General features: G+C 41.8%; 2 protein-coding genes across 2 annotated transcripts; both read left to right on the forward strand.

Annotated features, from left to right (window-relative positions):
* Positions 1–13,829: 13,829 nt before the first annotated feature.
* Positions 13,830–25,873, forward strand: LOC126355542 (uncharacterized). Its single transcript, XM_050005900.1, has 3 exons — positions 13,830–15,165; positions 21,477–21,787; positions 25,796–25,873. The coding sequence occupies exons 1-3, from the start codon at positions 14,118–14,120 to the stop codon at positions 25,871–25,873; spliced, it is 1,437 nt and encodes a 478-aa protein (XP_049861857.1). The 5' UTR covers positions 13,830–14,117.
* A 14,521-nt stretch (positions 25,874–40,394) lies between these two features.
* LOC126355765 (uncharacterized) lies at positions 40,395–77,389 on the forward strand. The gene is made up of 2 exons (XM_050006166.1): positions 40,395–41,020; positions 76,734–77,389. The coding sequence occupies exons 1-2, from the start codon at positions 40,510–40,512 to the stop codon at positions 77,141–77,143; spliced, it is 921 nt and encodes a 306-aa protein (XP_049862123.1). The 5' UTR covers positions 40,395–40,509; the 3' UTR covers positions 77,144–77,389.
* The last annotated feature ends 66,790 nt before the right edge of the window (positions 77,390–144,179 follow it).

Here is a 144,179-nt window from a genome sequence, read left to right on the forward strand (position 1 = left end):
TCTTCCCACTCACTGAATCACAGAAAGACAAAGACACACGCTTTTTCATCTACTCCCCGCCGGTGCTCTACTTCCTGACACTGACTATAGTTTCCTGCACTGTTTCTTCGTTGTTACAGTCATTTTGTAACAACAAACAAACAGCACAGAAATATTAGTCAGTATCCAAAAGTACAGCTAATATGTTATTGGAGCCGTGACCCAGGGATGGCCTTTCTGGTTAGTAAACAAAAGTCCTCGTTTCCGGGTTCATTCGCATCACAGCATAAATTTTAAATAAAAAACATCAGCCGTGACGGCCTTGTCAAGGAGAGTGGAGGAGCGAACAAAAGTTAGGGCACTCTCTCGCACTTGGGTTGGGAAATTGCCCTAAAGACCGAAGAATCAGCAGTGATCAACGATATGAGGATGGAGACGGCTATGGAACCACTGCATTAACAGCACTTAACGTGTATCCACAGGATATATGGCCTGTAACTGAATAAATGTCAGATGATCTCTACAGTGGCAAAAGACTCCAGAGTTCTCCTCCATTCGGAACTGCTACAGAGGACTGTTTAGCGTATGCTTATAGTGGGAAAATATTCAATAACTAGCGAAAGAAGAAAAGTGCATGAAAAATTTGAAAAACCGAAATAGAAATGACTATGGGAAGGACTGTCTCATCATATAGAAAAGTCAAAACAACATTGAAATTAACGGCAAGGGCGGTAGCATTAAGAGTGCAAAGGGAATTACCCCGTTAAGTGCAGAATAGACAGTGTATAGGTGAGAAGAGTACATTGAAGGCCTCTCTGTGTGTAAAAGAGACAGGACTTGTTTGATGACATAACAGAAGAACAACCAGGAATCTACAGGGAAGAGCAGGGGATCCAATGTTACAATCAGAATTTAAAAGAGCTTTGGAAGACTGAAGATCAAATAAGGTATAAAGAATCGATTACATTATATCGAAATTTCCAAAATCATTGGGGTGTCAACAAAACGACTATGTATGGTAATGTGTACAATGTATAAGACTGGAAAAACGTCATCCATAGAATTTCGAAGACTGCAGGAGCCGAAAAGTGCGAGAATTATTGTACAATCAGCTTAACAGCTCACCTATCCAAACTACTGACGAGAATAATATGCAGAAGAATGGAAAAGAAAACTGAGTGTCTCTTACGTGTCTATCAGTTTGGCTTTAGGGAATGTAAAAGGACCAGAGAAGCAATTCTAACGTTGTGACTCGATATGGAAGCAAGACTGAAGAAAAATAGACATGTTCGTAGGAATTGTCGAGTTGCAAAAAGTATTTAACTTTGTAAAATGGTACAAGGTGTTCGAAATTCCGAGAAAAATGGGGTAAGCTGTAGTGAAAGGAGGTAATATACAATAGGGAACAATACAAGAGGGAAAAATAAGACCGAGAACAAATTACTCGTATATAAAAGGGTGTAAGACAGGGACCCTGCAACCTTTCGCCCGTACTGTCTAACCTATATACCGAAGAACGAGAATAAAAGTTCAAGAATGTTATTAAAATTGAAGGTCAAATGTTATCGATGATAAGATACGCTGATGGCATTGCTATTCTCAGTGAAAGTGAAGAAGTATTACGGGATTTGCTGAATGGAATGAACAGTGTAATGCTTACAGGATACTGACTGAGAGTAAATAGAAGAGAGACGAAAGTAATGAGAAGCAGCAGAAATGAGAAGAGTGAGAAGCGTAACATAATAACTGGTGATCACGAAGAAACAAAGAGGCCGTAAAAAGCAGACTAGCAATGGTAAAACGGGAATTCCTGCAAATAGGAGTCTGTTTGTATTAACTTTAGGCCTTAATTTGAAGAAGAAATTTCTAAGAATGTACGTTAGGCGCACAGCATTGAACGGTAGTAAAACATGGACCGAGGGAAAACTGGAAAAGAAAAGAATCAAAGTATTTGAGTTCTGGTGCTACCGAAGAGTGTTGGTGAGGTAAGGAGTGAGGAGGTTCTCTGGAGAATCGACGAGGTAACGAATATATTGAAATAAGTGACAAGAAGAACGCACAGTATCATAGAACGTATGTTGAGACATCAGCGAACGACTTCCATGGTACTAGCGGGAGCTGTAGAGGGTAAAAGCAGTACAGGAAGACAGAGATAGGAAAACATCCAGCAAGTAATTCAGGACGTAGTGCGTTAATGTTACCTGAGATTAAAAGGGTGGCAAGGTACAGGAATTTTTAGGGTGGCGCATCAAACCAACCAAAAGAATGGCGTCTGAAAAAAAACTTATGTATTGATCAAACCTATCAGTAACAAGTCTAGCAGCACGCCTCTGCATTGCTTTGACGTCTTGCTTTAATCAGACCTGTAGAGGATCCCATCCACTCAACAGCACTCAAGGATATGTCGCAAAATACCTATAGTAGAGTTAAACTTTTCTAGAATTATAATAAAATAAAGACAATCATTCGCCTTCCCTACAACAGACCTTAAGGGCTCTTTCCAATAGATATCGCTTTGCAATGTCACATTCCGTTAGCTAATACACATCACTGTGTCAAGCAATACATCACTGATACTATAGCAGGTCGGAGTGGCTGAGCGGTTCTAGGCGCTACAGTCTGCGACCGCCACGGCCGCAGGTTCGAATCCTGCCTCGGGCATGGTTGTGTGTGCTGTCCTTAGGTTGGTTAAGTTTAAATATTTCTAAGTTCTAGGGGACTGATGACCTCAGAAGCTAATTCCCATAGTGCTCAGAGCCATTTGAACCATTTGAACTGATACTATATTCGAAAATTACAGAATTGCTTTCCCTACTGAATTGTTTTAACTTACAGTTTACCGCATTTAAAGCAAACTGTTACTCATCGCGTCAAACAGACATCCTAGACAAGTCATCTTGTACTCTCCTACACTCAAAGACGACACTTTCCCGTACACTCCAACGTCAAAATTAATCAACTGCAGATGTTGCTCTTTCTGTGTGTGAGATCATTTATGTATATTGAGAACAGGAACAGTCCTATTGTACAACCGTAGGGAACTCCTGGCGACACCTACCTTTCCGACGAATGCTTGCCGACCAGTACAACGTTCTGGGAATTATTGCACAAAAAGTATTCGAGCCCCTCACATTTTCTACAATCTAATTTGCGTGCTGCGTTAATAGTCATCAGTGTAGTACTGTGTCCAGTAATCAACGAATATGGAATCTGATTGTTGCCCTTCAAGCATGGTGCGAGATAATCTGAGTTTCGCGGACGCATCCTAATTTCTCGTTGATTTATGAATCATAGCTTTCCTCTCGCTCAATAAATTTATTATATTCGAACACAGAATACGCCCAAGAATTTCGCAGCAAGACGATGTCAACGGTGTAATTTCGTGGCTCACTTCTTTTATCCTTCTTAATTTCCTGTCTTCGCGTTATCACCGCAAGGTATTCTTTTCTGCGAAAGACTAAGCGTTGCGGCATAAACAGCTGGCAAAATATCCTTTGAGACTGTTGATCCGAAATCTTTTGATATCCAAACCACCAGTTCGCAATCGATAAGTTTACATTTCAGACACATTGTATAACTCGGACAGTCTACCGTGCTGTAGTCGGTGGCACCGCGCAATCACAGATTCAATATTATTTCACAAATTGCTCCTTTTCTGTGATGTTTTTCTGCTTCAAGTATCGTATATTTTCAACCACATCAGTTTTCGGTGTTAGTTAAGGTAAATGCTGTATACTGCTTTTAAACACCGAAATTTAGGATCGAATAACTAGAACTGCTAGACAAAGATTATGTGGGCCTAGAGTTTCATGTGAAGCGATAGGTCACTAGATAGGTGACTGTATACAGTTAGCGCGTACTGTTAAGAGCTACATGACACCCACGCCACTCCGTTCCGGCAACTCTTCGCTTGAAACATACTTGTCACCAGGGCCATGATGGTAACGGCAGTCTTCGGTTCCTCGCATCTCAGACAATCGGAATTCAGTGAAAGAATGTTTATTGCAGTGTTCTTCGTCTCACATCTGACTGCAGAAAGACAAAATCAATTAAAATTATGGTTCTGTTGTTTGACGAAGCTGTACTGAGCGATCGAAGAATTTACTTCTGCGCAAATAATTTCAGTTAGTGACAACGGCTATCATGGCTAGCGAATGTTCTGGTAGTTAGTAAAGCCTTGATCTCACATTAACAGGAGAGGGGTTCATATCCAACAAAAATTCATCTTTAGATTTTCCCATGACTTTCTACATAGCTTAAGAAGCCAGATCTAGCTTGTTTTCCGCCGATAATAATTACACGTCGAGGGGGAGCTAACCAATCATATTTCTTTCCTTTTCTTTCGTTTTACCAAAGCTAACTCCTTCAGGTACAATAATGTTGGAGCACTACAAAGAGCAGAAAACAAAACAAACCTCCAATCGAACTTTAGGTGCAACATTATATTGGTGACAAACAACACATCTGAGCTACTGGCATAAGGAATGATCTGTAAGAATGAATGATAAAGATAATTATGTGATGTTTCACCTGAATACATAGCGTCGCCTACACATCTTCGAATGACTCTGATCGTCTCTCTTTCAGAAAAAAAGTGACAAAATGAAGGAAACATAGTCAGCATAGGAAAGTAAATCGTAACGAAATAATGAGAAGTAACACGTATCCCAAACATAATTAAATAGCAAATAGCAAATGTCAGGACTAATAAACTGAATTCATATCTACTGGTACAGATACCCTTCAAAGGCAACAAGAGAAATGGAATACAAAGAGTTAGAGTAATTACCCTCATACTGTTTAGCTGTGAATAATTGCAACAATAATACGGCTATAGATGCATACACTTCTGCAAACTAGCGCCGTGCTAGCAGGACGACGCTGAAATGTGCACTGCCTTGTTGCTGTTGCACCACGCCACAAAGAAAGTAGAGAAAGAGAGAGAGGGAGAGAGAGAGTGAGAGAGAGAGAGAAAGAAATCAAATAAATAAAAAGAAATTGCTCGCATAGAAAGAGAAATTGTAATTTGCGAGTAAATTTACTTTCTTGTCCCTGTAAAATATGGCTCTGGAGACCTCCACGACACAGAAAAGAAAGACTTCGGCTACAACGGAACGACGGAGTGAGGCCTGCGAGGCAGGACAGAGCAGAGTCATGCCTGAAGAGGACTGGCGGTTCATAAGGAGACGGAAACTTGGATGCGATAGACGCCGCATGGTGCAGAAAACTTGCAGAAAGAAGAGAAGAAGAGTTACCTTCTGTCATTGTCAGTCAAAAAATTAAACTCTTTAATCCATCGTCACATCTTAAATAATCTTGTCCATAATGACAAAAATATCAAGTGAATTTAGCAGGATAATTCTTTGCCTCTCGATGAAGTAAGTGGACAATAGAAGTTGAAACACACATTCAGCGAGACTGCTAAGTGTCAGATGCTCTAGCAACGTGAGAATTTTCTAAATTTTCTAGGATGACCTCTAAATATCTCTCACTTGTGCTGCAAGCCTGCACCAGTTGGCCATCGGTTTTTCTGGGCTAAACACTGTACGATGTTGCAGCATGACGTGATGACACATTTTTACCATAGTTCCCATCGGAAATACAAAGGGCATGGAGCCATCCATGGTTCTGTCCAACAGTCTGTTGTCACTCATGCATTCCTCCATCTCGCAGATTCTTACTGAAGTGCTTACTGACATTGAGATTTTCAACACAGTGAGCTAATTTATTTTAATAATTGCAGGCAATTAAGAAGAGTAAACTCGTACATTAGTGAAGTATTTGCTCATATCTGCATTCAGTACTGACTCCTATCTGCCACAACACTTTAAAAAATTCACAAGGCTGTCAATCAACAGTCATACGGTAAATTATCAACAGAAGGACCGTAAATAAAATTTGTGTCACTTCCTGAGTCAAATTTTATTCAAAATAGTGTGCTCTTTAAGGTAGTAAGGTCTTCTAACAAGTACACAATTCGATAATCGAGATGTGAACAAAGGAAGAAGAAAGGTTATTTACGCATAATGTTTGCAGCATCTGATGATACTAATAAAAATGTAAATCACTGATTGTCAATAAGCTTTCTAGTTTCATCGTATGCTTATGACAGAAACAAAAACATATAACTACAACAGAGCACGTAAAGGAGGGCTGCCCAAATAATTCATTTGTGATGCTTGGATTGCAGTTGGTGTATCTGAATATTATTCGTGTGTGTGTGTGTGTGGTTTGAAGTTTTCGGCCGCTAAACAGCGTGGTAATCAGCGCCCAGATATTATTCGTAACTGTGCTTCGGACCCAAATACTCCTTTCAGAAACGTGAATGAAACTCAGTGGCCTACACTTTAGGTATTATAACCCCGGATCAACGGTTCAGCAGCCGCTGCCACAACGTCTTTGAAGCGTGAGCTTCCCAATTGAGAACTAGTTTAAACAAAATATCGGAAATGTATTTTTCTTTTTGCTGATGCAACTGACAGTCACTAAAATTGTGGGATATATTTGGCTACTATGATATTTTCCGCTTACTTCTTCGAACGACACAATGTTACCTTGCAGTATTCTCTTGTTATTTTCTTGTGATCTCCATTAACCAGTCTGAATGATTCTCATTTAAGGTGAAACATTAAGTTACCAAACTTATGATTTTGATTTGCGGTAGGTCATTCCAAGCAGAATCTACGATTAACCTCACTTATCATATTGCGAATTATCTGCGGCATCAATCACTATGACAGCGAGAGTGGGGTGCAGGCAGCACTGGCCATCCAGCTGAGTGTAAACGTGGTCACTTTATCAAGAGGAATGGAACTGTCTTGCTGTTACAATCTCGCTAGAGACCTAGATAGTGTGTCATTTTTTTACGTCTTGTCTTATTTGGCTGCAAGCTGCTAGATCGAAAAACAGGAGGAAAACTTAACCACTGCATCTTACATGTTTTTGCAACCACGATTCGCTCCATAGATCGAAACCCAAAAAAAGAAATTACGGCGTTGCAGTCTTCTTTGCATATACAATTTGACTCATTTATGTGTGGCACTGGACAATTTGTTAACTGGATTCCTTTCTGCGCCTACTCCCATTGCCTTACTGAAGTACTTTCGTGGTAGTTCGTTAATGTTACGGGTCTTTATGCTTAACTAAGATAGTCTTTCATTGTAAGGTTATCATGGCAAACTGTAATTTATTATTATCAGTTAAGTGCAGATTTTTATAGCGTTTTTTCGTTAGGTTTTGAACAAAACGGATGTAAATTTGATGGAAAGTAATGTTACATTTCTGGGCTCAAACTGGCCTACACATGAGGCATTTTTTTGTTGTGGATCAGTTATTACTTTCTTTTTATGAAGTTAATATATGATGTTTCATATATTTCAGTCTTTTGTTTTGAAGATGGTTGTAATGACCAAAACTAGCTGCTGATACTATATATACAACAAATTTGCCATATCTACTTCTAATTCTTATCTTTATATTAAACATGATTGCTTAGTTCATTCTATTGTGTTTAAAATACAGCAGTTTCTCGTTATTGGGCTGCAAATTACCGATAATCATTTTCGTGTCTTTGTTTCCTACGTTGGATTAAATGGACGAAGTCTAAAAGTCTTATTTCTACTTGAGAAAGCCCTCAATAAGAACAGTTGTACTACTGAAACACAGTTTCTCGTCGGAGCCATTCCTATTTCGTCCACAAGACGCGAGTGTTAAATGAACTGATGTAAGCCGGACAATGATGGAAGGCATGCTCATGTTCGTACTTCGGCATCAGAACCACGACGTTAGTTTAAACATAATTAAAATTACATTTACAACATTCATGTCTGATTATATCCGATCAGAAATTGCCATAAATTTTTATAGTCAGTCCCATAGTCACGTTAAAAACACTGGAAACAACGTAAGAGTCGCATACTGCTGCCCTGGGCCATATCTTTCTTAAAACTCGTCATCACACGAGCCAACTACAGTGCTGCATATTGTACGTTAGACATCACAGAAACGAAGTGAGGGACCTCTGATACTTTGAAGCTTAAACAATATATGACTGTCGAAGCAAGGACAGAACCAGACCAGCACAGGCAAAGATGGCAGGCACTTCCGGCCAAAAGAAGCCGTTTCGTACCACGAGTAGTTATTAATTTGAGGAAGAAATTTCTTAGAATGTACGCTGAGAGAACGGTATTGTATGGAAATAAATCGTGGACTGTGGGACAGAATAATAGGTAAATTTGGAATGGGGGAAAGGAATGAGAGAGGAAACCACCTGGTAGAATTATGCACAGAGAATAATTTAATCATAACTAACAATAGGTTTAAGAATCATGCAAGAAGGTTGTATGCATAGAAGAGACCTAGAGACACTGGATGGTTTCAGGTTGGTTATAAAATGGTAAAACAGAGATTTCGGAAATAGATTTTAAACTGTAAGAAATATCCAGGGGCAGATGTGGATTCTGTCAACAGTTTATTGGTTATGAACTGTAATTGAAACTGAAGATACTGAGAAAAGGTAGGGATTTGAAGAGATGGAACCTGGATAAACTGAAAGAAACAGAAGTTGTAGACAGTTTCAGAGGGAACATAAGAGAACGATGACAAGAACGGGGAACAGGAATACCGAAGAAGAAGAATGGACAGCTTTGATAGATGAAATAGTGAAGGCAGCAGAGAATAGAGGATCAAGTAGGTAAAAAGACGAGGGCTAGTAGAAATTCTTTGGTAACCTTCGATACACTGAATTTAATTGATGAAAGGAGAAAATATAAAAATGTGATAAATGAAGCGGGTGAAAGTAAAAATGAATCTAAAACGTGAGATTGACAGGAAATGCAAAATGACTAATAACGAACGGCTAAAGGACAAATGTAAGGATTGGTAAACATATATCAGTAGTGGAAGGATAGATGACGCCTGCAGGAAAATTAGAAAGACCTTTGAAGAAAAGAGAACCACCTGTATAATTATCAAGAGCTAAGATGGAAAACCAATCCTAAGCAAAGAAGGGAAAGCAGATAGGTGGAAGGAATATATAGACGTTCTGTGCAAGGGTAATGCACTTGAAGGCAGTATCGTGGAAATGTAAGAGGACGTAGATGAGATTTCAGATACAATGTTGCAAGAAAAATTTGACAAAGCGCTGAAATACATAAGTCAAAACAAGCCCCCGTAGTAGACAACGTTCCTTTCGCATTAGTAGTAGCCTTGGGAGAGCCAGTGATGTCAAATCGCTACCATCTGGCGAGGAAGATGTATGAGACAAGCGAAATACCCTCAGACTTCAAGAAGAATATAATATGTCCAATTCCGAAGAAACCCGGTGGTGACAGGTGTGAAAATTACCGAACTGTCAGTAAGTCACGGTTGCAAAATACTAACACGAATTCTTTAAAGACGAATCGAGAAACTGTTAGTCGCTGACCTCGAGGAAGATCACTTCGGATTCCGTAGAAATGTAGAAACACGCGGAGAATACTGGATCTACGAGCTGTCATAGAAGACAGGTTAAGGAAAGGCAAGCCTACGTTTATAGCATTGTAAACTTAGAGAAAAGTTTTGACAGTGTTGACTGGAATACTCTCTTTCAAATTATAAAAGTGGCACGGGTAAAAGAGGAAGCAAAAGGCTATTTACAATTTGTACAGAAACCAGAAGGCGTTTATAAGAGACGAGGGGCATGAAAGTGAAGCATGATTGAGGAGGGAGTGAGACAGCGTTGTAGCCTGTCCCTGAATTACTTTATCTGTGCATTGGGCAAGCAGTAAAAGAAACGAAAGAAAAATCTGAAGTAGGAAGTTAAGTCCAGGGAGAAGAAGTAAAAACTTTGAGGTTTCCCGATGACATTGCAATTCTGTCAGAGGCCGCAAAGGACTTGTAAGAGTAGTATACGATGAATATCAACAAAAGCAAAACAAGGATGTAGTCTAATTAAATTGGGTGATTCTGAAGGAATTTAACTACAAATGGAGACACTTAACGTAGTAGACGAGGTTTTCTATTTGGGCAAAAAAGTAACTGATGATGATCGAAGTAGAGAGGATATAAAATATATTTTAGCAATGGTAAGAAAGGAGTTTCTGAAGAAGAACAATTTGTTAAAATAAAGTATAGATTTAAGTATCAGGAAGTCATTTTTGAAAGTTTTTTATGGAGTGTAACCAGGTATAAACGATAAACATTTTAGGCAAGAAGAGAACTGAAGCTTTAGAAATGTGGTGCTACAGAAGAATGCTGAAGATTAGAGGGGTAGATCATGTAACCAGTGAGGAAGTACTAAATAGAATTGGGGAAAAAAGAAATTTAGCACGACCTGAATAGAAGGAGGGATCTTTTGTTAGGACACATTCTGAGACACCAAGGGATCACAAATTTAGTATTGGAGAGAAGTGGGAGGGTGAGGTGGGAGGGGGTAGTAAAAATTGTAGAGGGAGACCTAGAGAAGAATATGGTAAGCATATGTAGAAGGTTGTACGTTGCAGAAGTTACTCTGAGATGAAGAGGCTTGAACAGGATAGAGTAACTCGGAGAGCCGCATCAATTCACCCCTCCGACTGCAGATCACAACAGCAAAATTTTATTATTTTTCAAATTATTACGGCTTTCGTTTGTAAGATTTTATCATTTTATTATCATTTTATTTGTGCTTTTACACAATTGACTCGTACACTTCCCACACATGCAACTGATTTTTGTGTGACGAGTAGTCTCTTCTGGTACGCATCTTCTTTTAGCATAGAGAATTTTACTATAGTTTAAGTTTAAAAAATTATCTTTTGGTTGTAAATCTTCATGACAAATCTCTAAGGTAACTTATACTCAATCAATGGTTATCTTTCAACACTTCCGTCACTGATCACATCCATGTAGGTATAATAAGGGTTGTGGTGAGACAGTCTTGCTTTGAAGTCGGCGCCGCCATTTTAGTTGCTCCAAAACTTTAGCAGTGGACCGTTTATAAGTGCTCCTTGTTCTTAGTTTCTGTCGTGTTCAGACAGCAGTTGTTTTAAATAGTATTACACTGCCCTGTGAATAACACTTGTCAGCAAGGCATTACTGGATCAAATATACCTTTAAGACGTGAAAAACGTCTGAAATAACCTTCGTTACACAATGATATTCATGAAAGCACTGTAATATCTACGGTTTACAGCAACTTTTGCCTGAGTACGACAGAAATCAAGAACAAGAAGAAACTGTAAACAGCATTTTGTTAACGTTTCAAATCGAAGCACAGCGTTAGTCGATAATTATACCTACAAGAAGGTATCACTGTTGATATGTAGTCTCTATAAATTAGATCATTTCGCTACATACTTCTCTGGTATGACACTCTGAGTTGTTTTTGATTGTTGTGGCCTTCACTACCTTCGCATCTAGTGTGGAACAACTGCACTATCTCTTTATTATGGATTGCCGTTCAGAAATCCCCTTTCCGTCCGTGTAGTAGTTGTTCAGTGTCCTCTACGCATTTCTATTTGTTTTATGCTCTTATTTGCTGTAGACAGGTACGGCGACGAATTTTTATAGCCAACTATAATGAGAAAACGCATGGGCGCAGCTGGGTGGAGTGCGCTTCCTAAAATATATAACAGTTTTTGGCAATCGCCAACAAAAATCATATTCCGTTAACACGTTGCAGTCTGCCGGGTGTGTTTCTAAATCTTCATGAGACGTGGTGAGGTGCGCTTTTGGAGTGTAATTCGAGACTGTGTTTCGTGGATGAGTGAGGAACTTAAGAAAAGGACAGAGCAAAACATGGAGCTGGTACTATAATAAACTGGAATAACATTTACGGTGAAGCTTAACGTCCCATCACAAAGATGCACCATTAACAGTCTCAATTGTCATCTGTTCCTGAAACAGCACAGGCAGATTTGTGTTTAAACCTGCACACTGCCATGATACATGCCGATTGCTGTTTAGGAAAATTTCTGTTGATTAAAGTTTCTTCCGACGCCAGGATTCGTACCAGTCACATCTGGACCCATCACCACCTCAGTAGAATGTGCTGGAGATAACGGGAGAGTACAAAGCGAAAATACATTGCACTTAAAGTCGCTTCTGGAAGGTAACAGTACACACTGATTAATCCTGGCCTACATAGACAATGAGTTTTCTGGAAACTAGAAATCTACTCTGTAGGAATCAGCATGGGTTTCGAAAAAGACGATCGTGTGAAACCCAGCTGGCGCTATTCCTCCACGAGACTCAGAGGGCCATAGTCACGGGTTCCGAGATAGATGCCGTGTTTCTTGACTTCCGCAAGGCGTTTGACACAGTTCCCCACAGTCGTTTAATGAACGAACTAAGAACATATGGACTATCAGACCAATTGTGTGATGGGATTGAAGAGTTCCTAGATAACAGAACGCATCATGTCATTCTCAATGGTGAGAAGTCTTCCGAAGTAAGAGTGATTTCAGGTGTGCCGTAGGGGACTGTCGTAGGACCGCTGCTATTCACAATATACATAAATGATCTTGTGGATAACATCGGAAGTTCACCGAGGCTTTTTGCTGATAATGCTGTGGTATATCGAGAGGTTGTAACAATGGAAAATTGTACTGAAATGCAGGAGGATCTGCAGCGAATTGACGCATGGTGCAGCGAATGGCAATAAAATCTCAATGTAGACAAGTGTAATGTACTGCGAATATACAGAAAGAAATATCCCATATCAATTAGCTACAATATAGCAGGTCAGCAACTGGAAGCAGTTGATTCCATAAATTATCTAGGAGTACGCATTAGGAGTGATTTAAAATGGAATGATCATATAAAGTTGATCGTCAGTAAGGCAGATGCCAGACTGAGATTCATTGGAAGAATCCTACGGAAATGCAACCCGAAAACAAGGAAATAGGTCACAGTACGCTTGTTTGCCCACTGCTTGAATACTGCTCAGATAGGGTTGATAGAAGAGAGAGAGAAGATCCAACGGAGAGCAGCGCGCTTCGTTACAGGATCATTTAGTAATCGCGAAAGCGTTACGGAGATGATAGATAAAGTCCAGTGGAAGACTCTGCAGGAGGGACGCTCAGTAGCTCGATACGGGCTTTTGTTGAAGTTTGGAGAACATACTTTCACCGAGGAGTCAAGCAGTATATTGCTCCCACCTACGTATATCTCGCGAAGAGACCATGAGGATAAAATCAGAGAGATTAGAGCCCACACAGAGGCATACCGACAATCCTTCTTTCCACGAACAATACGAGACTGGAATAGAAGGAAGAACCGATAGAGGTACTCAAGGTACTCACCGCCACACACCGACAGGTGACTCGCGGAGTATGGATGTAGATGTAGAACAGAACAACATAAAGAAATGGGCTTGGAGAATGGTTATTTGAGAATAGTAAAACACTTCCTAGATTTTTAAAAATGCTACTTTAGATTCTCTTGTGTTTATGGTCGTACATAGTTTCTGGAGAAAATAAACACGTCTCTGGATTTGAGAATATCTAAGTCCATCAAAAATTAAGCCAGGGATGCTGTCAACACTTACATTAACAGTATTTCCAGCAGAAGCGGATTCAGTACGTCACGTCGCCATAAAGGTCGGCCCATTTGTTGCTCTAGATCCTTTAGTAAGACAATGTGCGGTGTGGGAAGCGAGCTTTGCTATGACAACAACGCTAATTAGTGTCTTCCGGGCGCAGACGCTTCCTCCATTTTCCTGCGCGAGCCGTGTCGTGGGACCTGTCACGCTGGCATCCGCTGGGCTGAAACGAGCAACCATTTTCCTAGTCACGTTTTCACGCTCCAGATGCTCAAAAACGGTAAGACCGCGCAGATGTTATAAAGAGAAGCTCTCCCAAACAGAAACAGCATTAACCTGCTCTGCCGCATTGGAACGCTGTTGCTGACTTTGTATACATTCAGTAACTGACGAGCTGAGGTAGGTCGCTTATGTGCGGGCACTGGACTTGGACTGAAACCTTTCTCTGGTTTTGGCAGTACTATGAGGTGCTAGTGCTAAGAGGTTCATTTTATAGTGGACGATTCTGCAGAGAAAAGAGCAGCACATGGATGGTTCTGTTTCGCAGGATACCTACGAGTACATGTTAACTGCAGCATCAAGATTTATCAGATGTGTTTAACACTAATAATTACCTGTTTGCACCAATAGGCAGAGCATGGTCTGCAGAAAACATGGAAACTCTAAAGACACAAAAAACGCGAGCAGCGTAATAGGTATCTTGTGTGTCATGTTTCTCACAAATGGTGTAAAAGGTATAAATGTCCAACATATGGCTTCAGGACTGTCCGAAGAGAGCTGCACAGGTGTGGACCAGAATGTTTCTTCCAAGAAAGACGCCTTCATCAAGAAACTGGAAAGTCAGTGCCGGCAACAGCGAAGCACTTCTTTCCTATGCAGCAATATTCGCCTGCTCGTCGCCATAACAAGCAAAGAGTCTATCTGCTCAGATCTAATACGGAACCTGGAGCAGTTAAATCACCACAAAAACTTCGGTGGCGCTAGAAGTATAAAAGAGTTACCGCGAAGACCAGCAAGATCGATGAGGTACGAAGGTGAAAAAATAAAAGACCAGTTAAAGAATAACACAACTGGAACTGTTCGAAAGTTAGAGAATTATACAACACACATGATCGCCAGTAACAAGGAACTAGTACAGTTGGATAATTTAGTAGCGAAGGAAGTCAACATTGATGATTTATTACATAGCAAAAACCTGCTGCAGGGAAATGCACACAGTGGGTTAGAAAAGATCGCAAGGGAAAATGAAGTGGAATTTGAAGGAGCAGGTGACGGCGAAATAATAGATTCGACAGAAGAACAAAAGTTGGCTACAGATGAACGACGTTCTTTCGAAGTACGTGGGACGGAATACTTGCAAATTGGAAAGTATAATCTTGAGAAAGAGACACAAAATACTGATGGTAGAGAGAAAAATAATGTCGCCGGAAACTCACAGAACGCATCTTACAGCGTCGTGCGGCCCGTATCGAGAGGAAGTATACGTCAGCGAAATAGCTCTTCTGAGACAGGAAACGAGGTGCAATCGGGAAGCGCTTGGCGGCCGGAAGATTGGCAGGATCTTCTGGATGCGGCGTCGCGACGCCTGCTGCCCGGCTCGCTGCCTCGGGGTCTGCTCTCCTGGGCGGGTCGCCAGCTGCTGCAGTGGCTGGAGCGTCTCCTAGGAAACGCCGACGTCGTACAAGGTGAGACAAACTGCCAAGCTTTGCTTGGTTTTAGTAGTTTCATTCATCTGTGGATCAATTGTACAATTATATTGTACATGTCATGGTTCTTCGGTTTCAGAACAAAAGAACATTTAATTCATATAAAGAGTTACCTTTTTTACCGGATTTTCAGAAATAGGTTGTGCATATAACAGAAGACACATAGAAAAAAAAATTGGCCACCGAGTGCGAGTATGACTCGTGCGGTGGTGGTTCTGTTCAAACTTAATTATATGTATTTCATCCATTTTGGGAATCAAGAATTTTACTACTTTTGCCCATTTTCGAAATAGATACTGGCGAGATATCGGTCCTGGAAACTCCAAGATCCTACCAAAGTCTCTACACTGATTCCTCAAACTAGCCCGCACGTACAAAACGAAGCGAGCAGGGGACTTCAGTGCATATGGAGTGCATATGTGTATAACTAGAAGATTTAATATATCTTTTATTTACTTCTAAAATATAACTATAACTTGCACTTTACTTTTTCAGTAACATTCGTCTATTATTCTTTTGACGAATGATAAATGCAATGTATATTCTAATGTCATAAACATATTTTTATGTGATACAGTTACAGTTTAACAATACTTAGATTTTTTATTATAAAATCTTGCTTCTTGCCAAATTTCACCACTCTGTGTCAACGGGGAAGTACTCTGTGAGTTCTGATGAGTGGGTTTGCGAGTTGAAAAATATGTAACATAAATGGGCGAATCTTTTCATTGAACTGACTTAGAAACTTGACAGTTTTACACAGCCAAGGGAACATAGGCCTCAGTAAGTCACATAAATTTGAAATCTATGTGCGAATCTCTTCCACAGGAAAAGAGACAATAACAGACGGATAGACAGACAGTTGTATAAAAACTGGTGAAGAAACTATTCGTGTGATATAATTACAAAAGAACAATTCTTGGGTTTTTTCATTAGTGTGAAACGGAGCGTCTTTGCATATTTCGTGAGTCTAGAATAACAGGAAGTGTCCTATAGGTTATGATGAAGGAGTTTTTGATGAGCAAAGTACGTAACATAAATGAGCATGTCTCTTGATTGTATTGACTAAGAAGCTTAAAATTCTTACACCGCTAAGGGCCCAAAGACTTCAGTATGTGACATATTTAAACTTGAAAAGCCATTCTGTTCAAGAGAAACACGGGTAGTAATAGGCGGACAGACAAATACACAGAAGGATAAAAAAATGACAGATATTTTCTTGTATTATGTAATTACATACTAACAATTTTCGGATTTTTTCCTTTACTTGTACTGTAAAAGTGATGCGAAGGAAACAGACAGGCCGGGTACGTCAGGAAAGAAGGTAGAGCGTGTGTAGAATCACCCGATTACTCGTCAGGAGCTCTGAAAAGTGGACAACAAGTGGAAGCAAAGAATGGAGATACCTCAGTTAATTGTCTGAGACGTTCTACGCTAACTTCTGCGCGTAAAATCATCCCGGTTGTTGTTGTTACATACGCTAACTACTCTGCACAAAGAGCTTCGTTCTAATTTTTGCACTAACTTGCAGCGGCTACTACAGGAGATAGATGTTAGTTTTCAGCCACATTAATGTGTATAATAGATGAATCGTCATAATGTGTGAGTTTGTGGAATAGAACATCGACAAGAGATGCTGAAACATATTCGTGTTTCACTTATACGTAAAGTCTTTTGTACTATGTCATCTTCAAAAGAATATGGACGACTTTTCTTTACGGAGAATGCTATGACTGATTTAGAGTACCTGGACATGCTGCAGTAATGGCTCACTCCACAGGTTTTAGTCAGTATGGCATGCAGCTTGAACTAAGTCGAAATACATTTTATAAGAAGTCATTTCCAGTAGGTGCAATGAAATCTTTGTTTACTGGTATTGGGAGATTTCTGCACAAGTTTTCCTGTTTGGGCTTACAATGCCATTTCCATTTTCATGCCCATTTGTGAGTGTTGTGAATACTGGCTCTCATTTGCGTCTCACTTATGGTCAGTAACGTTATTTTTATAAATTACATTTTAATGACTTATATTTCATGTTTGCAATCATTTTATATAAGACAAATTTAAAGTTGGCATTTCGCACTACCAGTTTTCAGAAAGCACGAATTCGATCAGCAAACCCCAAAAACCCGGAATTTTCGAACCCAGGAGTCCACAAAATTTCTTGTGAAAACTGCACGATATTCTACATCGGGCAAAGGGGAAGATACTTCAACATTAGAGTCAAAGAACATACCAGAGCTTATGAAAGCAATCAATAAGAACACACTGAAATCAATGAACAACTTTTACACTAAATATTTAAGGAAGACGTACGTTGTTTTGGAAGAATTAGAAATGTATACACACTCGAAAATGTTCCCGAACGGCTACCTCTGTGAACAAATTGGCCTAAAATACAAGCTCCATATAGGAATTATTATTGAAAATTTCGACCACGAGAAACGATAAACATAGGAAATCACCGATAAATATACACAAAAATTTTAAACTATATAATTTCAATGCAACAAATACACCATTCCCGACTACCAAGGAAGAAAAATCCGGAAACATATAGCGTCTAAGAAACACACCTATCACAAAAAATTTCGTACTGTATTATAAAAACTACGTGTTTATAATAATATAATTCCATACCAGACAGCTCACAGTTGGCCCCTGAATGTCGTATGTCGACAATGGCACTTAGAGTAAGGAAAAATGTAATTTTTAAAAATAGCTTTATTGGTCATAAGTAAAACTGAAATAAGGTCTTCTATTCACGACACCCACAGGTGCCCTTGAAAAGTCACTATAGGCTGGAACAGCAAGTTTGTTGTGCAAAAATCTCCAACCACAAGCAAATAAAGATTACATTCGAGCTACTGGAACTGACTGCTTATAAAAGCCTGTGTCAGAAGTACAGAGAGACCGTGGGGATTATATTTTGCGACATGGTGGGGTTCCAGGTGCTGCACCAGACTTTCTTTCAACATTCTTGATTACCTCAGTGCCAAACTGTGTCTGCGTTCGATGGACATGTTTCCCATCATGACTCCCTTCTTCTTCTGTGTCCCCTATGGTCACCTCACTTAACTCCATGTGATTTCTTCTTATGAAATTACGTCAAAGATCGTTGTTCCTACCTCCACAGTCACTTCATTCGTAGTAGTTACAAAAAAACATTAATTGACGCGAACGTTTATATCAACCACGACCTGTTGGCAAAAGTTTGACTAAGTTTGCGTCACAAATGGTAAACGTATAGACCACCTGTTATGTGAGTTGAAAATCCACTGAAATCTGCCTATTTTCGGAATGTCTTTTGCAGTTTTCGTGGGCTCCTCGTCTCAAACTCCATAGGTAAAACCCAGCTACAGGTCCAGTTTGACAAGCATGTAACAGCTAGTTGGCCACGTCCTTACAGCATTTGCCTGAATTTTAGGGAAAGCATGAAAAACTTAAATAAAGATGGCTGGATAGGATGCTAGAGCCTCCATCCTTCTAAATGCAAGCAACGTTGTTAGAAACAGCAAATCATAATTCGGTTTGTCCCTAATGTACAATACTGTCATTTTTACACATTCTTGTAAAAAAGGCATGTCATAACGTAAAAAGCTAATGCTAGACTGTTCATTCGTCTCTCGTCACACTCTACACCTCTACACACATTAGTTCATGACCTATAAAGCTGACGCTACGCTGTTCAGTCACTTACCAACACCAAGCACTATGCTAATATTTTTCGCGGAAAATGTATTTCCCGATAAGTGGCAGTAAGTACTTACAAAGCAAGTGATTAATTCATTAAAGAATTTAATAAATTGTACCTTATATGATCTCTGTTACCTGAGCGTTCACCGAAGGAGAATTAAAACCAGCCAAATATCCACATGTTATTCCAGAAGTACGAAAAATTCGTATTTAAGGAAACAAAAAAAATTGTTCAAATAGCTCTGAGCACTATGGGACTTAACATCTGTGGTCATCAGTCCCCTAGAACTTAGAACTACGTAAACCTAACTAAGGCAGGATTCGAACCTGCGACCGTATCAGTCACGCAAGGAAACAGAGACATAAATTTTGTAAATACGTCATTGTTAGAAGTACACTTTTTATTCACGTCCTCTAAAAATAAGATATGTCATTTGTTCCTAAAAAAGCTACCAACTCTCGTTATGGATCGGGTGTAATCGAAAAGGCTGAAAAACTACGCAAGTGAAATCGTTCAAACCCGGAGACTGAGTTTACACTTTCATGTAACTGCTGTAATTGTCAGAGACTTATGTCTTTCGGCTGTGTCACATTAAGTCAAATCACTCAAACCAGAAAAGTGATTGAAAACATTCATACACCTAACGTGGCCACAGAGACTAGTATTTCATTCTATTGTTCTAGTCAACTGAAAGGACCAACTGAATGGAAAGCAGTTGACTGACCAATGGAACGTTAACACCAGCCGTTACTAGGAACGCATGCACTTTATGAGTAAGCGAACAGTTGAACTCACAAGATCACAGTTTTCAGTAGCTAAGTTCGTTCGTATCAATGACTAAACGTCCAAAATACGGGAATTAGCTCCCAAATCAAATTCCAAGTGTTATTAAGGGTACAACTTAGGTCTAAAATTATCGTAAGATATGGGTCTGAAGTACAATTTGAGGAAGAACACCATATACCTGTGACAAATGGGGTTCAGCTTTAGCCTTGACCTGTCGTGTGAGATCCTCTACAGGTCTTCAGGGACAGTAATTTAACTGTCACGACAATCAGTTCGTTAGCCTAATAGAATATTTTCCGAGGCATGTCAGAGATCTTTGACATATAATGATGAACGCGGCGTTGAGCCATTATTTCCAAATACTTTCTAGTCCTTGTAGACACGAACTTAACAGCTTATTACTAATGTTACAATGATACCCAGTACGAACTATACTATCATCTTATGAAAGGCCATAAAAGCGGAGCTGGGTTAGCGTGACTGCGAAGGTCGTCCAATATGTGAGTTTCCTTATTTTATTTATCTGCAAATATACTGTGCCCGTAACATCTGAGGGCAGGTGAGTTCGACTGGTATGTCTTGACAAGGTTCACACCGGCTTACAACGCATACCGCAGGAGCTAGCCAGTATGCTATCAGTTAGCATGGAGTTACCGCGACGAATTTGTCCGCTTTTTGGATCGGAACAGCTACATGCTCTTGATATCCATTGGGATTTATCCTGCGTCTATGGGGAATACTGTATCAGTATTCAAACAGGGATGAGACGTGGATTCATCATTCGTCTCCTGAGACAAGACGTGCGAGCATAGTGTGGAAGAATCCTGGCGAAAATGCACCAAAAAAGCCAAGGTCACACATTCAGCAGGGATAGTTATGGTAACCATCCTTTGAGGCTGTCAGAGGGTGTCACTCATTCACGACCTGCTTCGCAACACCACAATGAATGCAGAGAGATACTATAATGTCTTGAGGAATCCGCGAACTGCCATTAAAAGAAAACGTCTTGGACTTCTACTTCGCAAGTTTCTCTTCCTTGTTGGAGCTTCTCGTCTTCGTGCAGCTCAAATGACTAAGGCAGTGCTTGGAATATTAAACTGGAAGTCTTTGCGCATCCTTCATATTCATCATAATCATCCTATCTCCCCCCATGTTCCACCAACACAAAAGTCGTCTTGTAGGTAAACACTTCAACACCTACAATAAAACGACATCAACAATGAACAGCTGGTTACGACCATAGGACCCGACCTGATACCACATTAGTTTGATATATATAGTGTTACGTTATCAAAAATGGTTGGACAAATATGGCGGCTACGTAGAAAAGGAACTGAAGCATTTTACAATGTCAATAACATTATTTCAACATGACGTGATTATTAGTCCTGTCAATGCTCATAGAAAAACTTGAATTTGCTATACGTGTATATACAGTCTTAACATGGTTTGCATGCTATTACAGAATAGATTCAGGTAATCCGAAACCTGACATCGATTAGATAAAAAAAAACGAGTCTTGCAACTTTGTCTGTTTTCTACATCAAGCTGGTTAACACAGATTGCTGTTCCCATATGAAGCTAGCATCTACGAATGCAGAATAAATTGTGTGTAATGTTTTTTTTGTTTTTTTATCAAATATGGAACTTACTTACTGGACGCCCCTCGTACGTGTAGGAGCAGTCAACAATGCGTCACTCCTTATAGATTAGAAAGCTTTTAAAAAGGGCCATGCTTTTGCCGGTTTGTGATCATGTTTCTTTCCCCTATGAGTAATAAATGAGTGTTTGTACTGGTTTGTTGCAGGACGAGGCAAAAAGAAGGGCTCGGAGATGTTGATGATGTTGCTGGTGGGAGCCATGAAGAGTACCGGCATCATGACAGCGACTTATGGGATCACCAAGTTGTTAGCATGGAAGGCCCTCGCGATCGGCACTGCAGCTCTTACGCTCGTAGGAACCATCGCCTTCAAGAAGGGTCTGGGTGGCGGAGGTGGTGACAGTAAGGAGGTGTACATATATGCCGGCAAGACTGGAGGCGGAGGAGGGTGGCCAAGTGCTGCTCCGTGGCCTGGTGGGGGCTGGGAGCCCAGTGGTGGTGGGGGTTGGAAAGGTGCCGTAGGTGGGGGATGGCCAGCGTGGAAAGGCGGCGGGGGCGGCGGCGGTGGTTGGAAAGGAGGCTGGGCCAGCAGTGGGGGCGGCGGTGGTGGCGGTGGATGGGGGGCGAGCGGCGGCGGCGGCGGCTGGAATGACGACCGCAGTTGGAACGACGCAGCAGAATCGCGAACGGAACGCAAGAAGAAGTTATCAGGGCCGACTCTGGCCGACATCATCGGATCCGGTGCCAAGCAGTGGCCGAAAAGTGGGAAGTCGTCCAACACTGCTACCTCGGACCTGCTTGTCGACGATGTTTACGACTGAGATGTTCTCCTTGTATTCTTCAGAGGTATTATTTACCGTTGGAAGAGTACTGAAGTTTACTTCCTTATAGGAAGCAACCTGTTACTTGCCAGACTGAAATTTACATGCAGCTCTAAACAAGAGGTGCCTGCAAAATTAGAACTACTTCTCAAATCCTGAATACAGCTGTAGTATCTTAATTATATCCAGATGAATCTTTCGGTATTTTCTGAACTGTAGAAGGGATGTAATAATGCAGGGCACCGGCGGACAGTTTCACCTGCGCAGTTTACAGAATCCTGGAAATTGATGCTTAGAAAAAATTCCCAACCAACCAGGAGCCTGAAACATAATATTATCTCAGCAAACCGTTGACACGTACCATATCTTCTACCATTAAAAAGCTGATGAAACGTCGACTGAAATCCCAGCAGTATCTGAGTATCAAGCACAGGAGAAGATTGAGCCCCTGCTAGGGACTGTCTGTGACAATATTCGAGCAACACCACAGTTTGCTCGAAATTCGTTGTGATAACATGGACCCACTTTATACTTGAAATGGCGGGGAGCGTGGGAACAGATGTTTGTAGGTGCTGGTGGTTTTATTAGACAAATTTCTAATCATCGCCTATTAATAAAAGATATATTTCAAATGTTATACATAAGTATAGGAGCGACTTCATCCTGGATTGTCACAACAGTGAGTGACTTCATCCTGGATTATGGCAACAGTGATCGACTTCATCCTGGATTATCACAACAGTAAAATTTATCACAATTGGCCGTAGGATAAGAAATGTTGATGACACAACTTCAGCTCAAAGTAGACTATACTTAATGACACTTAACTGTAAGGAAATGAATATGTGGCCTTGCAACTGGTAGCAAAAGATGTGTCATTTTCACACCCATTGCACACTGCATAGAAAACGCAACACAACTCAGATATGCAGACCATTAAGGCACAATGATTCACCAGAGGTGTTGACAAAACAGAATGCAAATGACCAATATGAAAACAGACTGTCATGGCAATTTTATTTAAATTTACAGTTACTGCAACTTTGCACCTGTGAAGCTTTCTGCTTGTGGATCGTCAAAGGCATTTACAATTTATAAGAAAATACATCTTCTTTGAAGTAAATGTTTACTTGTAAACTATACAGAATATAAACATTCATAACTCCTGTAAATCAGTTGTCTTAATCTTAGAATAAACTTTACAGAACCAAGTGGTGAGACATGTAGAGACAAAAAAATTCTTTGAAATAAATAACCAACACAGAGCTCTGCAAAAGAACAGACGTGAAATGTACAGTACATCAGTTAGCCATTGGCACAACTGGCGCACTAAACCTTACAGAATTGGACGACAGAATCTCAGACTAATAGCTTCACATATCTGGAACCATCTAATAGATAACCCCAGAGCTGCCAGCTAAATAAATATTTAATACTATTGGAATGACCGGAATATTCGCAATTTAGCCTCTCAATAAAACGTTAGTGTCGTTAATAGCATGTGACATAGATGAATACAGGTACGGGTAGACAAATTATAAACGAAGCTAAGCATTAAATTTAACTTTCAGGAGCAAACGAGAAGGAAGTTTAACAAGCACTAATACATACTTTAACAAAACACTAGCTCAGGTATACCAGGCAACAATAGCACAACTCAAAGAACTATAGAAACATGTCACTCAAGACCACAGAAAGAGACAGAACGCCGTTGGGGCCACGATTGAGGAAGAAAACATATGGTCCCACACGAGATTACCCTTCTGTCCCCGCAGTTGAGCACAACGCTAACGTCCCCCGGGCGCCGTACTCCAGACACACACAGCAGAGAGAAAATCTATATCGACAGCTTATGTCAATTGATGGTGAATCCACGGAGTCCATTTGTGTGTCATATTCTGTCCACGACGTCATCATCATGACAGGCCTAGTCCCTGTTCCCAATTCCTGTTACTCCACAACTTCCATTTGGAACACGTCCCCCTTGCATAACACTGAGAAGTGGCAGGCAAACAAACAAACTGGACTTTATGTGCACAGCTCAAAACTGTGTTCATTAATAGTCACTGCCGCAACCATGACACACAGGTCGGCCGCTACCCATGGCCTGGACCAGGCGCTGCTGCAACACATCCACCTCGGTCACAGGTAAGAAGCCGAACAAGCCACACGCGGCAAAGCTCTCTGATATCGATAACAGAGATTCACTGGCACTGTCTCAAAACTAATGTTGCAAAAGTGCCGTTTATGCAGACTAATGAGGTTATTAAAAACAGTTTCTCCGTTAATTTTTAACAACACCGACGGACCACTGGTACATTTGAAATTATTCAGTTTTCATCTACAGTTTTTAGTTCAGTCGCTTTCGGAAAGGGCATTCTATTTCGAATGGACCCATTTACTTTTCTCCATCATCCCTGAATCTTTGTATCAACATCGCCCTGTATAAGCTCATACTTTAAATCTCTGAAATCTTGCAGAATATGTTATAGTACGCAGTATAGTGTCGTGTGTAGTACTGAATGCAAATAACGGCGGATAGAATTTCCAAACGATACCTGCCAATAAGATAAATATAGTTCTAACTGAGGAATATCTAAGAAAACAGTTTTTAAAAAATAACATCTGTAATTTGCATTTTTACATCACCGTTAAGTTCAATGAAGGTTTACGTTATAAGGAAAAAGGTGAAATACTTCTATTGCTCCTCTACATTACTGTCAGCTTCTGGAGGGCCCACCATTGGCTTGTACGCATCACTGCTGCTCAATCGGCTCTCATCAAGGTTGGGAGTGGGAATGTACTGTGGATCGTTATGAACGGTGTTCAAAGTCAAATTTGGAAACAAAGTTTTTTATTATCACAAGTGGCGAAGACCAGAGAAAATGATGATCAACGCCTACCGCTTCTCGGCCCTAGATATTGATCGAAAATGATGGTAAATATTTCATCGACTCCATGAAATGAAGGCTGCTGAGATAAGCCTCGTTATTATGTGACCGTGTGTTTACGTGCAGTGAGCATCAAATTTCACAGGTATCTGTGGTATTTTTATTATCTGTGTTGCTGCAAAGAATATTGGAATAATTATCTCGGCGGCATAGGTTAACATTATTGAATTAGTTGTTTCTTTTTGTTGCTCTAGCGTCAAGGAGAGATATTTTATTTTTCATTCGTTTCAGCATCAACCAAAGATCAGTTTCATTTTACTAGATGCTAGTCTCTCAGTACTTTTCAACACTGGCATTCGTTAATTTATTATCAACAATCTTTATACATTCTGCTATTAAATAGCGTTTCTGGCTTTTCTTTGTCTTTTAATATTTTCAAAACTTGTAATGTTTGTATAGGTTATATCTTTCTATTTAATAATGGAACAATTTTATTGACAACTTCATATTAGTAATTTTGACACTAACAACTGTTTTTGTGTCCCTTATAATCCTTCTGCATTCTATTCATCCTTAAACTTACTCGCAGTATTATCTGAAGTTATAAACAGCTATTGAATAAATGTATACAACACTATATATTTAACAGTTTTATTCCACTCCCCCTTATTATCAGTAAAGTCGGTTTCGACGATCGGCTTGCTTTTAATGTGTTATTCAAAATTTTACAACACAGATCGGTAAGTTGCAGTTGTCACTGAGAATGTTCCACAACATCATATGACTTAAACAGCGCTGGTGGACCACCTTGCAGGTGCTGATATTAGGAAACCCTTTTATTTCCATCTTCAACCAGGTGTTCCTCCCTTACGAGTTGAACGCATTTGGTTAGCACGCTGGACTCGCATTCGGGAGGACGACGGTTCAATCCCGCGTCCGGCCATCCTGATTTAGGTTTTCCATGATTTACCTAAATCACTTCAGGCAAATGCCGTGGTGGTTCCTTTGAAAGGGCACGGCCGACTTCTTCCCCAACAATCCCTAATCAGATTGGGCTGATGACCTTATTGTTTCGTACCCTTCCCCAAAATCAACCAAACTCTCACGAATCGTTTTCTACAGTTTATCCCCAATGAGAAAAATCTGTGTTTATAGACTTGAATATAACAGAATAGGAAAATATACTCTAAGAAAACAAGACCCGCAACTTAGGAATTATCTGAATGGGCAAGATATCTGTAGATGTAATGTACATGAACAGACAAACAAACCGTTACGCCATCAGAAAAGTTGGATGATTTATTGAACAGAAAGAGCTTCACAAACTGAGCATGTGGTAGATTTGTTAGAGGAGGAACGTTAGCTCCTCAATTTATTTATTTATTTACACGTCAAGTTCCGTAGGACCAAATTGAGGAGTAAATCTCCAAGCACATGAACTTACAACATAAAAGTAATAATAGCTCGATGGACATCGTGTTCCTAATGATTTCAGTGGGGTGGCGTCTGGTGAACTTGCTGGCTAAAATAGGGTGTCGAAATTACGAAGACAAGCAGTACAAACTCCTGTTGCTTGCGGACCAGAATTATCTTGTTGAAATGTAAGCCCAGGATGGCTTAGCATGAAGGGCAACAAAACGGGGCGTATAGTATCTTTGACGTACCACTGTTATGTAAGGGCCGTGGATGACAACCAAAGACAGCCAGCTGGAATCGCAGGGATATCAAAGTGTTAAGAAATTTCGTGGGAGTTTAAAACTGTGTGTCGGACAGAGACTCGAACTCGGAACCTTTGCTTTTCGCGGGTAGGTGCTCTACCAACTGAGCTACCAAAGCATGACTCACGCCCCGTCCTTACAGTTTTAATTCCACCTGTACCTCATCTCCAACCTTCAAAACTTCACAGAATCTCTCTTGCGAAACTTGCAGAACTAGTACTGCTGGTATAAGGGAAATTACGCAGCCCTGGTAGCTTGGGTAGCTCAGTTGGTAGAGCACTTGCCCGCTAAAGGCAAAGGTACCGAGTTTGAGTCTCGGTCCGGCACACACTTTTAATCTGCCAGGAAGTTTCATATCAGCTTACGCTCAGCAGCAGAGTGAAAATTTCATTCTGGAAACATCCCCCAGGCTGTGGCAAAGCCATGTCTCTGTAACATCCTTTCTCCAGGAGTGCTAGTTCTGCGAGTTTCGCAGTGGAGCTTCTGTAAAGTTTGGAAGGTAGGAGACGAGGTACTGGCGGAACTTAAGCTACTGGCGGAACTAAAGCTAGGAGCCTTCTTGGGTAGCCAAGTTCGTAGAACACTTGTCACGAAAGCAAAGGACACGAGTTCGAGTCTCGTCCAGCACACAGTTTTAATCCGTCAGGGAGTGTCATATCAGCGCATACTCCACTACAGAGTAAAAGTTTCATTCTGGAGATATACTTTCTGTATTCATTACACAGTCTAACTACACAACGAGAGAGAACAGCTAGTTTGGACATGAGCAGCTTTTAGTGTTTAATTACTGTAAATTACTGACATAGTAAAGATCTTTAAATATTTATAACGGAGCTGATCACTACATGTTTTCTTATGGTGCGTTTACTTCTTTGCACTAAATAAATCATAACTGAAACATGGGGTCTCTAAGTATGTTATGATCTGAACATTTGTATCAGCTACTTTTGTGGCCAGTTATCCTTTAAATAACGCAGAAGCTATTAGAATGCATGGTGCACTTCATAAGTAGTTTTACTGTAATGGTGGTTGTAATACTGCCTCAGTACTTAGCACGGGGAGGGGGACAGAAACTATTCTATTAGTTGGATAAGACCGAAACAGCAATGACCTTTAACTTATAATTATGATCCCGGTCTTATTCAGTTACTTTTAACACTGAATATCGATTTTAGTAGGAACAGAACTAAAGTAATTAGTTCTTTACTTCTGCAACTACTAAGTCTTTTGCTCTTCACTTATGACTAAGGAACGATTCAAGGTTATCAATACTACATTGAACTAAAAACAATTATTACTTGCAAATGAAGCAAATAATTGGTCCTTGTAAGTGAATACAAATCTGAACAATAACTTGTGATGAAGGTGGTAGCGGTGGGGATCTTCTGCGCCTAAAGCAAAGCCGCCAAAGGTAACCACCATGTATAAAGGCTCCGAAAATTATCTTCTTGCTCTCGGATTTTATGATAAATGTCATGAATGATTATCCAGGTATCTTCCAATTCCGGGTCTTCATACTCATATTGCTGCTTCCCTTGCCTCCTTCGACACATAAGACATAAAGAGTTTGCAACCTAGCTACCAACTGACTATGTCACAACCACTCCATAAGGTTCCACGCCAAAACGACCTTTTCTATTGCCGCCCTGCGGGTTTCCTAGGAGAGGAACATACGTCTAGGTTTTACGTAAGTACAAATCTGTGGGGTCTATGTAAGAACCAGTTCTACAAATACTGTGTTAAAATAACAGCATTGAAGTAGAACATAGATGTGAAATTTACATTCAGCATTGAATAACAGTGAGATAAATTAATGGGAAACATGAGTAAACTTTTAAGGAGGTGCTTAACCAAACAACATGGTGAGACAAATGTCACATTGAGCATTAAAAAAAATTAATAACATGAAATAGGTGTAGCTGATATTGCACAAACGTATTATAGACTGAACGTTACAAACTTAAAATGCATACAACTTTCATATGTAATTTTTTTTCACTGCTACATTTACATTAATAATGGTGGCAGGAAATGAGAACAAAACGGTGGTATCTCTCCGCGGTCCCCTCTGTACGGCGCGATGTGGCGTGGCGTGGCGTGACAATGGTCCGCTCCCAGCGAACTGCACACGGTCCTGTTGTGCTTATCCCCACTCCTTCAACGTGAAACATAAGAAATAAGCATTTTATAACTACACTGGTGCCCAATAAAGCAACAAAACGGAAGTTTTGCAAGGTTATGTTTCTCTTGCCACAAAACATTATAAACAGATGATAGTAAAGAAGAAGCAATGTAAAGACGTCAGAGCGTAAACAACTGCAACATGCATACCGGTAGACAAAAATGTTCTTCCGTTTCTCCCCAACTAACGGATTTGCATATAAATTCCGCCAACTGGTTACCGTGCTCCGTATGGAGTGTCGTATGGAGTGTGACCATCTCTAGCAGCATTATAGACCTGACAACGACAGGGCATGCTGTGAATGATGTCATCAATGTCATGTTGAGGCAATAACGCCCATTCTTCCTACAGAGCTGCTCACAAGTCTTGAGAGTGGTAGGTGGATGCTGATGTGATGCAGCCCGTCCCCCTATTGCATCCCCGACATGCTCTATGGGATTCAAATCGGGAGAGTGAGCAGGCCGCTCCATGCTCGCATTATCTTTCGTTTCCAAGGAAACACCAACCACCCGTGGTGTATGAGGTAGAGCATTATCGTTCGTCAGTACGAAGTCTGGACCCATAGCATCTCGCAACAACCGCACAAGAGATCCCAAGACTTCGTCACAATACCTGACAGTAGTTAAACCTTAGCTATTCACCTGCAGACTTTCATGAAGAGGTGTTCGAGGGGTCAACATAATATCTGCCCTCTCCATTAGGGATCCTCCTCGATATCGGTCTATTTCCACAATGTTTGGGTCTCTAAATCATATTCCACGTTTCCTCCAGATGCGAATCCGTCGAGAATGACTCTCCAGACCAAATCTGGACTCTTCTGAAGAAGGAACACTTGCCCGCTATTCGACCGTCCAGACGGTATGTTGACGACTCCACGCTAGACGTTCGCTTCCGTGAAGACGCTCAGAGGTACACGTATAACAGGTCTCCGACAATAAAGGCCACTCTGCCGAAGCCTTCTGTACACCATTTGCCTCGATGTAATGCGTCCAGTGGATGCTGCGAGGTCAGATGTCAGTTGCCGTGCAGCACAGAGGAGGTACATTCGTGCTCATACAGCCAAATAACGGTCCTCTCTTTCTGATGTCGCACATGTTCGGCCCTGCCCTGGACTTCGGATACGTTTCGGTCTATATAAACTGCCATCATATCGATTTACATTAAACTATCGGGCGACATCGGTTTGCGTCTGTCCAGCTTCCATTCCTCCTACGGTCCTCCACTGCAGAGAGTCTGGTAGGCGTCTTCTCTGTGCCATACTGCACCATCTGGACTGTCTACACAGCGTTTGTGGATGTGAGACTATTCAGGAAGCACTACCCCGTTTGTTAGGTGTACTGACGTCATCGATGACGTAGTTGTCTGTTGACTGGAATGACATATTCTTTCCAAAACACGATCGTGCGGAGATCTGGTTGACAGTTTGTATGATTATGTCTTGAATTAGACACAGGACTGGGAAGTATCGGTTTGTTGATTTAATTTTGAACACAAGTGTATTTCCAAATCACTAATGAGTAAAAACTCGTTAATTACTTTTAAAAATAAATATTTATCTTACGTCGTTCAGGCAGTCTACTGCTGTGGAGACGTCTGGTTACATTTTCCATCGCTTACTAGTTTTAAAAGTGAAAACGTGAAACACTTACTGTGAAGAAATAGCCGAAACAGTCGGGTAATTACCATGTAAATAGTCGATGATCACCCAGATGACGAAGTCGGTCGGTGAATGTGTCGGTGTTGTTTGCTGTAACACCTGTAGCTGATTTTCAGCTTACTCCTTCTATGTAGACATTTGTTTATATTTGGATTCGGAGAAACGAATTTAAGGGCCCTCTGACTTCGGAATATGTATTTTTCTACTGCCTCAGGAGTACGACAGTTGCTTTTGGGTCCCTTATGTTTATGCTTCTTTCCATCTTTTCAGATTACACCGGAGGGCCTTTACTTGACCCCTAACGTGACTAGTGGATGTCGTTGATAGTTTGCGGTAAGGAATTATGCATGCATGTATCTCATTCAAATGTAGCAAAATGCAGTCAATTTGATAAAAGTTCAGATGTCAGAAAGATTTGGATGAAACCAAATCTGCATATTTATCGCACGTGATAAACGTTAATATTAATAATGTAAACATAGTAGGCAGCGGCAGCGTTAGAGAAAGAGCCAAGGAGACAGTGGTGATAAGAGTGAAAGGGAGAGACATAGTGGCAGTGGAATATAGTTGACAGTGAAAAAACACTGCTAGGAAAAGAGTGAAGAAGATAGTGCCAGAAGCGAGGAATAAAGAGTTGGACAAAGTGGAAATGTTTGAGAGCATTTGATAATGAGAGGCAGAATTTATGACACTGATAATGAGGCAAAGAAAACTTGTGACATTGACAAGAGACAGCAGCAGTTTGAAGGAATGAATGAGATGAAGCAGTAAGAGAGAAGAAGACGGTGACAGTGGGAGGAGATTGTGGTGGCGGGACAGAACGAAGGAGACTGTGGCTCTAAGGCAGAGGACAGTGTCTGAAGAACACAAAGAGATAGTGATAATGAATTGGGATGGATGAGTGAGTGAGAATGGGCATGTGGGGGTGGATAGATATGAGCGTATTACAGTGATGGGCTAATGGGTGTGAGCGACTTACAGTCAAGGGAGTCTGTGGGAGCGAGAGGTGAGTTGTATGTTAAAAAAGAGCGCGAATATATTCGCATGTTAAAATATTTAGGAACTTTTTTTGAAGGTGCTGAGACACGTAGAATGGGGCTGATAGTACCGCAATTTTCAGTTTGGTTCTTTTAGTAAATAGGACCATATTCGGCTTCTTTGCGCTCCGATAGGAGCATTTTTCTTCTGACTATAAAATAAATAAGTTGTGTAAAGGGAGACGATAGTCTAATAATCATGGAGCATTGGAGTGCAATGCGGGTCAACAAATAGCAGACAGAGTTGCCTCAGAATATGAGCTTCGTAGTAAAAATGAGAGAGGAGAAAGATTTCTGCAGCAAATTTCAGCTCATAACAGGGAATACACTCTCCAAAAATAAGGAAAAAGTATACTTGGATAAGATCCGGAGGCACGAGAATATTCCAGGTGAAATACGTCATGGTCAGAAAACGAAACCAAAAAATTGACTGCAAGACGTACCTAGGACTATATATACATGGAAAGAGATGTGCTAGGGAATGATGCGATGCATTTGTAGTTCTCTAAGGATGTAGATAAAGCTATAACGTATAACGCAGCTAACAGTACAGTTGAAGAGAAATGGTCGTCTCTAGATGGGGCACTCACAGAAGTGTGGCAAACAGTTGCAGGTACAAGAAAGTAGCTGTAAGGAAACCATAGGTAACAGAAGGAGTACCTCATTTTATCAACAGGAGGAGGAAGTACAAAAATTATCCGATATATATATGAACAGCGTAAGGCCGTGAGAAATAACTGCACGGAGAATGCGAAGATATCGAAAAGAAAGTGATAATCATAAGGAATGATTCAGCATATGAAACGGTCATGACAACATTTGGTACAATTGAAAGCAGGGGCGTCAAAGTCAAACGCAGAGGAACAGGTAAAAGAGAAGTACACTGATGGCTTTTACGAGGGAGAGAACCTTACCTTCGTGGTAGAAGAAGAAATGGGAGTCGGTATGGAAAACATAGGAGATACAAGACTGGAGTCAAAGTTAACAGTGCTTTTAAATACCTCCCGTAAAAGATGGTAGAAGAAACATACGTCTTTCCACTGAAATTGTGAGAAGTGCCATCCAAACGACTATATAAGTAGATCTGTAGAACCTATTAGACTGAACACATAGCAACAAACTTTCAGAAAAATATATCCGCGAAATCTGGTAGGTAGCAATGGTAGATAAGTACGAGAAATATCGCATAATCACTTTAACAACTTATGCATCTAAGTTGCTGAGCATAAGGTACGGAAGAACGCAAAAGAAAACTAAGGAGATGTAGGTTGATGACCACTTTGGCTTTCGGTGAGGTAACGACATAAGAGAGACAGGTGTGACGTTATAACGTTGCACTCGGTAACGGCAGCAAGACTTAAGAAAAATCTGGTCACATTCATAGAATTTGTCGACCTAGAAAAAATAGTTCGACAGCGTAAAATGCTATATCATTTTCAAAGTTCTGAGAAAAGTATGAATATGCAAAGGGAAGGCTTGATAATTCACAAAATGTACAGGAAACAATAGGGGACAGTATAAATGGAAAAATGGAGGATATAGTGCTCGTTTTAAAAAGGACGTAAGGCACAGATGTACTCTTTTGCTGCTAATTTTCAGTCTACAGTAACAGTCAAAAAATCGCGTAATTATCTTCCATTGCGGCGCAGAAGTTTTAGATTTCGCTCAAAAGCTACAACTTGCCTCTTTAATGTAAATCCTGGGCTCAGGGGCGAGGAATAATGGCTGGTGGATGATATCTAATAATACGTTATAACGGCTTCTGGTACAGTATTTTAATATTTCCTTTGTAATGGTGAGAACCCCGCGCTCTGCGATGTAACCCTTGGGCTTGGTGACGCTTCAAACAGCAGGTCGTTGGCACATGCGAGGAAAGGCCTGAGTTCACAAGTTCCTGTGAAGTGTAAGGTGGGTTAATGGTGTCACATTGCCATCAGATCTGCTCAAAGACACTGAGCAAGTGTCACATGATGCAAACGTGTTCACACACCCTCTCATCCACAGTTAAGCCCTTCGTGTGACATCTCTGTGGTGAAAGTCAGAACTGAAACGGTCAGCGGTTGAAATCACTCGGTTCTCTTATGGGTGGACAAGGAAAACGTTTCAGACCTATCTCTGAGCATGGAGACGAAAATGCCTCTGGAGGTGGCGTAAATGGCGTCAATAGAACCACGTCTTCCCTTCGTTGTTGATTCCCACACAGTTCGCAATCGAAATCGACAGTTACCAGTATTATGAGAAGATGAGTCGCAGGACGGCGTTTTTCGCAACCTTTGACACTGCCGAATGCCCCGTCACTCCTGTCCCTCCCCCTTTCCGCCCTACCCCCCACCGGACGACCGCGAATGACCCTTTCTGGAAAGACGTGGTGGACGTGCAACCCCTTTTGACCTCAATGTTTGCTCTATTATACACAGCGGACGCACTGGAGACCGTTCAGCACCATTAGCCGAAATCTGAACGTGATCGGAAGCAGCACGACGGGTGTGACACTGACACATGCATGAATAAAGTGGCAAAGGGTACCACTAAGACATTCTGAACTTGGCAACATCGTCGGTGCCACCCGCACACCTTTATTCAGCACACTAAAAATGTACCTGTGCAGAAACAACTAATCCCTGTTTACTAAGTCCTGGCGTGGCAGGCAACCATTTCTACTCCTCTGAGTTGAGGAATGCTATACAGGGTATTGCTGAATAGCGCCTTCAGACCGCATGCGAAATCTAAGGGATATAGAAAGAGACGCCTCTCACGCTGGCGCGTGATAGTCAGTGACTGCCTGCCTCTGTACAAGCACATTTTTAAAGTGCTCAATAAAGGTACAAGGGTGACACCGTCGGTGTTGCCGTTTTATTGCCGTATGTGCTAGTATCACAGCCGCTGAGATAACGCTGCAGAATGGCATAAGCACCCTTTGCTGCTTCAGATAAAGTTCAGATTTAATCGAAGCGTTCTGAACAGTCACTAGTGGTTTCCGCCCTGGTGACCAGAGAAAAACTGCCGTCGTATTACACCCAAGGACCTGCCATCACGTTCAGAGAGATTACAGGCCCACGATGCTGTTAGAGAGGGGTTTCATGGACTGTGGAATGTTAGCAGCAGTGTCAAAGATTATGGAGAACGCTGTGTTGTTGCTCTGCATTGCGAACTGTTTCCACCATGAATGCCCCGAGATAAAGGGTGTTTTCATTGAAGCCAACCCTGAAGAGCATTTCGTGTCGACACTAAGAGGTGGTGCGGTTGAAATTTTTCTTCGGTCACCCACAAAAAAATCGCTTTCTTTCAACGATGAGTATCCAGATACTGACCTTCATTGCAGAGGTGTCAGAATGTTGGCAAGAGGGCGTGTGATAACGTTCCCATCATGTGGCATGTCAGTGGTGGCGTTGAGCGGAATTCTGATGAAATCTCATGCGAATGTGACGTCATTAACCCACCTTATACCTCACATGAATTGAGATTTGCCACTTTTTCGCATGTGTCGACGCCTCGCTGTTTCAAGCGTCGTGAATCCCGACCTTGACGTTACAAAACGGCACGCTTTTGGACTATTGTAGGAACCATTGAGAGGAATTTCAAGCTTCTGCGTCGCAATGGGACACAACTATGCAGTCTCGAGAAGGTGAGACTTTAATTGTATTGCGCAATGTATATAACGAAGGAGCAATGCCGGAAATAAGGGGAAGATACAAAATCGGTATTAAAATTCAAGGGGAAAGGATATCAATGACAATATTCACTGTTAACATTTATTCTATGTACAGGGGAAAAAGTGTAAGGCAGACATTGAAGTAGACAGGAATTAATGGTAGTCTGCATCAACTCAGTCCGAAAACAAAGTGCTCAAAAATAAAGAAAAGGAAAAAAAACTTGTTGTGAATATAGATACGTTTCCGTTTTAGCAACAAAATTTATTTCGGTAACGTACCATTATATCTTCTATGGCACCATGATCTGCAAATCTTACCTGTGTGAGATAGCAGGTAGACGCCTCCGTTCATAAACAGATTAGGGTAAGAAATACATAGGACGACCGAATGTGGGAATTAGAAAGAACCAGAGTGGAAGACTACAGAAATTATTTTCAGCGTATTAGTTTTATTCTGCTGTGGCAACTCTTCTTAAGTGCTCAGTCACACAAGACTTATCGTTCAGTGCATCTCTGATCTGAATGCACCCAACGTCTCTATCTTTCTCAATTGGTAAAACAGTCTTGTGCCAGCCAGACATTGCGTAATCACATTCTTTTGGCATCCGCCAGCAATCATCATTATTCGGAAGGCAGTCTCTAACGTAGAGCGTCCGAGAGTTGAACTTATTTGAATTACGAATCAGGTTCAGCTCTCACTGTTCGGTTCACTTGTGGAAAGTGCACTCAAACTGAATGTCACTAATCTGTGTGACGAGCATGGCAGGAGGGGAATAGGTGCTTCAAAGGCGTTACTTCCTGAGGAGGTCTTGGTGATTCTCGGAGAAATGAGAGGCGTCCTTTTTGGCTTGTATAATCGATTTCAATTTATCACTGAATTATAGAAAATACGCTGTGCTCGTGAAAGTTGTTTCTCGTTTACACCAAATGTATCTACAACCGTCAGCATCAGTTACAAGTTATAGGATACCACGAGTTCTCGTGTATTTTACGAGAAAAAGATGAAAAGTTCCTCGTCTAGGTAAAAAACCATTTAAGTTTTGACAGTGTTCTGTTTTAAATTGTGATAGCAGGCGCAACGTTTTTCCAGTTATTTATTATACCTTTTTTCATCAAGACGTTCTCTCTTAAGACGAAGTCGTTGTTTGAGTTACAATGATTATGGTACTTGTAGGAGACCAAAATTATTAACTTAATATAAAAAATACAATGAAATAAAAGGCAATGATGTCTACGTGGCATAAAACTCCAACTGAAGATGAAAGAAATTAAGCAACACATATACACTGCCTTTTTTATTCTGTTCTACACGTATTCAAGGCCTCATGGCTGTCTCCGAAAGATCTCGAGTCATGCACGTTTCGGTCGTTCACCTGACCTTGTAACCACACTGTTCCTAATCTAATCTGTACTCACCGGTCATTACATGTCTTAGAAATGCAGGAAACGTCGGAAGTCCGTGTAGTAGCCGCTGTTTAAATTCTAATACTGAATTCTACACAGTACTTTACAACTCTGTACAACAGAACCAAACCCATACCGGTAACATTTAAATACAAAGTGGTGTCATGAAAAATGCCAAGTATGGAAGTCGCGCTGTATCTTTGAAACCCTTTGAACAGCTACGACCACAGATGAACCTATTTCTGTGTTTATTAGAAGGTTATAAGATTCTTCAGAAGTAACCTACGCATTTATTAACTTAACTGGATAGACCAGTTCTATGTGTTCCACAGTCTGGACTTATTTCTGACTGTGGATTATCAATTTGAATCAAATGTTGTGGGTGGGAACTGTGACTATTAATGAGGTTTATTGATACTATCCACGAACTGCAGTTCTGTAATATCAACAAATTTAGAAAACGTTTTCCACCCGTAACTGCTTCACGTGTGGGAACACGCGGAAGTCACAAGTGATACACCTGGTGAACAGGATTCATTTCACCAATTCGTATTTTACGTGATAGCATTAGAGACAATTTTTATTTCCAATTTCCGCAATTCAATCTTCTCGTCACCTAGGTTTCATCCCATATGGCAATAAACTTTCTTCGTGTTAGTGTTACTCTTCTTTATAAGCTAATGAATAAGAAGAGTCCTTATTGACTCACCGTAAACAAAGTGGAACCTTTTCTTGGTCACTTGTTTCCACCCACGGGTTTGAATGTCGATCACCCTGCCTTGTGGCATACCTGTAGCGTCACCTACACCACACAAGGGTCTTTATTGAATCACAGTAAACAAAGTGGAACCTTTTCTTGGTCACTTGTTTCCACACACGGGTTTCAGTGTCGATCAACCTGCCTTGTGACATACCTGTAGCGTCACCTACACCACACATCTAGAATTTCCGATATTCCTTCTCGATGATTTCATTCGAGGTTGTGGATATGGGAGGATATTCATTAGAATTATCTCCAAGAGAAGTACGGGGCTTCGTTTTTAGTGACGTATTTCTTATCTTTAGGAAATAACAGATCAGTTTGCTTGTAGTCTATTTGGGGTGAATTTATGTTGAGGATACACCATCTAAGTAAAGAATGGTTTAGCGAAACAATATTCCACTTAACCATCTGAACGAAACACACACAGTGCGATTACTTCGAAAAGCGCTACCTTTCCGCCGAGTAAACTTATATGTCTTAGGTTATTACATAACATGTACTAAAACAGAAATAAGAAATACATTCCTTAATATCAACGACATCTCGATGTGAGACCTAGAAAAGTTTCCTTTCCCTCGTGTAATGGTTACATCTTTGTATCGTGAAGAATATACATGGTATGTTTTCAAAGGATAAGTTGAAGAGATTACCGATGTATAAATTCGAACATTATCTGGGAAATAATATCTGTACCGATTGGGACGTACTTGTATGTCTTCTCCACGTCGGACAGGATAAGTAATAGCATAGGTTAAAAAATACAATGCTATTCAATTGTAGCATTGTTCTTATGATATTACTTACCTTTACAATAATGTAACTCACGCCAAATATTGTACTCGGTTACTAATTTAAAAGGCACACCATCTATAATTTTAATGATATACAGCTATATTTAGGTGTACTATTCTACATGGAAACATTTTAAATGACCTTTTTAGTTGAAGGAAGCTTGCGTCAAAGCCAAATTACTTGAAAACTCCGTTTGCTCGTGCAGAGAATGCGAAACCGAAGTTGAAGTCACTGATTATCGGAAGGGAGTGGACGTTTACAGTTACAGCCACCTTCAGGCTTCGTATGGCTGGATTAATAGATATAATAATTAATTTAGAGTCATCCACTTTAGTTGTACTAATATTTATTTAAACCACGACGGATTCGAGATTTTAGGATCCCATCTTCAGGTTTGTGAAATTATGGTATTTGGTAATACATAACATACGGTCGGGCCAGTCAATGTAAGAGTTTCAATCACGTGGCGAAAACTGTCCACCGCCGGCAGCCAAACGACAGGAATGCCAACCAGTGTTCGGAACCCTCTGATATGAGCCGCGTAAATGTCATATGTTATATCAAAGAGGTGTTCCACATCTAATTAAACAATAAAATATCATAGCTGCCACCACAACCTGAAATGAAGAGGCTGTGAGTTCACTAGTGAACAGTGTCCCCCCTCACGCACAGATACAAGCTGTATTAACATCTTCAACTCAATTGCGTGTAATGCTACAAATTTAGTAATTTCACTGGCAACTGAATGTTATCCGCATTCGACTGGGAACTATAGCTGGAGAGAACTCAATCAGTAAAGGTGTAAACTTATTTCATAATTCGTTCGGCATGTCAGGCAAAATGGCAGGAAATAGGTTGGAAGAAACTTGTCTGTAGATATTTGATAACAACATACTTTCTTCTTTAATAAGCAATCAATGTGGCACTGCTGTCACAAACCGAAATTAATTAAATGACAAAGGCGTAAGCCAGTTGAGTGGCATTTTTTGAAACTTTGTTCTTCCTCCAGCAGTCTTATATATCATTCATAGTGGTTGGGGATTTATATGGAGGTTGTTCCTTCACATTCTACCGTTCAGAATCGGCTGTTAAATTCAGGCACTGTCGTATTTCTTCTGAATCTGAAATACTTATTTGAGTTTTCAGATCTACAACTGTAGGTGGAAAAACAAAATACGGATAATTTGTGTTCAAAGGAGTACGGACACGGGCAGGAATAAGTAGGAAGTGAGAAACAGAACCATTCCCAACTTTCATCAAAACTGGTTTAGGAAAGCCATTGGCAACCTGACTCTGTGAAGGTTCAAATGGCTCTGAGCACTATAGGACTTAACATCTGAGGTCACCAGTCCCCTAGAACTTAGAACTACTTAAACCTAACCAACCTAAGGACATCACACACATCCATGGTCTAGGCAGGATTCGAACCTGCGACCGTAGCAGTCGCGCGGTTCCGGACTAAGGCGCCTAAAACCGCTCGGCCACAACGGCCGGCCTCTGTGAAGGAGGACAAGACTCTGCCCACTTCTTTGGGTTGTGTGTCCACTTTCTGAACCACTTCACTGAGCCCTTCTATTACGCGCATGGCGAGGAACTGTAGAGCTTATCCGAAACCAAGTGGTGCTATAGACTTGATAATCCCCAACTTTTACTTGGTGTCACTGACCTCATTACCTGCGACCTTCCAGTAGCGTAGGTAATATCTTGGGTTTATGGATCAGCGCTGAGTAAACCCAAATAAAGAGAAAGTTAACGTTGCCACCCGTCTTCTGATAGTTCATATTTTACCCAAATCACTATTAACTTCCGAAATACGTCATGTTTTTCCGTTTTTGGATCCCGTAAGTCACCTGTCCCGCCCTCCACTAAGGCAGACAGCCAATTCCCGTAGCAGTAGGGCAGCAGGTCTGGCGGCGAGCCCGCTAATCAATATTCGGTTGCACCGGCCGACTCTGCGGCGTGCTTTGTTTCCATGACAACGCAGGGAGGTGATCGACTCTTCCGGGATCTAGGAACGGATGTCGGGCACAGTAGACCCCCTCAGGAATGTCCTCCAGGACTGTTGGCCGACTGCCCTCCCTCGGAGGCTCGTTTTATTCGGTTTCCGTAGCCAGAGTTACCTCATTGTCACCCAGTTACGCTACGCACGCTGCCAACGTTGCGTCTCCCCTTCTTCGTCGACGGACCCGCCCGGCCATAAAACCGCTGCACTCACGTCGTGGCCGGACACTATAGCCCTCTGTCCGTGTAGCACTGCGTAACCCTCCCCGAGGCTCACAACTGGCAGTTTGAATTGTGCAACTGCTGTCCAACAACACCAGACATGCGGCTCTGGATAGCAGTTCTCTGCGGAGCAACCTTGTTCAACGTGGTCCTGAGTACAGCCATTCCGACAACTCCGGTGGAAGCTACCGTTGTGAAAATAGATCCGCCAGGAGAATTCATTTCAGAAAGCGGACAGAATGAGAATGAGTTAGCCACTGGCAGCGAAATGGATAGCTTGGCTAGCGCAGCAGTTGGTGGGCGTTCTTCTGGAGATGCACACGATTGTGGAGGTGATCTCGACTGTGAAGAAGGGAAACTTGTAGCTATGATCGACAAGGCTGAGTCCAAAGAAAGTATACCGGTCATTCCAGGGCTGGTGACGTTGGATAAGAAGGTAGCAGATAAGGACGACGACGACAGTAACATAGCGCCAGAGGAAGGTTCACAAGACATTGAAGTACGACTCGACAGGTACTTGCGATCACACGCCCTCAGTCTGCACGTCTGGGGAACCAAGTTCCAGATGGACCTGGAGAGATTCTCTTCAAGGAGCCAAGACGTAGCCCAAGGTGAGACTTCTTATACTTCTCTCTATATATAACTGGATAACGTAGCTCCAAAAATCGTTCAGTTTCTTTTCTCTTTTTTGATATGTAGGCTGTACTGCTGGTAACTACACTTCTTTGTCAGTTCTGTCACAAATGACGTATAGGACTTTGATTGTCGAAGAAATGTAGATTTATTAAGCACATTAATTGTCGTCTACGGCAATTTTGTGTCTTGTAAACATGTGACCAGTATAGGACCACATCAGACTTTCATAAATATTTTGGTGTAATATTTCTCTTCCGTCAGTTTAATTTCGTCTTCTTTCCAATCCTTCATTCTTTCTTAACGTTCATCAGGAACTAATGTCGTCTGCATATTTCACTGACGGGCATTTTGCCCTTTGGTATGAAACACCTCAGTCATTTGTATTAAGGTTTTTAGGGAAAGTTAAGCCTTATCTATCGGGTGGGAATTTAACCGTCGTCCTCCAAAACGTAAAATTAACAATACACAGCTGCGCCACTGCGCTGGGTATCGTTCTGAGATCTAGAAGAACGCAGAGGACGCAACAAGTTCGTTGTTTCTCTTGGTAGCAGTTACATATGGTTATGTAATCTTTGTAACTTTTCATTTACCTCTTTATTAACTAGTAAAGTCTAGAACCACGTGAAGGTATTCTCTCACGGAAATACGTTGCTCTGATTTCTGTGTAAATTTTTGGGAATAATTCTAGGAATAAATCTGGTTGTTATTAGGTATTCAAGAGGAAATTATTTTGTTCACATCTTACCTTGAAGGCTGCGTAACAAATTACGTTATCTCTACTTTGGTGGCTATTGACATAATCTACAATATTTTTACGACTGTTCACTTCAGCAAAGAAATTTAGCATACTTTGCTCAGAAGGGGAAAAAACTATTGCCGAACCTGACCACAGTTAGTTGAAAGACTGTAATTGGAATTTAGTCCAGAATAGGTAGCTGCACTACTTCCCTGATGCCTGTTTACACTCATTGACTTAATTCTTTTATTGACACCAGAACTCATAGAGTTGTTCATAATTTTATACAATATTGTTGGAAAACAGCAATCTTTATTGACATAAAATTATTCAAGAACAGTCTTGATCGCAGCCGATGTTAACGTCTGACTGGTTTCGACCTTTCAATTACGGGCTATCATCAGAGTTTGCACCATCTGGATGACGGCAATGGCGCCTCATCAGTTACAGTGACTGAGGCCTCCACAGCGAGTCAGGAGCCATAGCCTTCATCTAGATGGTGCAACTCTGATGATGGCTCGTAATTAAAAGGCAGAAACCGGTCAAAAGTTAACATCGGCAATGATCAAGACTATTTTGAAATAATTTTATCACATATTTGTTCTCATCTTTATTGGACGAATTCTGTGGAGATATTCTGCTCAGATTATGGTCGTTCTAAATTTAGACAGCAATAACCTCATTTCAAATTCACTAATCATTTTAAAAGTCCTTTTTTGTCTTAGATCTTTTTGTATGATTTTTTCTTCCAAATGTCAGTAGAATTTTTCTTTTCTTGATGCTAAAACTGATAGAAAGTTTAGCAAATGAATAGCATAAGATCTGGAATATGAATACTAACAGTACGTTCCCTGGTTTGATTAGTGCAGCTTATTTTACCGTATGTTCTCGCTAGCCATTGTGGAATCTGTTCTTTTAGCACATACTGCACGTACGAATCAGTGAACGGTTTCTTACGTTGCAGATGTTTGTAGACTTTCCCTGTATATTGGCCACTAAGCACAATTACAATTGAGCGTTTATCCAGCAGGTAAATTACTCACTCGCAAATGTGGATCGTTTTCTCGCTAGTGTGCTGTATAGCATGGACTTCAGCACTCGTTTTTCACTATCGATTTTATCTCGGATGTGTTTTATTTCAATCACACGGAACAAGGGACTATGCTTTTTCAGTAATTTGATAAAAACGTAGTTCAGTTCTTCAGGAATCGCAGTATCTGAAAGTGGCCGGTATTCCTCAATCTAATGTGATCTTCCACTCTCGCAGAATGACGTATACGGCAGACACAGAGAACTCCAAGATTTCTTCTGTTTTTCTGTGGACGCTCATTTCAACAAGTTATCGAAAAAAAAGAGAGGAAGGAGGAAACTGTACGATATCTTCGACAATTTGAGACAGTCATAATCAAGTAAATACCACAAAATGTGGAAAAAATTTCCCATGCACCGACGATATTTCTTCTCACGAAAAATCCGTTGTCAGCGATTCAAGAAATAATATTCCAAAACTGTCATTCTTCTAGCTGCTTCTGTATTATTCAGTAATGTTAACTGATCTAAAACTGTGACCAAACCACAAGAATTTCGAAAGCAATTTCCCCCAAATTCGTGTTCATGTTCTAATTTATTGTGTGAAGTCGTATTGCTCTCTTTCTAGCACTATTAGATAATTTCACGAATTCCATAAATATACTTCTTAATACTAGTTGCATAAAACAGTTTCTACGTATTGGCGCAGAAAAATTCAAACTTATCTAGCCATGATAAATGTTAACAACTGATCACTTCCTCAGTTCCATTAGATATATCTACAAAATTGCTTTGCATTTTCGTTCTATGCTTAAATTCAAAAACAAATTTCTAAAAAAAGTGTTCATCTTTGTCGTAGCGTAGAGATTGGCATCATTACAGACAGCTCCTGAATTCATAATGAGGAGGAGGGAGGAAGTAATGATCCACTGCTTTGTTTGAAGGAACTGTCCGGGTATTCGCCTCAAGTTGATTATATGCGCTTTCTGGCTCATCCCAGGCATTATTTAGAATGAGACGCCTTAGGGCAGCACAACAGAATGCACAATATTAAAATAATACCGTTAGATTAAAATTGTGCCATTCGAGCAGCCAGCTTTGCACTGCAGAAAGATGCCATCTTTATGATGTTGGAATTTAAATAGGAAGTCATTCTCGGAGACAGAAATCCAAGTTGAACTAGCTGGTTACGCCTATATTTTTACATCTATATACATACCCCGTAAGCTACCGTACGATGCGTGTGAAGGGTACCCTGAACAACTACTAATCGTTTCCTCTCCAGTTTCACTCGGAGATAGATCGAGGGGCAAACGACATTGTGTATGCCTCCACAAGAGACCTAATTTCTCGTGGTCCTTAAGCGAAAACATCAGTGGAAGGCGAATATACTAACATTCGAAGACGTTCCCATGGGTTAACTGAAGATGGTTTATCAATTAGCGAAATAAATTTCCTGTGCGAATTCGCGATCTTTATGGCTCATTAGTGAATATAGCGGCATAGACCTCGTCGGTTGAGTATCAGTGTTAGAAACCTATGCCGAAACAGAGGTCACTTAAATTAGGCATAGCTTTTTAATACTGACATGGAACATTGCGTTATTAGTTCTAAGCTGTTAGATATCTGTCAATGGGAGTAGCCGAAACGGCGTATTAAACAAAGAAATTTATTAAGCGGATCATGAAGGCGGCGTAGGCGTACACGATTATAGTTAAAAATGATCTGCATGCCACTGTAAAGGCGTTCAGTCAACTGAAGGTAAATAATAACTTCCTCTTGAATAGTTCAATATCAGTCATATTAGGAACGCGTTCTTAGTTTTTGCACCATCAATTTACTTGAAACGCCAAGAATATGTTTTTGTGTCGCAGTGCAACGAACTTTACTAACAGAATAAGACATGGTACTGGCATTTTCGTGAATAAAACCGAATTTGTAAAGCTATAAAAATAATTGGTGAGCTAGTAACGCCGCCTTAAGCACCTACAGGAGTGCTGAAGGTGTCTTATGAGCTGTGTTTCTGCGAGCCAGAGGCGGGGAGCGGTCGTATATATGCTGATCTTCTGGGAAAGGGCTTCCGGCCTGGCAACCAATGGGAACTGGAAACCTGCGGTAGTTCCGTTCTGGTGACGGGCAGCCGTGTCAAGGCCAAGGAGAGAACGCGGGCTCGCTCCCGAGGAGAGCGACCGCCCTTCACCTGCCGCAGCTAGGCTGCGTGCGCCTGGCAGCTAGGCAACCCACTAGCACGCGAAGAAAGCTGACTCTCATTCTGGCAAGCAGTTAGTTACTGGTACCTCACATTTAAGACCATGTTATTGATAAATGTCAGAAAATTATATTTTCTACCCGCTCTGCGAGATGTGTAAGTGACCACGGAAAGAATGTAAGAATTTTAATCATTCTGTAGATTCGACTTCGTATGAAGTTACAGTTCGCAAAGGCCCTAAACCGCAACGAAATATCTCTCAAATGCTAAGATACCGCGCTTACGCGTGTACCTTCTGATTAGCGTGACGTGTCCCAAAGTCTTCACATATACTTCAGACCTCTCCATAGTTTTCTACAAAGGCAATGTATAAGGCACATATGGTGATTGCCAGTTTTAGAGATGCGGAGGAGTCACTAATTACGCTGGATACTCATTAATTTCAGAATTTAGATCCACGCATCACTTACAATTTTCAGAGAATACTTCGGTAAACTATAGCCATCTGTACGTTTTTACGTATACAATGCGAGCTCTCAAATATTGGCACTGCCTTCAGTCGTCGAAGAGCAGCGTTCACAGAACGTTTCATATTCAAAGACCTGCTTTTTGACTGACCGTTTACCATCTTCAGTCCCTGCACAACACCACAGAATGTACTTCCACAAACTGTATTAAAGTTTTCTGCCTTGGAGTGATTCCGATTTAAGCAAAGCTACGTAACAACTTGAATGAGATGAATGAGCAAGACGCAATAAGTCAGTAATTTTTGACATATATCAGTTGGACACCACGACAATAACTTGTTGTGAATCATAAGAGCCATCGAATAATGTAGCGATGCAGGCATGTCACCTCACATGTAGGGTGCCCCTTAGGAATGGTCAATTTTCATAAGCAAGTCACCTCATACACAAGGTGTCCCATGAGCAATCGTCAGTTTTCAGGGCTGTGCAGGAACGGTCCTTAGAAACAAAGAACCCCAGTAAACATGTGCTCTAAAATACGTACCATAAGAACTATGGGGACTTCTTCATCTTCGACACTGTGAAACAAATCTCATCTACTGCGAGATCTTTGCTTTTCATATTTTGCGAGAAGGCAGTGTAGACAAAACAAGAAAAAATTGTCTAGTGCACTTGAGTTCTAAAACGCGTGTAGCCAGCACTTGTCAAGTAGAAGAGATGTGTTTCACAGTAGCGAAGTCGAAGAGGTGCTCGCGGCTCTTATGGTATGCACTTTAGATCCCATGTTTATTAGGCATATTTGCTTCGAATGATAGTTCCGTTCATGTCTCTGAACACTTATGCGGCACCACAAATTATTTAGATCAAGTGAATATGCTACGTTGAACGTTACGAATGCAGTCTTTCACTTATTTTGTGTTTAGCTATTGCTGAATGCATTGTTTAAGAAAGGAGGGAATATTAAAAGCGTATAACTGAACTTTGTCTAAAATGATTGTATTTAAGACATTTTTGAAACTATTAAAATGCAGATTAAACCTGTATGGAGATAATCTAGAGTTTTTCTGGTCACCGACATCAAGAGTATCAAGAGAAGGTAGATAATGGACGAGGAGTGATGTATTTTAAATTATCCCGACTTTCTCCTCCAGTGTCTTACGAATGCAACATCTCTCGAACATCACATCTGTACGTTAGCGCTTGATTATATTTTTCAGTCTGTGTAACAGAGCTTAATATATACATTGGAGATTACTTCACAATAATTAGAAATGAGAGACTACAATACTACGTAGCTTTACTCTCATAATTGGTAGCATAATTGTTCGATTTGGAAAGTGCTTTACATCTAAGCCGTTTCATTTCAATCACGTTCCAAGTAAGAGTTTTCTGGATGTCTAGCCAATGCGATGTGCTTCACTGTCGATGATGAAATGGGGAAAGAAAGCAGCGGTGTTGGCTAGAGCCAGGATGGGGTAAAGTTCATAAGGTGGGGAAAGAGGGGAAGGAAGAGTTTAGAGCAAAAAAGAAATGACAAGGAAGGTGCCTGGTTTACTGACACAGTTTTAGCCGCATGCCAGGTGCCGCGTGGAGCCCTCCAAGTAGATGCGCCTCCTTCCAGAAGATCCCGATTTCACTCCGGAGCACAACAGAGGCGCCAGAAGAAAGTCGCTTCGGAAGCGGGACGCTGTACAGGGTCGGCAGCGTTTCTCCTGCATAAATACCGACCGCGCTACGGGGATCGGCTTAAAATAAACCCACAGTCAGCTGAACCCACAGCGAGAGCATCAGCGCTACACCCGGCTGCTCTAAACAGATCCGTACAACAAAGACGACAGCAGGCCATGTAGACTAATCGCAGCTGCTGCCCAAAAAGTATGGAGAGGTATTATTTACTTTAGGTTCACAGTATTTTGTGCAGACTGGCAGCATTGAAGGATATACAGGACTGGAAGTTCATTTACAATCTTTATTCTCACCAAAATTCACTTCGTGAAAATTGTAATATTAGTAACATGTTTTTGAATACCTCTTTACCAAAACTATTTCAAGGCTACGACTTCCTCCGAAGATGAACAGTTGGCATCGCTGCTTTCAGTGCGGAAGATCCAGGTTTTATTGCTGGTATCGTCTCAGATTTTTCTTTAGGTAAGGGTTCAGGAACTGGGTCCATTCATTATCGTGATGATTCGTTTGAATAAAGAAGCAGAGGCTACGTCGGAATTCTTCTACTGGCAGTAACAGCTGATGCGACTGGAGATTTGCTGATCACATGTCCCATAGATGGCTCCTCATACTGCCTTGTAGGCAGCAGTGGCCCAGTCGGAACGGACGTGGTGAGCTGATTTATGTTGCCAGTATTTGCTGTGTCTACAGAATTTTCGTTTAGGAGGCCTCCGTACCGAATGATAAAAGCCATGAAATCAGAACGATGGGTCGACGTAACAATTAAATAACTTCTTGTTTCATTTTCCGAGCCGTACATTGTAGCATTATAAGTAGGCGACAGATTTATTGCATTCCCTCCTTATTGTGAGGGGCGTTCAACAAGTAATGCAACTTATTTTTTCTCGGCCAATTTCACTCGAAAAAATTCGTTGTAGGACATCAGGGAAAATTCCCACTTCTGCACCTGTAGTGTCATCAAGTTCCGATATGTGGCGGCGGTATACGTAACCTTCAAAATGGCGTCTGCGACGGAGGTGCATTCCGAGCAGAAAACAGTCATTGACTTTCTTTTTGGCGGATAACCAGAGTATCGCTGATTTTCATAGATGTTTGCAGAATGTCTACGGAGACGTAGCGTCTGTCTTCATCGTAACAAGGTCGCGCAGACCTGTCCGACTTACCGGTGCCGATCGGCCGCGCACAGATGTGATTCCTGCAGTGATGGAACGTGCGGACACTCTCATTCGAGTTGATTGATGGATCACTATCAGGCACCTTGTAGCACAATGGAGGTGTATGTTGGTAGTGCTGAGACACCCGTCTAACACTTGGGGTACACAAAGATATGTGCCCGATGGTTCCTCGCCGTCTAACAGAAGCTAAATAAAGAGCAACGAAGGACCAGCTGTGCGGAATTGCTTGCGCATTACGAGGTAGATCGCGACAATTTTTTGTTGAACCCATCAGAGGTGATGAAACATTAGGTCATCATTTCGAACTGGAAACAAAATGGCGCCCCATGGAGTTGCCCCACACTATCACTTTTCCAAAGAGAAAGTTCAAAGCCGCACCCTCAGGCGGTAAAGTCATGAAGACGGTCTTCTGGGACTCTGTTTGATGTCCTCCCTCACGGTTCAACGATCAACTCTGAAGTGTATCGTGTTACCCTCAGGCAACTGAAGAAATGACTTGAGGGTATTTGGCGCCATAAGAAATCAAAGGAATTTCTCCTTCTTCCTGACAAAGCAAGGTCGCACGTAAATCTGCGCATCCGAGACGAGCTCACAAAACATTCCTCCTCATCCAGCATCTCGCAACTTCTGGCTTTCATCTCTTTGGCCCAACGAAGGATGCACTTCGCGGGAAGCAGCATGTGGATGATGGATAGGTTATTGACGCAGCAAGACGTTGGCTCCGACGTCGACCAGTAGGGTGGTACCATGCGGTCACACGAGCCCTCCCAGTAAAGCGGCGTAAGACCGTCGCATTGAACGGAGATTATGTTCAAAAATAGGGTTTCTTAGCCAAAGGAGAGGAGAAAAATATGCTATATTGGAATGCTGAAAAAAACTAACATGCTTTCAGAAAAATATTGTTGAATTACTTAACGAACTCCCCCTCGGATCAAGAGGCTGTCGCAACCAACCGCTCTACAGAACGCATATTCCAATATCAGCTAACTGACAAATGGCCCCTCGCCTGTGTACACGAAAACGTAGAAAGAAGTTATAAGAAGTTATGATTCAGCTATGGATTCTCCTTACAGATGCAACCTACCGAACTAGAGAAATAAATAGCTACAGAACATTTATATCCACTGTTAGCTTTCGACTTTGGATCTTCGGCCAACGTTTGTTTAATGATTTTCTGACCTTTCTCGAAGACAAGTGACTAGCAGTATCAAGGCAATGGCGGATAAATCTTTGATAATGCCAATCCATCCACTGGCTCTGGCAAAATGTCAGAAAAATCGTTAAACAAACGTTAGCCGAAGATCTCAAGATAGAAACTAGCAGGCAATACGTCAGCAAGTGGCCATGAAACCCTCAACAATTCTGTATTCAAACATACATTTTTATTCTCTTTAATGAGTTGTTAGCAGTAAAAGCATCTCAACTTTTACACTGTACATAATTTCCAATAGTTATTTTTCTCGTTAAGAGGGAGTGTATTGATTCATAATTTCGATGAACGTTTCAGTAAAAAAATACGTTTTCTATTCTTTGTTTTACGTTGATAACCATTTACGGAATGAGCAGTCTGACCTATGAGTCTTTTATTTCAACTCTCCTTCCACTTCACGTGTTGAAGCAAGCCACTAAAATGTTGCAGTGTAACTCTGCTGTGTTTGTCTCTCTGTGCCTTTAGGACTTTACTTGACAGTTTTAGAGATTTTCATTTCCTTCAGACCTAGAACTATTCACCAAATGTCCATAAGTTAATGTTTTCGTATATAGCAAACCGAAGTCTATTACGGAAAACTGGTAAGCTCTTATTTTCAAAACGTTACAAATAGCTGTCGGTAAAGTAAACGGTACCTGTATTGGCAGTGTAATCCTAAGAGAGAGTATAGTTTCCCGGCACTCTTTCAAAGACTTTAAATTCTATCTCTACGGTTTAGATTGAATGGAAGTTAGACTTTTTATTCCCTCGCTAATGCGTACGGAAAGACTACTGTATTAGACACATAAGCGATGGAGTTTTTACATTTAACTTAGCGCAGCGTTTAAAATTTTCCTTACCTTCCTGATAAAGACCGTTTTCTGCCCCTTAGTGTCCAGGCACATTAATACAATCACCTGTCAAAAGGCTGAATAACCATCTTTCAAAGCGCGGACCATTGCGGCACGTGCAAAAAGAGACTCAATAAGGTTCTCTAAGGAACCGACAGGTACGTGGAGTCACGCTGACTCCAGCGCGTGGGCAGCTGCGCTGGGTTTCCCAGATAAGGATCCACGGTGAGAACGGCCCGATCGAGATGGCCCTACAGTTTCTCGATTGGATTAAAATAGGGGCGATTGGTGGCCAGAAGTGTACGGTAAATTCATCCTGCTGCTCTTCGAACCATCTGTGAGACGGGCCCTTGTCCTGCTGGTAAATACCATCCAGCAAAGGATAAACGAACTACGTTCACGGGTGGACATGGACCGCAAAGATAGATGCTTATTTCTGTTAATGTGTTTTGTATTCCAGAATGATGAGATAACCCAGGGAACGCCACGAAATCATTTCCCAGACCACAGCACTCCCTCCTCCTACCTGGGCCCTGTCACTTATTGTTGCAGGATGTTTGCTTTTTGTCCGATGGGGCATAAAACGTGGTTCATCTGGAAAGGCCGCCTGCCACCGTTCAGTGGACTGCAAAAAATGGTTCTGAGCACTATGGGACTTAACTTCTGAGGTAATCAGTCCCCTAGAACTTAGAACTACTTAAACCTAACTAACCTAAGGACATCGCATACATCCATGTCCCAGGCAGGATTCGAACCTGCGAGCGTAGCGGTCTCGCGGTTCCAGACTAAAGCGCCCAGAACCGCTCGGTCACAGCGGCCGGCAATTCAGTTGCTTAGTGCCGCTTTGTAAGCTTTTTATTAATAAAACATGCGAAAGTACCTACATTTATTTACATATAATGTGAAATAGTTGTATGTACTTATGTAAGTTTCAGTATACGGCGATATGTTTTGTTTTGGACCGTATGGTTTTCCAGGTTGCTCCTTTACCAATTAATTACGTACTTTCTGCTGAAAAGAGTCATAATTCAAAATGCCCAATAGTTTCTGAGGAAATAATTTTTATTAAGGATTTCGATCTGACCATCTTCTGTCATGGCGAAATTAATTACAACATACAACAATTGTAACGTCCTTATTGGGTCACTAATTTTATAACGACTGAAGACGATAAGAGCCAATGGTCTTGCCCCAGTGCTAACACCAGTTCCCTTCAGATCACCGTAGTTAGCCACTATCCGGCATGTCTTGGGTGGTTGACGGTCGGGGTGTGCGGAGTTCTGATGGTTAGCGGGATGCAGTCAGCCATTGTGAGACAAACTGAGGAGCTACTTGTCTAGAAGCTTCGGTCGCTAAAATTGACAACGGCTGGGAAAGCAGAGTGATCACCATATGCTTCTCCTCCAGTGACTCCTATCGGCTGAGGACGACATGGCGGTAGGCCAGTACCGTTGGGCCTTCCGTGTATTGTTCGGACAGTTTTACTTTTCGAAGGTAATTAGAAGACTGAAGCTGGTATTACATAAATAATTATCTTTATGGCTGTTCTTGACTATTTTTAAATACGCCCTTTCTTGAAGTCTGGACTTGGTTGGTTATGACATTCACCTTGTATTCTGGCTGAGGACTAGTGTTCAAAATCCCACCCAGATACCCTCATCTAGGATTTACGTTATTTCATTTAATATCTACATGTTAGTATTGGTTACATCTTATTCAATAATGTTGTGGGTCTCCGTCCACCTGACGTTAAACATGAACTTCATTTAGTCATAGAAAAAAAAACCTATAGCCATAATTCTTCCAAAATATTTTATTATTTTAGTAAACAGTTTCGGTGCCTCGTTGGTGTCATCTTCGGGTCCCTAATCGAAAAAGTAATGGTGACAACCAAACACTGGCGCATATAGAATAGGTACGAATATAGTGAGCGGAATTTCGTGAACTTGTATTTACTCGATGTGTCTCACAACAACATTGTGTAGTAACTGGAAAAATTTTGTACCTTTCACTATAACATTATCAGATCATTAAGTAATTTATGTATTTGTGTTGCAGTTGTATTAGTGAGCTTTACTGTCCATGTGGAACTACAAAATGGTTCAAATGGCTTTGAGCACTATGGGACTTAACATCTGAGGTCATCAGCACCCTATAATTTAGAACTACTTAAAACTAACTAACGTAAGGACATCACACACATCCATGCCCCAGGCAGGACTCGAACCTGCGCCGTAGCAGTCGCGCCGTTCCTGACTGAAGCGCCTAGAACCGCTCGGCCACCGTGGCCGGCTGTGGAACTACAAGTTATTTCTTATTTATTCTCAAACTATTATAGGATTATCATTCTCGGATTTTTCGTTTGCATATTTTACCTTTGTCTTCCCGTATCGGCACGTGGCATTATTCATTCATGCTGATACGAGGTGGTCCATAGCGCCTAATCCCATTCTCCTGGGAAATTTGGTTAAGAACCAAAGTACCTATACGCTTCGCAGAGCGAACTCCTGCTTCTCTGGTAAGATAAGACGCCGTGATGCGCATCCTGAGACGCAGCGTGCAATGGCAGATTAATGATTTTCAAATTCACTGTAGTTCGTTGCTTAATAGTTTTGACGGCAAACACATTCGTACCTCGCATATCGAGCCCACTGGACATGATACAGTACACCTTAGCGTAAAACTGAATCAATGTTAGGCCGGCCGTTGTGGCCGAGCGGTTCTAGGCGCTACAGTCTGGAACCGCGCGACCGCTACGGTCGCAGGTTCGAATCCTGCCTCGGGCGTGGATGTGCGTGATGTCCTTACGTTAGTTAGGTTTAAGTAGTTCTAGGTTCTAGAGGACTGATGACCTCAGAAGTTAAGTCCCATAGTGATCAGAGTCATTTGAACCATTTTGAATCAGTGTTAATTGTACATGCCGCACTCACGAATGTTCTGCCATGCCTGCTCTTAGGTTCTACGAGTCGAATTTGCGTAATCCAGGGTTATATAAAAGTCAGTATGAAACTTACCCATAATTTATTTGAAATTGCATTAAGGTTTCTATAAAGACGTCGTAATCTTTCAAATTTGATTATTATTAGTGGGGTTCCAATGAGTTTCCATACCATCTTGCACAGGAGATGCAGACGGTAGCCATTAATATGTATTAGTGATAAAATTGCAGCATTTATAAACTAAAAGAAACTATACCTGCCGGTTGTCTCACTTTTACCCATAATAATTTTCAAACTAACATGTTGTAATACAATGGAACCGCATCATGATGCAACCCTGAACCACACAGTTTTACAGTAACATTCTAACTTTCTCAGAGATCAGTTATTCACGCTTTCGAAACTGTTCTTGCAACTGTTGACGTACCTTCGTCCATGTGATCAGTAGAGGCACAGAGGTAGATGGAATGAAAGACGATATCTGATACTTTACGGAATTCTGGGAACACGTAATGGATTAGTAAGAAAGACCACGTATTAGAAACTTGTGCTACCTACTCGTGATAAATACTTCTGAGATCCTTAGCACGTAGGACTAAATTGTACGAGATCGGGTGAGTCCTCATGTATATTGCTGAAGTACAGAATCAATAGCGGTTTCTCCTCGAAGAATTGTTTCACTATGATTGTTTAAACAGTAGGAAACAAAAGGAGAACTATGAATAAGTCGTAATAGTACGTTAGGAAGTTGTCAGTGTTCTTCATGGGCTTGACGAACGGGTGCGACACGAAAGAAAGAGAAATAACGATAAGCACCTCATCATTCTCTATTTATTGGTTTACGGACAATACTTACGGGTGTGGAATAAGTCAATAAAATGTACTTAAAGACTTGTAAAATATAAGTGAGTACAATGCAGAGGTGAGAGAATGTGATATATAGTCCAAATGTTGAAAGTTATGTATGTGGACCAAATACATATGTATCGAAAATGTTGGAGAGACTAACACCTCAAATACGTATGAGTATTGAGATACGAGATATGGAATGTGGTATGAATAAAATAAGAAATTTGTGGATGTTGGAAACGGACAAAAAACAGGTAACATGAAATTATAGTATTCCATAGAAGAAAGAGGACATATAATTAAATGATGAAAGTCTCCTTCGAGTTATGGCGTACGCATCACATACGGTTAGTGGTAAGCAATGATTACAACACTAATACATCTGCTGGCAAACCCAAACCGTATGTAAATATTGAAGAAAAATGCTAATTGTATCAGTTATTGAACACAAAGTAACACAAAATTTCAGAACTACGAAAGCGAAACTGTTCTGAAAAAAGCTTATAAAACATGTAGGTCACATCTTAAACGTCCACATGAGAGAACAACTAAAAATCTAAAAAAATGGAAACGTTACTAAAAAGTATGTCAGTAACTAACGTACGATAGAAAGGATGGAAACAACACCGTCCATAGTCTAGAATTTAACAGTCAATGAGAAAAGGGAAACAAAGAGATATTAAAAGCAATGGAGTGTGTCATACAATCGCAGTGGAATGTAAGATTACTGTTAGATGGAACGTGATAATTGTCATTCTCAACAAGTGTACGCGGAACGTTTTCACTTTGTGAAAAATGAGTGTTAAAGCAATAATACGTACGTTGCTTGTTGGAATGATTCAATTTTTTTCCCATTTGTGCCTGAAACTGAAATTTACTTTTGCACTGTTTTATGTTGTTCAGCATACGAAATGATAAAAAAAAGTGTTGCTTGTCGAATCGGTACGTGTAGCACGTTTGAACTGGAAATGATAATATTTCTTTTGATTTGTTTTACAAGTGAAGGACAGAAAACTAGTCTGTTCTCATGAGAAAGACGAAGAAATTTAAGTTGGGTTTCGTAAATCTGCGTCACTAAACTGTGATTCCTTGTATTTTGTTCTCCAATCTTCACTTTTCAGATTTTAAATATCGCATAGTAACCCTGAAAATAATTTTCAATCTTCTCAGTCAACAAAATAAAATATCACTACATCTCTTCATAGGGAGTAATTTAACATGATTAGAGGCTTCTATAAAACCGAGCTTGGTGTGATTCTTCGTGCAACAAGTCCATTTGCATTAATAAACACACTCAATGTTTCTATGTGATAAAATGTTTCATTTTGAGCTTTTTAACACATTCTTTGATACTAGTTACAACGTACGTTTACCATAGAGGTGTATCAACACATTTCAAGCTTCTATATACGTTCATCACTAATATTGTAACTTTAATACATCCCAGCGATTACTTGAACTGCCATTCTGCAGTATGAGATTCTAAGTATTCCCGAATAATAAATCTTTCGTTGTTAAAAATTTTGTGAGTTTTTCTCATAGAAAATGGTTGACAGTACTTTCCACACAGGATACAACTTGCCCCACGCTTAGATTAGTTTTCAGCAAATCATCTGCGAGGCCATCTGGCACTTCAGTGTCACCTCAAGGGCATAAACCTATTATATTCGACACACCACCTCCCTTTCGACACACTAATTCGTGTAAGACTGTGCTGAGCGACAGTCCTCCTTCATGTAATGGATGAGTGCTTTTAACCTCATCCTCTGTTCACAGGTTATTTGATCTATGTTTTCGATCAAGTTAAATTGGAATTCCTAGACACACACACACACACACACACACACACACACACACACACAAGTAAATTGAAATAAGAACACCGTGAATTCATTGTCCCAGGAAGGGGAAACTTTATTGACACATTCCTGGGGTCAGATACATCACATGATCACACTGACAGAACCACAGGCACATAGACACAGGCAACACAGCATGCACAATGTCGGCACTAGTACAGTGTATATCCACCTTTCGCTGCAATGCAGGCTGCTATTCTCCCATGGAGACGATCGTAGAGATGCTGGATGTAGTCCTGTGGAACGGCTTGCCATGCCATTTCCACCTGGCGCCTCAGTTGGACCAGCGTTCGTGCTGGACGTGCAGACCGCGTGAGACGACGCTTCATCCAGTCCCAAACATGCTCAATGGGGGACAGATCCGGAGATCTTGCTGGCCAGGGTAGTTGACTTACACCTTCTAGAGCACGTTGGGTGGCACGGGATTCATGCGGACGTGCATTGTCCTGTTGGAACAACAAGTTCCCTTGCCGGTCTAGGAATGGTAGAACAATGGGTTCGATGACGGTTTGGATGTACCGTGCACTATTCAGTGTCCCCTCGACGATCACCAGAGGTGTACGGCCAGTGTAGGAGAATGCTCCCCACACCATGGTGCCGGGTGTTGGCCCTGTGTGCCTCGGTCGTATGCAGTCCTGATTGTGGCGCTCACCTGCACGGCGAAAACACGCATACGACCATTATTGGCACCAAGGCAGAAGCGACTCTCTTCGCTGAAGACGACACGTCTCCATTCGTCCCTCCATTCACGCCTGTCGCGACACCACTGGAGGCGGGCTGCACGATGTTGGGGCGTGAGCGGAAGACGGCCTAACGGTGTGCGGGACCGTAGCCCAGCTTCATGGAGACGGTTGCGAATGGTCCTCGCCGATACCCCAGGAGCAGCAGTGTCCCTAATTTACTGGGAAATGGCGGTGCGGTCCCCTACGGCACTGCGTAAGATCCTACGGTCTTGGCGTGCATCCGTGCGTCGCTGCGGTCCGGTCCCAGGTCGACGGGCAGGTGCACCTTCCGCCGACCACTGGCGACAACTTCGCGGTACGTCCACCCGGCCTCCCGCATGCCCACTATACGCCCTCGCTCAAAGTCCGTCAACTCCACATACGGTTCACGTCCATGCTGTCGCGGCATACTACCAGTGTTAAAGACTACGATGGAGCTCTGTATGCCACGGCAAACTGGCTGACACTGACGGCGGCGGTGCACAAATGCTGCGCAGCTAGCGCCATTCGACGGCCAACACCGCGGTGCCTGGTGTGTCCGCTGTGCCGTGCGTGTGATCATTGCCTGTACAGCCCTCTCGCAGTGTCCGGAGCAAGTATGGTGGGTCTGACACACCGGTGTCAATGTGTTCTTTTTTCCATTTCCAGGAGTATATATATATATCGAAACCGTCCGGCGAACCAAAGTGAGTCACTATCGAAGACTGAGATTACTATAGTCGCTGAGGCTACGGGAAATCGCAAGTGCTACTATCTGTGCTGATAAATCATCAGATGGCTCAACAGATAAATCAGACACGTTAACCCCAGCGCATATGGTGCATTCACACATACGGTACATCTGGTTCAGTCCAATTTTCATCTATGTTTGATGTGAGCGTGCGATAACCATCCACTAGTAGCGTACGGTACATAAAAGGTGTCGGAGAGGAGGGGGGTGGACTCGGGAAAACAGTGTAGTCATTGTCGTAATGCGGAAAAAGAGCGATTTATCTAGCGTGCAAAAGAGCATGATCAATGATTTTCGGCCCACTATCCAAAACCGGCTCCAAGGCAACTGAAGAGCACCGCCTGGATGACAGGGGTGAGAGACGGCTGCGGCGATGTGCACGGGGCAATAGCTGCGCACCTACTGAGCAAATGACCGCCCAGATGAACCATGGGGCTGCGAATAGCACCAATAGTGCTCGTTCAACTAACATTGTTGCTAATTAGTCTCCTCAGCAAGTACCTGATGAAGCACCCATGCTGACTGATGTTCATCGTCAACTAAGGGTAGTGAGCCATGTTACCGTTTTAATATCATTTCTATGCATCCCCTCGTGTTGATAAATCTTTGATGCGTAGAGTGGTGTGAATCTTGTAAATTAGTCGCTGCTTATATCTATGAGTCAGACAGGGTCTCGAGAGACAATCCTCACTTTTAGCATTCAACAATAATTAATGAAGGAAGCCTCGTGGAACTACTGGCAATTTTGACTTCTTTGTATGTATATCATACTGTAACTAACATTCTTGCCCAAGGAAATCGTGTTCATTCACCCGCAGACAGTAAAAGACGAGTGTAGAACACCCAAGCAGACGGGTCGAAACATCATGTTTGGAATGCAAAACTTAATAATATAGTCCGAATGCTGTCTCTGCAATACATGTTGTAAAGTGCGTGAATAGAGAGCACTGGAAGTGTTTTTACAACTTCATGTTGCTGTGAAATGCTGCGTTGGCGACGGTGTACACGGAGTATCTGAGGTATTGCGATTGAGGTAATTGATTCTGAACTTGGAATTATAATCGCTGCAGTACGCAGTGGTCACAGCTCATCAGATATTATACAGTTATTCGTAGTTCCTTCTTAAACAGTGTCTAAGAGTGTGTGTTCAATACCGCAGAGACCCACTGTTGCCATACGAGGAAACCGCCACTCAAGTCGACCACAAACGCCTGACGAATGGCAGTGATGTCACCTCCACCAAGTTATATCACGTTGTTGACGGTCTTCTGAGGTTGCGATCGCTTTCGATTTGAATAGGGGGTTATCAAGAATCAGTTTCAACCGTTACTGTACGGAGACAAATGCATCGCTTAGAATTTAGTAGCCTATGACCGAAACCACATCGAGTGCCTTCCCAGAAATTTTTATCACACAATGTACTTCGCCTAAGTACATTTCGAAACACAATTTCATCGCCAGAGCTTTTAATTAAGTTACCCAATTAATTACTCGGTTTTACGAAGATCAGCCGCTGTGACTAACAAGAAGCTCCGATTTTGAAGTCAAATATGACGCACCTCAGAATAAGCGTAAAATTACAAGATGAACTAGTACGGTTTGGAACTAGATCCTCCTTAAATTGAAACTACGAAGGCAGCATGTAGAATATTTCACTGTGATCCAAAAACAAAAAAGAAGGCAAAATATGGATTCCAAAGACGTGTTTTAAGATAAGTTCTGTAATCCTGGGCTTAAATAGAAAACAAACTTACCTTATGGTAGGACTAATGACAGACTATGGGAACTTTAAGAGACACTTGCATACGATGGTTACAGAGAAAGAAGACCGTAAGCCTAAGCTGTGTGGTGACAGTGACGAAACCACACCACACGTAATTTTCCAATACGAAGCGTCGAAGATCAAAACACTGAATATTCGGATCCTCAAGTCGTGAAGAATTTGTCTAATAAGGCACTGGGAAAGGGCCTCCTGTTACTCCTTAAGAGGATTTGTCGCCCTTAACAAATCCGCACAACAAAACCTATTTCGCTCCGAGCAATACTGGGCTATTTTCTTCTTTCTTTTCTCTTTCTTTTGTCTCTGTGTTCAAATAAAATCAAATCAACCTCTCCTTAAGCAAACCAACACAAATACTTTTCCGTAATGGTGTAAGTTATGTATTTAAAATTTGCTACATTATCATAATGCGGATCGTGGGCTCATCAAAAGAGGACAGTGAGGTATTGAGGACAAAAATTTGGAAATCTGTGGTGCTAAACGGGCACACGGCGAGACCCACGCTCTCATTATCCGTTTCTCCCGGCGTGCGCCGCGACGCACCCAGCGAAGAAAGTAGGTCTGCAGCGCTCGGTTCTCTCCGTGGGAAGTGTCGAGCGTCGGCACCGCAGAGAGGCTGAGCCGAGAAAGCCGGACATCCTGGCCACTTTGGCGGCGAATTTCTCGGCGGCGGAGACGACGCGGCGCTCCGGGCCGAATGTGTGCCGGCCCCGCAGCGCGCAGGCGCAGGTGCGGGGGAGTGGCTGGTGGGCGCGCCGCTGACCCGCTGAGCCACTTTGCTGTCACGTGACCGGCGCCGCGCTGTGGCTGCTTGTGAATAATCAGCCCGCTCGGTGGGGAAGAGCACCGTTACTCCTGCGGCACGCCCCTCCTCTCTCCGCCCCACCAGTGATGGGAACGGAGAGGGGGAACGCAGGCTCTCTCCGGCCTCTCACAGGTGTCAAGGACGCTCTGCTAGCTGGCATCCGGCAATGGCAGTGACGCCGCGGACAAGGCCGCAGCTCTGTGTCGGGACGGCACTGCCTTCTGTTCGTCCCACATCATAAGGATTCTTCTGTTTCCAACGGTTTAGTCTCCTGCATAATTAGTTCCTTTACTAGCTGATAATCATCGAGAATCTCACACGAAGCAGGTAGTCTGGTGTGATTGGTATAGATAGCAGGCCTCTCTTGTATAAAAACTGAGTGATAGATCTGGTGCACAAATTTGCGAACAAAAATGGTTGATTTTCGTTTGCTGCAGGAACCGAGAATATATTTTATGATCAAAATTTATATCGTCCCTGGGAGAAAACCAGATTCATTCAGTGAGTGAGCATGGACTCGGGATAAAGCACTGACGTGAAACACAGCTTACTTTCTTCCTAAACGTATCTTGCAAACAATAATTGCAACTAAACAGGTCGAATTCGTCTTCCTACTTGGTCGAAAGACGTTCATAGCTGTACCATATCCTTAGCTATTCAGCGAGGTATGAACATAACATGGGACTGTGACATTGCAATGACTGTATTGTTTAGAAGTACGATGTGATGTTCCTTCGGACATGAGTGCATCGAAGACAGCACCGTCCTTCAAAACAACAGAGGCACTGAAATCGTATCTCTCCACCTAGATTGAGCAAGCGACTGTCAGTTAAGGTGTCCTCCCCTGTACGTGAACACAAATAATGAATGTACGAATGCAGGTTGTAGATGTAAAGAAGTTTCGCTCTGGCCATGAAGCGTGCTCAGACAGCCTAATGGGAAGGTGGCCGTTCCCGATAAACGGGAAATTTGGGTTCGAGTCCTGGTCTGGCACAAATTTTCACTGTCGTTATTCCATTATGCAGGTGGTCGTTCTCCATATTTGCACCTGCGTGTACAGTTCACGTATGACACGTGACTGACACAGAGTATTGGTCAAACAGAGCCGAGCACTAATTTTTACCGGGCGGTAAATGATCCACATAACGAAAGTAACATGGTGTACACCCAAGAAAATTTAATAACACCTCTCATTTTCTCAGTATACATAGACGACTTAACATACCTAACAGCTTTTAATAACACTATATCTTGTAAATAGTAGATGCTGGTGAAAACGTAGTGTCGTCTTCCTACTTCTCCAAAAAGATTTCGACATTGTACCACATTGCTGCTATTGATCAAAATGCGATCAACTGGTGTACAAATATGTGGTTGACTGGATCATCGCCGCGTGGGATTAGCCGAGCCGTCTTGGCGCTGCAGTCATGGACTGTGCGGCTGGTCGCGGCGGAGGTTCGAGTCCTCCCTCGGTCAATGGTGTGTGTGTGTTTGTCCTTAGGATAATTTAGGTGAAGTAGTGTGTAAGTTTAGGGACTGATGACCTTAGCAGTTAAGTCTCATAAGATTTCGTACACATATGAACATATGTGACTGGATAACTGTTTTACTAATGCGCTACAGTTATCGAGTGATGCGGCGCAGCGGTTAGCAGACTAGATATGTATTCGGGAGGCCGGCGGTGCAGACACTCCTCCGCTAGTTCAGATTTAGCTTTTCCGTAGTTTCCGTACGCCGCTCCAGGCAAATGCCATACTGTTTCCTTGGAAACGGCAAGACCGTTTACTTTTCCTATCCTTAATAAAAGCAATCCCAGCTTGTTTTCCATTTCTGATGATCTCGTTGTCAAAAGAACGTTAAACCTCAAACTTTATTTGATTTCAAGTTATACTGGACGGCGTATGTTCTCCACAATTAGCACTGCTGCTAGTTGTTCCTCCAAGAATGATTTTTCGAGGTCGTGATGGGAAGAAATACCACCAAACTTTTTCGCGAAAACTCTTAAAACTTCTACAATGAAACAAAGGTCATTACACATTATAGATCTCTATTCTTCACGGCTACATGTTTGCAGTCCACTGCCTCTAGAGGGCTCTAAATTGTAGCGTGTATCGTGGTGGTGTGTTGAAATATAACTATGTCGGTGAATCAGAAACAGCGTAATTTAATCGACTTTGCAATTCGAAGAGTTGGTCCACACGTGGAGCATCAGCATAACAGCATAACAGTGCCACACCATACACGAGCGCTGCGACATGTGCATGAATCCGCCGCCTTGGATTCATTGTCATCGATCGTCCTCCATAAGGTCTCTAAGTGCCTCCATCCGAGTTTTATCTGTTTGCAGAACTTAAAGAACACCTCCGAGCACTCCAATTTGATTGTGGTGAACCGTTGTAAGCAGAGATGAGGTGGTTGCTACGACAACAAACATTCTACAGTGAGTGGTCTATAGTTGGCAGAAATGTGTTCGTCGGCAAAGCGACTTGGTCCAGAAATGAATGTGTAGACATGAAGAATAAAGATGCAAAATGTTAGTGAAGTTCACTTAAGGTTGGAAAAACTTTAAAAGCTTTCACATAAGAAATTCAGAGGCATTGCTTTTCAGCATGTCCTAGTTTGTAGCTTCTCTCAGGTTAAGACAAGGAAAAAAAATTCATACACACAAAAATACAAATACGCACACACGGTCATTTGACGACAGGTTCTAGGCACTCAGCCCGGAACCACGCGACTGCTACGGTCGCAGGTTCGAATCCTGCCTCGGGCATGGATGTGTGTGATGTCCTTAAGTTAGTTAGGTTTAAGTAGTTCTAAGTTCTAGTGGACTAATGACCACAGCTGTTAAGTCCCATAGTGCTCAGAGCCATTTGAAACTTTTTATTTTATTTATTTTTTTTGACGACAGGGCAGGCACTTCGTTTGTGTTTCTTTTGTTGTTTTTTTGTATTTAATATATAAATTTCAAGTTATTTTTTTTTAAGAATTAGAAAGGACAGGTGATAGGCGTTGAACACGATCAAGAGACCATCCCGGCATTGGCTGAAGTAATGAAAGAAAATCACACAAACATAAATCACAATGGCCAGACACCGCGTCTTTTCGAATGTGAGGCCAGTGACCTGACAAACGCTCTGCCACATCCAGTGGCAAAACTGTGCCTTAACGTTATGATTGCTGCTGCCCACACAGCTAGAATGAGTGCCATGTGGTGTCGCTATGCACAAGTAACACTGTAAGGAAAGTATTCAAGCATAGCAAAGATGAATGATGAATCTTTCTAGTGTCGATGCTGCAAATGGGCAAAGCCTTTGACATAACACAATTTTAATGTTTTTTTCAGGCAACTGTCAGCAGCGGATACATGTTTTAGGAAACTCAAGACACTTGGTTACTTTAAAACAATTTATTAATTTGTTACTGGTTTCAGCTACTGACTGGCATGAAAAATTGCAAGTGACATGTCGGTCATGTTGAACCACACAATCATATTGAGTTCCAGTTTCATGAGTAATACACTGATGCAAAAAAACTCACAACACCAAAAAGTAATTAATATATAGTTATAAAATTTCGGAAAACCATTTGTCTAGGTAACATATCTAAGTGTTTAACGTTGCAAGATCACAACTTCATGTAAGCGCCGTATAAGCCATTGCAGATGTTAAATGCTGGTACATTAATAACCGTCGTAAGGAAAGAATATTAAATGCAAGGATGCAATCGTACATGCATTGTGTTGTACAGGTGCTGGATGTTACTTTGTGGAACTCAGTTACGTACCTGTTGTGACTGGCGCGAAATTTGAATTCACATCATCTTTCAGGTACAGAAATACGCCTATCAACTTTCGTTTATGTCGCACAACTCCATTTTGGCGAAGTGATTTTTCGTCAGTGTAGTACAGAAGAACAATACATTTCACACGTCAGCGACCTTCCTCATGCACATACAACACGAGGTTTCTGATGAAACAAACAGTTCATGCGATTGTATGGTTCTGCATGAGTGACATGTGATTCGCAGTTGCCAGTTTTTCGTGCCAGAAGATGGTCAGTGACCGAAACCGATAGCAAATTAATAAAGTGTCCTAAAACAGCCAAGTGTAATGAATTTCCTGAAACATACACAACTGACAACGGCTAATTGGTAAGGCGCAGCGTCTGGGCAGGAGCGCATCGGAAACCCCGAAGATCGACAGCTGCCTGGGTGCTACCCACCTGAAAATCTATCTAAACTGGTTGAAGGACGCTGGAGAAACAAGTACAGGACAATGTGTAAGAGTTCACGACTTTTCACGATGGCAGCATGACACCTGTCGACCAAGTGAAGGTTACTGCGGCCACTTGCATCTCTTCATGCTTGTTTCCCCTGACGACGATAGCATCCTTCAACTGGAAAACTGTCCGTGTGACAAGACCAAAATCGTGCTAAACGTCAATTAGGAGCATGGTAGTTGATGTCTTGGCCACCAAATTTGCCTAATCTGAACGCTACCGAGGTCATATGGGACGCTATTAGTCGCAATCTCTGTGATCACAAACAATCAACCCGTAATTTACGAGAACTGAGCGATCTGGTGCCACATTTGTCGAATGGTGGATTTTACGAATCCATCACCTGTAGATTGGCTGCTTTAGTACTTTCTAAGGTGGACTAACACGCTATCTAGCGGGTGGTCCAATGTTTCAAATCACTGGTTTGCGTAACCCATAGTTCCAGAGTGGGCCCCAAGGCAGCCTAATAGAATTTCCAATATTGTCAGTATACTTAAACGATTGTAGTACTATTATTAGACTTTTCGCTGATGTCTGACCATTGGATGGTCATGAGCAAATGCAGGAAATACTACTATTTTATTAATGACTGGCATCTTTCATTAAATGCTGATCAATGCAACACAGCGCGTACAATAACGAGGAAGATCCCCATAGTTTTCGATTACAAGAATAGTGCTGAACATTTTTAGCTCGTCACATTGTACGAGGCGATCATACCGTGAAGTGTTGAGAAACGTCACGAACGCATAAAATCAACGTTAGGCAACACGAATGACAGACCTCGATTTCTTTTAATGGTTCCTAGAAAGTGCAAGTGTAAATCAAATTGCATGCAAACCTTATCCAAATTCTTATGTATTGTTCCAGCTTTTGGAGTATTTATCAAATAGACATGAAAACAGTCATCGAACGGTTTCACAGACGACCTTCCATGATCGTACCAGCCCAGTATAACTGTAAACAATTGTAACACAATTGGGGAAATTAAATGAGAATCCGCAGGAACAGGAGAAGAAGAAGTGGTTCTCACGAAAACCTGTAGCATTCGTTTAGGGAACATGTACTCGAAGTAAACAGTACGAGCATTATGCTGTCAACGGCGTATAGACACATCAAAAAATGTTTAGCATTACCTCGGTTCCGAGAGTTTCGGAACCCGTACAGAAAATTGGAATAGGGATTAACATAAACATCATTTCCGCCTATTTCATTGCTCATGAAAACCACACACTGCGTGTTGTACAACCATACAGCGAGACCTTCAAAGGTGTTAGTCCAGATCGCTGTACGCACTGGTACCTCTAATGCCCAGTAGCACGACCTCTTGCACTGTTGCAAGCCTGTATTCGTCGTGGCATCCTGTCTACACGTTCATCAAAGCATTGTTGGTCCAGATTGTGCCACTCCTCAACGGCGATTCGACGTAGATCCCTCAGAGTGGTTAGCGGGTCACGTCGTTCATAAACAGCCCTTTTTCAATCTATCCCAGGTATGTTCCGCTGTCGTTATCCTGAAGGAAGTCATTCACAAGATGTGCACGATGGGGGCGCTAATTGTTGTCCATGAACACGAATGCCTCGCCAATATGCTGCCGATATGGTTGCACTATCGGTTGGAGGATGGCATTCGGCATTCGAAGGAAGTCATTCACAAGATGTGCACGATGGGGGCGCGAATTGTTGTCCATGAACACGAATGCCTCGCCAATATGCTGCCGATATGGTTGCACTATCGGTTGGAGGATGGCATTCGGCATTCGAAGGAAGTCATTCACAAGATGTGCACGATGGGGGCGCGAATTGTTGTCCATAAACACGAATGCCTTGCCAATATGCTGCCGATATGGTTGCACTATTGGTTGGAGGATGGCATTCGCTATCGTACAATGGCGTACGTTGGCCCCACATAATGCCACCCCAAACCAGCAGGAACGTCCACCTTGCTGCACTCGCTGGACAGTGTGTCTAAGGCGTTCAGCTTGACGGGGTTGCCTGTAAACACCTCTCCGACGATTGTCCAGTTGAAGACATATGCGACACTCATCGGTGAATAGAACGTGATGCCAATCCTGAGCAGTCCATTCGGAATGTTGTTGGGCCCATCTCTACCGCGCTGCATGGGGTTGTGGTTGCAAAGTTGGACCTCGTCATGGACGTTGGGAATGAATCTGCGCAACGTGCAGCCTATTGCACACAATTTTAGTCGTAACACGACGTCCTGTGGCTGAACGAAAAGCATTATTCAACATGGTGACGTTTCTGTCAGGGTTCCTCCGAGCCATAATCTATAGGTAGCCGTCATCCACTGTAACAGTAGCCCTGCGCGAGGCATGTCATCGACAGTTCCTGTCTCTCTGTATTACCTCCATGTTCGAACAACATCGCTTTGGTTCACTCCGAGATGCCTGAACACCTTGCTTGTTGAGAGCAATTTCTGGCACAAAGTAACAATACGGACGCGATGGAAGTGCTGTATTGACCGTCTAGACACGTTTGAACTACAGACAACAAGAGCCGTGTAGCTCTTTCCTGGTAGAATGACTGAAACTGATCTAATATCGGGACTCCTCCGCCTAATAGGCGCTGCTCATACACGGTTGTTGACATCTTTGGACGGGTTTAGTGACGGACAGTGAAAGGAACTGTGTCTGTGATACAATATCCGCAGTCAACGTCTGTCTTCAGAAGTTCCGATAACGTGGATAATGCGAGACTTTTTTTTGATGTGTGTATTTCGGTAGGGATTTTGAAATTAACAGAGAGTCACTTGTCCATAGCTCAATATCCGGATGATATAGAACAGAAAAACTCGAATGCTTTTACGAGGTACGCTCCACCATTTCAGGCTTGCGGACATTATATGTTTAGATGTATATGGAGTTCTTTATTTCTTGTTGCACTCTCTCATAATCAGATGCACCCGCTTTCAAATTTGCGAAATGATTTGCGTTTTTGTAATGCTGTTTGTTGTTGCTTGTTCTTGGGATCCACTCAAAATTTCCATGGTACATATTCCTTTTCCCATTACGAAGACAAATTCACATTCGGCAGCTTATTTAGTTCTTTTTTTCTTTTTTTCCTTCTTTCATTACTTGCCTTTCAAACTGAGGGCGCCAGAGACGGAGAGGTTCTTCATATTAAGGTATTGGCAGCGGTCATCGTTGTCACTCTCTTCCCTACTGCCATCTGAATTGATTTAGAGGTAAAGAATCACTAAATAAGAATTGTAGATCCTGTTGAAAACGTTCCGAGTGACCTCCATGCCGAGATCTGAACTGGTTTAGAGGTAAGGAAGCACTAAGTAAGGATTACGTCAACTCCTTTTGAAAACGTTCCGAATGCCGTACTCTCACACCAACCCAACCGTACCGTTACGCATAAGTCTTCTTAAGCTCTAACGTTCTTTCTGAAAGACATGTTTCCTTACTTCTTGTTAATATAGCTTTGGCTATATGCTAGTAATATATTAAGGTTTTTAAATGGGTGGAGCTCCATATGATGACTTTTCTCGCCTTTCCCTCGCCAACATTTGGTCACCGTTCACAAAACAAATTATGCTTCCACTAAATGAAATATTTGCTTCAGTTAACTGCACTGTCTGCGAGGACTGGTCTTAAGTTATTGGCTTGGATATGATTCAAATTGATTATGGTTTAACACTCTGTCAACGAGATCGATAGAAACACTTGTTAATTTTTAGTGTCTTTTGTAGATTCTGATAGACTTCTCGAGATGTTCCAATGGCTACCGATTTCTGTGAGATCCATTTTCTGTTACAGAGTCTTGACAGTGAACTACACAGAAAACTTCTCTTTAAGTGCTCTATTATTGCACATTAGAAACAGTTTTGTTATCTCATCTCTGAGATGGCACGTAATATGTTTCGTGAGAAGAATTTATTAACGGTTCGAACGAACAACAACGAAATAAATACGCTGCTCTGCATGAAACATCAGACTTCCTCAAAAGCACAGAAGGATACCTAAAAATATAAATCTGCATTACATATGACGGTCATAAAAGTAGTCCATGTCAATAACAAAAGCAAGTGATACATGGCCGATTCGGAGGTGAAGAATTGTTCCTCACAGGACAACTAAGCGTCAAATTCTTGCGATAAATCGTCAAGCGTCCTTTATATTTCAGCGCACCTTGGTGTACCACACTGATGATAAAGCTCTGCATATCGAATGGGTACGTTACCTTATTACAATGGAGTGTGCTATATTTCGGCAAGTAGTTTCACATTCTTAATATTATTTTCGTAAACTTCCATAGAATTATGAACATCACAATTAATACGCTCACCATGGTGATGCATAGGATACTTTAACTAACACTGTGCTGAGTAAGCGACAGCAGTCCTACTTGTTTATTTCATAATGTCTTACGAACATACGTGAATGTGGATCCTAATGTTTGTTTTTGAACACATGGAAAAATTCAGGTGATGAGGCAGCTAACACAGTTCATTCCGTATTTATCTAGAGCGAGTTTGGCTTTCGTTAAACTATAACGGAGAGTCTAGCGAATTTTCTTACATAGACAAGTAATTTCTAATATTTATAGCTACCGAATTATGGCACTATATTCCTTTTAATGGCACTATGTACTTTTTCTGTGGCACTGGAAAGAGAATTTGAAGTGGAGTTCAACTTGTGCTGAACGAAATTTAACCAAGCACGTAACTCGGGTACTAGTTGCTCTCAAATATTATCCCCTATGGTGTCGATGAATGAATTTAAGGTAAATCTACAACTTCCACGTTTTACTGATGCTGAATGTGGACATTATTCCAAGGCGTCGTGGACATATATTTTCAGCGAGGCGATATAAACCTTACTCCGACTGTCAACCTGTAAGATGACACTCGCCAATTTGACTAATATACTGCTCCAAAAAGCAGTACCTACAAACACAAGACTTGGTCAAGAAAGTTAAATGGTCTTGTCTTAGAGTCACTGTCCTGGCGTTATAACAGCGTTACTACATGTTGTGACGATCGCAGAAAAGTCTTGCTTTTTCATGACCATCTTCAAATGTGATAGCTTGTTTCCGTTGGCACCTGGCAGCAGCTCATCTTATGTTGTCGGAACGTCTCTTAGTAAAGGAATTTCCTGAATTCATTCTTGCTGGCTCTCTCTGATTTGAAGTGGTCGACAGAAGAAAACCATAAGCCTCATTTCAGGAAGTCAGCAGAGTTTTCGAAAACACGACATACAGATAACAAGTAGTTCATTATGTACCTTTACAGAATAATGTCTACTATATCAATTACTTTATCTCTTTGTATTAGGTTCTTCATTTGAATTAGACAACACGCAAAGATCCTGAATATCCTTTCGTTGGTTAGCACAGATTTTTTCAACCTTTTTCCCTTTCGACGCACCAGAGTACGATTCACCTTTTCGCGACATCCCTGCATGTGACTCTTTTCGTGGATTCAAAAAAGCAAACACATAAAGAACATATAGCACATTTTTTATTATGGAAAGTATAACAGATACAGATTTATTACGTGTGATAGACAGGAAAGTAATAACGTAAACATTAGGCATTTAATAAGAGGAACGTATTACTCTAAGCAGCAACAAAGATCTCGTGACACACCTGACACATATAGACGACACGCCAGTGTGTCGCAGTGGCTCCCATATTGTGCAGATACGGTGGATGATGCAAGAGACGTTCTTCCATTTTGTCAGGATGGCTTTCGGGTCTCGAACGTGGGAGATGTGTGTTCGATGGGCTTTCGGACAGTATGGGAGGTGTAAGTGGCTGCAGCATGGCAGACGGCGTTCAGGGAAAATATTGTCCATCAGCTAGATCAGCTACAGGCGCGCTCTCGTTCGCTGTGCGGCGACCCCCGATGACGAAGTATCGTCGTAGCTGCAGCAGACGTCTTTGAAGAGTACGCACGGCCCTGAGAGCCATGGAATTGTCAAGGTCCTGAATGGCACCGCCGGCGGATAGCTGGCGCTAGCTTTGCATTCCCAGTAGCTGCTGGTGTGTGTGTAGGAATGACATGGATGGGAGGCAGCCCATCGACTCTTACTAAGGACTTCGGCGTACGAGTAGCGGGCTTATGTAACGAAGGCTTTCCAACGCTCGATTGCCTGCTGGTCACGATAGCTGGCTCGAACCTCCGTGGTGGCTCGATGGGCAAGTGTAATTAATACCTCTGTGGTTTTTGTTTGACTTTCTGGTGGCGAAGGACTCCACTGTCGGTTATCGCAAAGTTGAATCTGCAGGTCGTTACGAGAGCCTTGCCTCGGCATTGCGTAAGGGGTAGCTGTGTCATCAACAACGTTTCTTCGAGACGGTAATTGGAACATTGTGTGATTCCCATGACATCATGACAACCTACGATTACAGTGAATAAGAATGCACGCAACTTTTCTCACTGAAACAGTTACATTAAAATTTGCGCATTGGTATTTATCAGATTGCCTATTTTAGTTTTCTTTAGCGGATTCTAGACAGGTAGAACATTGACATAACTGTATGGAAGCGAGACTTCCTTAATTATAAACGTTTCGACATTATGTAGGGTGTATGTTGGAGGGAGCAGTATGTTTCTTGTTTTATACAGGAATGAGTTCTCGGAAATTTGCGAATAATGTTCAGAAACGTACATCTTCGTTATCGTTTAAACGAATCGTACTGACGAACAACGTTGTACAATTGGTCAAACCTGTGTCTTCGACGCGACATAAATACTTGATTTGAGGGTAGTAATAATGCACGTTCCTTCTGTGCAGAACACATGTATGGGACTTTATTATCTCATTATTTCGTATTACTGGATATATTTTGCACGTAATTCGTCAAGTTACTAAGTTGGTGTATAAGTCCGTAGTAGCTTTGTTTTGCACATTGGCATTCCATGTCCTATGAGTTTATCTGTCGATTCTAATTTTTATTTGTATTTAACGGTTTCTATTTGAGTCTACATATCGCCATTTCGTCATCTGTAGATAGGAGCTAATGACACTAGAAAACGTAGTGAAAATTGGAGACATGGAACACTTTCGACGTACTCTTCTGTTTGAGTTCAATAGAGGAGTGGCAGTAGCGGAGACAGCTATAAACATTTGTGCCTTGTATGGGGATAGTGCCACTGGCTAGAACACAGCAAGAAAATGGTTTTATAGTTTTAAAGCGGACGTTTTGAAACTCTGGTTCTGGAATACCTTCGGGGTTTGATGAAGATCGTTTGAACTATAAGAATGCTCCACGCCAGTGTACTCTATAACAGGTAAATGCGATGAACTGTGGTCTTTCCAGCATCGAGGATATCTGTATGCAATGCAGAAGATTCAAAAATCGTGCGTATGGGTACCGCACGCTCCAAGACGAAATCACAAAAATCTGCCGCGGCCATATGTGTATCTCTACTTGTTCTTCATCAACTGGCTCCTGAACAGTTACCATTCCTATCCTGTATCGTTGCTAGTGACGAGAAACGGTGCCTTTATGCTAAAATAAGGAAAAGAAAGAAATGGTTTAGCCCAAACAAAGTAGCAACACCCCGTACAAAAACCTGCGCTCATCCACAAAAGATAATCTTTTTTATATGGTTGAAAAGCGACGCTGTGACGCACTACGAATTGTTTTCCCGTGGTGGTATCATCACTGCGGATACCTAGTGTCAAAAACTGAGATGTCTTACAGACGCAGCCCAAGAACAATAGCCAGAAAGACAGTTTGAAACTTCACTACGCCACGATAACACCTGCCTGCATTCAGCAAGACTTTTTTTAAAAGAGAAAAAGAAAAGGACAGTACACAGGAGTTGGATCGGGAGGTCTGTACTTTGTTATTATCTTTTATTTACTTACAGCAATTACACTTACTTTCTAAAGAAACAGGCAGGAATTTGGAAATAGGAAATAATAAATTTATGGTATAATTTAAGAAGAGAATAAAAGAAGACAGGAAAGCATAGACTTAGGTACCTCTTCACCAACACGAACTGGCGAAGGGGACTTGGTATTGGACAAGGGGACACAACGAACTGTCAGAAAATGGTCATTTCAAGGACAGCTCTGAGCCAGACGCCCTGCAGTGTGCGTTTCAGAAGTCCCAAACCACCGCCATTTGCTACTGCTGTTGTGTCAAGCGAGAGCTCTGTTGTGTTTTGTGATGAAAGCTGGTTCAGCCTCTGATGGCCGTGTGCTGGTGGAAAAGCAGTCAGTCGAAGGTCTGTAACCAACCTGACACACTGGACCTACTCCTGAAGTTATGGTCTGAAGTGCGATTTCGTATGACGCGGGAGCACTCTCGTAGTTGTCCCACGCAAACTGACTGCAAATTTGTACGTGAGTCTTGTGAGTCGACATGTCGTGTTGCTACTCATGAACATCATTCGACGCAATGTTTTCCAACAGGATAACCCTCGCCCACATTCCGCTGTTGTAGCCAGCATGCTCTACAGAGTGTTGACATGCTGCCTTGGCCTGCTCGATTACCACATGTGTCTCCTGTCGAGCACGTATGGATCATCGTTGGACAAGAACTCCACGTCGTCCCTGTATTAATGCACCATGTGCAACAGCCGTAGAACTCTAACCCACAGACTGAATTCCACTCCCTATATAACACACTGCATGCATGTTTACATGCTTGCATTCAGCAATTTGGTGGTTACACCGGTTATTAATGTACCAGCAGTTCACATCTGCTATGGATTATCTCGCGCTTATTTCAACCTGTGATCTTACAATGTTAATAACTTAAATATGTTACCTAAAGAAATGTATTCTCAAAATTTAGTTATTCTGTATCAAGTACTTTGTAACTTGCGATTTTCTTCCATCAGTGTATGTGCATATCTTCTCGCAATGCACAGCGGTGACACCGGAGACCACGTGAGTCACCTCCTACATCAACAGCAAGGTTTCGGATGGCGTGTCATCAGACTCATGCAGTAACGAAGTTAATTTAGCGTTGAATTCAATGTGAGATACTTGTAATTGTTTCCACGATAGAACTTTGCCTCGAAACCTGGCAGAAAATTCAAAGAGATTCTGGTCGTATATAAAGTACGCTATCAGCAAGACACAATGACTTCACTGCGTGAGAACAATAGAAATACTGTCGAGGACAGTGCTGCTTAAGCAGATTCACTGAACAGAGCCTTCTGAAATTCCTTCGCCAAAGAAGATGAAGTAAATTCTCCAGAATTAGAATCTAGAAGAGCTGGCAGCGTATCTCAGAAGCACATACCCTAAGAATAATGAGGCAACTTAATCACTTAGTAAAAGCAAGTCTTCCCGACCACACCGTATACCAACCATGTACTTTTCAGAATATGCTGATGCCGTAGCTCTATACTTAACAATCATATATAACCGCTAGTACGACGAATGATCCGCATCCAAAGACTTGGAAGTTGTACATGTCACATCAGTAATCAAGGAAGGCAGTAGGAGTAAATCACTAACTTACTGCCCTTATAGTTAACTTCGATATGGAGCAGGATTGTTGTTGTTGTTGTTGTGGTCTTCAGTCCTGAGACTGGTTTGATGTAGCTCTCCGTGCTACTCTATCCTGTGCAAGCTTCTTCATCTCCCAGTATATACTGCAACCTACTTCTTTCTAAATCTGCTTAGTGAATTCATCTCTTGGTCTCCCAAGATTTTTTCCCTCCACGCTACCCTCCAATGCTAAATTTGTGATCCCTTGATGCCTCGGAACTTGTCCTATGAACCAGTCCCTTCTTCTTGTCAAGTTGTGCCACAAACTCCTCCCCAATTCTATTCAATACCTCCTCATTTGTTATGTGATCTACCCATCTAATCTTCAGCATTCTTCTGTAACACCACATTTCTAAAGCTTCTATTCTCTTCTTGTCCAAACTATTTATCGTAAATGTTTCACTTCCATACATGACTACACTCCATACAAATACTTTCAGAAACGACTTCCTGGTACTTAAATCTATACTCGATCTTAGCAAATTTGTCTTCTTCAGGAACGCTTTCTTTGCCACTGCCAGTCTACATTTTATATTCTCTCTACTTCGACCATCAGCAGTTATTTTGCTCCCCAAATAGCAAAACTCTTTTACTACTTTAAGTGTCTTATTTCCTAATCTAATTCCCCCAGCATCACCCGAGTTACTACATTCCATTATCCCCGTTTTGCTTTTGTTGACGTTCATCTTATATCCTTCTTCCAGGACACTGTCCATTCCGTTGAACTGCTCTTCCAAGTCCTTTGCTGCAGGATCTTAGAACATATATCGTGCTGGAACATTATGAACTACCTCGAAGAGAACTGTCTAGTACACATAGTCAACACGGATTAAGAAAACATCGTTCCTGTGAAACACGACTAGCTCTTTGTTCACATGAAGTATAGCACGTTGTGGACAAGGAATTTCAAATTTATTTCGTATTTCTAGATTTGCTGAAGGCTTTCGAAACTGGAACTCACAAGTGGCTTGTAATCAAATTGCGTGCTTAAATATCGTCTCAGTTATTCGGCTGGATTCGCGATTTTCTGCCAGAGAAGTCATAGTTCGTAGTAACTGGCGGGAAGTCATGGAGTAAAACAGAAATGATTTCTAGCCTTCCCCAACATATTGTCATAGTTCCTAAGATGTTCCTTATTATATAAGCGATTTAGGAAATAATCCGAGAATCAGTCTTAGGTTGTTTACATATGATCTCACCAGAAGATCAAAACAAATTCCAAAACGATTTAGATAAGATTTCTGTACGGTTCGAAAATTGTCAATTCACCATAAATAATGAAAAGCGCAAGTCACCCTAATGAGTGCTAAAAGGAATCCGTCAAACTTCGGTTACACCATAAATCAATCAAATGTAAGGGCCGTAAATTCAAGTAAATATCTAGGAATTATAATTACGAATAACTTAAACTGGGAAGAACACAAAGGAAATGTTATCAGGAAAGCGAACCAAAGACTGATTTTTACTGGCAGAAAGAAGATGCAACAGCTCTACCGAAGAGACTTCCTATAGTACGCTTCTCAGTCGTCTTTCGGAGTACTGCCGGGTGGTTTAGGATAATAACTACGTAGGATTATAGGACAACACCAAGGAAGTTGAAAGAAGGGCAGCACGTTTTGTACTATCGAGAAACATAGGAGAGAGTGTCACGGACATGATACAGAATTTGGGGCGGACATAATTTAAACGAAGGCCTTTCTAATTGCGGCTAGATCTTCTCAAGAAATTTCAATTACCAGCTTTCTCCTCCGCATGAGAAAATATATTGTGACGTGGACCTGCACAAGGAGAAACGATCGTCAAAATAAAATAAGGAATATCAGAGCTTGAACGAAAAAATATGTGAAAATTCCTGGCAGATTAAAACTGTGTGCCGAACCGAGACTCGAACTCGGGATCTTCGCCTTTCGCGGGCAAGTGGTCTACCAACTGAGCTACCCAAGCACGACTCACGCCCCGTCCTCACAGCTTTACTTCTGCCAGTACCTCGTCTCCTACCTTCCAAACCTTACAGAAGCTCCCCTGCGAACACTGCAGAACTAGCCCTCCTGAAAGAAAGGATATTGCGGAGACATGGCTTAGCCACAGCCTTGGGGATGTTTCCAGAATGAGATTTTCACTCTGCAGCGGAGTGTGCGCTGATATGAAACTTCCAGGCAGATTAAAACTGTGTGCCGGACCGAGACTCTAACTCGGGACTTTTGCTTTTCGCGGGCAAGTGCTCTACCAACTGTGCTACCCAAGCACGACTCACGCCCCGTCCTCACAGCTTTACTTCTGCCAGTACCTCGTCTCCTACCTTCCAAACCGCACAGAAGCTCTCCTGCGAACACTGCAGAAGTAGCACTCCTGAAAGAAAGGATATTGCGGAGACATGGCTTAGCCACAGCGTTGGGGATGTTTCCAGAATGAGATTTTCACTCTGCAGCGGAGTGTGCGCTGATATGAAACTTCCTGGCAGATTAAAACTGTGTGCCGGACCGAGACTCGAACTCGGGACCTTTGCCTTTCGCGGGCAAGTGCTCTACCAACTGTGCTACCCAAGCACGACTCACGCCCCGTCCTCACAGCTTTACTTCTGCCAGTACCTCGTCTCCTACCTTCCAAACCGTACAGAAGCTCTCCTGTGAACACTGCAGGACTATCACTCCTGAAAGAAAGGATATTGCGGAGACATGGCTTAGCCACAGCCTGGGGGATGTTTCCAGCGCACACTCCGCTGCAGAGTGAAAATCTCATTCTGGAAAAGAATGTGTTCATTTTTTCCAGGTGGTGTTCGAGAGTGGAACACTTGAGTGTGATTTGCAGAAGATTCGTGAAGGTGTGGATGTAAAAATAGAATACTGAGGTGTGAAAGCCGCCCTTGGGAGCTCCACAGCGGTAAGCGCTCCTCGCTGTTCCCAGGACGCGTGCGGCTGCGGAAGCTGCTGCTGCCGATTCTGCTGCTGGTGAAGGACCTGCCGCTGGTGGTGCTGGGCGTCGTCTTCTCGTCGGCGGTGGTGCTCATCAGCTTCCACGCGCTGTGGTCGGGCCTGGCGTCGCTCATTGTGTCGGGCTGGGTGGGGCTGAAGCTGCTGCTGCAGCAGGCGCAGCCGCCGTCGCCGCGCGTCTCCGTGGGCGTGGTGCGAGCGCCGCTGCCGCTGGACGTGCTCCACCACGACTACCTGCACCACGGCCACGGCTGGAGCCGCGCCGGCGCCGCCCCCGTCTCCGCCGCCGCCGCCGCCGCCAGCCCCCTCGTCGACCCCTACCGCGCCTACTACCAGCGTGGCGCCCTAGAGAGGGACTACCTGGACAGGCCGATGCGGCGCTAGTCGGCACGGCACTCACCCACCGCGCCGCCGCTGCCGTCTGCTGCTAGGCCTCTGTTGTCATCGCCGTTCTCAATCCGAGAGACTGATTCGATGCACCTCTCTAAACTACTCTTTCCTGTGTAATTCTCTTCACCTCTGAATAACTATTCGTACCTCCATCCACTTGAACATGTTAACTGTAGTCAGCCTTTATTCTCCTCTACAGTTTTTACGTATGCCTCCATATCCATATTCATTCATTAATGCCTCTGATCCCTTCTTTTAGTCCATTCGCAACCTCTTCAGTTAGTACCTGAATAACACTAATTCTAACCAACACCTTGTAAAATGACCTTCTTTCAAATTATATTATGAATATTTATATATGTGTTTGGGGACAGAGAGATTGATTTTTGATTGAGATTTTTACTTAAAGTCGTAACTGGTACCTGAATGTTGGTTGCTGCCTCCTTCAATGATCAGCTTCTGCCCCAGTTGTTGACGTATTTGGAGGAAGTTATTGTTCTTTAAGATTTAAAATACGACTCTGTTAGTTACTTGGCCGTATTGCGGATATCTTCGAGCCCAAGTTTACGTAGCTTTTCATACCTAAGAGACCACTGTTGTATGTAAGTAAGATCAAACAGCAATCTGCTTTTCTTGAGGAAAGGATATTGCTTGACACATAAACTTCCTTCAAACTACACGTCCTGCTACATCAAAATTGGTCAGAAACAAGATATTTCTATACTTCACTTCCAGAAAATTTGTATACATGAATGTTTGGCAACTCTTACACATACTTCACTCGGTTTTATCACTAAAATATCAGTTTTCATTAAATGTAACAATACGTTCTGAGCGACGGCCTAGCAACACGTCCGCTTTCCACAAGATACAGATTAACAGTCTTTTTTTAATAAAATCAATTCTCTTTTGTTTTTAAATTCCTTACTCAAAGATTCTGTAATACTATCGTTGCGGGGATTGCGCGCTAAAGAGTTTCTTGCTGTCTAGCTGCGCTTCACTTCAAGTACTTTTTGAATCAAATTTACGTTTTCGGTATTTACATACATTACTGAGCTTCTCAGAATAAAATCAGGCACAAATTAGTTAAAGAAAAACAAAAGCAGTGAGGCACACATAACATTACAAGCTCTATTGTAATCCGATGTAGTTTTTTGAAAACGTGCTGCCAGTTTCGACGCCAAAAAGCGTCATCTTCAGACCCGATAGTAATCTGCCATTAACTTACCAACCGCAGGGACAAAGACCAACTGAGACGTCAAGTGGAAACAGTACAAACATGTTACTCCAGCATGTGCAACCTACAAAGTCGGGTGCAGTGGGGCAAAAAACAACTGTATTCCCTGTCTTCATAGCAGTAAAAAACCCTCTAATTGTCTGACCATACTACGTTGTGCTGTTTCCCTGTGAAGACTCCGTTGGTCTTGGTCATTTATGGTCTGACAATAATAAGTTGTGCTGTGTCCATCTGAAGATTCCGTTGGTGGCCGCGCGGGATTAGCCGAGCGGTGTAAGGCGCTGCAGTCTAGGACTGTGCGGCTGGAGGTAGGTAGGTAGGCAATAAATGATTACACGCGATGCAGTACCGCCATCCCACAGATTAATGAACCTACACCAGGCAGCACAGGTAACTGCATTACGTACTAGAACTGCCGCCGGTGCTATTGAATAAAACTCCTCAAAAGCAACAACTTTTAACAATGATTAATAATTAATAAAAACCACATCAGATTTATTATCACACATTTATTGTGCTACTACCATTTCGTTCGTTAAACATCTTCAGGTTACCGAGTTACGCTAAAGTCATGCTGCAAGTCGTTTGGTTGTCGTATGTAAAGTCTGGTGTGGTGTTCGGCATGGCCGAGATTATAACTTTTTACAAATCGCATAACCCCAACGATGTGTCAGGAGAAACTAAAGTAAATAAATTAATATCGGGAAAATGTAATCACGTGTTTATTTGAGAGAAGAAGGTTAAAGGCTCTTAGTAGGAGGAAGAATTAAATAGCTGCTTCCACCTAAGCCGAAAACTCCTTTCTGTGTCGTTATCATCAGTCCTCAGAATTGGTTGTGCCTTCACACTTATCACGGATGGACTCTACTTTTAGGTTACAATTTAATTTCTAATTTGTTGCTTATGATTTACTTCTTTATTACTAAAAAATTACTGTAAAACGCAAATGTGTCCCTGCATTTACTCTTGCCAGTATGATGGCCCTTTAAGACAGTAGCACCGCGATCCTCTGAAATGCCAGACAGAAAATGTTATAACCATTGCCTAACGTATTCTTTAGTCCAACGGATTCCATGTGCAAGTGTCGAGCACTGGATACGCTCACTTCATCTTCACATAAATTATTCAAGGCATTCCTAAGCAAAACGAGAAAAAGATTTCTTCCTGCGGTGACAAAGAAGCGCTCCAAGATTCCAAAATAAACCTTCCTCTACGCAGCACTTTACTTAAAACGGTTTGTGAAAATGTGAAAAAATAAAAAAATTAATGATTCTTTAACAATTAAGGGAGTAACTGCCATCATCTATGGCAAGTAAATATGATTTTTGTATATAGATGTTACTCTCGTTCATAAAATATTAACCTAAGAACAGGGAAATGTTTTTACATTTTCATTTGAAGTGTCATGTCACGTATGTTTTATGCATCCAATGGATGTAACAAGCTATTCGCTGTACGTGTAATTTTTTTGGCTGTAATGATGTACTTCTACATTTATGTACAAAAATATGCTGACGTCATATATATTAAAGAAAGAAACAACTTATCATATTGTAATAAGAAAAACTTTCTTTCTTGTTTCTCTATAGCTATAGCAAGTTTGAAAAAAAAGTCATATTGTGTAGAGATTAAGTGGTGACTTTTGTTGTTTTGTATTTTCCACGACGCAATCTTGCGAACGCTTTATATAGCTCAAAACCTTCCGTACAGCCAGTGGCCATTTTCAGACTAAAGAAATGTTCTGCAAGCTGATTCGATTGCATTACGTATTGTCGACAACCGTTGATCATCTTCAGATTAATGGCAAATCCAGCGGCACGTATTGCACTGCGTGTTGTTGACAATGCATCTGCAACCGCTTGCATCACGTGTCCTTGCCTGAAGATGACCACGTGGCGGTCGAAACCTGTTGTAGTATTACTAAAAAAAATATGTCATTGTGTCGTGGTAAATATAAAAAATGAAAGTACTAGACCAAGTAATGTGTCACGTTTCGAATTCAATACACCTAGTGCTTACCGATAACTGTGCATAACGACGTTCATAATAAAGGATGACACTGAGAAAAGGAAAAAAAATGAAATAATGAGAAGAAATGAAGGAACCATACACAACCTTATTTGATGCTGAAATTCCGTTAAGCATCATTTATTAAAAACTGTCGTGTAAGTACTGTCCGTTTCTACGTACGTACATATTCGTTAAATCACTCTGAAAGCTTTACACAGTGCAGCGCATTGTGTTCTCCGGAATGTTGGTGATATATCTTCAGTCTCGGTATTGAGCACGGAAAGGTTTGTTGGTGTCCCATAAAAAGCAGTCACAGAGAGGGAGGCCTAAACGTCAGGACAGCCAAGCGATGTCAGTCTCTAAATGAGATCAATGACCCTCAAATGGCAACATCCGTGAAGAAGATACCGATTCATTTAGTATGTTTTTCACTTTACTCTATTTTGAATGCGATTTAGGTCCGGTCAGTGTGTATTCCACGGCAGTGCGTGCATTCCATAGCAGTCCAGTGGTAACATCAAGCTGTTGCATGTTGCAGAGTAACTGGCCTCAGTTACTAGGTACGGAGAACAATTCCCAGTGGCATCAACAGAGCAGTAGAGCCATCATCATCACACCGAAAAACTAGTGAGCTCTTTCGGAGAACCGCTGGTCCAAGTCTCCCAGTGTAACTTCTTGTTGGAACCATCTGTCTACTTCCAAGACAAATAATGAAGGTCACTGTGGTCATAATCAACACCAGACAGCGTACAACATGCACACAATAAAAAAGAGATGTATCAGATAAATACTTACTAAGTAACAGGAAGTTAATGCAAGACAATGTAGAATATTCATCCAAGTTCATACTTTCAGAAACCAAATAACACCAATTGCTAACGCAGGACTTCAGAGAACTTTGCAGGAAACACGACTGGAGTGATTAATGAACACTCCTTCAGTCTTATTCCTCAAGATGCGGTGAGGAGACCAACAGAAAATACGTAACCAATATGATTCAGAATGCACAAGCATCCTACGCTTCCCGTACAAGATGATATAAAATCCATAGTTTTACTTATAAACACGTGACGTCTTGGTATAGAGAGTTGTCGTGGATATTTAAAGTCTCAAGCAGGATGAGCACACAATAATTTTCCGTCATACTCTTCTCACCGATCGAAGTATAATATGACACTCACGTATCACTCAATACCTGAATTGTAAATCACCTTCAATTACCCTTTACAATGCAAGTGCTTACAGGCATTCGTCTTTTGCTGCGATACCTCAGGAAAACTACACATTGTCATACGTTGTAAAACAGTGTATCGAGTCCTGAAATTAGTAAGACCTGAAACCCTGGAAACAGCTAACTTTAGACTCACATTGGTGGTTGCACAAAACCTTACTCAATAATTAGTTCTTTTCCACCTGACAGCAGATGTACTTCCTTTTAAATGATTTCTATTTAATATGATATCTCTTTCCGTCAAAAGCGGTAAGACGCACTCTGACCATAATCTGTTGGTTATGGCCGGGCGGTTGTAGGCGCTTCAGTCTGGAAACGCGCGACCGCTACGGTCGTAGGTTCGAATCTTGCCGCGGGCATGGATGTGTGTGATGTCCGTAGGTTAGTTAGGTTTAAGTAGTTCTGATGATCTCAGATGTTATGTCGTACAGTGCTCAGAGTCATTTGAACCATTTTTTGTTGGTTATGAGCTGTAGATTAAAACTGAAGAAACTGCAAAAACGTGAGAATTGAAGGAGACGGGACCTGGATAAACTGAAGGACCGGAGGTTGAAGATAGTTTCAGACAGAGAATTAGGGAAGAACTGACATATATCGGGAAAGAAATACAGTAGAAGGAGACTGGGTAGGTTTCGTAGATGAAATAGTGAAGGCAGCAGAGGATCAAGCAGGTAAAAAGACAAGGGCTAGCAGATATCCTTACATAACAGAAGAGATATTACATTTCATTGATAAAAGGAGAAAATTTAAAAATGCAGTAAATGAAACAGGTAAAATGGAGTACAAACGTCTCAAAAATGAGATCGACAGGAATTGCAAAAGGTAGATACTGCCTATAGGAAAATTAAAGAGATCTTTGGAGAAAAGAGAATGAATATCAAGAGCTCAGATGGAAAACCAGTCCTAAGCAAAGAAGGGAAAGCAAACAGGTGGAATGAGTATATATAGGGCCAATACAAGGACGATGTACTTGAAGGCAGTATTTTGGAAATGGAAGTGGACATGGATGAAGATAAAATGGGATATATGATATTGTGTGAAGAGTTTGACAAAGCGCTGAAAGACCTAAGTCGAAACAAGGACCCGGGAGTAGACAACATTTTGTTAGAGTTACTGATAGCATTGGGAGAGCCAACCATGACAAAACTCTTCCGTCTGGTGAGCAAAATCTATGAGACAGGTGAAATACCTTCAGACTTCAAGAAGAAAATAGTAAATACAATCCCAAAGAAAGCAGGTGTTGACAGGAGTGAAAATTACCGAACTATCAGTTTAATAAGTCACAGCTGCATAATATTAACATGACTTCTTTACAGACAAATGGAAAAACTTGTGGAAGCCGACCTGGGGAAAGATCAGTTTGGATTCCATAGAAATGTACGAACACGTGAGGCAATAATGATCCTACGACTTATCTTAGAAGATTCATTAAGGAAAGGCAAATCTGCGTTTCTAGCATTTGTAGGCTTAAAGAAAGCTTTTGACAATGTTGAGTGGAATACTGTGTTTCAAATTCTAAAGGTGGCGGGGGTGAAGTACAGGGAGCGAAAGACCATTTACAATTTGTACAGGAACCAAATGGCAGTTATACGAGTCGAGGGGCATGAAAAGTAAGCAGTGGTTGGGAAGGGAGTGAGACAGTGTTGTATCCTATCCCCGATGTTATTCAATCTGTGTATTGAGGAAGCAGTAAAGGAAACAATAGACAAATTCGGATTAGGAATTAAAATGCATGGAAAAGAAATAAAAACTTTGAGATTTGCCGATGACATTGTAATTCTGTGAGAGACGGCAAAGGACCTGGCAGAGCAGTTGAATGGAATGGGCAGTGGCTTAAAAGGAGGCTGTAAGATTAACATCAACAAAAGCAAAACGAGGATAATGGAATGTAGTCGATTAAATTAGGTGGCCCTGTGGGAATTAGATTAAGAAATGAGACACTTAAAGTAGTAGATGAGTTTTGCTACTTGGGGATCAAAATAACTGATGATGGTCGAAGTAGAGAGGATGTAAACTGTAGACTGGCAATGGCAAGGAAAACGTTTCTGCAGAAGAGAAATGTGTTAACATCGAGTGTAGACTTAAGTGTCAAGAAGTCGTTTCTGAAAGTATTTGTATTTCAGTGCAGCACAGTATGGAAGTGAAACGTGGACGATAAATAGTTTAGACAAGAAGAGAATAGAAGTTTTCCAAATGTGGTGTTACCGAAGAATGCTGAAGATCAGATGGGTAGATCACGTAGCTAATGAGGAGGTACTGGGTAGAAATGGGGAGAAGAGAAATTTGTGGCTCAGCTTGACTAGTAGAATGGATCGGTTGATAGGGCATGTTCTGAGGCATCAAGGGATCACCAATTGGAGGGCAGCCTGGAGGGTAAAAATCTTAGAGGGAGGCCATGAGATGAAAACACTAATCAGATTGAGAAGGATGTAGGTGTCAGTAGGTACTGGTAGATGAAGAAGCCTGCACAGGATTAGCATGGAGAGCTGCATCAAAGCTCTGGACTGAAGACCAAAACACCAAGGTATCCTGACACCACTGTGGACTGCAGAAATCGTGACTGGAAGTCCGGGGGGGGGGGGGGGGATGGGAGCCCACCAGCATAAAAGGAGGTAAGGCACACTGCATTGTCGGTTGAGGGGCAGTAATAGCAATATGGGCCTGCCAGAGATTTCCGTGATTTCGAATGTGGACTAGTTATTTGATGTCACTCAAATAACAGTTTCATCAGGGACATCTCTACTCGTCTAATTGGATTCGCGGAGGAACAAACCCAGCTACACCAAGATCAGGCATAGCTCATGTACTGACGGACAGGGACAGTCGAGCATTGCGGAGGGTGGTTGTAAGTAATCGCACAAAATCAACGGAAGGAATGTCTCATCAGCAGTCCAGGCAGCGCAGTGACTGAGTGTATCGAATTAAAAAAGAGTGGTGTACAGTGGTGAGCAGCTACTCATAAGCCACTCATTTCTACAGTCAGTGCTAAGGGACGCTTGAGGCGGCTTAAAGTGCGACGCCACTGGACATGATGTGGCGTGATCAGTCACGCAGTACTCTGTGGAAGTTCTGTGTAAGGGTATGAGTTCGGTGGCGAATGTGTGGAGAATCAACTGCCGTCATGTGTTGTGTCAACAGTGCAGTACGGAGGAGATAGTGTTTTTCGAAAGTTAGGATGTGCCTGCATTATTGCTCTAAAGAAAACTCTAATGCAGGAGGACACGAACACATTTTGCAGCATCGTGTATTGCGTGTAGTACGGGAATAATTGGGAAAGGATGGTTATATCATCATGACAGGGGACCTTGTCGTATAGGTGTACCTGTCACGTAATGGCTTGTGGAGAATAAAATTTCTTAAATAAACGGGGCTGACCAAACTCCGAACCTGAACTCACCAATGATCATAAGGCTGTGACATCACCTATGACGGCGGGTCCAACAAGGAATGTTAAGAAAGATAGAAAGATACATTCGCTCTGCAAAGGTGACAGGATACAAATTGTAGAGTACCTCAGGAATCAGCATCAAATATTCGGTGATGAGGACGAAGGTGTGGAGAAAAAATGGAAAAATTCAAAGGGATCGTTAAATACACTAGACAAGTATGTTCCGAGTAAGGTTTTAAGGCCCGCCCGTTTGGCCGTGCGGTCTAACGCGGGAAGGATCGCCGGTCCCCAGCACGAATCCGCCCCGCGGATTTAGGCGGTTTTAGGCGGTTTCCCATCTGCCTCGGCTGGTTATTCAGCCTCAGCTACACTATGTCGGCGATTGCTGCGCAAACAAGTTCTCCACGTACGCGTACACCACCATAGAGTTTACACTCGTCTGGTGTGAGACTTTCTCTGGGGGGTCCAGCTGGGGCCGAACCGCACAATGACCCTGGGTTCGGTGTGGGGCAGTGGAGGGGTCAAGTGGACTGCGGTAGTCGTCGTGGGGTTGCTTACCACTGCAGCTGCGGGGGGGACGGAGCCTCTCCGTCGTTTCTAGGTCCCCGGTTAACATAACATAACATAACAAGGTTTTAAGGGATAGGAAAGACCCACCATGCTTTAATAGCGCTACGCAAACAAAGATCGCTTCATCTCAAATTCAAGAGAAAACCTAGCTGACAAACAAAAGCCTAACGAAGAGAAAATGAGCGTAAGGAGAGCAGTGAGAGAAGCGTTCAATGATTTCGAAAGTAAGACATTGTCAACCACCCTGAGTAAAATCTCTAAGAGATTTTGGTCGTATGTAAAATCAGTAAGTGGGTCAAAATCATCTATTCATTCTCTCAGCTATCACACAGCCACCGAAACGGAAGGTAACAAAGAGAAGGCCGAAATACTGACTTCGGTCTTCCGAAGTTGTTTCACTGTGGAAGATCGTAACGCTTTCTCTCTTTCCAATCGTCGTACCAACGACAAAATGACAGATATTGAGATAACCGATCGCCAAAATGAAAATCAGCTACAATCGCTTAGTAGTGGAAAGGCGACAAGACAATATGAGATACCTACAAGACTCTATAAAGATTATGCGAAAGAACTTGCTCCCCTTATAGCAGAATTGATGATTGGTGCAGGCTCTGGCAGTTGATCCTGAACGTAAAGAAATGTAATATATTGCGCATACATAGGAAAAGAAATACACTACTGTACTGCTTCACTATTGATGACAAACAGCTGGCGACAGCGTCTGCCATAAAATATATAGGTGTAACTATCCAGAGCGACCGTAAGTGGAATTACCATATAAAACATACAGTGGGAAAAGCTCACTCCAGACTCAGATTCATCGGAAGAATCTTAAGGAAATGTAACGCATCCACGAAAGAACTGGCTTATAAGGCGCTTTTTCGCCCGATTCTTGAGTATTGTTCATCCATCTGGGATCCCTATCAGGTAGGACTGATATAGGAGATAGAAAAGATCCAACTAAGAGCGGCGCGTTTCGTCATGGGGTCGTTTAGCTGGCGAGAGAGCGTTATGGAAATGCTAAAGAAACTCCTCTGACGTTACAAGAGAGGCGTTGTTATTCAATTTACTATTGAAATTTCGAGACAACACTTTTCAGGAGGAGTCAGACTTCCCCCCTCCTCACCTCCCCACATACATCTCGCATGTTGACCTCGAGGAGAAAATTAGAGAAATTAAAACCAGTTCAGAGGCTTACCGACAATCGTCCTTCCCACGCACTATTAGCGAGTGGGACAGGGTTGGAGGGATCAGATAGTGGTACCGAAAGTGCCCTCCGTCACACAGAATTAGGTGGCTTGCGGAGTGTGATGTAGATGTCGATAAAAATTGGAACATCTTGTGGATGATTTACAGCGTCTGCTTCAGACCCTAGTGTCCAAGATCAGTAGCTCCACAGGTTTCAGCTCTTGCCACTCCTCCACAGACATCCAGATATCTCACTGAAATCGTTCCCACGAAATTTCAAGCTGTTAAAAAGGTGAATAATTTACTGACACCACTAACAGAAGTCCCTATACTTTAGGTCATGTAGTGTATTACTACATTTACTCGCTAATTATAACGTAAAAAGTGCGATTATCGAGTAGTGCCAGAGAAAATAAAAACAAATCACATTGATTAACTAATCTTGGACTCCATAATAGATATCTTTATCTCTGTCATCTGAAGATGGCTGCCCACGGCAATGCCTTTCTGGGGACAGCTATTTATGAACGTATTTCGTGGTAGGATCTTCACACCCTGTCCTGTGCGTAGACCAGTGTTTTTCTAGTTTCTGAGCTGGAATCGTTCGAACTCGTTTGTGGGAGATTTACAGGAACTAGTAAATCGTTCGAACAGTTGTACTAAACACAGAATATTGAGAGTAAACCAAAGAAAAATAAAATTACTGACGAGTAGCAGAAACGAGATCAGTGAAACTGGTGACAGCGAAGCAGACGATGCAAGGCACTTCCCTTTCTTGGCAAAATAATGCATAATGGACGAAGGAAGGAAGGCAAACATACCATTATTTATCAAATAAATCTACTGGTAAAACCTTTGTTTAAAAAAATATTGCAGATACACTGTAATTTTCCCCGAATCCTTCAAACAATCGTTCGACCCGTCTCCGCTAATACAAATTTAATGCGATCTCCCACTACATCTCACACCTTGGTACTACTAATAAATGTTAATACGATGTCAAGTTCGCAAGTTCGTATTTTCTTACGATAGACAACGATTTCCTTACTATCGACAACGATAATACTCCCTCAGCAACATTAGTATCATCAACAACGAATAGCATAGCGCAGCTGATTCTTTCTTATAAGTCGTTTATGTATACTCAGATATCAACAAACCGATCACCAAAATAGGAGGCCATTTAGTACTACAAGTGAAGGAGTTTTTCAGTCTTGTTGGGAAAACAACAAATAGCGGAGAAAGCAAGGAAAATATAAGAAGCAGACGAGCAGAGACAACGAGGGCATTCCTCAACCATGTGAAACATAGGCCTTAATTTCACGTAGAAAGTCCCTCAGAACGTACGTCTGAAACACAGCATTCTACGACAATGATCCACTTATAGGGGGAAATCGCAAAGGAAGAGAATCAAGCCATTTGAGGTTTCGAGTGTGTAGCATTACAAAAAGGTGGGAATTTAAGGAGATGGGACCTGGATAAACTGAAGGACCCAGAGGTTGTACAGAGTTTCAGGGAGAGCATAAGGGAACAATTGACAGGATTGGGGGAAACAAATACAGTAGAAGACGAATGGGTAGCTCTGAGGGATGAAGTAGTGAAGGTAGCAGAGGATCAGTGGTAAACACTGGCTGGAGGGAGGACATGACGGTGGAGCATCTGACAATAACTTCAGTGATATTAAAGAGAGAATTACAGCTCATAAATTGTAGGGGACGATATGAAGTGGAATACATTAGAGAAATAACGCAAGAAGCTGGGTGGAAGAACCATTGCGAATTGCAACTTTAGCAGAATCAAACTGAAATCTTATCACTAATTTAATCATCCCTCCCCCCCCCCCCAATAGTAACTTTAATACTAGAAAAATTGGAGATGTTGTTATCAGGATGGTCGGTTTAGACTGAAATTAGTAATTACGCCAACACTTATTTTCACTGTTGGCTTATGTTACGCCTTAAATTACAGCATCCCGAATCATCGTCAGAGCTGGCTATAGAAATTATTGACAAGATGGACTAATTCCTTCGTACATCGGCTGTAAAGGACTGCAAGTCATCAGTGTTCCTCAGCATTTTTCACGGCTATTTGGTGCCCATACCCGAAAAAGCACTTGCTGACAGTGTTTATATAACTCTTAAGTTAAAAAAAGAAAATAATAGAAAGGTTCAAGAGTGGGTTTAAAATTCAGAGTGAAAGATTGTTATGATAAGAATCGTTACATCGCTCGCCTCAGTGAAAGCTAGCCAAATTACAGGACCCGTTGAATCGGATGAACAGTCTAATGAGCAAACACTATAGATTGATACTAAGTCGAAGAAAGACGAAATAATGAGGAGAGTAAAAATGAGATTGCGTAAATTTAACATCTAAATTGGGGTACATCATGAAGACGAAGTGAAAGCATATTGCTAACTTGGAAGCACGTTTGCAAGTAGTGAGAATTGTGTTGAACTGAGAAATGAGTATGAAACATGACTTCATATTCGTAGATTTTGCTAAACTTATTGACTTAGTATAAGTAAAACCTGTTCCGACAACCGTTGCACTCCGTTTTCAGGCCAAAAATGACCCATCGGGACCATCTGACACCCGTGTCATCCTCAGATGAGGATGCGGATAGGACTGGCGTGTGGTCAGCACACCGCCCTCCTGGTCGTTATGATGGTTTTCTTTGACCGACGCCGCTACTAGACAGTCGAGTAGCTCCTCAATTGGCATCACGAGGCTGAGTACACCCCGAAAAATGGCAACAGCGCTTGGCGTCACGGATAGTCACCCATCCAACTGCTAGCCGCATCCGACAGCGCATAACTTCGATGATCTGACGGGAACCGGTGTATCCACTGCGGCAAGGCCGTTGCCCGGCAACCCTTGAGACGCAAGGAATTGAATACACATACAAGCATGCGCAAGTACATCAATGCTGCAGCTTCCATAGGACTTCACCACGATAATGGCAAACTCGGAAATGAAATAAGTGTACCTCAAACTGTGTAGTCAAAACTGTTGTCACAAATTGTCTAGGAAGATTTCAGAGGCGGAAATTAGAAAAATGAAGAACGAATACGTTTTAATATGCTAAACCTGAGCCACCTTCACTTTTCTGGCGAAGTTGTACAGTTTCGCCGCAGCGTAAGTAAACTTCAGCAAGGAATGGAATAGGTAGTGTGGATATAATGAAACTTTCACTACTACTTTAGCCAGCGGAGACGGAAAACTATTTACCGGATTGGTACTCACCTTACAGGAATGCTGTCCACAGTGTGCCCTGCTGGATCTGCGTTGTTATTAGTCGTAGTGTCCGCCGTTCGGCGCCAGTACTGATACGGCGAGCGTAGGGTTGAGACATAAGCATCAGTGTGGATAACTGTTGTAGACGTTTACTCGTAAACCTGTTATATCCTAACAAGAGCAATACAGCTGCTGTTCTTCGGGAGTATCGACGCGTTAAAGGAATATGGAGAGGTCTTCCTTCTGCACCGGGGTTGAAAAACGTGACCGGAAAGCTAGAATTAAATTGAGATTTTGTAACTGCTCCTGAGAGAGGTCGGTGGCCGACTGTGCCACAAATTGATGAAGAAGTTACTATTGCTATGGCTCAGAATGCTAAAGAAACGTGTGATCCTTAAGAAGTGCACGAGTTGTGTCACGACAGATGAACATTCCATGGACAACCGTTCGAGAAGTGCTGCGAACAGTTGTGAAATGGTTTCTCAAGTGTGGGTTCAGGTTGTAGTGGATGCATATGGTCGTCACACTGAGCAACGTTTGTAACCTGGAACGTAAGCACGGTATGCAATTCACAAATGTTACCCTCACATGTGGAAATTAAAATGTGTTTGTTTCAAGGGTTTGTTCGCTATTTCTACATGTCCTTACAAATACGGGCACGAAGTTTGATTATCGTACGGTCACTTGTTTTCCATATGGGTCGTCTTGCGATCCTACTGGTTGTATGGGAATGTGCATGTGATGTGGATGACGAAATAACATACGAGCTTTCACACCAACTCGCCGATAATATCAGCTCTAAACTGTACACAAATTTTACATCAGCTCGGAGCCACTATGTGCTGCTACACGAATAGATTTAACCACATATTACACAGCGCAAACACTTCAATGTGCCCCCGTACATCTGTTTGGACTTACAAGTTTGGTGCCTACCCACTTTTATCGCAATAAACCCAATGTTTCACAAAATTACAAGTATGTAATATAAAAGAAGGCAGGATTTGCTACCAAAAATCACGTACGCACTCATGTATGTTTTTTTTTAAAAAGGTTCACAAATTCGAGTTTATTTCCAATTAGAACACAGAAAAATTGTAAGTCACAGTTTACAATAAACTAATTTGACAGCCTGACCTACTTTCTTCAGATCCTGGAGGCGGCTGAATAAACCACGATTAATTGCATTAGTTATCTTCAGAAAACCTTTAAAGTTCCACATTATATCAAACTATAAACTCCACAATGGCTACAGAATGAAAACTTACAAGTGTGGCATGTATCACATGCAACCTGAAAAGTAACAACTTCAACAAATGCCAAAATGTATCTATATCCAAAGGTAGCAAATCTGAATAATGCACACAGCCGAACTGGCGGATTTTTCACCGTCCATCTTCTCCTAACACAGCCTGACCGCTTCCAACGGCGTCCGAACCTAGGGTTCCCTCCAAATTGTCGCTCTTCACCCCAGAAACCACGGCGAAGCACCACTGAAGTCAGTTAAACTATTTAACCTGAAAATTCTGGAATTCTTAATATTAACCTTTTATACACATACGATATATCAAATCACACGGGAATTTTCCGAGAAATATTGTTCTGTTATCAGTTTTCTGTTATCCACCATAGTTTATTTATTACAATAATTTCTATGATTCCGTTTTCGGATTTATGATTGTAAATATTGACAAACAATTTAAATTACGCATCAAATGATTTGCTGTATATCTAAAGTTTACAGTACTGCAACTACTTTTGATGTTTCTCTATTTGTTTAGTAAGAAAAGCTGTTTTTAACTGCACGAAATCCACTTTTCGGCCTCTCATTTAAATATGTGAATAATCTCAGTGAATCGACTATCACAATCCAAAACAATTTTACGAGATGTATCCGTAGACACCTCATTTGTAGCAACAGCATAATGCATAGCCGAGATATTCACTTTTACTATTCAGGAATTATAACATTTAACTTACAGTTACTTAAAACTAATGCCGATATCGAAGACACGGCTTAGCAGGCGTAATCGTCTATCTTGTCCGCTTCAAATGAGCCTACTGGCTCTTCACTGACACATATGGATCAATATTTATTAATTTTGGAGTTAGCTTTAATTTTTCCTGAACCCGAAAAGCTGCCATGAGAAACTAGCAGCCATTGTGCTGCCCAACGGACGGGTTTCCCCGGTCACGCGGACACCTTAGCGGCCGGTGGAAGTCCAGAGAGAACCTCATCTGTGGAGCATAGTCAGAAACTGGTCCTCCTCTGATTTCAGAATTCAACACGAATAAGACCCGATCTTAGCCGCCATCTGTGTGTCCGCGCTCACGTCTTTGTGATTGAAAGAAGTGTCTCTTCCCTTTATACTAGGATTTCATGTTACTCTTTCAAGCAGCGAATGTTAAAATATAAACACTCTGTAATTTAAATGTAGGCTTAAAAATCATTTACACTCAGATGGAACTGACATGAAAACAACGCATCAAGGAAGAAAAAGAGCGAATCAGTTTTTAGGCATAGGGCAATTCAAGACATGGTTATGAAAGAAAATAAGCAGGAGAAAAAGTGACCTGGAGTACTTTTGATGTGCTACACTATTCACCATAAAAATAGCAATTCCAGCAATAACGACACTGGCAAATAGGTAAATTTTACTTATTGTCTGTATATAGTAAAGCAGGAAAGTCATTTGATTTGTAGATCCTTTGATAGTGTGTTTTGTTGTTGTGATCTTCATTTCGCAGGCTGGTTTGATGCAGCTCTAGACGCTGTTCTATCCTGTGCAAGCCTTTCTGTCTCCGAACGACAGCTGCGATCTACATCCATTTAAGCCTGTTTCATTTTTTCAGTCCTTGATCTTCCTCTACAATTTTCACTTTCCACGTTCTCCGTTATCAAATTCATAATTTATTCATCCCTGAGGATATGTCTTGTCAATCAATTCCTTGATCAAGCTTGTAAGCCTACTACTCTTTTTTGTACGTGAACTGACTCCATGAGAATATATGATTTCATCAAAGCTCCCGGAAAAAATGCCCCTCTTATCCACAGTTTTGACCCAAGAAATTACTGATAACGCTAGACATGGTCTCATTGCGCACCTGGAAGTGATCGAGGCGTAACAAGAATTTGAATGAATTTAAAATCACGATTACTTCCCTAACTTTCGTAGCCTGATTCAGTGAACACGTAGCTGATGTTTCTTGTAGATAGACCTATGCATTGACAATATCAACTTCAGACTATATCCAAACATCTGTCCACACGAGAACATGAAATATGACAGTTACATCAAACGTAATTTGGAAAACAGCAAGTAGTCTCAAAGTCTCAGCAGCCCCTCCTACCTTCCAGGTATTAAAACACGCAAACAACTGAGGAAGGCTTCTGCTGATTGACGTTTGCAATATTAATTAATACTTCTGTTGAAGACGGACCTCGCAATAAACTACGTACTCAAATTACATACAGACTCTAAGGTGAATATAAAAGCACATGTGCCGTCGAAACTTAGTACTCATTTCGCAAGTTACTCTGAAAACTCCTGCTGATGAAGAGTCTGTTGGAAAACGAAACAAATGAATGATCACACCTTTCCTGTGACGGACCAAGGACACTATACTTAAAAAACAGAACAAAAAAAATTGTAGGCACCTTAGCAAAGACTGATAACACTGATATTAGCAGGAATATGATGTAGCCAGTAACCCAACCAAACAGGTGCATGAGTGGAAATCCGATACTGCACTTAAGATCAGGATGTGTGATCACGTATTAGACGAAATTGAGAAATTTTTCTACCTAGACAGTAAAATAACACAAAATGCACGGAGCAGGGATGATATAAAAAGCAAATTAGCACTGACGAAAAAGGCATTCCTGGCCATGAGAAGTCTTTTAGTATCAAAAATAAACCTAAATTTGAGGGAGAAATTTCTGAGCATGTACGCCTGGATGCCATCATTGAATGGCAGTGAAACATGGGCTGTGGGGAAACAGGAACACAATAGAATTGAAGCTTTTGAGATGTGGTGCTACAGAAGAATGTTGAAAATTAGGTGGACTGATAAGATCAGGAATGAGGAGGATATTCGCAGAATTTACGAGGAAAAGAATATGTCTAAGAAATAACGTGCATCGTATTAGAGGGAACTGTAGAGGGTAAAAACTGTAGAAGAAAATAGAAATTGGACAACAAATAAACGAGGAAGTAGGTTGCAACTTCTACTCTGAGATGAAGAGATTGGCACAGGAGAGGAATTCGTGGCGAGCTTCATTAAACCGGTGAGGAGACTCACGGCTGAAAAAAAAAGGAGTCAGTACTGCCATCAGAAAGTAACCTGAATTCAGATACACCACTGCGATGAGCAAGCTGCGCCAAAAGTCGTCCAGAATACAGTACGTGGAATGGACGTGGTAAGACGAGCGAAAAGCCAAAAACAGAATCCTTTGTTCGCCGTAAAACAGGGATCGCAACCACTTGATACGACTCTCACAGACCAATCATTGGTCCGTACAAACCTATCTCTAAGGTATAGGTTAGCAGACATGCCTTCACTCGACTAGTCAAAGACTGGAGCACATCAAGCATCCAATAACCCTGGTTCATAATGTCCCTGCAACAGACTTACGACTCAGAATTCGAATTAGAATAACTAGTTTGAAAGATGGCATTTTAACAAAGCGTAGCTCATGTGGTTGGTTGACTGGTTGAATAGCTGTAGTTATCGTTGGGGTCTCTGTCATCCCTTTTCTTAAGATTCTAAATTAATTGCACCAATTATCGTTGTTGCTTAGCAGATCACTCACCTGGCGATTTCTGTCCCGAGCGTTGGTGTCCGCTTTTTACAACAGGTGTCCCGTAACGTAGTAAAGAATTGATTAAAGCGACGACAGGCAAGATACAAACTAATGAAAGCCAGTATCGTCAAGTAATGCGTCCAACAAGAATTGGACACATAAAGAGCGGTAGCCATGTTACAAGTTTCCTAACGTATCACTCACAATAAAGCTACCGCTAGACGAACAATGGACTTTCTGTAGGACAAGTCAGGAAAATAAAAGCTCACACAAACAATAATGTCTTCGTATCAAGATAAATCCATAAATAAAGCCCAAAATCAATTAATATGAATCACTATAAGAAAGAAGCTAGCTATGGGTCAAAAATGAGGTCACATGTCAATTTTCAGAACCGATATTTCGCAGTGCAAATATAACGACGGTACAGACACAACCATCGTAGTTGCAGAGAGCATCATAATTGTGAACATCACTAGCGCCTCGCGGATGGTTAACACAAGGCTTCTCTCAAGGTAATGGAAGCAGCGCTTGCAACAAAATGATGGTAACTACTGCACAATAAAACTCGCGATGTCGAAACCTTCAGAAATTGCAACGGAAAGAGATGGATAGCTGTTCTCAGTACTATTTAAAGACCTCCGCTGCGGTGTTGTAGCCAACGTAAGAGAAGTTGGAGGTGTAAAGGTTCCTGTTCTTCTGGCCAAATGGAGCCTTCGGGCTCTAGCCTTGAAGCTGGGTATCCCGAACTGCCACGGATTCCGAGAATGCGGGCAACTTTATATGACTCCGTTACCCAGTCGCTTCAACGACTATTTGAAATAACAACCAGGGAACCAAGCTAGATTTCGCCATCGGGGATGCCAAAATTACTCTACCCCATCAAACCAAAGAACATCTACGTAGCCAATACTTCAGTAGTGTCTGCAGAAAATTAGTTTGGTAATATTAACTGAGTAATTAAGATTGACGACTTGCCAATTAATTGACTTATTGGTCTCAGTTTGTTATATATGTACTCGAAATTTTGTTGTGATTTCGATTCTGTCATAGAATTTATGGATGAACTTTATTACTGTCCCTTCCCTCGTGTTAGAGATTGGTCTGGACAGACACTTTAGCCTCGCCAAGTGCCTTAAGTGCTTGGCAAAGTCACTGCGTTACAAACCGACATTCATCACACTATTGGCCACCCCCCAGAAAATCTCTCCAAAAGCTGATCTAAATCAAAGGAGAGAGTGATGAAAATCGTTCATTAAAATTACAACTTCCATGTTTTTCATTCTTAAGCGAATTCTGAGCCGCAAATATGTTGCAAGGACAGGGTTATCGATTGCTTTATGTATTACACCCTTTGACTAGTCGAGTGAAGACATCTTTGCTAGCTTTGTATTGATCAATCACAGGCCTGCTTACACCGTGTCACGTGTATGTCTGCGACATTTTACGATGGACAAACAGTTCTGCTCTTGGTTTTTCCCTGATCCCATCACTCCGGTTCCACGTGTTATACTCTGTACTATTGGTGTCGCAGCTTGCTAGTAAACGCTGGATTTATGAATGGAGGATACTTTGCGATGGCTGTTCCCAGGTTACGAACTACGAGTATCATGGTTAGGATGTGGCATACATTTTGCGCCTAGGTGTAATACATTGTGATGACTAAAGTCCTGGGACAGCAATATGCATGTATACACATGGCGGTAGTAGTGCCGACGCAAGGTGTAAAAGAGCAGTGCGATGCCGGAGCTGTCATTTGCACTTAGGTGATTCATGTGAAATGGTTTGCGACTTGACTATTGTCGCAAGACTGGAATTAACAGATTTTGAACGCGGAATGGTAGTTGGAGCCCGAGACATCATACTTTCCACTCTATAATCGTTAGAGAATTCAATATTGTGGGATCCATAGTGTCGCTAGTGTCCCGAGAATACCAAATTTTAAGTATTATCTCTCAGCATGAACAGCTCTGCCATCTGATGAGCAAGATGTATGAGACAGGCGAGATACCCTCAGACTTCAAGAAGAATATAATAATTCCAATCCCATAGAAAGTAGGTGTTGCCAGATGCGAAAATTACCGAACTATCATTTTAATAAGTCACGGCTGCAGAATACTAACACGAATCCTTTACAGACGAATGGAAAAACTGGTAGAAGCTGACCTCGGCGAAGATCAGTTTGGATTCCGTAGAAATGTTGGAACGTGAGGCAATACTGACACTACGACTTATCTTAGAAGGTATATTAAGGAAAGGCAAACCTACGTTTCTAGCGTTTGTAGACTTAGAGAAAGCTTTTGACAATGTTGACTGGAATACTTTCCTTCAAATTCTAAAGATGGCAGTGGTAAAATACAGGGAGTGAAAGGCTATTTACAGTTTGTACAGAAACCAGATGGCAGGTATAAGAGTCCAGGAGTATGAAAGGGAAGCAGTGGTTGGGAAGGGAGTGAGGCAGAATCGTATCCAATCTCCGATGTTATTCAATCTGTATATCGAGCAAGTAGTAAAGGAAACAGAAGAAAAATTCGGCGTAGGAATTAAAATCCATGGAGAAGAAATAAGACTTTGAGGTTCGTCGATGACATTGAAGTTCTGTCAGAGACAGCAAAGGACCCGGAAGAGCAGTTGAATGGAATGCACAGTGTCTTGAAAGGAGGATATAAGATGAACTACACACTGTTCTAGCAGTAGTGGACACCAGAAGATCCTGAGGAAGATACCAGCAGAGGTGTCGAAACGTCAATCATTTTAGAAGAAATATGGCGCGGCCTAATAGCCCAGAAGATTTTAATTACAAGTACGTACAATGTTACAACAAATGTGTAAGTCGGAACGGCGGCTATTCAGAGAAGTAGCTGGAACATAAAATACTTTTGATTTTCGCAGAGGTTTCCACTTTGTGACCGATCGGACCTTACTTTCCGAACAGCCCTCATAGAAATAGAGCAACCGATTGAGCGAATCTTTACTATAGCCTTAATAAGTAAGAGAATGAACATGATCCTAGAATACTACACAATGTAAATATGTCAAAGCAGAAAATTCAAAGTGTGATTGCACTGTAACCTTAATAAATGTGTTTCAGTGCACCAGGTCTCACAAATTACCTAATACATATTAGAGTAGAAAATTACATATATGGCCACGATATATCGTTAATGAATGACAATTTGTACGTAGAAGTATTCAACTATTACATAATATCTACAAAAGCGTAAAATTAAATATACTTCTTCAGTATAGTCTTAATGAATGTGAATTTTTACAAAGAAGTTCTCAAATGTTACATGATGTGTAGTAAGAAACTAACGTAAATGTGTGACTTAAATATAGCCTTAATGAATGTGAGCTTTCACACAAAAGCGAAGTATTTATCATCCCTTTGTTGTTAGTGAGTGGATGTGAAGATATAGTTGTCACGCAATTCCCACAAGCGTTTTCACAATACATTAACACACGGATCGACTCTATAAGAAATTGCTTAAATCCATCCTATTTCTAACTGAGGTGGTATCAACTTTCACACATGACAATATGGATGGCATAATGGAACTCTGTAGAATGGGATGAGTTAACTCGATTATGTTGGTCACAGACAGAGTTGTAGCCGAAGTTTCAGTCTTACATTATGTCCTTCATCAGAATCTGACTTGACTGTAGTAAAATACCCCTTACTCATTACCAGCTTGGTTAACCTTTGCTGGCAGTTGTTCCTTCATCATAATTTCCTACCAACTGGACTGGATCAGGCATCAGTTCAGAACTTTTGTTCCAGGCGTATACGTCTCCTCATTATTGTCGGCTGCCAGTGGCTGCCTTGTGGACAGCAGCCAGATCATCATTTTTCGGTCGGGCTTGTTTGTTCATTGGCGTGACTGGCCCATAAAGCTGCAGATGTCATCACGGCTCTACATCTACATCTACTTCTATACTCGGAAAGCTACCTCTCAGCGTGTGGTGGAGATACACTTCACCCTTTTCCCGTTCCAGTCCCATATAATTCGCGGGAAATGCGATTGCTGGTAACCCTCAGTGTGGGCACGAATCTCTCTAATTTTATCTTCACGATCTCTTCACGAGATATCTGCACAAGAAAGCCATACATGGGCTGACTCTTCTAAGAACGTACCCACTCTAAGCTATATCAGTAGACGACGCCGTTATGCAGAACGCTTCTGTTGCAGCGTTTGCCAATAGAGTTGAATGAGCTACTCCGTTATGCTTTCGCGCTTCCTACATGAATTTGCCACTAAACGTTCGGCTCGCCTTTGGATCTTCTATCTTTACTCTAAAAATCCCATTCAGTACAGAGCTCAGACTGACGTGCACTATTCAAATACTGGTCGTGCTTTGTTGATAGACTACATTTGATGATTCTACCAATGAATCTCAGTGTGGTCTCTGCGTTAGTCACAGTTACTTTTATGTGGTCGTTCCGCTTCTAACCGTCTGTACGCATATTCCTAGATATTTTATGGAAGCAACTGCTTCCACTGATTGTTCTGCTATCATATTACCATGCAGTTAAAGGCCTTTATCTGTATATTAGTGTTTACAGAACACCGGTTAATGTTGAGGGTCAGTTGCCGCCAACTGCACTAAGCGTCTATACTCCTGCTGCCCTTCGCTACAATTTCTCAGCATTGCGGCTTCCGTATATACAAAAACGTCATCTGCGAATAGTCTCATGGATTTTACGTGCACTCTGTGAAAAGTAACAGCAAGTTTTTAAAACGAAATATTTTCAGTATTATTTCCACTGTTCATTCCACAGCATCCGGCAAAATTACAAAAAATGGTTCAAATGGCTCTGATCACTATGCGACTCAACTGCTGCAGTCATCAGTCCCCTCGAACGTAGAACTAATTAAACCTAACTAACCTAAGGACATGACACACATCCATGCCCGAGGCAAGATTCGAACCTGCGACCGTAGAGGTCGCGTGGTTCCAGACTGTAGCGCCTAGAACCGCGCGGCCACTCCGGCCGGCGCAAAAATACCTCCCGTATTTCAAGGGTAGTTACAAAACAAAGGTACAAGGAAAATAGTCTGATTTTTGAACAAGAAATACTATGTCATTTTACGTTAGCTGATTTTAATAATTATGTTCTGTAAACGGCGTCCACCACTGTTGACACATTGAGGAAGCCTTCCAGGAACTTGTCCATAGTTCTTCATGTCGTCTCCCGTGGAATGCAACCACATCCTGTATGATTTCCTCCGTAAGTGCTTGCAGTGTTGCGGGACGATGTTCACTTGAACCTTTAAATGTCCTCAAAAAAAAAAAAAAAAAAAAAAATGCTAGGGAGAGCAAAAGTTGATGAATCGCGTGACCTTGACGGCCGAGCGATTTCTCCCCACGAAGAGAGAAGACGTCCAGGAAACAACTCAAAAATTAGGAGGACTTTTAGTAGTGTGAGTCGTGGTTCCGTCTTCTTGGAAGCAAACTTCTCTCTCTTCATCGTCCCCAACAAACTGGCTTAACTTCGATTTGTTTTGATCTTACTACTGCGTCATTTTCTTCGAAAAAATTCGGACCCAACACACCAATCTCAGCAGCAGCATAACAAAACTGTCACACGATGAGTGTGAAGCCACCGTTAATGAACTTCCTGAGGGTGAGTAGCGTCACTGTTTCGCAACGAGAAGCGAGACATGGTGATGGTTCGCCCCATGCTTTGTGCTAATATATATATTAAGGACTTGCCACTCTACATTCATGAAGATGCAAAGCTGGTTCTTTTTGCTGATGATACAAGTTTAGTAATCATACCCAACAAGCAAGAATCAGCTGAGGAAACTGCAAATAATGTCTTTAGAAAATTATTAGGTGGTTTTCTGCAAATGGACCCTCATTAATTTTGAGAAAACAGTTTATACAATTCTGCACAGTAAATGGCACAAAACCATGGATGATTACAGACTCTGAAAAGAAGTCTGTTGCTAAGGCAGAATGCTCAAAATTTCTGGGTGTGTGCATTGATGAGAAATTGAATCGGAAGAAACACATCGATGACCTGCTGAAACGCGTATATTCAGCTCCATATGCTATTAGAGTTACTGCGAAGTTAGTGATAAACATATCAGTAAATCAGCATACTATGCCTATTCTCATTCACTGCTTTCATTTAGCATCGTATTTTGGGACAATTCGTCATTAAGAGAGAAATTATTCATTGCACAAAAGCATGTAATCAGAATAATAGCTGCAGTCCACCCAAGATCACCTTACAGACATTTATTTAAGGAACTGGGGATATTCACAGTACCTTCGCAATACATATATTCACTTATGAAATTTGTCATTAATAACCCATCCCAATTCAACAATAACAGCGAGGTGCATAGCTGCAACAGTAGAAGAAAGGATGACATTCACCATTCTGATTAAACCTCACTTTGACGCAGAAAAGGGTGAATTATGCTGCCACAAAAATCTTTGGTCATTTCCTAAATAGTATCAAATGTCTGAAAGATAGCCAATCAACATTTAAAAGCAAATTAAAAGAATTTCTGAATGACAACTCCTTCTACTCAATAGATTACATTTTAGATATAAAGTAGTAACTGTAAAAAAAATTAATTTGTGTAAAGAAAACTTACGTTAAAGTGACACGTTCCACATCATTACGAAATGGCGTATTCATTATCTACGGAACAAGGATTAATTGATGTATGTGTGTATGATACGGGAAGGTTTCTGTTAGATTAAATAATGGTCAGACAGACATTCCAAAATCAGATACTGGATTGTAAGGCGTACCAAATAGCAGATATTGACTCAGATTCAAATGTGGTAATGATGTAGAGCAGTTTAGTCAAGAAGAATCAATAAGCAAAGAAGTGATATACGGATGTACTGAGGAATGACGAGATACTCTTGAACTTCTCTAAGGCAGTAGATACAGCAATGACGAATAGCACATTAGGCAGTACAGCTGAAGAGGAATGGGCATCTCTAAAAAAGCAATCATGGAAGTTGGGAAGAAAAACATTGGTACGTAGAAGGTCACTGCGAAGAAGTCATGGGTAACAGAAGAAATAGTTCTGTTGGTCGATGAAAGAAGAAAGTACAAAAATTTTCAAGGAAATTCAGGAATACCGAAATACAAGTCACTGAAGAATGAAATAAATAGGAAGCGTACGGTAGCTAAGAACGAATGACTGCTTGACAAATGAAAACAAACTGAAAAAGAAATAAATGTCGGAAGGACTGACTCAGCATATAGGACAGTCAAAACAACCTTTGGTGAAATTAAAAGCAAGGAAGATAACATTAGGATGCAACGGAAATTCGACTGTTAAATGAATAGGAGAGGACGGATAGGTGGAAAGGGTACACTGAACACTTCTATAGGGGGAATATTTGTCTGATGTGACAGAAGAGTGAACAGAAGTCGATACAGACGAGATAGGGGATCCAGTATTAGACTCAAAATTTAAGAGAGCTTTGGAGGACATAAGATCAGATACGGCTGAAGGGATAGATAACATCATTGGGAGAAGAGGCAACAAAACGACTATTCACGTTAGTTTGTTGAATGTAAGAGTCTGGCGACATACCATCTGACTTTCGAAAAACATATCATCCACACTTTTACGAAGACTGCAAGGGTCGACATGTGCGAGAATTATAGCACTATTAGCTTAACAGTTCATGTAGCCAAGTTGCTTACACGAATAATATACAGAATAATGGAAAAGAAAAGTGAGGATGTGTTAGATGCTAATCAGTTTGGCTTTAGGAAAGGTAAAGGCACCAGAGGCAATTATGACGTTGCGGCCGATAATGGAAGCAAGACTAAAGAAAAATAAAGACACGTTCATAGGATTTGTCGATCTGTAAATAGCATTCGACGATGTAAAATGGTGTAAGATGTTAGAAATTCTCTGAAAAGTATGGGTTAGTTATAGGAAGAGATGGTCACTATACAATATCTACAAAGTCCAAAAGGGAATAATAAGAATGCATGACCAAGAACGATGTGCTAGGATTAAAAAGTGTATAAGACAGGGATGTAGTCTTTCAACCCTACTGCTCAGTCTGTACATCGAATAAGCAATGATGGAATTAAATGAAAGTTTCAAGAATGGAATTAAACTTTAAGGTGAAAGGATATCAGTGATATGATTCGCTGATGACATTGCTATTATGAATGAAAGTGAAGAAGAATTACATGATCTGCTGAATGAAATGAACAGTTTAATGAGTGCAGACTATGGACTGACAGTAAATCGAAGAAATACGAATGTAATGAGAAGTAGTAGAAATGAGAACAGCGAGAAACTTAACAGCAGCGTCGACGGTCAATAGGTAGATGAAGGTAATGAATTCTACTATCTAGGCAGCAAAATAACCAGTGACGGATGGAGAAAGGAGGCCATCAAAAGCAGACTGGCACTGGCAAGAAGAGCATTCCTGACCAAGGTATTTCTACTAGTATCAAACATAGGTCTTAATTTGAGGAAGAAATTTCTGAGAGTGTCCGTTTTGAGCACAGCATTGCACGGTAGTAAAACGTGGACTGTAGGAAAACTAAAACAGAAGGAAATCGAAGCATCTTAGATTTGGTGCTACAGGTGAATGTTGAAAATTAGGTAAGGCATGAGGAGGTTCTGTGTAGAATCGGAGAGGAAAGGTACATGTGGAAAACACTGACAAAGAGGAGGGGTAGGATGATAGGTCATCTGTTAAGACTTCAGAGAACAACTTGCATGGTGCTAGAGGGAGCTTTAGAGGGTAAAAACTGTAGAGGAAGACGGAGATTGAAATACAGCCAACATATAATATAACTGAGGACGTTGGTTGTAAGTGCTACTCTGAGATGAAGAGGTTGGCATAGGAGAGGAATTCGTGACGGGTCGTATAAAACCAGTCAGAAGAATGATGACTGATGACTTAAAAAAAAAGAAAAAGGATCGATGATCGTCTCCAGAAACGCCGTCATCGAGGTGAATAGGGGGTCCAAATGTGCAGCGTGCCACGGATGAAAACTTTTGGGAGCAGTATTATGGTGTGGGAGACGTTTTCCCGCCTTTGCATGGGACCTATGGTAGTAATCGAAGACAAGGTAACAGCTGCGAAACACCCGCACCCCTTCATGCTTGATGTCTTCCCCAATGCCGAAGTCATCATTCAACATTATAACTGTGTGCGTCTCGGTGCCATTACAGTGCTACACTAGCTTGAAGAGCGTTGTAGTGCACTCACGCTGATATCTCGGTGGCAAATTCCCTTGATGTGACTCCTGTGGAACCTATCTGGGTCGCTCTCCGGTACCATCGTCGCGTATGCAAATCAGCAGCCGGTTATTTACGCGAGTTACACGACCTACGGGTAGATATGTAATGCCACCTTCCACAAGGCTACCAACAAATTATTAGATCCCTGATACCTAGAATTAGATATGTACTTCGTTGCGAAGACAGACAAAAAAAGTTGTTAAGCAGGTGGTCATAATGTTTTGGCTCATCTGTTTTTTTTCTTTTTTCTACGTCAAAAGAGAGAAGGGCAGCTGTGTCAGGGATTTTTATACTTTTTATGAGTTATATTACTAAGAGATGCTTTTATAGTCCAATATTCTTTTATTTTATGGAGTTCAGCTGGTAGTTTCAGGATGTGTCCAGCAATTTTGTAAGTGGGAGTTTTTTTAACTTAACAGTAGTACGTAAAATGTTATTAGGGTTGGCATCGGTGGGTGGGTGCAGAGGGATTACTCAGTATTAATTTTTCTTTTCCTCTGTCATCTAGTGTGTATTCTACATTTTTAAAGACATTTAGCTTGAAATGTGTTTGTTAGATATGATTTTAATTTTTATTATTATTATTATGTGAAATGAACTCTTGTGTTTTATTAGTGTATTGTTTTTCCATAAGTAGAACTATATTTTCTTTGTCTGCTTTGAATATAATGGTGTTTTCATTTTAGAGTTGTCCTGATTTTTTTGAGTACCATAAATTCTGTTTTTTGTTTTTTTGTTTTTATCATTCTGTTTCTTCATTTCTGTTTTATGTATTTATTTTTCCGTCAATTCTTTTGTTAGTCTAGTGTTCACACTGCTGATTTCATTTATCTTCTCCCGTTTCCGAATAGCTTCTGACTCTACTATGAAGTTTTCTGTGTATTCTTTATCTACTTTTACGTTATCGTTGTATTCAGTACTTTTTCTAATAGCTCTTTTTCTTCATTGTTTAGCTGTGTGGCTATGAGATTCGTCAGTCTTGAGTAAAATTGGTGTATATGCTTATGTTGTCTATTATTATCATTCGCGTATTGTGCTTATTGTCCCATGAGCTGTGTGTTCTTATCATTTAAGGCCACTTACATTTTTCATAACCTCCCAGGATATATTCTTCCCGTGAACCTTTTGATTGCTAACTACTACAAAGATTTACATTTAATGGTATATGGAGCCTGTCTTCCACCAGTCTCTCTTATATGTTTATTGATAATGATCTATGAATCGCTTTGTGACGGCGAAGATGTAAGTAATTTGGGTGGAAGAGGAAAGAATAAATCAAAGTCAAAGAAAGTGTATGAAGACCGGTAAGATACTCATCTCATGAAAGTCCATAAAAGTGGCATGGAGTGTTTAAATGGGTGTATTCAGAGCGGTGAAAGGTCTTGGTAATAGAACTTGGCAGTAGGAAATCTAGCTAGGTTTTAAAGGAAACTGTTAAAATTCAAGCTAGCTATGAATAAACACTGTACTCGCTATATTAAGCACGCGATTTGTGCACAGATAAGTTAAAATTTTGTCACTTTTTTGGAGCATGTGAATATCTGAATGCCAGTTACATGTGTCACAGTTTTATGTATATTAATGTGCATATTGCGAATCTTACGAACAAAGGTCATTAAGAAGAATATGTTTCTTTGCTAATGACACAGTGATACGGTTTTGTCACATAATATGAGGATCACTCAATACGGAAGGTGATTTGAAGTTTTGCTTAGGAATGGTTTGTAAGCAATTTTCTTATCTTATGATAAGAAAATTTGTTTCATTTGAAACATTGTGTGAGGACGTTGTGAATAACTGAGCCGACGTGGAAGACAAGTGGGAAGAAATCCTCTATGAATTGAAAAATGATGCGTGTTATAGTGGAAGTTCACTTAACATAATAAGTCACCTATGAGTAAAGTTTGAATGTCTGTCTGCACACAAAACGCTACATGATGTTACTATGCTCCCCACCCTAAATACGTGAAATAATTGCTACCACGTCAGTCAGAGATACAATATGACTGAAAAATTGTTTCAAAGTTCATTCCTGTGTAGCAATGGCGTAGAAACAATTAGGAAAACTGTATTACGTATGTAACTTCAACTCCCCTTGCGGGATATGATATGGGTGAAAAAGGTGTCACCATTATGAAATAATTGTTTAATTTTACTAGATGACTAAAGTCACTTCTCCAATTGTAAAGCGAATTTTTGTGAGCACAATAATTTACTACTGAATAAAGACTTATGAGGGTACTAGGATTATTGAACAATCATGTTTTCAGTATGTACAGTATTATGTAAAGAAAGTCACTACTGTTTACAAACTTTCTGTTAAGTTGATAAAGCTATAGGACAGCTAGATATATAAGTTTTATTTTATTATGAATAATAACTTTATTTACCATGCGACATTGTTTCAGTTCTTTATCTTTCAATGTAGATGGATATTCAGATCCGTTTTATGCCTAGGTTAAAAAAAATTGGAAGTTGTGACTGTTTTACAGTTTTTCAATGAGACCACGGCGAGGCTGTACTTCAGTAATTACCTACTTAAGTGGTTAAGAAAGCTTTGACGTTGTTACTATTTTAAACACTTTCATTGAGACCACAGATTCACCACACTTGATGTATTAAATTTCTAACTGGTTATGGTTCAAAATGGTTCAAATGGCTCTGAGCACTATGGGACTCAACTGCTGTGGTCATTAGTCCACTAGAACTTAGAACTACTTAAACCTAACTAACCTAAGGACATCACACACATCCATGCCCGAGGCAGGATTCGAACTTGCGACCGTAGCAGTCGCACGGTTCCGGACTGCGCGCCTAGAACCGCGAGAACTGGTTATGAATGAGATCTACATGGTTATGGGTTTGTACAATATTAATAGAAGCTACACAAATCCATACATAAAATGAATCGTTACATATACGGTCAGCTTTGGATCACAACGATCACAGATGTATTACATATGCTACACAATATTTAGAACTCATTCATAATCAGTTAAAACTGTGATCCTGAACGTATGGTCGGCCCGTGGTGTCAGTAAAAGTGAGTAAAATACTAACAACCTCGAAACTTCCTTAACCAATTCAACACGCAATTATTGAAATACAACCTCTTTGGAACCTCTTTGAAAATATGTATCATAACCCATGTTAACATTCATTGATTTGAATAATGCTTAACTAATTTACATGAAAATATATTTAAATAATTTGAAGTAAGTGATGTGCATAGCAGCAACAATTACAAAACTATTAAGAATGACACATCTGCCCAATTAATTTTCTTTTAGAAACACCTTGGATAATTACGCATTTTGACTTTTCATGATTTAAGAGTACATGTTAGTCATACTAAAGAAGTACTTATGGGTCTTATGATTTATGTCACATCGTAACCATTCGTTTATGAACATGTATATCACTTCTGTATTATTTTATAACAAGTACGAGTAATTCGACCTATTCAAGTCATTAATAACGTAAAAATAATGTTAATTTTGTCAGTTTTTGCTGAATGAGGACTCAGTTTTCATAATGAGGGTATTTTAGATGATCAGCTTGAAAGGTTTCGTGCTGATCACCTTATGGAAAACATTTCAAGTATTCTCTCCAGTTCGACTGGCTTCTGATTAAAAGTTGTCTGTTAAATTTGTCAACTTCCAGTTTCTCGTATTTCACACATCTGTGAACTCGCAAGCATCCTCTACTACGATAATTTATTCCCACTGTTCAATATCTGTGTTGTAGCCGGTCTGGACTCAGCTGCAATGGTGTGCTGTAGCGTCAGTCATAGGGGGAGCAGTTGCTGGGCCAGTAGGAGTATCATGCCACCGGAGGGCGCAGCATATCCTCTACTTCGAAATCATAGTGTACTAGTGAGTTCCATTCCGTTCTGGTCTCTGCTGGGGTGCGATTGTAAGGGAGGATTGTGGCTATATATACAGAAAATAATGAAAACTGTGATCTGCGTCAATCTGCATTTCTCTGTGCATGAGCAGCGGAAGACAAGGTAATATTTTCTGCACTGCATAACTTGGTGGGCCACACTAACGCTGAACCTTCACGTCTATACCGATATATTGTGAGCAGTGAGGTGGGAGACATAGATTTGATTAGTGTGGGGTGAGGATATTTTTTGGGAGGTTGCTTATTTATTTTTTTGAAATAAGTCTTTGTCTTACCATGGTATAGCAACCACATGTTACATGGAAGACAATTGTATTTTAGTGTGATCCCTTGACGCCTCAGAACATGTCCTACCAACCGATTCCTTCTTCTGGTCAAGTTGTGCCACAAACTTCTCTTCTCCCCAATCCTATTCAATACTTCCTCATTAGTTATGTGATCTACCCATCTTATCTCAGCATTCTTCTGTTGCACCACGTTTCGAAAGCTTCTATTCTCTTCTTGTCCAAACTATTTATTGTCCATGTTTCACTTCCATACATGGCTACACTCCATACAAATACTTTCAGAAAAGACTTCCTGACACTTAAATCTATACTCGATGTTAACAAATTTCTTTCAGTGCTCTGTCAAACTCTTCACGCAGTATCATATCTCACATTTCATCTTCATCTACATCCTCTTCCATTTCCATAATATTGTCCTCAAATACATCGCCCTTGTATAGACCCTCTGTCTACTCCTTCCACCTTTCTGTTTTCCCTTCTTTGATTAGAACTGGGTTTCCATCTGAGCTCTTGATATTCATACAAGTTGTTCTCTTATCTCCTAAGGTCTCTTTAATTTTCCTGTAGGCAGCATCTATCTTACCCCTAGTGAGATAATTCTCTACATCCTTACATTTGTCCTCCAGCCATCCCTGCTTAGCCATATTGCACTTCCTGTCCATCTCATTTTTGAGGCGTTTGTTTTCCTTTTTCCTGTTTCATTTATTGCCTTTTTATATTTTCTCCTTTCATCAATTAAATTCAATATTTCTTCTGTTACCCAAAGATTTCTACTAGCCCTCGTCGTTTTATCTACTTGATCTTCTGCTGCCTTCACTACTTCATCCCTCAAAGCTACCCATTCTTCTACTGTATTTCTATCCCCCATTCTTGTCAATTTTATATATATATATATATATATATATATATATATATATATATATATATATATATACATGTGTGTGTGTCTGTGTGTGTGTGTGTGTGTGTGTGGACTGCTGTTGTGCAGTTTTCAAAGAATGGTTTGGTAGTCAGAGGCTCATATTGTTAGTCGATTAAAAGATTGTAATACTAGTTAGAAAGTGTATTTTTTGTGCAAATATGCACTTTTTTAAATGGAACAATGCTACTGACATCAACAAACTGAAAGTAAGGTAGATTAGGATGTCAGCAGTGTTTGATGCAAGATTCTAATGCGAGTTGCTTACGAGGTAATCACATTTTGACAAGTTTCCACACCGACACGCTAAATAACAAGTGCATACCCTAGTTATGGGGATTCTTTCCAGCAACAAGACAATTGCCCATCACAGATTGTGTTAAAAATGACCACCGGCAGTGGCAATACACACAGTCTGGTATGGAACCACTGCTGGCATTTCAGCGGAGATGTCAGAGCAGGCTGCAGTAACAATTCGTTGCATGTCTTCGGGTGCCTTTGGTATGACTTTGTAGACTGTATCTTTCAGCTTTCCTCACAAAAAAGTCTACTGGCATAAAGTGCGGCGAACGGATCGGCGAAGGTACACAGCGTCCAATCCAATGATCTGGAAACAATTCGTGAAGACAGGTTTAGTACTTCGTGCACTATGGGCTGGACGGCCATCATATTGGTACCACAGTTTGCTCCTAGTCTGCAGAGGAATGTCTTCTAGCATCCGCAGAAAAGGGTCTGTTAGGACGCAGCGATGCTTGTGTGCATTCAGCGTTCCGTCTATGAGGAACGAGGCTGTGAGCCAATGGTTCATTATCACACACTACAATGACGCTGATGTTCCCCTTGGCAAAGCCAACCGGAATTGTCAACAGACCAATAGAACATGATTCGGCGGTGTATCACGTTGTGATTAGCAAATGTGTCGTCATCACTAAATAAGATAAATGATACATTTGGAGTGTCCTGCTTTAAGGCACATGTGCAGACTTTTACACGATTCCCATAATCATTTCCAATCAACTCTTGACGGAGAGAGATGTGATAGGGATGAAAGCTATGTGAATGGAGAATGTGCAAGGCTCTTGCCTGACTCAAGTCAATTCTTTGTGCAATTGTGCGGCAACTAACGTGTGGATCAACTGCAACAGCTGCAAGAATATTAATTTCCCCCTCCCCCTCTTGTCGTCACTTGTTTCCCTCTGTTGCATTGTCTAGCTGTTACACTACTACTTTCAAGTGATTGGTTGATGAGGTTGACAGATAATTGCAGGGATGATCGACGTCTATGGGGATATCTTGTCGCTTACACAGAACAAAAACAAACTGCATTCTTCCTGCACTTCCATACACTTAGAGCATGCCGGCTTTTTCTGTATTGGTAAATCCCCTTGGCCATTCCTGACCTACCTCTTGGACTGTCACTCACTAACTGACTAGGGAGTAGCAGTGCACCCAAGGAATACACAAGCGCACTGTAAGCAAACTTGACTACATCGTACCTGGAAAATAATCTGGCTGAATGGCACAAACAACTGTGGAACACATAATTTCGATTAGAGTGCGTCAGATAGTATATTTGAGGGTTTCATGACTATTTTGTAGAAGATGCCTGTGTTTTACTACGGTATAGCCACCATATTTTTCATGCATTCATGCGAAATGGTTGTATTTTGGGTTCTGATAATTTATTCATACATCTTCCTACACTAAATGGAGAATATATAAGTTCCGTTAAACGGCCTTATAAATAATTCAGTAATGGGGAACCCACCTGGGATGATTGGCCTTCAACGCTATTACTTGCTCAATAAGAGTTATTTTTGTTGTGAGACATGCATGCAGTCAGTGTGAGCTTACTTGCAGTATTTTTAGTAATAGTTCGAGAATGTGATGTTTCGTTACGATCCTCTGAGAAGCAGATGCTATGTTCTGTTACAGACAATATTCTTATAATGCACAGTTTCTTCAGGTTATAGTTGAAAGATATCTAGGATCACATGTGCTCGCTACACACCTTTTGCCTATAAACTGAAAAGTATTAAACTTTTGCGGGGTCAAATGGTTCTTCTTTGCTAACAAACCTAATCCTTAAAATGAATTAAGCATTCTCTTTGCACTATTTGATCGTTGTGCGAAGTAAGTGTGCTGTGTATGTTATGTTATTTATGATGTTACGTCAGAATGGTTAAAAGGGTGCTTTTACGCTGCAACATTCATATAGATAAAAGTGGAATATTAAGTAGAGGAAATTTTAGTAGGCATATTTGATGACATTTTGATCAGTTTTTAAGCACTGGCGATTGACAGGCTCACGTCTACCTCCACGAGAATTTCGAATAGATTACACGTCTTTACAATTTGTTACACTTCTTCTAGGTCAACAAATCCTATGAAAATGTGTCAATTTTACGTAGGCCTCGCTTCAGTTTTCAAATGCAACGTTGAAGTTGTCTTCCCGGTGCTATTCTCGTTTCTTTTTTTCTATTCTTCTACGTATTATTCTTCTCGGTAACTTGAACGCGTGACATTTAAGATGATTTCATGGTAGTTCTCGTCCTTGTACGTCCATGCTCCCTTCGGGATTGCGAGGACAATATTTTTACCACAGTTTGACGTTGTGTCACTACACACCAACTTTGGTTGCAACTTCCAATAATTCTAGACACTCCAAAGAAATACTTTGTATATCTTTCACTCTATTTAATCACATGTATCTAAGGAAATGCAAAGCATGTATCTAAGGAAATGCAAACAATAATCTCTTTAATTTGATTCTAGAGCTTAGGACAAATGTGGTGAAGAAGATTTAAAAATCAGGACGGTCAATGGTGGGCTCCACTTTGCGACAGAGCGAAGGGACGTAGGGGTGGGATATTGGATTAGTTTGCAGGAGTACAGTAATTCAAATCCATCCGTTCTTTTAATGTTCTAGTCTTCCATGGTGCCCATAAACTGCCTAAGGCAACTGATGGAATAATTTATTTGAAGAGGAAGAGCCAAATTTTTCCCCTGTCTTTCTCTGACCTGAGCGTGCACTGCAATACGACAATGCGCTTGTAATCGGTGGAATTTTAAGCCCTAGCTTTCCTCCCGTTGTTCAATTTTGCCTTACAAAAACATTGTCGATACTCTGTGGTTACTCACTTTTGTGACACTCCTAAAATTTTTTGTGTTATTCAATATATAGCGAAGCAACGCTTCCTCCTCTTGCTCTTTTTTATGGCCATTATCCGGTATCTTCAGGGGATTAGCATGTTAATTGTTGGAGTACTTTGAGTGCTAGAGAGTACCCTGGCGTTACCTGTCCCCTCTTCTACCAACCTCCCCCCCCCCCTCCTTCCCAGACGGAATTTGTGTATTCTAATTGTCTAGCTGTCGACGTCTATGAAAGCATGCCAACGTTTTCTAAATGTCTGAGAATTGTGCAACTAAAGAGCGACGTGAATACCAGACAGGTCTTCGTCTAACCGGTTGTGGAAAACCTACTGAAAACACATACAGGCTGCCCGACCCACTGACCCAAGTCGTTTAAACCGCCATATAGATTTGATCCAGGGCTGGTGTTCCTTCGCGTATCTCGGAAGCGGCGTGCTAACGCTCGTGATTGTCCAGGCGTGTCTATGCAACGCAAGACCAAATGCTGGGCATTGAAACGTGTTAGTTGGCTATCTTCTGGAGACTTTTAGGAATTTGTTCAGTTAACAGGCACGGGAACATAACATCTGTGGTGTTAGTTACAAAGGTATGTCCGCTTGAAGAATGTATTATGGAGGAGCAGCGTTCTGTAGCTCGATTGTTTCTTTTGGAAAGTTTGCAATCGTCAGAAATATTCCCTCCGATCTACAAATAATACTTCAGTAATTGCCTGAACCGTAAGAAATCTGTTCGTTTGGGCGAAAAAGTTTCAAAATCGCCGCAAAAGCATAAGCCCTGATGATTGCTCCAGGCGTCCGGTAGCAGTATCAGCCTCGGGGATCCTTACTTGTATTGATTCACGTATGCATGAAAACCCTTGAATTACTGTTGGGCAAACTGTTGAAAAATATCGAGTACATGTTGGCACAATTTATAGCATTATTCAAAACCCACTGAGCTACTTTAAAACTTGTGCGCTTTGGGTTCCCATACAGCTTACCGTGTATGACAAAAAACAGATTTCACATGTGCCATGAGCTCAAAACTCGTTTCAGTACAGTAGCAGAGTTTATGTGTTTTAGGGGAGGATTTTGATTTTTTATGTTACCTGGATACATCGTTTTGAGCCAGAGTCCAAGTGCCCAAGCCCGCAGTGGAAATACTCTGAATAACCTGTCCGTAAGAAACTCAAAATAACCAGCGGAAGTTAAGGTAGTGTTAACCAGCATTTACAAGGTTCCCTACAGTCAAATATTCTGTGATTATTCTGGAGCAGGAACGGACTATCAGTAACCAATTGCTGTACTATTCTGTCATGATGGAGAACAAGTTCAAGCAATCTCTGACGAGGAAATGGTTGGAATGGCAAAAGAAAAACGTACTTCTTCTTCAAGACCAGAGAGTCGAATCCAGAATTTGGTCGGGAAGGGGACTGAACTCACAGAAATTTTGTATCACCGTGCCGTAGTGAACGAAGGTGTTTTCTTTACCTATTACAATGCTAGGTATAATAGCGAGGAAACTTTCGAGAGTATTAAGTCTGAGAGCTGTGTAGCAGATGACATTTTTTTTGTTGAAAAGAAGGAGGTATAGTTCTGTGGGGCGATGTAGATACGTACCCACCCCCCCATCCCCCAACCCCCCCCCCCCCCCACCACCACCACCACCCCAAATATCCTCCTCTCTTCGCGACAAAGCTCGACTTCATAGGGCACAACTAACACTGTAAACAATTGGCAAAATGTGGGTTGCGAGCTCCTGCCACATCCTCCATACAGAAAAGACTCTGTCCCTTGAAAAGCTTAAGTTTGGTCTAATGAAAGTGCGTGGTTTGGGTCAAATTCACAAAGAAAACCAGTAAAAGAAGCAGTACAAAAATTGCCTAGAGATCAATGTGTAGAATGCGTCACTGAGAAGATAAAAAGACACGTGAGAAGACAGGAAAAGGGCATAGATGAAAATTGTTTTACTACAATAAGTTATATATTCTGCAGAGCTATTTTTTTTAATAATTGGAAGTCCCCGTTAGCTCTGACTATTTCTGTTCTTTTATTTCCTAGTATATTACTACTTCAGAAGAAAATGTACTTTGCTGTCCAAGTGAACTGCAAACTGACACCTTCAGTATGTGAATCCTGAAGGAGCCCTAGGTGGTAAGGCCGTCGCTAGACTGAAGTAGCTAAGAAATGAGGGGAGAAGCCACGGGTGGGTGACTTGTGGAAGAAGGCTAGTTAGCGTTGACGTCAGCAGGCTGTTAGGGCACGCGACGCATCGGTGCGTAGCAGGTGCGGCAACGGCAGCAGGGGTCGTCGTCCTCAGGGTCGTTGCACGCAGCGCCGGCCTTCGTCTTGGGACGGCGGTCGTTGCGGCCACCGCCGCCAGAAGGCAGCACCTGCCGCGCCATTGTGGTCTGTTAGCGCATAAAAGAAGCTGGCGAGGCAGCAGGCAGCTCAGAGCGTGGGAGTTAGTAGGCGCTCCGGCATCGCAGAAATGTGCCGCTGCATCTGCTAAAGGTCAGGGAGGGTAGGCTGGTAGAGATGATCCGCTGTGGAAGTGCCTGAAAGTTCACAGCTGACACACGTGGCTGAACAGTTTGTAGTCAGAACATCAGTCTATGCCCATAACAGCCTCTCTAGATGAACAATAAAGATAAAATCACACCTTTAGGCAAAACAGCAGTAGATACGACGTAAGAAAGAAAGTCAGTCTAGAAACAGCGAAGTGTACTGTGGTACATCGTACATACTCACTTACTAGTGTCCCTGGATCGCTTTAGGCAAATTTCAGTAGCATTCTTTCAGCGAGGATATGGATAATATCCTTTCCCCCACATACTCAACTTTCCGTCTGAAACGTATTTTGAAAAGGCTATTCAGTTTGCGAAAAGCACTGAGGGTAATTTTTTCTTAGTTTGGATTGTCGCCACAGACGATATTATTTCTCATTCAGCGTGAAAAAATTCATTCCAGAATACGTCTCAATTGCTTTTTGCATTTGACAACTAAGGCATCGGGATCGAAACTTCTGAAAAAGAGAAGTGAGAAACGACAAAGAAATTTGGTTTCGTTATCGGCGAGGGATTTTATGTTAGCGAATACGATGACGTGATTCTTCTCTTATATTGGCTGTAACGCTACGGGAACCACAAATCTCTGGCACTGCGAGAACATAAGCAAGCTGACGGTTGTTGTGTCTCCACTTATTACGGTGAAGCTAGACAGTGAGGCAGAACAGAATTCGTTTTCGGAAGAAGCAGATCAGAAATGCGATCTAGATGAAACTGGCAATTTCCGTAAATCGCGTAAGTTTGATGTGGGTGGTTCCTGCGACAGGAGACGGCCTACGTCTTTCACAGTCCTTGTCCTACCCAAGAGTGTGGTAATGGTCTCATCGTCTACGGCATGTTAAGCCGCAGTTTTCCTTCCTTCCTACCTTCGTTCCTTTAAGTAAGAAACTCCCTACAGAAGGTGAAAATGTTTGCATACATATAAAGCAGATTGAGTACGGTCTTGTCAGACGACTAGTAAGCATTTTGATGAAACATTTATACCATTGCAACATTCAAAACGTGTCATTAATTAAAAGTCCTGTTTTTCAAAGTCACTAGAATTTATAGTAAGCAAGGTTATTTTGGCATCTTACGATCTTGCTGCAAATCTAGTGCAATACTGTAAACTGCATGTAGCATGTAGCGGCGCGAACCACTTTAAATTTTAACAACTGTGTCAGAATAGAGAAGTCAGTTATCTCTTTAATAAACAACATGAATAAGACACATGATTTACAACATTCCAGTTGACAAGCTTACACTCACCACACCAGTACGCTTGTCACAATGATTCGCAGTTCACCAACAGACGTCTATCAACTTTCGTTAAAATCACAGCGAAATTCACTATTTGTCTGTGAGTTTCAAGAAGTTCCTTGTGCACTTGCTGCGAACAATTCTCTGTGCATAAGGCAAGATGCCGTTAACAAAAAATGGAAGTGATACCACCCAACACAATGAAATCTTTCTCTTAATAAACGACAGTAAGTAGCCTCGTTTCTATTGTTGATGGGATTTTTCGACAAACCCCTTTTGTCCAGTTTGTCGCTAGATCAACCTTCCTATTAATCACTCACGGCATTCATTCTTACAAGCAAGATCACGTACGCATTGTGAGGAACCTCTAAAATCCTAATGTTAAAAATCAGCGACATTAAAAAAAAAGAGAACTTCAGTATATTTACTCCAACCGTGTAACGATTAGTACTGTACCACAGTTACGAATTTGTCTCATACAAAAACATCTTTCGTGTTTAGACATCCCACATTCTTCTTTTCAAGCACGTCACACGTCACCAACAGACTATTCCCATTTCGCTAAGAGCCAATATACACCAAAAATCAGTGCAACATACCATTTTCTTTCCTTAGAATTACTGTTGATTCACTTAATTGATGCACTGAAAATGTTTCATGACATCATGCTTTCCTTCCAGAAAAACCAATCAAATGTATAAGACTTTTAACAAGTTGGAATTCTACTTTAATAGTACTTCCAAGCTATCCGTCAAAAGCGCCAGTGGAACCAGATTCCTGATATCTTTCGTAATAAGTGATTCTGAATACTATCCAGACTTCATCCAACAGCTACATTAGTTTCTCAAACCTCACGGACCGCCTAAGTTTTATCTACCTTCTCCTACGCTGAATAAATGCTGAACGCAGTGAACTGTAATTCAACGCAGGATAACGTACCAACAAAACCGAGTGCCTGGTCAACTGAGTGACGCATTATTTCTTTACATTACTTTGATGTGGGATATACTAAGTCTAATGGTCGACAAATTTCAGTTTCTGTTCCTTCTCTCTGAACTTTAATTGTCATACAAAATTTTTCTTTGGTGTCCTCTAGCAGTTGGTCAGTATGCAAACTGTGTAACATTAAGCATTAGCTAAAATTCTGTCTCACTCCCTTCCAACCATTGCGTCCCTACTTGCCAAAATTACCCTGAGTGCAAAGATAATTTATTTGTAAAATTTAATTTAAATTGAATAATTTAAAATGATCCTTCTTGTCTACCAACTATACCACACTGTAAAGATATTTCATAGCATCAGGTATGGAATCAGTAGAGAAAGACATATTATTAAATATCACGACTGTGTGTCTTTCACCCGACAGCTTCCCTTTCCGTCAACTCTATCTTGGTACAACGTCTGTCTCACTATGTTTAGGTTGGTATGACTCACTTGCACTTCACAATGCAAGGGCAGCGTCACTAGTTCAGTTCTGAGAGGGCCATTCTGTCATACCAGATAAATTTGCTCATGACCTTGTACTGCATTTCAGCGATCTTCACCAGCTCACCCATGGATTACCATAGCTGCTGGGCAGCTCTACCACCATGTTACATGCTAGCTGGAACTTGCCCATGTACCACCATTGCGTATGTGCCACACCTGACATGTCCTTGACTGTGGTGACTGAAACAGCACAAAGGAGAGCAAGACACTATAAAATTTATATTCTAAGGCTATCAGACTATGCCCCCCCCCCCCACTGGTACAAAACACAAACACACTCTACTACCAAAACGCAATGTGGAACTTGAGTGGAGTGGGGCACAGGCTGGGAGTTGTGCAGATGTAGGGCTCAATTTTACAGTAACCTATTTAGCATCGAAAGTATCAAGTCATAACACAAAAGTCACTTACAGTAAAACAACATAATTCTCTGTAGCCCAAAAGAACTTAAGTAAATCAGGAATAATCAAACATAAATCATCCTTTTAAACAACAGAACAAGGTCAAATATACAACAATTTTAATCTGGCCCTACAATGAACAAAAGGGTGTCATAATAACAATTTAAAATGTCAGACACTCTGACCCCCACCCCCCTCCACCCACCTCATATACACTCCTGGAAATGGAAAAAAGAACACATTGACACCGGTGTGTCAGACCCACCATACTTGCTCCGGACACTGCGAGAGGGCTGTACAAGCAATGATCACACGCACGGCACAGCGGACACACCAGGAACCGCGGTGTTGGCCGTCGAATGGCGCTAGCTGCGCAGCATTTGTGCACTGCCGCCGTCAGTGTCAGCCAGTTTGCCGTGGCATACGGAGCTCCATCGCAGTCTTTAACACTGGTAGCATGCCGCGACAGCGTGGACGTGAACCGTATGTGCAGTTGACGGACTTTGAGCGAGGGCGTATAGTGGGCATGCGGGAGGCTGGGTGGACGTACCGCCGAATTGCTCAACACGTGGGGCGTGAGGTCTCCACAGTACATCGATGTTGTCGCCAGTGGTCGGCGGAAGGTGCACGTGCCCGTCGACCTGGGACCGGACCGCAGCGACGCACGGATGCACGCCAAGACCGTAGGATCCTACGCAGTGCCGTAGGGGACCGCACTGCCACTTCCCAGCAAATTAGGGACACTGTTGCTCCTGGGGTATCGGCAAGGACCATTCGCAACCGTCTCCATGAAGCTGGGCTACGGTCCCGCACATCGTTACGCCGTCTTCCTCTCACGCCCCAACATCGTGCAGCCCGCCTCCAGTGGTGTCGCGACAGGCGTGAACAGAGGGACGAATGGAGACGTGCCGTCTTCAGCGATGAGAGTCGCTTCTGCCTTGGTGCCAATGATGGTCGTATGCGTGTTTGGCGCCGTGCAGGTGAGCGCCACAATCAGGACTGCATACGACCGAGGCACACAGGGCCAAAACCCGGCATCATGGTGTGGGGAGCAATCTCCTACACTGGCCGTACACCTCTGGCGATCGTCGAGGGGACACTGAATAGTGCACGGTACATCCAAACCGTCATCGAACCCATTGTTCTACCATTCCTAGACCGGCAAGGGAACTTGCTGTTCCAACAGGACAATGCACGTCCGCATGTATCCCGTGCCACCCAACGTGCTCTAGAAGGTGTAAGTCAACTACCCTGGCCAGCAAGATCTCCGGATCTGTCCCCCATTGAGCATGTTTGGGACTGGATGAAGTGTCGTCTCACGCGGTCTGCACGTCCAGCACGAACGCTGGTCCAACTGAGGCGCCAGGTGGAAATGGCATGGCAAGCCGTTCCACAGGACTACATCCAGCATCTCTTTGATCGTCTCCGTGGGAGAATAGCAGCCTGCATTGCTGCGAAAGGTGGATATACACTGTACTAGTGGCGACATTGTGCATGCTCTGTTGCCTGTGTCTATGTGCCTGTGGTTCTGTCAGTGTGATCATGTGATGTATCTGACTCCAGGAATGTGTCAATAAAGTTTCCCCTTCCTGGAACAATGAATTCACGGTGTTCTTATTTCAATTTCCAGGAGTGGTATGACAACTGAAAAAGTTAAGAAAGATAATAACACTTTAACTTGGAATCGGAGTAAAGTCTGTAACTAGGCCTTGCTTTACTATTGCAACTGAAGCTTCATTACGGAGGCACCATCTACCAACAACACTACCAAGCTACCCACGCTGAGGCCTAAATAAAGAGTTATGCCCTTCACATAAGATAATACGAACCAAAACCTAAATGCTCATGAGTGAATCACTGTTTGCATTACAATAAATCAATACAGAATCTTTCCGTAAACCCACTAAGCAAACAAATGATCTGCAGTTGTAGCGAGAAGCAACTGATTCTCGTTTAGCTTTCTGAATCACGCCCACGCAGTGTAATTATTCATTTAGGTCTGCTGTTTCTCACAACACACACTTCTGCATACGCCACATTCCATAAACACAAACCGGCAGTCAGCAGCATTCATAGACTTCTGTTCAGAAAGTTATTTACAAGTTGCTACACTTCAGGCACGTTGTAAAAGAACACTATACATAGTCTCAAATCCAAGGCCACCACGAGACATTATTAAGTAGGGAAGCACTCAGATTGGTCTCCATATGGTCTGCCAACCCGTCCTTTTGTCTCCATTGAACTGCACCTGGAAAGACAGAGACCGCTCCACAATGTTGTCCACGTGGCAGGCAGCCCCGCCTGGGTGACGGTCGTCTCGTTTGGTACCGTTCCACACATCAGCTCCTTGAGGCCCACAGACTTAGCTTCACCAAGATCTGTCTTCTTCCGTCTCACTCCATGAACTGACTGACTTCCCTGTCCATCCACTTCTCCAACTGCGCCACAGCATGTCAAATGTTCAAATGTGTGTGAATTCTTAAGGGACCAAAGTGCTGAGGTCACCTGTCCCTATACTTACTTACTACTTAACATAACTTAAACGAACTTTAGCTAAGAACAACATACATACCCATGCCCGAGGGAGGACTCGAACCTCCAGTGGGAGGGGCCGCGCAATCCGTTACATAGCGCCCCAGAACGCACGGCCACACAGCTTGGCTCGCCACAGAAGCGCCAGTGGCCATCACACACCCCCAGCAATCGCCCTTTGGGGGCGCCAGTGCCACTCACAATTTATTAAGATCTCTGACACCAGGGAAAACAGCTGTGCCGCTTGAGACGGGACAAATGCTTCAGAAACATTTGCCGTTCGCGATCTGAAATGTGTAATAATTATTAAAGTTACGTTGGGTACTATTACCTTCCGAACATGTCGCAACATCAAATTATTCAGCTTGTAAAAGTCAGGTAGAACTTTACAAAATTTAATTTTAAATGTGAATTTCGTAATCTTTGTTTCAGGTAAGACAATAACACGAAGAAAATTTTGGATGTAATCATAAAATACCTATTTATTGCTTTCGACATGTTCTCCACTTTTTAATAACTTCCTACTTTTATTCCTCTACTACACTGAAGCGACAAAGAAATTGGTATAGGTATGTGTATTCAAATACACGGATATGTAAACAAACAGAATACGGCTCTGATGTCGGCATCACCTATATAAGACAAAAAGTGTCTGGCACAGTTAGATCGGATACTGCTTCTTCAATAGTAGGTTATCAAGATTTAAGTGAGTTTGAATGTGGTGTAATAGTCGGCGCACGAGCGGAGGATCACAGCATCTGCGAGGTAGCGATGAAGTGGCGACTTTCCCGTACAATCATTTCAAAAGTTTCAGTCTGTAACCGCGCGACCGCTACGGTAGCAGGTTCGAATCCTGCCTCGGGCATGGATGTGTGTGATGTCCTTGGTTAGATAGGTTTAAGTAGTTCTAAGTTCTAGGAGACTGATGAGCTCATACTTCAAGTCCCATAGTGCTCAGAGCCATTTGAACCATTTCAAGAGTGTACCACGAATATCAGGAATCCGGTAAAACGTCAAATCTCCGATATCGTTGCGGCGGGAAAAAGATCCTGCAAGAACGGGACCAACGACAACTGCTGAGAATCTTTCAATGTGAGAAAAGTGCAGCCCTTCCGCAAATTACTCCATATTTCTATACTGGACCATGAACAAGTGTCAGGGTGCGAAGCATTCAACGAACATCACCGATATGGGCTTTCGGAGCCAAAGGCCCACTCGTATACCCTTAATGACTGTGCGACACAAAGCTTTAAGCCTATGCTGGGCCCGTTAACACCGAAATTGGACTGATGATGACTGGAAACATATTGCCTGGTCGGACGAGTCTCATTTGAGATTGTATCGAACGGATGGACGTGTACGCCGCCCGGGATTAGCCGTGCGGTCTGGGGCGCTGCGATCGTGGATTGTGCGGCTGGTCCCGACGGAGGTTCGAATCTTCCCTCGGGCATGAGTGTGTGTGTTTGTCCTAAGGATAATTTAGGTTAAGTAGTGTATAAGCTTAGAGACTGATTATTTATTTTGGATGGACGTGTACGGATATGGAGCCTGCATGTCAGCAGGGGAATGTTCAAGCTGGTGGAGGTTCTGTAATGGTGTGGGAGGTGTGCAGTTGGAGTGACATGGGACCTCTGACATGTCTAGATAAGACTCTGACTGGTGACGCGTACGTAAGCATCCTATCTGATCACCTGCATCCATTCATATTCATTGTGGCTCTGAGCACTATGGGACTTAACATCTGTGGTCATCAGTCCCCTAGAACTTAGAACTACTTAAACCTAACTAACCTAAGGACATCACACACATCCATGCCCGAGGCAGGATTCGAACCTGCGACCGTAGTAGTCGCGCGGTTCCGGACTGAGCGCCTAGAACCGCTAGACCACCGCGGCCGCCATATTCATTGTGAATTCCGACGGCCTACACGTCCGTAATTGCTACAGAGCGTCACCAGGTACACTCCCAAGAAATGAACATTATTGTGCATACCTCGGATGCCTTGCAACGTGCTGATCAGAAAAGATCCCCACCCCCTCGTACTCTTACGGATTTATAAACAACAGTGCAAGATTCATGGTGCCAGTTCCCTCCAGCAGTACTTCAGACATCAGTCGAGTCCATGCGACGTCGTGTTGCGACGCTATTGCGTGCTCGTGGGGGCCCTACACGATATCAGGCAGGTGTAGCAGTTTGTTTGGCTACGCATCGAGGAAAACATCTCTGGTATAAAAAAACCGAGTTTGTCTTCTGAACGGACGTTTGGATATTAATTTAATTTAAGATGAGAACCTGGAGTTTCTACAGGAGCTTGTCAACTGTTTGTCGCACGTGACCTATTCAGAACATAGATTCACCAGAGAGTATATTAATGATCCCATTGAAAGGGCACAATGGTTGGCTTGGAACGCCGAAGATGGTGTACAGCAGATACCAGATGGTCATATTCTTAACCGTCAACGTAAGCCCTAGTATACTCATGGTGTGTTTGTGTCACTTGATTGAATGGATACAGCGCAGTTAAGGTAGGTCGACGTGCGGACGAACCCGTCTGGCAGAAAGGAGCTACCGCTTATGTGTGTTTGATGGTGTTTTAACAGACTGTCTAAAGTGTCCGTAAAGAATGGTTTTTCATTTGAAGACAAGTAACATGTCGTACGAAACGTGGTCGTAAATGGCTGGCAAGCTATAGGAACCAGATATGAATGTCGTTCTTTGTCAGTGACGGTCAGTTGCGAACCCGACAATTTCAACCCGTTTCAGATGTAATATTTGAAGAAAACTGAATGTGATGTATATTGGAAACCAAGGATTTCGTAGAAACCATCTAATTATTAATGATGTTGTTCAAAGAATTTTTAAGTAGTTCTCTGGGAACAGACATTCCATAAATTTTGAGGGCACACTCCGCATTCATCTCTGTACGACGGAGTCACACCAACCATGGATGTAGCACAGGAACAGCAGTCAATAACAAGGACAGCGTGCTCCAGATGTTTTGGTGTACATATTGCAGAAAACTTGAGCTGGAAGAGGTAGCCTATACGAGTATTACTAAGCAGCGTAAACGATCGAGTTCAGTTACTTTTGTTCTTCTTATACCTGTTGGTCTTGGAAACAAACGAATCAACTTCCTAAAATATTTTGCATATTTCCACTCAATAACTTATGGAATAATTAACTAGTGACGCATCACTTAAAATAGAAACACTGATTTTACAAAAAATAACTGTAGTAATAATGTGTGGTCTTTAGCTACAGTCACCCTGTAGGTCCTCTTCTAAGCAGTTTAATTTCTGCATCACAGTATACCCATATTTTCTGATAAAATTTTTCATAAAAGACCAATCAAAATTTCTGAAGAATAACGCTGTAAATAACTGCAACAATTGAGGAAAAATTACATTTTATTGCCCATTATTAAAAGCTGTCAATAGCTCAAAAAGGATTTTAATATGCAGCAACAATAACTTTTGATCATTTGCCCAATAACATTAAATGCATGTTGGGTAACAAAGTAAATTTTAAATCTTACACAGCATCATTTCAACTGGACAATATGTTCATTAATTTAAAACTTAATCATGTATCCATATCCTATAGGCTGATTCTTTCCTCTTCATTTTGTTAAATGATCTATGTGACTAACTAGCTATCCAATTAAATGTTTAACCAAACTGTGTGGAAACTGTTGTTCAGCACAGTGGCTAAATTTTTCAGGTTACCATGAACAAGAACCAAGATGTATATTGCAACACTCGCTGACCAACTGTTGCTCTTCCTCTTGTATCGCATTGACGAGCATGCTCCAGACATCTCTATCTTCTAAGAGACAGCAGCCGCGTTTGCAGGGATACAAGCAAAACTTCTGATTTGATGAGCGTTCAGCCACCCTATTGCACAACGACTGACACGCAAAATCACCCGACCTCAGTCCCTTGGAAAATGAGGGCTATTATGAACAGTGGATCAAATGCAGCAAACAACATTCCAGAAGTATACACAACGGGCTGTAATCATCAGTATGTGGCTTCATCTTGTAAGCTTAAGGATATGCTATTGGACCTTAGCTATGAAGACTTACGACAGCCACGATCGGATATCAAATGGTAAATTTCTTCTGGAGTATAAGATGACGTCCTTTAAGGACAGTTATAAGGCAAAATTTAGAAAAAATTAGATTTCTTTAAATGGTGTAATTTATTCTTTAAGAACAAAAGCTCAATGTTTAATAATCGAATTCTGGCTAGAAATATTTTTTAAAAAAAGTTTGTTTGGGCGTCTGCAATCTGCCACACGCCAACTTTCTATGCTGTGATCCACACCTTCTCTACGATGGAAATCTTTCGTGCGTTAATTTTTCGTTAACACAATCGAAAAGAACTGCAGAGTAGCCTGGAAGACCGTAATTAAAATTATCTTTGCTTGTTCCTTTGTTCACAACGTGGTTGTTTTGAATAGTATGTGCTACAAATTTATTTAACTTTTTCGTTTTGGTTATATCAAGCTGTTTTGGTCTAAAGTGGACATAACAGTGGACGTATATTCAAAACAGTGGGGTAATGTCGAATTCAATGTGTAAAATGTACAGGAAATTTAAGTAACAGTTTTACAGATGCTGTTCCTAGGTGTGAAGAACAATTCTCAACAAAGTCACCGAGTTCATTGAAGAAAAAAATTAGTGACGGAACTGATGATGCTGTTTACAGTCCCAGACAAGTTTTCCAGTTGGCTTAGAAATACTTGGCTATATGATTAATGTTTCATGTGCACGTCATAATTGTGGGTCGAAGGACCTTAGACTGTATGATGACAGTGACAGAATTGGCACTGTAAGTAATATACATATTTTGTGTAAAATTTGTAGATATGATGTTCAGCTCAAAACTTCTGACTTCTGCTCTCCATTGGAAGATGTATGACGCGAATACAAGAATATGTTGCGGTATGAGATGTTTAAGTGTGGGCAGAGAAGACACAGATTTTTTGTGGCTTGATTAACATGTCTGGACCAGGAGCTAGATTCAGTGATTAAAACAGAACATTCCTCAGTGCTCTTAAAGCTGAGTGCAAAGAGGACACGGTTGGTTGGTTGGTTTAAAACAGAGAGGTGAGGGTGGAGGGAAGGGCCCAAAGTGCGAGGTCATCGACCCCTTGTTCCCGGTAAATAAAAAATAATTACAGAAAGTAAAGAAGAAAAGAAAGGAGACGTACAGCACAATAACAGGAGACAGGAAGAACCAGAAGAACGACAGAAGGACAACGCACACTATTATAGACAAAACAGGAAAACAAAACCACAGAGAGAAGCAAGAAACAGGTAGAAGGGGTAAAAACAAGAGAGCAGATTACCGCGGCTGGACGACCACGAGAATAAAAAGGAAAAACCAGCCACTCTGGGACACATTAAAATATCCACCCTACAAGTATTAGAGGGCAGAACACAAAGGTACAAAGGACATGCGCTAAAACTTATGTAGAATGATAAAACCCACCGTCACATATAAAGCGTAAAACTAAATTAGCCGATGAGGCGTTGTCAGTTAAAATTAATGGCAACGATTCCGGTGACTGAAGAGTCCGTCGCAGGACAGCCAAACAAGGACAGCTCACCAAGGTATGGACCACTGTCATCCGGGCCCCGCACCGACATTGAGGTGGGTCATCACGGCGTAGGAGGTGCCGTGTGTCACCCTAGAGTGGCCAATGCGCAGCCAGCAGAGAACCAGAGAGTGTCTGCGAGAGGCCCGCATGGAGGACTGCCACAGATTCATAGACTTCTTAATGGCACGCGGTTTGTTATGCGTGCTGAGTTTATGCCATTTCATCTCCCAAAACCGCAAAACCTTGCGGCGTAGTACTGAACGTAGGTCAGTTGCAGAGAAGCCGATTTCCATAAGCTGTTTCCGTGTAGCCTGTTTGGCCAGCCTGTCGGCAAGTTTGTTGCCTGGGATTCCGACGTGACCTGGGGTCCAGACAAACACCACTCAACGACTGGACCGTTCCAGGACATACATGGACCCCTGGGTGGTAGCTACCAAAGGATGACAAGGGTAGAAAATGGTCGATAGCTTGTTGGCTGCTCAAGGAGTCAGTACACAGAAGAAACGACTCCCCAGGGCATGAACTGATGTGCTCAGGAGCACGAGATATAGCCACCAGCTCGGCAGTGAAAACACTGCAGCCAATATGTCCTCCATGGACAACGCGGAGCCGACGTGAGCATCAGCCATCGAGCCGCCGGTGTAAACCACTTCGTGGCCTCAACAAATGTCGAGAGGAAGTGGCAGCTGTTGAGGAAGCCGTAGATATTAACAGTCAAGGGCAAGAAGGTCACTGTGTAGTGAAGACAGGTCTGTGTGTCTCTTGTGACGTAATCTGAGTGAAGAGGGGACATACATCACTTCATGGTGTACCATCTGTCATTAGTATAGATACAGAGAAAACCTTAGACTTCCAAGTAATGAGCAAATATTGCTCTCAGTGTGACAGAAAAAAAGAATAATGATGTCAATGAAGAAGAGAGGTGGCAGCAGGAACAAAAGAAATTTTGCAGCAACAATTACCAGGGATCAAGTGGTGAGATGGCAGCAGCTGGGAAGAAACTAATTTTCCAAAGGTCAGCTGAACAATATGATGTTAGGTACATGAAATACATAGATGATGGAGATTCCAGTGCTTTTAAAACTGTTTTAGAGAGCAATCCTTATGGCTCACAAACGGAAATTGAAGAACCGGAATATGTGGGGCATGTTCAAAGGCGAATCTGAGGTATATTTCTCAGATTGATGAAAGAAATAAGCGCAAGAAACTAGAAGATGGAAAACCACTGGGAGGTGTTAACAGAATGAGGGACTGGGAAATTCACACTTTACAAATATGCTATCAGACAACTTACACAGTGTGAAGACAATGCAGTAAGCAGTGGTGGCAACATACTTTCACAAACTTTCCACAGACGACAATCCTCAACATTCCCTTTATGACAGACCGTGGGTCAAATATCTTCAGGCACAAGCCAGCGGAAAGCCATACACCCACTAACATGGTTTGCCACTTCCTGTTTTAGATGTTATAAAGCCAACTATCTGGTACCTAACCAATCCTGGATTCCTAAAAAACATGCGAAAACACTAGACGCAAGTGAAAGCTACAGTCACATTATATGGATGCGCTGTCCATAAACAGTATCTGCGTCCTCAGTTGTTGTGAAGGCAGCTGCATGTGATTCCTGTCTGTTGTTCAACAGTGGAAATGTAGGTAGGCTTAAGTGTCTGCAGAGACTAGACTTCCATCAATGTGCATTCACACTGACGGTACTCAGAAGCACCGACGAAGCGCCAATGGACAAAGCTCAGGCAGCAGAAGAAAAATTGTAAAATTTGGCTAGGTAAACCAAAAAGTAGAGCATAGTTTGTAGTATCAGACACCACTCTTTCTGAATGACTGAATGATTCACAGTATCGTAAAAGTAGGGTCTGAGAATTTTAAGGATTGTAAAGTTCAGGAGAAGCATAAAATTCTTGCAGATATCATTCTGCAATCGTCTCAGTTGGAGGTATCGACGGACGGTATTCTAGTATAAAAAACATTCAGAATTATTAAAGATGGTAGCGTGACATAATTCTCACCCTGTTGGGACAGCTGTGAGGTGGACGCACCGTTGCTCCTGGAGTACGCGGCTGGGATCTGAAGCAGGTGGAGGTATCGCGAAGCGGCTCCGCGCTTATGGCAAGATAAGCTTTGTCTGTGTGCATCTTGCATAAATAACAGTGTCAATAGTCGAGCTGTGTAGGATGTGCATTTGTTTAGAGATTATAAGTTTTTTTAACATACTCAGATGCTTAGATGATGTCAGACATTGTGCAAAGCCTTTGCCAGTCGCGTCGCCCTTGCTACCATGTAAGTAAGTAAGTTGGTTGCCTTTACTGTTCCACTGTGTGCTTTCTCAATGTTGAATGCTTATCATCGTTGATGACCATTTGGTTGCGATAGGAAAATAATTCAGTCATTTTGTATTCGTTACGAAAACGCCAGCATTTCCAAAACTATACTGCCCGTGTGTGGTATCAGGACCCGCTCGGCAGGTACAGCTTCAAACTGTGTAGAGTGTTTGTCGGTATCTTCAAGCCGAGATGCAAAAATCACATTCCCTAGTGCACTGTGAGTTCTGATCGAAACAGCTAGTTCTTTGTACTACATACTGTAACGAATGTACACCTACGTAACTAGAGAACACTGGGCCTCGACAATATACCAAGATTTTATCAGATTTGTCTGTAGTTTATTTACGAAGGTAATCCACTTTCACTTTCCTAGAGTGTTAGTTTCGGAGTATTTTTGTGCTCAAAATACACTTTTTGGGAGAAATGTGCAATTAGCTGTTCTGTGTGTAAGTCAGGTAAGTTTGACGTGTGTGAATGATGCGTCTTGACTTCAGATTTGCAGAAATACAAAGGTATGTCTGCTAACCACCTGATCTACGCAGCACAGTTAGGCAAAAGCCTCCTAACACGGGCAGATTACGTGTTATACGTTGCTAGTTAGAGTTTGTTCTGTTGGTATTGCCTCTCGTCACATACCGATTTGTTTTAATTTGGTCGAGACGAAAAGGGTAACAAGAGAAATCCACATGAAATACGAGAGGGAAGGCCAACTGCGTTTCATGCGCACTACTAAACAGTTTCTCTCTTAATTTTGCATCTTCCTAACTGTCGACTCTGCCACGCCACTAGGGTGCATGCTCGCTGCTGACTCAGTGGGCTGTCTGCTGGAAAACATGGGAGGCTGCTGAATGTTCTAGAAGATAACGCTCGACAGCTAGAACCTGCATGCAGATCGATTTCTGGTAAGGAGAATAAGGTGTAGCTAAAGTAACTTTTAGCCTCTTTTTCGCATTGAAATTTAGGAAATTCGTGGTGAGGTCATATGGGACAAAACTGCTGAGGTCATCGGTCCCTAAGCCTACACATTACTTAATCTAACTTAAATTAACTTACGCTAAGAACAACACACACACACCCATGCCCGAGGGAGGACTCGAATCTCAGACGGGGGAAGCAGCACGGACAATGACAAGGTGCCTAAGACCACGCGAATACCCCGCGAGACATGTTCTCAAAGAAATGAGGCCGTTATCGAAGTTACAGGTGATGTAACATAGTAATAGCGCGATATCAATGAATAACCTCGACAGTTGACGAATGAAAATGTGTCTGCTTTTAAAACTCTGTTTGTGCTTACAGCTTTATGGATGCTAATCTTTTAGAGCGTTTCCACCTCCTACTTTTGAGACTGAGTCCACGCCTTGTATAGCATGTTACCTTTCCACTAATTTGAAGACTTCTGTTTCTGAAAGGCAAATGTGATATCCACATCAGAACTGTTGCCCAATGGTTGCTTAAAAGGTATATATGTAAACCTCAAGGTTCTTCGCCACTGACGTAAATTGCTCAACAAGTTTTTCAAATATTGAATACCTGGGAATATGTGTAGGTTTGGATTCAAGGAGAGCAATGAATGGAATAATGAGCCCTATACAGACAGTACGATAGTCAACATCTTTATGTAACATTATGATTAAAATTCAGTACCATGTTGCTACACCCCATGCATTGTGGCATTCTTCTACTGTTCTTGGCATCGGGAGTGGGGAAAGTGAGAGAGCTGGCACAGATTGCATTGTTGCTACATTTCCTTACCTACATCCCCAATGACGTAATACAGCCATAGTTAGATCTCCTCTCCCCCTCCCCCACTCATCTGAGGTCACAATCCTAGATAACGAAACATGGCCATTTGTCTTTAGTTGAAAATGGTGGGAAACACAAAAAATCAAAGATGGCAGGACTAGCCCATTGTCTTAAATTTAAAGTGGTGGCATATTCGAATAATTTCAAATGAGCACTTGTGCAAACTGTAAAACTGATTTTCCCTGCGATATATTGTGTTCAAACAGTTTCCAATACCCCAGCTGTCCCAAAATTAAAATGACATCCTGAGACCCACGTGTGATGGTAATAAATAAATTATTTTCAACAGCGCTGTATGAATTTGGGTAGGTGTGCCATCACACTACCATTGCATTTTATTTATTTAAACAATTGTATGGGGCGTACAGAGTCAGCTAGATCACAGTGCCCATGAGCAGAAAGGTCATTAGGCATTATTTACTGTGTGCCCAACCGCACGGCCAGTTGTGTTTGTATGTGGGTGAAGAACTTTGACAGAGGTGTTGTTTGAATCATTTTGAAGTTTTAATTCAATTGGAAGAAGGTCAAAATGCTGCTAAAATGTCCACAGTATGTGAAGCGGTCACTGCGGCGAGCACTGCGCCAGCTGCCACGCGCATCTCTAGCTCACACAAGGCGAGCTGTTCCAGCCACCTCAAAGAAGCCTTGCCGATCGCGTCGTGATACTAGCACCTCGGCCGGGTTCCAGCCGTCGACTGCGCACTGCATCGCTTGCTTGATATGAGGCCCACTGACATTAAATAGTACCGCTAAGGATCATCTGCGGCAGCGCTCGCGTCATATTCTCAGTCGTGGCTATTTTGTCGTCAGGAAAGCACCATGTGACGATGTCTCTCTGTAATGGTTGTAGGAGCCATTTCTAGCGCCATGAATGTAGGAAGTCGATATTATCTCTAGTTATATGCAGCGCCAAACCGACGCCAGAATGCACAAACATTCAGCTTTCTAGGAAGACATTCAGACGAGAAATATTCGAGCTATATGTTGGAACAAGTTGCCTGCGATATACAGAGCCAAGCCGATGGCACGACGTGGAAACAGCCTGAGACACTCCATTTACCTTTCCAAATAAACGAATCTGCTGTGCTAACTCATTCCCATTTGCAGTCTTTGTTGGGGTTTGGGTCAGTAGTTCACGCATAGTTTACAGGTTAATGTGATTCCCCTCCCGGTCACATTAAAGGAAGACGTCAAAGCAACTCTGAAACGGGCTGCCAGATGTGTCATCAGTAGGTTTAATCAACACACAAGTGCTACGAAATTGGTCCATGAAATGACATGGGAACACCTTTCCGTGTAACATTAATGAGAAAGTTTATAGAGCTGGCGTTTGCCACAGACTTCAGAATGATTAACTGTCACGAACATCTCATATTAGCACCGCAAAACAAGAGAAATTAGGGCTCGTAGGGAAGCACATAACCATCTTCCTTCGCTCCGTTTGCGAGTGGAGCAAGAAAAGAGATGACTATTAGTAGTACGAGGTATACGCCGCCATGCACTTTATAGTTGCTTGCAAAGTATGTATGAGTGTAGATTTGATTTAAAATGAGATGGAAACGTTAAATGAATAGTATTGAAGGTGAATGTGCATTTATTGGGAAGATTCTAGGAACGCTGGCTGCATCTGTAAATAAAAGGCATATAAAACGCCAGTCCAAATATTTTTACTGTATTCATTCAATGGTTTGATGTCGATGTCAAGTAGGCGTGATATTATTCCCTAAACGCATTTAGAGAAGGATTATTGGGATCATAACAGATCGGTACAGCGAAATTAAAGTGTAAACGAGATGCTCTGAAAACACAAACGAGGAAGGTAGGAAAAAATGTCTGTAGCCTTGTGATGCTGTTGATAGAAGAAAAGACTGGTCACAGGTATTTGGCATCGTTATAAACCTGTAACCTGAAACGAACACACGTAAGACCACTGGTCAGAGCACTTGAAACAGTCGACTGTCAGTTGACGAAATATTGTGAGCAATGTGGAATCATTTGTACAAAATCCGAAAACATACTGTCGGTCAACCACCCCTGTAAAACACGAAGGAAACAGAAAAAAGAGTGTTTAAATCTCCTACAGGAAGTGTGGATCAATTAAATCTTTAGGGGAGTATCACTTCTGGTGATTGCTAGTGCTTTTCCTTCAACTAGGTCATTACCGATTTATAACATCGTCTGTGTAACCTAGATCCTTAACAGTCTTGATCTCGACGACAATTAAGTACTTAAGGTAGGCAAGTTCCTGGACAAATTATTCCTCTCTGCTGACTTTATTACGTGTTAACGTGAAGCACTCTACCGGTTAGCAGATGATTGACGTGCATGTCTTGTGTACACAGGTCCTGTCGTCGTCCTGGTTTTTCAGACATTAGATACCACACGTTCAGTTCCTATGTAAAGATGGGGCATTTCACTGAGTTTGACGTGAGAAGAACACCTTGAAAAACTTCGTGGTAGGGAAACTTGAACTTCAGGGTGGTTACTCTCACAATATGGAGTGCAGCCACTGGTACATTCTTTGCCAAAAGATCTAAAAAAGTGCCTGATTAACACAGAGTCATCATCCAGGTAGACACTTTAAGATTTTGCAAGGCATGGTTTGGACAAGCCCTAGATAGGTTTCTGGAGTTTAGTGGCAACAAGTGTTTAATCAGTTCCAGAAAAATTGCGGGTGTCATGCCGACATCCAATGACGTACCGAATGTACTGAGACCACGTGAATTTGATAGCAAGACATCAACGTTGGTGCTCCTCAGAAACCTATGCCACAATTCGAGTGTTGTACCAAGGACAGTTATATCCCCAGAAGACATAAAGCATGACGGAGGAGTGTGAACATGAGGATGGAAGGACATCGTTAGTAGGTGTGACCCTCCAACTACAGAAAACAACAGCAGAAGAAGTGGACGTACACATACATGTAGTAAGTTACTATAAATTTATGTTTATTGGCTTTCCTCTTTAAATACTGTGTTATTGCCCAGCTTTACTTAGGGAACAATCAAACTGGCTATCATCAATATATATGTGACGATAGTATCTATTCGCGAAAGAACAGTTACCGTAAATGACCATGCAGCTTTGCTAGAAATAAAATGATAATGGAATGGACACCCTAGCTGCAAACAGGCGTTGATGTACTTCATTAGAGACATATTGAAAATGTGTGACCGGACCGGGACTCGAACCCGGGATCTCCTGCTTACATGGCAGACGCTCTACCCACCTGAGCCACCGAGGGCACAGAAGATAGCGCGACAGCACGGACTTGTCCCTTGCACGCTCCCCGTGAGACCCACATTCCCAACATGTCCACACCACATTCGAGTGCGCCTAAGAGATGTGCGAACGCACTCACTATGCCCGAACTCGTACGGGACTTGGTCGGGAATGTGGATCTCACGGGGAGCGTGCAAGGAACAAGTCCCTGCAGTCGCGCTAACCTCTGTGCCCTCGGTGGCTCAGGTGGATAGAGCGTCTACCATGTAAGCAGGAGATACCGGGTTCGAGTCCCGGTCGGGGCACACATTTTCAACATGTTCCTTATCAGGTACATCAACGCCTGTTTGCAGCTAGGGTGTCCATTTCATTATCATTTCATATCATCGATATGTATATGTATGATCATGAAACGAATGGTCTAAGAGATAGACTTCCTGGCACAACTCCTCGCAGCTGCATCCGACTGTTGAACATTGCCAAAATCTTCATTTCTCCTCCCCGTCGCTTAATGAAGCAACAATTGTGCATTACATATCGTCATCGAAGGAAAATCCCTTTCACATATACACCGTGGCAAGGCAATTTCGGAATTTAAACACTGAACTGCCGAATTAGGCAATACAGAAGTTATTCCTCATGTTGTCGAGTGACCACCATCCTTCCCAACAGTGACCCACGTCATCTGTTTTCACTTCCTTGTATTACACAGTTTGAGTAAATTTTCCGCGGTATAGGTTCACTGTAGAGATGTGCTAAGGAAATAATTAATAAAATTGGTAATTAGTTGCTGGCAAGATTTGTCAAGTAATTCATTATCTTCAAATAAAAGGAATACTCTTAGGAACTGACCCAAGGCTTCGTCTGCCTTAATGTGTGCAAAGAAGTGTTCTGTTAGTGTGGGTGTCGAAATGTTGTCGTCACAAATGCTGATCTTTTAAAAAACAGTAGGTGACGAATTTGTGGTATGAATATCATCTCTTCTCCTAAGCCTAACTTCTGTTTACCCGTTAGGTACAAACTTCGTCCTGTGGCTATCTGCGGCTGTGAAGGCATCTGCTACTGCTGTGTTGGTATATCGGTCCTAACCAACTGAACGAGGGCAGATTCTCAATAAATCAATCGTCGCAAATCTACTAGAGGCACACAGTGACAATACATCTAGTGACAAACTTGTAACAGCATGTTTGGTTCATGGGGAAACTTCATCTGCTGAATGTAACATTGGTAGAACCACTAAATTTACTTATAGAGATAGGACAGCTTTAAAGATCACTGTGAAAAATCACTATGAAAGTGACAACTAGACTTAACATGCAACTAGAGAACGGTATCAATGAAAACAGTGGGACATGACCTGTAGGAAGCATAGAGCTAAACACACCATTAATTATCTAGAGGTATATTATAGCCTCCAGTGTGATAACCTGATATACTTCAGCTATGGAAGACAAAAAGTTTCGTGTAGTCATATGTCTGGACTCCTCTATAAAATCGATAATATGATTATCGACATCTTTGATCATTTCTAGGCTTGTGATTCGACATATAAATTGGTTATATGTCTTTATTCCATTGTTTCTGTGTTCATAGAAGCCCCTAACCGGGCGAAACCCATGCCATATTAATAGGCTGACTAACTATTAGACACATCCTATCATCGTTATTTCTAATGTCAATTATATGACAAAAGGGATATACACGTTTTTGGGAATGGGAGGACATCTCTGTCATGGTTGCTGGAATTATTTGTAGCGATACATACGACAAATTTGGTGCCAGGATGCCTCCCCTTTTACGTCACTGCTCGCTGAACCAGCCTACATGTTTTCCTAACCTATCTTCTATGTACAACATGGACAGACCACGTCTGCGTTTTCTCTCCCGACGTCCATGGCGAGGTCCACCTTTGCAACCATGACGCCATGCAGCGCGGTACAGATGGGTCTAACAATGTGGGGTTTTAATGAGCAATAAAAAGAGCGGAAGTGATGTTTATGTTTATCTCTATTACAATTTTCTGTACAGGGGCAGGATCTCTCGGAACCGAGATGATGCAAAACTTATTTTGATGTGTGTATATTTTTCAGTAATCACATACAGGTTTCAATTTGCTGTCAGAAGATGGATTTCTAGTGACCAATTATTAAATTGCCACATATGTTGATAGAGCACATCTTTAGTCAAAATGATCAACATTTTAAATTACTGAAGATGTGGAGACTAAGTCCAGTTGCTACATGGAACAACTTGTTACATGCTGATCTTGAATTAAGCATTGGTAGCAACTTATTTCCCTCCTGCCAATCGCTGGTGGGCGGGCTGTAAGTACTAGAAAAAAATCTGAGAGTTTGTTTTTCCTCTATCTGTTTGTAATTTTTTTCATCTGTGGAAATGTTTTTAATAGCAAGGTAGTCTTTCTTTGTATCAGTGCAAGTCCTGTATCATGTGCAAATCTTAACTTCTGATATGCTATAAAACGTTTCAAACTTTTTCCCAACTCAAAAGTGATGCTGACTATGAAGTGGCGATATATGGGGCAATTTGTTACAGTTTTATTGGTCCTAGTTTATACAATGTTCCTTATTACATATTGATCGTGTGGAGGCAGTATGATAAATTAGAAAAAGAAGAAAACGGAGGCACAGTGCCTAAAGAATTATATAGTGCAGTGGGAAAGAAAATTATGGCAATTTATAAACACAACATAGACATTTCTGTAATACTAGTAAGAAATAACATGTAAAAGGAAAACAACATGAATAACACAAAACTATAAAATTTGTCGTCAATGCTTAACAGTCTATATTATGTGTAATAACTTACCCCACCCACTGTAACAAAACACCCCATTGTATTGTACTTTGTCACAACTTGCATGAGCAGATATAATGTGAAGTCAATCATAGTTCTGATAGCTGAGCGTAAGGGAAAAATATGTAGTGAATGTAGAATAATGGTGGCGAGTGGTCTTGTTGCAATGATAACACAAGTTTCCATAAGGTTACCGAAGTGACGCACTGTCGTGACTAGCTTGCACTCGGATGGATGACCGTCCCGGAACTGCCGAGTTGTGTTGGCGAGTATGGTGCTCTCAGAGTTTGTATTGATAGCTAAAAAGTTACTTGATTAATAAGTATCATGAAAACTGACAACGACTGCGAGAGCTGTGTGCTCACCCCATGTCCCTCCAAATCCGCATCCAAAGACGTCTGTTGGCTGAAGATGACACAGCTGTCGGTCGGGACCGATGGGTCTGAAGAGGCCTTTTAAGATGGAGTACAATAGTGGTGCTACATTATAAGGTACGTCACATTAAAATAGCTCAATAACCGTCTTGTACAAAAATTATTGGTTTCATTAACAATTTTATTGTTAGTGATAAGTAGAATCGATTTTTATTCAATATAATTCAATTAAAAGCTTAGACCATTTGGTAATTCGGTTTATACCTGGAAAAGACAAAGATGTGAGATTATTTATTATCCTTATACCACCACACCACCCTGAGTAATCACTATAGCAGATATACTCGATGTCTGTTTCATGTTGCAAAAGAATTTTGCTGTCTTGGAAGTATTTGTGTTCTCTTCCATTGGTCATTCAGTTGTTTCAATCTTTCATTTCAGAAAAGACCTACTAATATGCTTTCCGAATCAATATATCCATGTCAGATAAGTGGCAGAGAGTTGTTCTGTCAACATACAAATGTGCTCCAACAACATAAAAATTACATTGCAACATTTTGTACTCAAATTATTTAAAATAACCCCCATGACCGGTGGACAAAGAGGAAACTCTTCACTTCCGCCTGCTGCCATGGACACATTCTGCTTTCCTGCTTAGATATGTCAAATTATTTAGGATAGACATTTTGTCGTGTGATACTGAAACGGTCAAATTGAAGCGACATCGTTCAGTATCATGCTGAGACGTTTGTCTGATTGTGCAGACTTTGCGTCATTAGACGTTCTACGATTATTTCTTGAGAAACACTTTCAGTTGTGTTTCATGTGAACCATTCTAGTTTCTTCGTTGCTTTGGAACAAGTGGGAAGCAATATGCATTTTCTACTCATTGATATGATTTGCAAGTAGTCAATCCCATTGTCTTTTTCCAATAATTAAATAATATTAAGATTAATATTATGAATATAGGACTATTTTTCTGCTTTTTACAAATTTATCGTCCTGTAAAGTCATTTGGTCCATTTATGGGGACATGTATGTAAGCCTTAAGATTTTTTATTCATTTTCTGTACTTTACATACATGGTTATTTATTACTCAAATAACTCCCAATTTATGGAGACATTTTTCACACCTTTGATCTTCGTTTGAATCCTTAAATGTGCCCACTTACAAACCTCTGTCACGAAAGAAATACAATCAGTTTCATTGTACTTCAAGACGAAAGAGAGTGATGTGTCTTCTGCAGAGGGAATGCTTTGTATCTAAATGCAAAAAAGGTACGCATGTGTCGAGTGACACCACATCTCTAATGTGGGAGTTAATTGAATGTTCTAGTATTTATTTCTACGAAATATACTAAAGAAGGAAATACCATACTACATAATGGAACCAAGGATAGGATAGTAATACATAACTAAAACTCTCTTATGCTAGTGGTGTACTTGTTACAAAGCTGATTTCCTCGTTGTTCCATTATGACGTGCAGTAGGAATTTTTATTGAGTACTTGGGTTCAGGAGGACCATACTCAATGCCTGCAGGGCCACAATGGCCCCAAGTGCCTATAGTTGAGACAGCGCGAGAAGATCCCTGACATTTAGCAGCACTGTTGCCAGTTTTCAGACTGGTAGCGCTCACGGCTGCAGGAGAAAACAATAGTAATCGTGTACAGAGCTGCGATAACACTGAGGCGTTGCCACGGAGACTTTTACAAAACTGCGTTATGTGACTGGTTGAGGTAGACGCGCGAAGCTCCTGCACCCATCCCACCGCAACAGTCAGGACTCCCTCTTACGCCAACTCGACTATAGTGCCCTACAAAAAGACCTATTATTCGCTCATGAAGCATCGTCAAATCACATAACGTTCGTTGAGTTTGAAAAAGCACCAATGTAAGTATTCGCACAGACACTCAGAACACCTCTGCAGCAGCATGGATTGTCGGCATGGTGATCACTGTGAAAGCTTCCCTTGACGTGGCAGCAGAGGGATACATTGGACAGTGGTTCTATCAGCGACGCAAGAGTGCCACCTCGCTGTCTTTTCAGACGAGCCCCATTTCTGCGTCGTTACTACGCTGTATTCGTCTTCATCACACAGGCCAAGTACCAGAGGACACGTTTGACGTGTTATTGGTTTCCTCTCCTCTGGTTCGTCTCTTCTGGTTTGCATTGCCGGTAATTTGAAGAACTGGCTCTACTTTTATGACGGGTTAAGGCCGGTGATCTCTCGGAGTAGCGTGTTCGATTAGTAATCAAGACGTATTCGATCCCGGGATTGAAACCCCAGGCAGTAAAATTTTGATTGATAATCAGGATTGGCGGCGAAAGACTTCCGGCTTAAGAAGTTAACTTTCATTCTACCAACTGCCTTCTCAAAGGGGGCGCAGGTCCAGACAGAGGTTCAGGGAACTCTCTTGTCATTGTGGTGGGAAACTGCCGCTAAAGGCGGAAGAATCAAAAATTATCAACGGCATGAGAATGCAGAAGGCAACGGAAATCACTACATTAGAGACACATAATGTTTTTCCACAGGCTCTTTTGGACTGTAACTGAAAAAAAGTCACGATGATCTCTTCATTGGCAGTAGATTCCGGAGTAGTGCCCCATACGGATCTCCGAAAGAAGACTGCCGAAGGGGAGCTGACTGTAAGAAAAACACTGAGTAAGAAAATCACTGAGTAACCAATGAAATGATAACTTCTACGAGTCGGGGCGCGGAATGTCAGAGGCTTTAACGTAGTAAAGGAGGTAAAAAATCTAAAAACGGAAATGGTAAGCCTCAAGCTAGATATTGTAATGGTCAGTGAAGGGAAGAGAAGACAAGGGTTTCTGGTCAGCGGGTAATAGCAACAGCAGCAGAAAATGCTATAACGGGAGTAGGATTTGTTATGAATAGGAAGGTAGGGCAGAGAGTGTGCTAACCTTTGTGAAGTGTAAAAGAATTAGGTGATCTGCTGGATGGAATGAGCAGTTCGATGGGTACAGTATGTGGATTGTCAGTAAATCGAAGAAAAACAAAAGTAATGAGAAGTAGCAGAAATGAGAACAGCGAGAAACTTAAAATCGTAGGCAGTAAAATAACCAACGATGAAACAAGGAAAACATCTAAAGCAGACTAGCTCTGGCAAAAAGGGATTCCTGGGTAAGAGAAGTCTACTAGTGTCAAACATAGGTCTGAGTCTGAGGAAGAAAAATGGCTCTGAGCACTACGGGACTTAACTACTCTGGTCATCAGTCCCCTAGAACTTAGAACTACTTAAACCTAACTATCCTAAGGACATCACACACATCCATGCCGAGGCAGGATTCGAACCTGAGACCGTAGCAGTCGCGCGGTTCCGGACTGCGCGCCTAGAACCGCTAGACCACCGCGGCCGGCAACATCTAAGGAAGAAATTTCAGAGAATGTACGCACAGCATTGAACGGTAAAAACAAAACAAAAAACAAAAACAAAAACCGGTGGCTGTACTGTATCTTCGATGTACCCGTGAAGTTATCTTTCAACAAGATAAAGCTGAAGCTTATGATAATCGTGCTGCCGTGACCTACAAGTGTTCGAGAAAAATGTTGTTTTTCAGTAATGAATGATATTTGTCAAATGTCATCAATACATAGCATGAGGCAGTCGCGCCAGAAGAGCGTTGTGTGTAGTACGTGAGAGGATTATGTCGGAGCTAAGTGTATTCGAACGGGTGCAAATTTTTGGTGCTTATACGGTACGTGGTTCCGTAATCAAGGTAGCAAAAGTGCTTGATGATTCAAGAGGAACCGCATCGAAGATCTACACCGCTTACAGGGTAAGAGCAAAAATATCAGCTGGTAAGTCACAACATGGACGAAAATGTGTATTATGTGGTCGTGGCAGATAGTCACTGAAGAGGATTGTGACGAAAAATAACAGGATGACACCTAGAAATGTCACTGAAGAACTCAATGTTGCAAACCACGTCAGCACAAAAAGCACAAGAAGGAGCTCCTTTAGAAAGATCTGCAGGACGAGGTGGCATTTGAAAACTACTCATCAGTAACACAAATGCTTATAAAGGGAAAACGCGGTACCGAACCTACAAACCCTAGACTACGGAGCAATTGACGAAACTCATATCGTCGGAGAGTCGTGTTTCATACCGTTTCTAAATACTGGTTGAGATTATGTCCAGGGGTGAAATATTGCGGGGGCGTTCGTTCATGATTCTAGCAGCCATGATGTAGTATTGCATGGATCCCGCTGTACTGAGCAAGGTTGCGTTTCTGGCAAGAAAAATGCGACCATTGTGGCTGATCAGGTCCGTCCCAGGGACAGTTTATTACTTGAAAGCTCGAACACCCGCAGCCAGAATTCCACATGGTTCATAAAATCTTCTGCACTGGCTGTTAAAACACTTTATTAATGTCACTACCGATTTCGCATCAGTAGAGAAACACCTTCTGGAGCAAGTGTTTTAAACAGTCACGACGGAACAGAGTGATTTCTTGGAGCCAAGTCTCATCGATTATCGTCAATATAAAGACAAACAGCACGGTGAAAAGAGGCAATCTGTGATTAACATAATCGAGACTACGACTTTAGCACTCTGTTCGTTTTCATCCTGACCGAACGATGGGACTCGACTCTAAGCAATCACTTTGTCACGTCTTGAGTGAAGACGTATCTCTGTTGACTTTCAACAAAAGCATTTTAACAGTTAGTGAGGACAATTTTATTTATCTTGGTACAAAGTTTGTCCTTGAATGGTGATGTTGTTTTTCTAGACGACGGGGCTTTCTACACAACTCACACTGTCCAGGGCTTGTTTTTCAAGCACTAGGATGAATTGTCTAACTCCCTTGGCCACCGTAGTCACCAAATGAATACCGTAGAGCTTTTATGGTTTTCTTTGGAGAGAAGCGTGCTTGATCGCTATGTACCTCCATCATCGTAACCTGTATTCGCTACTATTTTTAAGAAGAATAGTATACTTGTATTCAGAAAAAGCAGAACACCATGAACGACTAGCGGGAGGGCGTTCATATTTACAGGACATGTACATTATTACGTCCTGCAGAAATTATTATCATTTCAGTCACCTTAGTTCAGCATGTGTCCTATCGTCTCGTAGGCAAAGGATAAGCCACAGGCCCTGATAACGTGTTCCGTGCGTGATGGCATCGTCGGATATAAGGCGCGAACGGCGTCCTGTGGTATAGCCATCCATAGTGCGTTCACCTAGTTCCAAAGTACAGCTGTGATGGTTTGCAATGGGTCACAGTGGTACACCTGTTGTTTAACCATATCCCACAAATTTTCGATTGGCGACAAGTCTGGTGTTCTGGCGAGTCAGGGCAAAAGGCTGACATCTTGTGACACCTAGAAGGCACGTGTTTGTGCAGCAACATGTGGTCGTGCACTGACTAGTGGAAAAATAGCGTCTGGAGTCCTGTGCAGGAAGGGTATGACTACGGGTCGCAGGATGTCATTCGCGTAGGTCACACTGGTCACAATGCCCTGGAGTCGACCCAACTGTTAGTTGTGGTTGTACCCAATAGTACCAAACACCACAATGCCTTGAGTTTGCTCTGTATGTCTTGCGCGAATGCAGTCACTGTGATTCCGCACCCCCTGCCTGCGGCGAACTTAAATTCTACCCCAATTTTCATAAAACGAACCTGTATTCGTCCGTAAACAAAAAATGGCTCTGAGCACTATGCGACTTAACTTCTGAGGTCATCAGTCGCCTAGAACTTAGAACTAATTAAACCTAACTAACCTAAGGACATCACACACATCCATGCCCGTTGCTGGATTCGAACCTGCGACCGGAGCGGTCGCTCGGCTCCAGACTGTAGCGCCTAGAACCACAACGGCCACTCCGGCCGGCCGTCCGTAAACACTACCTGATGCCATTTCTGTCCCCAGTGACGTCGCTCCATACATCATTGCCATCTAGCGTGTTTCTGCATATTCGTCAAACGTAGGCGGAGAAGAAGACGATTCGCACTTAACACATGTCATAATGAACGGCGACAGACAGTCATCCCTCATAGTTCACAAGGTATTACACTGTTGCACTGTTGCTCCCAGAGCCGACGAGAACTCGGATCTGTCTTGCAATCCCATTCGGATGAGGTCTCGATCTTCTCGGGGCATGGTCTGGGTGGTGCGAGCTGACTCATCTTGTGTTCTACGGCTTTGCGTGAACCATTCTGCACACACGCGTTGAACGGCCGAACCAACTTCGTCCCACAAGAACAGCAATTTCCCGGATGAGTGCAACACAGTCTATCAAGTAAATAATGCGCCCTCTATCAAACTCACTGATTTGATGGTACGGTTCGAGCATACGTCTGCGAGACATCCGGCATACCTGCATTGTCACATTGTTCTTGAATAGTGGTGATGTTTTTCTAGATGGCAGGGCTTTCTACACAGCTCACATTGTCCAGGGCTGTTTTTTCAAGCACTAGGATGAATTGTCTATCTCCCGTGGCCACCGTAGTCTACAGCGACAAGGAGAGAGGCACGCACATTTTACCGGTAGATGGGGTTACGCCGCGATATCGATGTTGACCTTGAACCCGCGTTCCAACAAGATTCAAAGGCTAATCATTTCTGCAGAACTGTATGTATGTGAACGTTCTATCTCTTGTGTTGAAGGTATTCTGTATTTTTTTTTTTTTTGAACATCAGCGTGTAAAACAACTTTGAAAACCTTATAGGACTTGCATTTATCCATTCCGAGACAAGTGGAAGCTATTTTCACTGTCAGTGGCTAACCTACTCTGTCTTAGGCATGGTAATGTGTTGTATTTGTGGTTTTTCCATATTTTTGTCCACTCCCTGTACCTCAATGGAGACGGTGCTCACTTGTTAGCCAGGCCAACATGTTCTCTAGACCCCTAACCCATAGAAAACATTTTGGCGTTGGGCGTTGGTTGCAGAGATAAAGGCATGCCGCCACATACCAGTCATTATCGTTGATGAACTACGGCGTGAAACTGAAATAGCATGGAGTGGGAAGCTGCCACACAAACTCAAAAATGGTTCAAATGGCTCTGAGCAATATGGGACTTAACTTCTGTGGTCATCAGTCCCCTAGAACTTAGAACTACTTAAACCTAACTAACCTAAGGACATCACACACATCCATGCCCGAGGCAGGATTCGAACCTGCGACTGTAGCGGTCACGCGATTCCAGACTGAAGCGCCTCTAACCGCACGGCCACACCGGCCGGCCACACAAACACACTTTGACAGGACGCCCAGGAATATTAGAGCTATTTTTGGTGCCATAGTGTGCAGATTCGTGGACTGCATTTCGCTTTCTTTATATCACCAAATTCTTCGTACTGTACTCTAAACCCCGCAATAAACTTTCATTATTTGCTACCCGACCAGGCGTTGAAACTTTAATGGCCATCAGTGTACTCACACTAGCACGAATTTCCAGCGCACCATATGGAATACGAAGAAGCCCTACTCGCGGTACCGTCTCCGGTGCAC

Source organism: Schistocerca gregaria, chromosome 3 (assembly GCF_023897955.1).
Source record: "Schistocerca gregaria isolate iqSchGreg1 chromosome 3, iqSchGreg1.2, whole genome shotgun sequence".
NCBI lineage: Eukaryota > Metazoa > Arthropoda > Insecta > Orthoptera > Acrididae > Schistocerca > Schistocerca gregaria.

Excerpts from the sequence above, each read along its gene's own strand:
- LOC126355542 (XM_050005900.1), top strand. The coding sequence starts at position 14,118 with ATGGTCTGCAGAAAACATGGAAACTCTAAAGACACAAAAAACGCGAGC. Across the intron at positions 15,166-21,476 it reads AAACGCCGACGTCGTACAAG|GACGAGGCAAAAAGAAGGGC; the intron begins GTGAGACAAACT and ends GGTTTGTTGCAG. Across the intron at positions 21,788-25,795 it reads GTGGGGGTTGGAAAGGTGCC|GTGCTGATATTAGGAAACCC; the intron begins GTAGGTGGGGGA and ends ACCACCTTGCAG.
- LOC126355765 (XM_050006166.1), top strand. The coding sequence starts at position 40,510 with ATGCGGCTCTGGATAGCAGTTCTCTGCGGAGCAACCTTGTTCAACGTG. Across the intron at positions 41,021-76,733 it reads GAGCCAAGACGTAGCCCAAG|GACGCGTGCGGCTGCGGAAG; the intron begins GTGAGACTTCTT and ends CGCTGTTCCCAG.